Here is a 144,179-nt window from a genome sequence, read left to right as displayed (position 1 = left end):
GCCAACCATTCTTGCAGTTGAGGGAAATCCACATATTTTCCTTTCATTTGCAAAAACTCAGCAATCTCTGACTTCAGGTCCCACACCCTTTTAAGCACCTTCCCCAAACTCAGCCATCTCACGTTTGTGTGGTAGGGGAGATCTGCATGACCCATTTTTCTGGTCTCTGACTCGGCCTCGAACCCGTTGTCTCCCTCCCAGTCTCTGTCTTGACTCGGTCTCGTTGAGTATAGCATAGTATTTTGTTCATGTGTGTAATGTGTTCACCCAGGCAATACTGACCTGTTATTAGATCTAGACTGACTCCGGCAGTCAGCACCACATTTACCATCATGGGGTCCAACATTGGAGAGCCCACCTGGATGGGCTGGAGCAGACAGGTCAGGGGGAACACAAGCACCCCTCCCAGGGGGTACACCAGCCCGGTCTGAGGGTGGATGGTCACCTGTGTCCGGGTCACACATGTGTCCCCCTAGCAGCAGTCTTCGTCAAAGGCGGAGGACCCTTAGTCGGGTGGTCACGGGCTGGGCTGAATGGCCGGAGAGGGGGTATGGCACGAGCGGCAGCAGGGGAAACTCCCACTTTCTCATATCCCCTGATAACAAGAAGCAGAACATTTTAAGCGTCTACATCCTTATCTAAATCGTAGATTTGGATTTGAGTGAATCTAAAGGATTATTTTTCCTTTGAAAAGTGAAAGTGTGAATTTGGGGATTTTAACTTAAAGTGCAAAGTCGTAATGCATGTACTGTCGATCTCTAGTTGTGGTTACCACACAGCGCTCTTGACTCACCTGAACAGGAGTCTGTTGTGAAGAGTAGGGTAGAGCTGACGGGGTCATTGCCCACTTTGACAGCTACGGGCAGCAGTCTTCCAGTCTGAGGGCGGAAGAAGAAGACAGGGGGGCACTGGCATACCGTGCCCGCTGGCCAGGAGCACGTGAGTGTGGGGTTTGGGTAGTATGAGACCTGTGATAGAGTCTGCATGGACCGCTCCACAGGCACGCACTGACCCGTCAGGGGCTGGAAGAAATTAAGTTAGAGAAGTATTTGATCCACCTCATAGAAAGTGATGTCAAACTTTATAACAGTATTTCAGTAAATCTGACCTAAGTCTCTTACCACAGCCAATGTATCTATGAAGCAAAATGTATCTGACTTGAATGTAGACCCATTGCCAAAGACAACATATCTTTCTACCACAAGGTGGCATCAATTCACTTGTTATAGCTTTGGAGTGAACACAACACAAAACAGGGTGACTCATGTGAGTAACTACTGTACAATTTATTTATCTTCATTTATATAAAATGTATATTTCTCAACTTTAGTAGGGACAGATAATATAGCCTAGAAAAGGACCTTTGATCTGTCTAGGGACTACTGTTGTGTGCCTGTACTGTAAGATACTGTATCCTTGGGTAATGATTAAGCCTTCGGTTTCAAGCCTGGTGCAGTATGGCAAGAGGTCTCACCTACGATGTCCTCCTTGCTAAGGACTGAGCCAGTGTTCAGAAGCTTTGCCCCCGTGCCTTCTCCCAGGGTAGCCCATGCCCCCTGCCGCTGGCACTCCCTCGACACCTGCCTGCCATCTCAGATGCCAGTGATGCCACCCTCTGGACAACACTGCATTAAAGATCATAAATCAAATCAAATGTATTTATATAGCCCTTCTTACATCAGCTGATATCTCAAAGTGCTGTACAGAAACCCAGACTTAAACCCCAAACAGCAAGCAATGCAGGTGTAGAAGCACGGTGGCTAGGATAAACTCCCTAGAAAGGCCAAAACCTAGGAAGAAACCTAGAGAGGAACCAGGCTATGAGGGGTGGCCAGTCCTCTTCTGGCTGTGCCGGGTGGAGATTATAACAGAACATGGCCAAGATGTTCAAATCGTCATAAATAACCAGCAGGGTCAAATAATAGTATTCACCGTGAACAGGTCAGTGTTCCATAGCCGCAGGCAGAACAGTTGAAACTGGAGCAGCAGTAGGGCCCAAAGTTTATTTCTGGTCAGGTCAAATTGTCAAGAATGGGGAAATCTCAAGGTCTTAACTGTGTACCACAAAGCTCTCATCACAAAGCATAGCAAGATCTATCTAACTTGTGTGCATAGCTCCCGTTCTCAGGGGCTGCTGTATTCCTAATGGTTTTCATTTCTCCGTTGTTGTTAATTGATCACATAGTGTGTCTGATTGTATAGAGTCTAGACACTTGGCTTTCCGGGTTTACTGTTACTAATGTAACTACTGTTAAAGGCAAGGATAAACAATCTCATCACCAAGCTAGGGACCCTGGGACTGAACACCCTCTGCAACTGGATCCTGGACTTCCTGGTGGGCCGGTCCCAGGTGGTGAGAGTAGGCAACACCTCCGCCACGCTGACCCTCAACACTGGGGCCCCTCGGGTGTGTGCTTCGTACCCTCCTGTACTCCCTGTTCTCCCACGACTGCGTGGCTGTGCACGACACCAACATCATCATCAAGTTTACTGACGACACAACGGTGGTAGGCCTGATCACAGACGGCAATGAGTCAGCCTATAGGGAGGAGGTCAGAGACTTAGCAGTGTGGTGCCAGGACAACAACCTCTCCCTCAACGTCATTAAGACCAAGAAGCTGATCGTGGACTTTCAGGAGAAAGAGGGGAGAGCTTGCCCCCATCCACATTGACAGGGCAGTTGTGGAGCGGGTCGAGAGCTCACTAAGAACTTAACATGGACCAAACACCCACACAGTCATGAAGAGGGCACAGCAGTGCCTCTTCCCCCTCAGAAGGCTGAAAAGATTTGGCATGGGCCCTCAGATCCTCAAAAAGTTATACAGCTGCACCATCGAGAGTATCTTGACTGGCTGCATCACTGCTTGGTATGGCAATTTTACCACCCTTGACTGCAAAGCGCTACAAAGGGTGGTGCGGACAGCCCAGTACATCATTGGGACCAAGCTCCCTGCCATCCAGGACCTCTATATCAAGTGGAGTCAGAGAAAGGCCCAAAAAAAAGACTCCACCCACCCAAGCCATCGACTGTTCACTCTGCTACCATCCGGCAAGCTAATACCGGAGCATCGGCTCTCGGACCAACAGGCTCCGAGGCAGCTTCTACACCCAAGCCATAAGACTGCTAAATAGCCAGACTGCTAAATAGTAAATTAATGACTATTTGCACTGATTATATCTTGCACTGACCCTACGCACACTCTCTAGACTTTATATACATGTTACGCACGCCTCTAGAAAGAGGGAACGCAACACCCTGCTACAACTTAACTCTCCGTGGTGTGAAAAAGGTATGGAAGTGTAGGTGTGAGCAAGGATGACAAAAAGGCAGAGAATACCGTTTACTGGGAATTTATTCCTTCACGCGGTAAGTCTGGGGTTAAAGGGGCTGGACGGGACCAAAGCAAAGAAACTAAATATCAAAGCCCCCTCTCCTACCTTACCTGCCTACCCACTACTTACCTAACTAGCAACACCTGGTGCACTAACCAAAATACAGGGGATGGTCCGCCCAGGTCTTTCCTAGTGTGTATAGACAATAAATGACTACGGGTATATGTATGCCCGCGGGCCTCTTGCCTAAGCACTCCCTAGGTGCCTTCCCCTTCCCCCCTGGGAACAAATGAAACAGAATATTCCAAATGTCTTCACAACAAACTGAGAAAAAACAATTAACTCAGGACATTAAAGAAGCTCTCTCTGAGCAACAAACTAACACAGAACATTACAATCAGCTCTCACAGCAACAACTACACAGTACATACCAAATGTCTTAGCAACCACCAACATGCTATAACTCAACCATTATCTCTGTGTCTCTCAGCAAATATCTCTGTGTCTCTCAGCAAATATCTCTGTGTCTCTCAGCAAATATCTCTGTGTCTCTCAGCAAATATCTCTGTGTCTCTCAGCAAATATCTCTGTGTCTCTCAGCAATCATCTCTCAGCAATCATCTCTCAGCAATCATCTCTCAGCAATCATCTCTCTGCAATCATCTCTCTGCAAATATCTCTCTGCAAATATCTCTCTGCAAATATCTCTCTGCAAATATCTCTCTGCAAATATCTCTCTGCAATTATCTCTCTGCAATTATCTCTTTTTCTGAGCAACAGAACTGGGGCTTATATAGCTTCAGAAGAAGTTAGTAATTGGAGACAGCTGCGTCCTGACGAGGGGGCGGGGTCAGCTCTCCAATCATCAATGTTGATTGACCAATCAGCTGCTTGTAGAGAATTTCAGGAATCCATTTCCTGAAATACATACATGATAATACACAAACCTCAACACAGAAACTGGGGAACGTAACAATACACAACAAACTTACTTACACACACCTTTACACTCAATTTGCTGCTGCTACTCTGTTCTTTATTTTACTCGTATTATCTATCCGGATGCCTAGTCACTTTACCTTGCCTTCATGTACATATCTACCTCAAATACCTTGTACCTCTGCACATTGATCTGGTACTGGTACTCACTGTATATAGCTCAATTCTTGTGTATTTTATTTTATTCCTCTTGTGTTGGTTACAATTTTTTTGTTTTATTATAATATTTAAACTCGTTGGGGAAGGTTCATAAGCAAGCATTTCACTGTTATGTCTACAGCAGTTGTATTCACACACGCGTGATAATAAAATTTGATTTGACGTTTGATGTGCTGCTCTCCAGGAGTCAAGCTTGACACCCCTGTTCTTAACAGTCAATGAGAGGTGAGTTCGTTTTTCTTCATGGATCTGTGTTGAAACATATTTATAGCAGTACAGCAATGATCAAATTCTTAAATACATTTACAGAACTTCTGATCATTTCCTTCCCTTTGTGCCTGACTTGCTTATCTTAAGTGTTTTGTTCACCAAATATTAACACATATTTTCATCAGAAGACAAATGTCTTCACTCTTTCCGGCAATCAGTAAATAGTACTGCACAAAATTCTAAATCACATCAGTGTCATACCATGTTCCTTATAGGGAAATATCTAGGCAATGGAGACATGATTTTTTTTTAACAATATGCAGAGAATGAAGTTGGGTTACTTCTAAGTAACTTTGGGTTACTCCTAAAAAAAGGTTGTAATGTCTCCAGTCATGTGAAATTGCGTAGAATACGATGATTTGCGATCCCTCGTCAGCCCCTGGTCTTCAGGGCTGAGCCCCTGGTTATGAAACTTAGGGGCATCACTGTTGCTTGTTCTGACCTCTAAGAATAATGAATGCCGAGGGTAGCAGTGCAAGATCTTTTTAAGCAGAATATTTTGATTATTAGCACATGAACGACTTATAATAAAATTGCTGGACAATCGAAGCCATCCATCCAACCCATTTATTCAGATCTGGCAGTTCAAAGAGGATAGTTTCAAAGTTCGATTGGGCCTAGATATTGTTCATTAGCAGCATACATTTGCATTCATTCTCATGAATATCTTAAAATAGCCTATACTCTTCTTGTGCAATGTTTAGCCTACTGTACTGTTTGTTTGACTGCCTGTCTTGATGAGAATCGTGTTAATACTAACATTTTCTTCGTTTGTGTGCCTATTATTATTCCCTTGTGTCCTCGCCAGCCAGGGCAGCACTTTACAACATTCCAATGTCATGGTCTTGTGAATCTCAGGCATATATTTTCTTATTGAAAATAATAGGGGAGGTGGATAAATATTGATTTCAAAACAAAAAGCGACTACATTCTCAGTTATATTATCAAAATAGTTTTAAGATGCCCTTGCCTTAAAGTTGAACCTTGGGTAGATATTTAGAATAATAAATGTATAGTCAACTCAACATATGGTATTCTGTACTTTTGAAATAGTCTACATTTTCCGTATCATAAAGAGACTAAATGAAATGACATAGGCCAAATGGATTTACTGTAGTTGTTTTCCTATATTAAATTGACTTAGACTGCTAGAATTTAGGGGGAAAGGCAGACATTTTACATAAACATTGTATTTGTGGCTCGGATTTCATAATCATTATTTTCAGATGTTTTCCTTTGGTAGGCCTAACCTTGTGTCTCTCCTCACTCTGAAAGCCTGCTCACTGATGTCAATACTAAAGCTGATCATTTTGACTTGATTCAAATGGAATGATGTGAATAGTGGTAATGAGAAGGCTGGTACAAGCCCAGTGCACTCTTAGAAAAAAAGGTGCCACCTATAGAACCAAAAAGAGTTCTTCGGCTGTCCCCATAGGAGGAGAAACCTTTGAAGAACCCCTTTTGGTTCCATGTAGAACCCTCTGTGGAACCGTTTTTTCTTAGTGTATAGCCTAACCCTTTAAATCACAGGTTATTGTTTCTTTATGTCACTAAAATCACAATGTTTCAATTTCTATAGTCATGTGACAGTCTTTTTTAATTGAAACGTCTAAATGTCGGCCTGTTACAGATACATTTCATAACTGATAAACATTTGCCTATAGAAAATATTCTGCCCATATGAGCAAATGCATTTTAGGCCATATATAGAACAGCTACAGTATGCATGATTTAATGAAAAGCATCAAACAGACACATTGTTTCACATTCTTTAATAAAAGACAAATAAACAGGCAATAGGATATACAGCTGGCTTAAGTTCCCGCCAAATAGGCAGGCCTACAAGGAAACTTGACATAATCGACAGTGCTGTGTAGTACCTTCCACAAAAATCTTGGCCTATCTGATGCAGTATGGTCAAAAAGAGTATGACATTGTTGCCACCCGTAGCATTGAATGCAGGGGAAGCCATTTGGCCTCCCTTGATAAAAGTATAAAATAATAGCCAATCAGCTAGAGCTAAACTGAGTGAGCTCAACTGTGAATGGGACTGGCACACCAAAAAAAAAAAAAAAAAAAAAAAAAAAAGTGTCAAGTTTGGATTTGGCTTCATACCATTCACATCACATCAAGAGTAAAACTTCAAAAGACAGAAAAAAAAACTTGAATTGTTGCATCTCATTGTGTTGTCCTCTGGTGGCTAAAATTACCCCTTTCATTAATTAGCCATGGATGGAGATAGGGATTTGGACTTGTGGGTTTTATAATCATTGGCCAGTATGGAAAATGAAATAACGGTGATTCTGATCCAACCATAAATTCATACTTTCTGCCCCTGGCCTGAGAGGATGGAAGTTCAATATGTAGCTAGCTGGGTCATCGATGCCCATTCATGAAAGGAAGTTAGTCTAGCAAGCAAGCGTTGTAGCCAGGTTGCCTATGACAACAAAAACTAAAAGCGTATAGTACGTTTCGTTAATATGGAAGAGAGGTTGGCATTGGCTTTTCCCTACTTTAGGGTGAGTCAACATGTTTTCTACTTGCACGGACGCACCCACAGAAAAAGCAGAACCATGGACAGACAAATCATATTCAGCTTACACTGATTAGACTAAATTGTTTTTGGAATCTTCTAGTTGTCAATGTATTAGACTAAGCATAGGTGATTTGATGATGTTGAAATATTGAAGTTGAAATGGTGCTGGAATAGTGGAGGCAGCTCCTGTTTTCTTTGCAACTTGCGGTAACTCTCCGTGGTTCTAAATCAATGGTTGTTTAGCAGTCCGAAAAGGTCGGAAACATTTACTTGCTTGACCACGCTGTAAATTATTTAACTGTTCGTTACGTGCAATATGCTTTGTGGACTTCACCGGACAGAGATTGCTCTCCGGTTTTGTGATGAAACAAAGGTGTTGTTTAATTTATTCTGCCACTGTGTCTTATCGTCTCGGCCTGAGGCCTATATATATATATATATATATATCACAGTCGCAAGGCATATTAACTAACAGGTTATAGAGCAAACAATGCGATTATCACAACACATGCAGTACCAGTCAAAAGTTTGGACACACCTACTCATGCCAGTGCTTTTACTTTATTTTTACTATTTTCTCCATTGTAGAATAATAGTGAAGACATCAAAACTATGAAATAATACATATGGAATCATGTAGTAACCAAAAAAAAGTGTTAAATCAAAATATGTTTTATTTTGGAGATTCTTCAAAGTAGCCACCCTTTGCCTGGATGACAGCTTTGCACACTCTTGGCATTCTCTCAACCAGCTTCATGAGTGTAACGGAGACAGAGTCGAGAAGCAGGCGCAGGTGAAACGCTCGATAAAACATAGACCGAGACAACATACAGTATTGTCTACGCATAAACACAGGAACAATACTGACTGGGGAAAGAACCAAAGGGAGTGCCAGATATAGGGGAGGTAATAAGTGAGGTAATGGAGTCCAGGTGTGCCTGATGATGGCATGCAGGTGTGCATAATGATTGATCCCAGGACCGGTGGTTAGTATACCAGCGACGTCGAATGCTGGAGGGGAGGAGCAGGATTAGAAGTGACAATAAGGTAGTCACCTAGAATGCATTTCCATTAACAGGTGTGCCTTGTTAAAAGTACATTTGTGGAATTTCTTTCCTTCGTAATGCGTTTGAGCCAATCAGTTGTGTTGTGACAAGGTAGGGGTGGTATACAGAAGATGGTCTTTTACCAAATAGGGCTAAGTCCATATTCTGGCAATAACAGCTCAAATAAGCAAAGAGAAATGACCGTCCATCATTACTTTAAGACATGAATGTCAGTCAATCTGTAAAATTTCAAGAACTTTGAAAGTTTCTTGAAGTGCAGTCGCAAAAACCATCAAGCGCTATGATGAAACTGGCTCTCATTAGGACCGCCACAGGGAAGGAAGACCCAGAGTTACTGTACCTCTGCTGCAGAGGATTAATTAATTAGAGTTACCAGCTTCAAAAATTGGCAACTAACTACACCTCAGATTGCAGTCCAAATAAATGTTAGAGTTCATGTAACAGACTAACCTCAACATCAACTGTTCAGAGGAGACTGCTTGAATCAAATCAAATGTTATTTGTCACATGCTACAAATACAACAGGTGTAGACTTTACAGTGAAATGCTTACATTTACGTAATTTAGCAGACGCTCTTATCCAGAGCGACTTACAAATTGGTGCATTCACCTTATGATATCCAGTGGAACAACCACTTTACAATAGTACATCTATAACTTTTTGGGGGGGGGGGGGGGTTAGAAGGATTACTTAATCCTATCCCAGGTATTCATTAAAGAGTTGGGGTTTCAGGTGTCTCCAGAAGGTGGTGATTGACTCCGCTGTCCTGGCGTCGTGAGGGAGCTTGTTCCACCATTGGGGTGCCAGAGCAGCGAACAGTTTGGACTGGGCTGAGCGGGAACTGTGCTTCCGCAGAGGTAGGGAGGCGAGCAGGCCAGAGGTGGATGAACGCAGTGCCCTTCTTTGGGTGTAGGGACTGATCAGAGCCTGAAGGTACGGAGGTGCCGTGCTTACTTACAAGCCCTTAACCATCAATGCAGTTAAATGTTTTTCAATAAATAAATAAAAGTAACAAATAATTAAAGAGCAGCTGTAAAATAAAAATAGCGAGGCTATATACAGGGGGTACTGGTACAGAGTCAATGTGCGGGGGCATCGGTTAGTCAAGGTAATATGTACATGTAGGTAGAGTTATTGAAGTGACTATGAATAGATAATAGCAGAGAGTAGTAGCAGCATAAAGGGTGGGGGGGCAATGCAAGCTGTTAAGACGCCTCTTGGACCTGGACTTGGCGCTCTGGTACTGCTTGCCATGCGGTAACAGAGAAAACAGTCTGACTGGGGTGGCTGGAGTCTTTGACCATTTTTAGGGCCTTCCTCTGACACCAGATGGTATAGAGCTCCTGGATGGCAGGAAGCTTGGCCCCAGTGATGTACTGGGCCGTACACACTACCCTCTGTAGTGCCTTGCGGTCAGACGTTGAGCAGTTGCCATACCAGGCAGTGATGCAACCAGTCAGGATGCTCTCGATGGTGCAGCTGTAGAACCATTTGAGGATCTGAGGACCCATGCCAAATCTTTTCAGTCTCCTGAGGGGGAATAGGTTTTGTCGTGCTGTCTTCACGACTGTCTTGGTGTGCTTGAACCATATTAGTTTGTTGATGATGTGGACACCAAGCAACTTGAAGCTCTTAACCTGCTCCACTACAGCCCGGTCGATGAGAATGGAGTACACGTCCTGGTAATCTGTCTGGCCTTGCGGCCTGTTTAAAGGTCTTACATCGGCTGCAGAGAGTGTGACCACAGTCGTCCGGAACAGTTGATGCCTTCATGCATGTTTCAGTGTTACTTGCCTCGAAGCAAGCATAGAAGTAATTTAGCTCGTCTGGTAGGCTTGTCACTGGGAAGCTCTTGGCTGTGGTTCCCTTTGTAGTCTGTAATAGTTTGAGCCCTGCCACATCCGATGAGCATCGGAGCTGGTGTAGTACGATTGGGGTATTACATACAGTCACTGTGGGGATGACGTCATCGATGAAGCCAGTGACTGGACTTCATGGTTGAATTGCTGCAAAGAAACCACTACTAAAGGGCGCCAATAAGAAGATACTTGCTTGGGCCAAGAAACACAAGCATTAGACCGGTGGAAATCTGTCCTTTGGTCTGATGAGTCCAAATTTGAGATTTTTGGTTCCAACCGCCGTACATGTGTGATTCCCACCATGAAGCATGGAGGAAGAGGTGTGATGGTGTGGGGGTGCTTTGCTGGTGACACTATCAGTGATTTATTTAGAATTCAAGGCACACTTAACCAGCATGTCTACCACAGCATTCTGCAGCGATACGCCATCCCCCGTGTGGCTCAGTTGGTAGAGCATGGTGTTCGCAACATCAGGGTTGTGGGTTCGATTCCCACGGGGGACCAGTACGGAGAAAACATTTATGAAATGTATGCATTCACTACTGTAAGTCGCTCTGGATAAGAGCGTCCGCTAAATGACTAAAATGTAAAAGTTGTGCTTAGTGGAACCATTTGTTTTTCAACAGGACAATGACCCAAAGCACACCTCCAGGCTGTGTAAGGGCTATTTGACCAAGAAGGAGAGTGATGGAGTGCTGCATCAGATCACCCGACCTCAACCCAATTGAGATGGTTTGGTATGAATACCTCATGAAGCTGATTGAGAGAATGACAAGAGTGTACAAAGCTGTCATCAAGGCAAAGGGTGGCTACTTTGAAGAATCTAAAATATATACTGCTCAAAAAAAATAAAGGGAACACTTAAACACATCCTAGATCTGAATGAAAGAAATAATCTAATTAAATACTTTTCTTTACATAGTTGACTGTGCTGACAAAATCCCAAAAATAATCAATGGAAATCTAATTTATCAACCCATGGAAGTCTGGATTTGGAGTCACACTCAAAATTAAAGTGGAAAACCACACTACAGGCTGATCCAACTTTGATGTAATGTCCTTAAAACAAGTCAAAATGAGGCTCAGTAGTGTGTGTGGCCTCCACGTGCCTGTATGACCTCCCTACAATGCCTGGGCATGCTCCTGATGAGGTGGCGGATGGTCTCCTGAGGAATCTCCTCCCAGACCTGGACTAAAGCATCCGCCAACTCCTGGACAGTCTGTGGTGCAACGTGGCGTTGGTGGATGGAGCGAGACATGATGTCCCAGATGTGCTCAATTGGATTCAGGTCTGGGCCAGTCCATAGCATCAATGCCTTCCTCTTGCAGGGACTGCTGACACACTCCAGCCACATGAGGTCTAGCGTTGTCTTGCATTAGGAGGAGTCCAGGGCCAACCGCACCAGCATATGGTCTCACAAGGGGTCTGAGGATCTCATCTCGGTACCTAATGGCAGTCAGGCTACCTCTGGCGAGCACATGGAGGGCTGTGCAGCCCCCCAAAGAAATGCCACCCCACACCATGACTGACCCACTGCCAAACCGGTCATGCTGGAGGATGTTGCAGGCAGAACGTTCTCCACAGCGTCTCCAGACTGTCACGTCTGTCACGTGCTCAGTGTGAACCTGCTTTCATCTGTGAAGAGCACAGGGCGCCAGTGGCGAATTTGCCCATCTTGGTGTTCTCTGGCAAATGCCAAACGTCCTGCACGGTGTTGGGCTGTAAGCACAACCCCCACCTGTGGACGTCGGGCCCTCATACAACCCACATGGAGTCTGTTTCTGACCGTTTGAGCAGACACGTGGCCTGCTGGAGGTCATTTTGCAGGGCTCTGGCAGTGCTTCTCCTGCTCCTCCTTGCACAAAGGCGGAGGTAGCGGTCCTGCTGCTGGGTTGTTGCCCTCCTGCGGCCTCCTCCACGTCTCCTGATGTACTGGCCTGTCTCCTGGTAGCGCCTCCATGCTCTGGACACTACGCTGACAGACACAGCAAACCTTCTTGCCACAGCTCGCATTGATGTGCCATCCTGGATGAGCTGCACTACCTGAGCCACTTGTGTGGGTTGCAGACTTCGTCTCATGCTACCACTAGAGTGAAAGCACCGCCAGCATTCAAAAGTGACCAAAACATTAGCCAGGAAGCATAGGAACTGAGAAGGGGTCTGTGGTCCCCACCTGCAAAACCACTCCTTTATTGGGGGTGTCTTGCTAATTGCCTATAATTTCCACCTGTTGTCTATTCCATTTGCACAAAAGCATGTGAAATGTATTGTCAATCAGTGTTGCTTCCTAAGTGGACAGTTTGATTTCACAGAAGTGTGATTGACTTGGAGTTACATTGTGTTGTTTAAGTGTTCCCTTTATTTTTTTGAGCAGTGTATTACAATTTTTGGTTACTACATGATAAAACCCTTGAATGAGGTGGTGTCCAAACTTTTGACTGGTACTGTAGGTTGTAATATGGCTTTTTTTCTGGCTTCCCCAATGATTTTACCCACGCACCGCTACTGATATTACTGTAACATTGTGTCCCTATTGTACTGTCTTGCACTGACTGTCCTGTCTATAATATCATTGGTTCACATTCTAGATTATATTCCATTCTATATTATGCTGAATCAGCTACTGAGCACATTTCTGTATACTGATCTTATTCTTCCACCACTGCAGGGATTTCGTTGTAATGTAAATTTGTAAAAATATAAAAATTGCCAAAATATAAATATAACAGATAAGCATATTTAGGCTGATAGTCCAACTTGATCAAGACTGTTTCAGTTGTAGTATTTGTGGTTATTTAATATTACATGAGCATACACGTGAATGGTGGTATTTTGCAACCACCACACCAGTGTGATTGGTTGTGGCTTTTGGATGCCTAAGGGTCACGTTCACTTATGTAAACAGGGTTGTGTAAGGTAGTAAAGGGTGCAGGTGTGAGCTGCTATAGTATGGTCCGGTCCCTGGGAATGTTGTATAATAGCTTGTTTGCCTATGGGCTACGGTGGGTGAAGAGTGAGTGGGAGTAAGGAGGATATATTCTACTGTACCGGGCTGTACAGAGGCCTCTGTCATCCTGGCTTGGAGGTTTCTGTGGTGCTTATTTAATGTCATCACCCTGGAACCCCTGGGGTACTGGAGCTGGAGTGTCCAATACTGGCAATTTTCTATGGCCAGCCATACTCTTGAAACAAGATTCACACGAGGGAATACAAATCTGCCTGACTTGTGTGTAAAAAACATAATCGTGTGTACAATGTGCATAACCTTTGCTCCACTAGAAGCTAAAAGTTAGTCAACACCAGCCAGAGAGGCATGTAGGAAGTCGAAACAAAAGGCAGTGACTGTCAGCTGCTCAGAGTCAGTGTTCACAGAATTTCATCAATACAATAGAATAGTGAACAATCAGTGTGTCCTAGGTCCTTGTACCTCCATGCTGGTGGTAATCAACAGATATGACAATAATCCATAACATTCAGTGTTCAGGTCTGGTGACCATCAACCCGCACCTTGAGTGTCACAAATAGAAAACTGAAAATCTTGTGTATTACAGAAAGGAAAAATACAGTGGTGGGAAAAATGCCCAATTGTCATACTTGAGTAAAAGTAAAGATACCTTCATAGAAAATGGTCTAAGTAAAAGTGAAAGTCACCCATTAGAGTAAAGGTCTAAAAGTTTTTGGTTTTAAATATAAGTGTAATTGAAAAAAAATATAGTAAAAGTATAAATCACATCAAATTGCTTATATTAAGCAAACCAGACAGCAAGTTTATTTTGTCTTTTTTTTTTTACAGATAGCCAGGGGCACACTACAGCACATAATTTACAAACTAAGTATTTGTGTTTAGTGAGTCCACCACATCAGAAGAGGTAGGGATGTTCTCTTGATATGTGTGTGAATTGGACCATTGTCCTGTCCTGCTAAGCACTCAAAATGAGTACTTTTGGGTGTCAGGGAAAATGTATGGAGTAAAAAGTACATTATTTTCATTGGAACATAGTGAAGTAAATGTTCTAAAAATATAAAAAGTAAAGTACAGTTACCCACCAAAAACTACCTAAGTAGTACTTTAAAGTATTTTCCACCACTGCCCCACAGCAACCCGTTTGACTAATATATATATGCTTAGAGACCAACTGATGTATATAACCGTTTTAAAACAATCTACTTTGGTTTAGATACAAGCATCATGTAACCTATAACACAATACATTAATTTGACTTTGCAAAAAAAATTTTTTACCCAACTTGCTTGCCACTTTTTCCAGGTGGTTTCTTTCTTCACAGAGTGCATGAAATGATTCTTTCCTAAATATTTGGTCAATATTTTATGTATAATTTCCTAGAAAGAAGGGGTGGCTCAACTAACCCTTGGGCTCGACTGACCCCACTCTCCACTACGTTCTTAAAACCTCTTAGGGCTAGGGGGCAGTGTTCGGAAGTTCGGATAAATGACGTGCCCAAAGTAAACGGCCTGTTACTCAGGCCCAGAAGGTAGGATATGCATGTAATTGGTAGCATTGGTTGGAAAATACTCTGAAGTTTCTAAAACTGTTAAAATAATTGCAGGTGAAAACCGAGGAAAATCCATCCATAATATTTTTGTTGTTGAGGTCACTGTCCATTTCAACACTTGTCTATAAGATATACAAATAAATAGCTCCCAGATTTCACTTCCTATGGCTTCCACTAGATGTCAGTCTTTAGAAAGGGTTTCAGGCTTGTTTTTTGAAAATGAATTAGTTGTAGTTTTTCAAGGTGGCCCTCATTTTGACTGTAGTCTTGTGGCGTGCGTGGATGAGGGCGCGCACCTCATTATTTATCTCCGGTATTGAGCATTCTGCATTCCGTCTTAAATTGTATTGTTTATTTACATATTAGGGTACCTAAGGATTTATTAAAAACATTGACCTGTTTGGACGAAGTTTATTGGTAACTTTTGGTATTCCTTTGTATGCATGTTGAACTAGCGGAACGGGTAGATTACTGAATCAAACGCGCCAACTAAACAGACTTTTTTGGGATATAAAGGACTTTATTGAACAAAACGACCATTTGTTGTGTAGCTGGGACCCTTGGGATTGCAAACAGAGGAAGATCTTCAAAGGTAAGTGATTTATTTTATCGCTATTTCTGACTTTCGTAACGCCTCAATGTTTTTGTATACGGGGCGCTGTCCTCAGATAATCGCATGGTATGCTTTCGCCGTAAAGCCTTTTTGAAATCTGACAACGCGGTTGGATTAACAAGAAGTTAAGCTTTTAAATGATGTAGGACGCTTGTATGTTCATGAATGTTTAATATTACAATTTTGTAATTTGGCGCGCTCCAGCTTCACCGGATGTTGTCGATTTTGATCACGTTAACGGGATCCGTGAGCGAAGAGTTAACTGTTACACACTTGCCAATAATGTTTATGGACCACACAGCCGTCATACCACTGAGGAAGGAGACGCGTTCTGTCTTCTAGAGATGAATGTACTTTGGTGCAAAAGTGCAAATCAATCCCAGAACAACAGCAAAGGACCTTGTGAAGATGCTGGAGGAAATGGGTACAAAAATATCTATATCCACAGTAAAACGAGTCCTATATCGACATAACCTGAAAGGCTGCCCAGCAAGGAAGAAGCCACTGCTCCAAAACCACCATAAAAAAAAGCCAGACTACAGTTTGCAACTGCACATGGGGACAAAAATTGTACTTTTTGGAGAAATGTCCTCTGGTCTGAGAAACAAAAATAGAACTGTTTGACCATAATGACAATCGTTATGTTTGGAGGAAAAAGGAGGAGGCTTGCAAGCCAAAGAACACCGTCCCAACTGTGAAGCACAGTGGTGGCAGCATCCTGTTGTGGGGGTGCTTTGCTGCAGGAGGGACTGGTGCACTTCACAAAATAGATGGCATCATGAGGTAGGAAAATTATGTGGATATATTGAAGCAACATCAAGACATCAGTCAGGATTTGGGTCTTCAAAATGGACAATGACCCCAAGCATACTTCCAAAGTTGTGGCAAAACGACTTAAGGACAACAAAGTCAAGATATTGGAGTGGCCATCAAAGTCCTGACCTCAATCTTATAGAAAATGTGTGGGCAGAACTGAAAAAGTGTGTGCGAGCAAGGAGGCCGACAAACATGACTCAGTTACACCAGCTCTGTCAGGAGGAATGGGCCATAATTCCCCTAACTTACTGTGGGAAGCTTGTGGAAGGCTACCCGAAACATTTTGCCCAAGTTAAACAATTTAAAGGAAATGCTACCAAATACTAATTGAGTGTATGTACATTTCTGACCCACTGGGAATGTGATGAAAGAAATAAAAACTGAAATAAATCACTATTATTCTGGCATTTCACATTCCTAAAATAAAGTGGTGATCCTAACTGACCTAAGATGGAATTTTTACTTGGATAAAATGTCAGGAATTGTGAAAAATGTATTTCACTAAGGTGTATATAAACTTCTGACTTCAACTGTATCTCCCTGTGGCATATTGCATCATTTATGCAGCAGCATACAATACATTTTTGGACTCACCTTGTTATGCTGTGCTCACTTGAACAGGAAAATGGAGCAGTCCTTTGTGGGCAAATTTTGTCATCAAAGTCTGGCATTCGCTGTATTTATGGTGCTTTCAAAACAACTGGTAACACAGAAAAAACAAGGTCGAATCATGATGACTGTAACGGCTGTCTGAAGAGAGAGTGGACCAAAACGCAGCGGAGTTAGTGTTCATCATATTTAATACAAACAACGTGAACACTATACACAAAACTGACAGCCAAAACAGTCCTGTCAGGTGAAACACACTAACAGAAACAATTACCCACAAAACCCCAACGGAAAAACATGCACTTATGTGTGACTCCCAATCAACCACAACAAACTTCAGCTGTGCCTGATTGGGAGCCACACGGCCCAAAACAAAGAAATACTAAAACATAGAAAAAGAACATAGAACGCCCACCCAATGTAACACCCTGGCCTAACCAAAATTAAGAACAAAAAACCCCTCTCTATGGCCAGGGCGTTACAATGACATCATTGATCTTCAGTTCGTAGCTCTAGAAGGAGGCTGTATTTACAAATCCGAGGTGGCTGACCATTCCAAGCGTATTTTCCCAGTCGGACCTCGTTTATTCCCGACTTCCCAGGTAACTTGACTTCAGTGAGTTCAAGACTTCTGAGTTCCGAGTTTATAGTTGTTTTGAGTACGACACAAATCATGCTTCATTGACAGCATGGCCAATGTTGAATGTTTATCATTTTAAACTTGGAAAAGAGACCCTTAATCCCAAATTTGGGACCACACAGCCACTCCACTGAATAGCAGGCTAGTGATTGCTTTGCAATGCTTGCAGTTTGCCACTCTCACTGATTCCTTCCAAACCACTCATTGTTGAATTTGCTATTTCCAACTTGTTGTGTAATGTTTACGTTCACTGGCCGATGAGCACCGCTAAGTTTTATCTATAATTTCTCTTAATTATTTCTCTTCATGTGGCAAGGACCAAAAAGGATTTGCCAGTAGATTGTCGACTTGATTGTGTTTGTGTTTGTATTAACTAAATTATATATATATATATATTTTATATTGTTTGCAAACTAATATCTGACATGTATTAATGCCAAAATAACATGCAAAACAAGCAACTACCCCCCCCCCCATTTTTTTCTTTAAAAAGAAATGTTGCTGCTGAACATGTGAGGCTCAAAACAGGCTCTGTTCCACCTGCCCTGAATAACGGGTCGCCGCTGCTCCTGTCACCAACCAGTCAGGGGGTAGGAGCAGGTGGCGTCTCTTGTCGATGCCCATCCTTGTCACATGACAGGGGACAGTGGGGAAGAACAGTTCAGCCTCATAGCACTGTCCACCTGCTGGCATTACCCTCACATACTGTAGGAGGAGCACGTGAGCATATGTGCTTTAGATATTGGGAAGGCTTATGGATTTCACTTTTATCTGTTTAAAGTTACTCCATGACGCAATAAAGAATATCAATGAAGAAGAGCGGGGCGTTACTATACAACGATTGCACCTTTCACCCATTTTGTTCATTACATAAGAACATCTAAGGCCCTGTTCGAGCAAACAGGGTAACTGGGTAACAGGGCTCAGCCAAAATCAAAGAGAAAATCATTATATTGATTTGCACTTCCAGTAAGTAGATTATGTACAGACTTAAGTTAGAAATGGCTGTAATACCATGTGTTCGTATTGATGCCCACTGAGTTTATGATGGCCACTGAGTGTTATTTCATACACCCCAGGTTGAGTGAAGACCATGGAAAAGAGTGTTGGGGAGTCCTGGCCAGTGTCAGGTCCTCAGCCAGCAGCCTCAGAGGACCCCAGTCAGTCACGGTTGGTATTGTACAGGTTGTCTCTGGACAACAAGACAGGAAGCTTGAAACTCAGTAGCAAAAAAAGGATAAAGAAAATACAGATCATAGACAGATACACACACACACAAAGGCCGAAATAATTGTTGCAAATAGTGGTTTTTCCATACTGCACTTTCAGAAGTGCATTTGATTTGCAACAGCACCCTGTCCCGGATGAAGAGTTTTCACACTTTATAAAGAAATCGTCAAGTCCTATGCAAATAAAAAAACTAATTTCTGAGAACGCAGTGTGGAAAATCCACTATCAGGACCAGGCTGATTGACTTACACATAATACTGAGGGTAGTGTTGTCTGGTGACAGTGAAGAGCAGTGTGTCCCCTAGATGGGACACGCAGTAGGGTTCAGAATCTCCACAGAGCTGGAGTTGATGGTTCCTCCACAGATGGTGTCTCTGCTGGACCAATCAGACCCAAACCAGCCCCTCCTTCCTCTCTGATACCAAAGTCACCTGGCAGCAAATAGCAATGGAGGGATGGATGGATGAATATGAATGAACAAATGAACAAACCAACAAAGAAACAAATGGAGGAATGGTTGGATTAATTGAAGTAATTAATTCATCACAGAGATCATATTTTATCAGTAACAGTGTGTGGACAGTAAAATTATAATGACATGTAGGTTTTGTATCATTTGACGATAGGTCACCTGTTGAGTTGCTTTTCTCTGGAAATAACTTCTGAATCTCCGCTGGGACGTCATTGAGGAGACCAAGGAACCCTGCATCTTTAAAAAAGCAGACACACACAAAGACAGTCATTCTTATTATTGGTTCTACTATGGGTTTACGGGCCTACTGTTACTGGGCCCACTCTGTATCTGAGGAGCTCACCACTTGTCTGCACTGTGTACACAGGAAGGGAGACATTGTGGCGACCGTCACACTGCAAGGTCCCCTGGGAGTCCAAGTATTTGAACACTGTCTTCAGCATCACACTTCCTTAAACGTTCACCTGTTAGAGAAAACACTGGGCCGTATACTGATAAATATGTCAGTGTTACTCTACGTGGCTGTCTGTGATATCCAAATATATGATATCCAAATATATGATATACAAGTATATGATATCCAAGTTTGTGATATCCAAATATATGATATCCAAGTTTTTCATTGCATCTTCTGTACATTGACTGTGACTGTATAAGCTAAGTTGTAATTCAAGCTAGTTGTACAGTATACCCTTATCATTTTTAAGAAAAATGGTCCTATGGATGTTGGTTGGAGTTAAGGGAATAGGATCAAGTGTTTGTAATTGAAGAGTTTCATTCCAAAATGCTATATATCCATTTTCAGAAATGTTGGTAAATTAGCTCTTATTATTTAAAGAAATTATGAAAGAGATTGGTGTGTTTTTTTGCCATCTAATCATGGCATCACTTGGTTTCATTTCAGAGACAAATAATTGTGTGTGTGCATAGTGTGTGTGCATAGTGCATAGTGCCTTGTGTGAGTATGTGTGCATAATGTGTTTGCCATACAACTCTTTCCTTAAGTTATCATGGCTTACCTGGCCTTCAGAGTTGCTATAGACCAGCTGCAAGTCTACAACAGCACACACTAAATGCAGTGCCAGCTGGGCCTGCTCCTACACCAGCCCCCACTGTTACGAACCGGCTCAGAGTTCGCAACAAAAGGGAGACAAGGAGTATCAAAAATATATATTTATTCGATACCATAACTAGCACAACCAAAAACAAGGTGTCTGCATGGAGAGAGTCTCCCCAATGACTGTGGAAGAGTTGTCTTTATCCTGGGACACACCCGAGCCCAGGTGTTTCCCATCTAGCTGACGACCCTTCCAACTCCGCCCACTGGCATCCTAATGAGGAACAAGAGCAAAGAGAGAAAATACAGCAGACAGAGTGGGAGGGTCGTCACACACCCCCCCATAAAACCGGGGACCAACAAGGGCCCCGGAACAACGTACCAGTCTCTGCGTCCCAAATTGACACAGGCCTCTGCGCTCCAAATTTACGAGAGGTTACATGTTCACCTTCCACTTGCCCCAGCCAACCTCCTTCTCCCCAGACCTCAGCAACCTTTGTGCACAGGAAGCAACATTTAAGAGGAAAGGAGAACACAAGACCAGGAGGGAACAGACAGGAAAGTTAGAACATGACAAAACCAAACAATGGTCAGTCACATAACACTCAGGAACAGGGCGCACAAGAGACCACATCAGCTACAAACGCAAACAACATCTCCCAACGGTTCATCGTCACTCCAACGGTTCATAGTCACTCCAACGATAATAAGTGCACCTTGTGCATTCTACTATTATAACTTTCAGGTGTAACTTAAAAGCCGGATTGAGTTCCTTGAAAGAAAAAAAAGCCCCCTCGCAACGTATCTAGTGTATATATAAATTATTGGTTGGACAAGTACAGAGTAGACATCCATGTTTCTACAGTTCCATCTGCACATTGTCTGTGATTGTACACATAATAAAATCGATCAATGGAAACAGTTTCCATGGTTTTTGTACGCATGTCATGGTAAAGCAAACTGATTTATCAAAAAAGTATTATTAACACACCTGTACTGCACACAGGTAGAGTTTGTGTGTGTCTGTGTGTGTGTGCCCATCGCTGGCACTGCCCATCGCTGGCCTACATTGGCGCATGCACACACACCCACACGCGCACACACACACCACACACACAAACACCAACACACACATACGCCCACACACACACACACACACACACACACACACACACACACACACACACACACACACACACACACACACACACACACACACACACACACACACATACACACACAAACACACATACACACACATGCACACATATAGACATTAGATTTTTTGCACTAACTCTTTTGACTCTAAGCACATGTAACCGATGTGAAATGGCTAGTTAGTTAGCGGTGGTGCGCGCTAATAGCGTTTCAATCGGTGACGTCACTCGCTCTGAGACTTGAAGTAGGGTTTCCCCTTGTGTTGCAAGGGCCGTGGCTCTTGTGGCGCGATGGGTAACGATGCTTCGGTGGGTGTCAGTTGTTGATGTGTGCAAGGGTCCCTGGTTCGAGCCCGGGTTAGGGCGAAGAGAGGGACGGGACCTGCACTGTTACATTGATGCTGTTGACCCGGATCATTGGTTGCTGCGGAAAAGGAGGAGGTCAAAGGGGGGGTGAGTGTAACTGATGTGAAATGGCTAGTTAGTTAGCGGTGGTGCGCGCTAATAGCGTTTCAATCGGTGACGTCACTTGCTCTGAGACTTGAAGTAGGGTTTCCCCTTGTGTTGCAAGGGCCGTGGCTCTTGTGGCGCGATGGGTAACGTTGCTTCGGTGGGTGTCAGTTGTTGATGTGTGCAAGGGTCCCTGGTTCGAGCCCGGGTTGGGGCGAAGAGAGGGACGGAACCTACACTGTTACACACACACACTGGCCTCTCCCTCACACAAACTAACACTGACACTCCAACACATACAGACACTCACTCACACAAAACATATACACGCACACAGGCATACTGTCACCACTTACACACTCAACACATATGTTGCATCTACTGTTTATTATCTGTCCTGTTGCCTAGTCACTTTACCTCTACCATATACAGTACCAGTCAAAAGTTTGGACACACCTACTCATTTAAGGGTTTTGTAGAATAATAGTGAAGACATCAAAACTAGGAAATAACACATATGGAATCATGTAGTAAGCAAAAAAGTGTTAAACAAATCAAAATGTATTTTATATTTGAGATTCTTCAAAAAAGTCACCCTTTGCCTTGATGACAGAGTTGCACACTCTTGGCATCCTCTCAACCAGCTTCATGAGGAAGTCATCTGGACTGCATTTCAATTACAGTTTTTTTTTAATTGCTAACATGCATTGGTCAAAACTGAAGTCACATTGTCAAAACTCTTCACACAGTCAGCAAAACAGAAGTGTATGTGGACCAAACTGTGAATCATTTTTCACTGTTTTCACACAAAATGCATTCAATGACCACATTCTCCGAAATCCATGAACTATTTTTCTCATTCATACTCCACCACCTGCAGAACTATATATTTGCAGCACATTTTCAAATGCTAACACACCGTTTCCAAAACTGTTAAAAACCCATTAAAAACAGAATGATGGCAGATGTCGTGCATTTATGCAGTAACCAGATTGAAACATATAGAAAATCTCAGCAAAATATTTAATCATTCCAAACACAGCTGATTGCAATTTCAGCTAAAAGCCTACCCAAGTGTCCTGTTTTTAGTCTCGTTGCCAAACAGAGAAAAGAGGACGGCTTCGGAATTATTTAGTTTGGAAACATGGATAAAGGAAGACAGGTTGGTGGGGAAAGAAGAGTGGCAGGGAGAGGCAGAATGTGTGGAGGACAAAGGAGAGGAACACCAAGAGCGGTGGTCTCTGATGAGATAAGGGACACAATTATTGAGAGTTTAAAGGTGCAACCAAATCTGCAGGGTTCAACAGTTGCATCAACAGTACAAATTTTCCGGCAAAACAACAGGTGAGATGTGCATTATTTAATGATAATTGAACTACGTATTACAGTACAATACAGTATGTTCACATTTTTACATGTACTGACATTTTGAAATACACTGCTAAAAAAAATAAAGGGAACACTAAAATAACACATCCTAGATCTGAATGAATGAAATAATCTTATTAAAACCTTTTTTCTTTACATAGTTGAATGTGCTGACAACAAAATCACACAAAAATAATCAATGGAAATCCAATTTATCAACCCATGGAGGTCTGGATTTGGAGTCACACAAAAAATTTATGTGGAAAACCACACTACAGGCTGATCCAACTTTGATGTAATGTCCTTAAAACAAGTCAAAATGAGGCTCAGTAGTGTTTGTGGCCTCCACGTGCCTGTATGACCTCCCTACAATGCCTGGGCATGCTCCTGATGAGGTGGCGGATGTTCTCCTGAGGGATCTCCTCCCAGACCTGGACTAAAGCATCCGCCAACTCCTGGACAGTCTGTGGTGCAACGTGGCGTTGGTGGATGGAGCGAGACATGATGTCCCAGATGTGCTCAATTGGATTCAGGTCTGGGGAACGGGCGGGCCAGTCCATAGCATCAATGCCTTCCTCTTGCAGGAACTGCTGACACACTCCAGCCACATGAGGTCTAGCATTGTCTTGCATTAGGAGGAACCCAGGGCCAACCGCACCAGCATATGGTCTCACAAGGGGTCTGAGGATCTCATCTCGGTACCTAATGGCAGTCAGGCTACCTCTCGCGAGTACATGGAGGGCTGTGCAGCCCCCCAAAGACATGCCACCCCACACTATGACTGACCCACCGCCAAACCGGTCATGCTGGAGGATGTTGCAGGCAGCAGAACGTTCTCCACGGCGTCTCCAGACTGTCACGTCTGTCACATGTGCTCAGTGTGAACCTGCTTTCATCTGTGAAGAGCACAGGGCGCCAGTGGCGAATTTGCCAATCTTGGTGTTCTCTGGCAAATGCCATGGAGTCTGTTTCTGACCGTTTGAGCAGACACATGCACATTTGTGGCCTGCTGGAGGTCATTTTGCAGGGCTCTGGCAGTGCTCCTCCTGCTCCTCCTTGCACAAAGGCGGAGGTAGCGGTCCTGCTGCTGGGTTGTTGCCCTCCTACGGCCTCCTCCACGTCTCCTGATGTACTGGCCTGTCTCCTGGTAGCGCCTCCATGCTCTGGACACTACGCTAACAGACACAGCAAACCTTCTTGCCACAGCTCGCATTGATGTGCCATCCTGGATGAGCTGCACTACCTGAGCCACTTGTGTGGGTTGTAGACTCCGTCTCATGCTACCACTAGAGTGAAAGCACCGCCAGCATTCAAAAGTGACCAAAACATCAGCCAGGAAGCATAGGAACTGAGAAGTGGTCTGTGGTTACCACCTGCAGAACCACTCCTTTATTGGGGGTGTCTTGCTAATTGTCTATAATTTCCACCTGTTGTCTATTCCATTTGCACAACAGCATGTGAAATTGATTGACAATCAGTGTTGCTTCCTAAGTGGACAGTTTGATTTCACAGAAGTGTGATTGACTTGGAGTTACATTGTGTTGTTTAAGTGTTCCCTTTATTTTTTTGAGCAGTATATATTGATTGTTTTGTGTTTTTCAGTAGGATCCAAAGGTTGCCTCCCACAGGAGGGAGAAGCAGAATATTATCAGATGCTCAGGAAATTATCATTGTTGACATAGTAATTGGCAACAATGCAATAAAACTGCTGGAAATTCGGGACAGAGTGCTGGCAGACAATATCACTTTTGGAAATGTGAATACGGTCAGCACAAAGACAATTGCCAGAGTCCTAGAGAAACATGAAATAAGGATGAAGCAGTTCTACACTGTACCCTTTGAGAGAAACGGTGAACGTGTGAAAGAACTCCGGTATCAATATGTCCAGGTCAGATGTCTGTTCAATAACCAAACAGGGTACATACACAGCTATGCATAATGTAATGTACTGGAAAACTGCACATACATTCATCTTTGTGGATGAAGCTGGATTCAACCTGGCAAAACACGCCGCAGGGAAGAATTGTGATCAGACAGATAGCAACTGTGGATGTCCCAGGTCAGAGAGGAGCTAACATCACAATGTGTGCAGCACTGTCCAATGATGGTTTGCTGTTACACAAACCACTCATTGGCCCCTACAATACAGAGAGGCTCATTTATTTTCTGGATGACCTGCATAATGGACTTGTGCCAGCGAAGGAGAGAGGGGCAAGAAACTCCCCTACCTTCGTTGTTGTGTGGGATAATGTGGCATTCCACCACTTTGCTGCACATCCCAGGATGTCAGTACTATTCCTGCCTCCATACTCCCCCTTCCTAAACCCCATAGAAGAGTGTTTCTCTGCGTGGAGGTGGAAGGTTTATGGCCACCATCCACATGACCAGATGTCCTTACTGGATGCCATGAATGTGGGGTGTGGAGACACTTCTCCTGAAGACTGCCAGGGTTGGATTAGACATTCCACAAGATACTTTCCAAGATGCATCGCCAGAGAAGACATAAGATGTGATGTTGATGAGAACTTGTGGCCAAATACAGAAGAGAGGGAGAACTAGAACCCTCACAGTACTGTACAGTATGAGTGATTATACTATATATGTTGATGAGAACTAGAACCCTCACAGTATAGTACAGTATGAGTGATTATACTATATATGTTTATGAGAACTAGAACCCTCACAGTACTGTACAGTATGAGTGATTATACTATACATGTTGATGAGAACTAGAACCCTCACAGTACTGTACAGTATGAGTGATTATACTATATATGTTTATGAGAACTAGAACCCTCACAGTACTGTACAGTATGAGTGATTATATTATACATGTTGATGAGAACTAGAACCCTCACAGTACTGTACAGTATGAGTGATTATACTATACATGTTGATGAGAACTAGAACCCTCACAGTACTGTACAGTATGAGTGATTATACTAGACATGTTGATGAGAACTAGAACCCTCACAGTACTGTACAGTATGAGTGATTATACTATATATGTTGATGAGAACTAGAACCCTCACAGTACTGTACAGTATGAGTGATTATACTATACATGTTGATGAGAACTAGAACCCTCACAGTACAGTACAGTATGAGTGATTATACTAGACATGTTGATGTGAACTAGAACCCTCACAGTACTGTACAGTATGAGTGATTATACTAGACATGTTTATGAGAACTAGAACCCTCACAGTACTGTACAGTATGAGTGATTATACTATACATGTTGATGAGAACTAGAACCCTCACAGTACTGTACAGTATGAGGGATTATACTAGACATGTTGATGAGAACTAGAACCCTCACAGTACAGTACAGTATGAGTGATTATACTAGACATGTTGATGTGAACTAGAACCCTCACAGTACTGTACAGTATGAGTGATTATACTATACATGTTGATGAGAGCTAGAACCCTCACAGTACTGTACAGTATGAGTGATTATACTAGACATGTTGATGAGAACTAGAACTCTCACTGTACTGTACAGTATGAGTGATTATACTATACATGTTGTGGTTTTTTTGTAATTATTATTGCAGCCCTGGAATTTCAGGAATTAGTTTTTTGTTTAAACTTTTTATTTTTCACAAATAGATTACTATATGCAAAGATATAGAAAAAATAAAGGCTATTGAAGCAAATTGCTGCATTTCTGATTCATTCTTGTTACATATACTTTAGTACTGCTAATAAAGTGAAAATGTGTTATTTTTATTCTATAATGAAATACTGATTTTTGTGAAAATCATTCAAACTTCAAAGAAAAAAGTTAATAATTTATGTAATGCTCCCTGTTGTTAGTGGTTTTTAGGTCACTGTGTTATGAGTGACAATGTATGCTTTCTGAAGGAAAATTGTTGCCAGTTTTAAGGTCGAACGCACTTATTTTGAGACGTATGAAATGGTTTGAGTGAGTTTTGGAGGTGAGATTAACTGTTTGGCCAAGATGCATGTTGATACGCAGACTGTGAATAGTTCTGAAAAAGTGGCTTCAGTATTGACCGATGCTTGCTAGCAATTGAAAAAAAATTTAACAGGTGTGCCTTGTTAAAAGTTAATTATTAGAAATTCTTTCCTTAATGTGTTTGAGCCAATCAGATGTGTTGTGACAAGAAAGGGGTGGGATACAGAAGATAGCCCTATTTGGTAAAAGACCAAGTCCATATTATGGCAAGAACAGCTCAAATATGAAAAGAGAAACAACAGTCCATCATTACTTTAAGACTTGAAGGTCAGTCAATCCTGAACATTTCAAGAACTTTGGAAGTTTCTTCAAGTGCAGTTGCAAAGCGCTATGATGAAACTGGCTCTCATGAGGACCACCACAGGAAAGGAAGACCCAGACTTACCTCTGCTGCAAAGGATAAGTTCATTAGAGGTAACTGCACCTCAGATTGCAGCCCAAATTAATGCTTCACAGAGTTCAAGTTACAGTCTCATCTCAAAATCAACTGTTCAGAGGAGACTGCGTGAATCAGGCCTTCATGGTCGAATTGCTGCAAAGAAACCACTACGAAATGATACCAATGATAAGAGCTTGGGCCAAGAAACACAAGCAATGATATTAGACCGGTGGAAATCTGTCTTTTGGTCTGATTTGTCCAAATTTGAAATTTTTGGTTCCAACCGGTATGTCTTTGTGAGAACGGATGTTCTCTGCATGTCCCCACCGTGAAGCATGGAGGAGGAGGTGTGATGGTGTGGGGGTGCTTTGCTGGTGACACTGTCAGTGATTTATTTAGAATCCAAGGCACACTTAACCAGCATGGCTACCACACCTTTCTGCAACGATACGCCATCCCATCTGATTTGAGCTTAGTGGGACTATCATTTGTTTTTCAACAGGACAATGACCCAACACACCTCCAGGCTGTGTAAGGGCTATTTGACCAAGAAGGAAAGTGATGGAGTCCTGCATCAGATGACCTGGCCACCACAATCACCGGACCTCAACCCAATTGAGATTGTTTGGGATGAGTTGGACTGCAGAGTAAAGGAAAAACAGTCAACAAGTGCCCAGCATATGTGGGAACTCCTTGAAGACTGTTGGAAAAGCATTCCAGGTGACGCTGGTTGAGAGAATGCCAAGGGTGTGAAAAGCTGTCATCAAGGCAAAGGGTGGCTACTTTGAACAATCTGAAATATAAAATATATTTGTCACGCCCTGACCTGAGAGAGACGTTTTTCTCTGTTTGGTTAGGTCAGGGTGTGACATGGGGTGGGCATTCTATGTGTTGTATGTCTATGTTGTTTTTTTTTCTTTGATTGGCCGAGTATGGTTTCCAATCAGAGGCAGCTGTCATTCGTTGTCTCTGATTGGGAATCATACTTAGGCAGCCCTTTTTCCCACAGTCAGTTGTGGGATCTTGTCTTTGTGTTGCATGTGTTTGCTCGCCTAGCTTTTCGTCGTTGTATTGTTTATTTGCTGGTTCACATTGAGAAATAAATATGATGAACCCAAACCATGCTGCACCTTGGTCTACCGTTAATGACGAACGTCACAATATTTTGATTTGTTTAACACTTTTTTGGTTACTACATGATTCCATATGTGTTATTTCATAGTTTGGATGTCTTCACTATTATTCAATATTATGTAGAAAATGGTAAAAATAAAGAAAAACCCCTTGAATGAGTAGGTGTGTCCAAACTTTTGACTGGTACTGTGTATATTTATGTAAGGAACGACGCTGGAGAAGAGAAGCAGGTACGGGGAGTTTACATTTCATTTGGAATGGACATGCAACAGGACAGGAACAGCATCAGAACTGGGTATCACAAAGACGAACGACAATCAATGCTGAAGCAGGGAAAGGAGCTGGGGAAAAGACAGATATAGGGGAGGTTGTGCGTGACAAGGGAAGGCAGGTGTGCGTAATGATGCGCGTGACAAGGGAAGGCAGGTGTGCGTAATGATGATGGCAGGAGTGCGTAATGCAGGGCAGCCTGGCACCCTCGAGTGCCAGGGGGGAAGAGCGAGAGCAGGAGTGACAATTTACATATTGGCCTTAATTATCTCATACCCCTGCACATCGACTTGGTACTGGTACCCCGTGTATATAGCCAAGTTATTGTTACTCACTGTGTTTTTATTCCTATTATTTTTGTATTATTTTCCTATTTTTCTTTCAGATTTGTTGGGAAGGTCCAGTTAGTAAGCATTTCACTGTTAGTAAACACCTGTTGTTTACGAAGCATGTGACAAATACAATTGGATTTGATTTGATTTGACGTCAACAAAACGCTTAGATCAACACTCAATCTCCAATAACTGGAAGTCCTTCAGAGTACCTACAGTCATTTCCGTTTTGAACATGAACTGCTGAGTGGAAGGCTCATGACTGACATGGATGGGTGACTGACACGGATGGAAATTAGACTCCGGCTATGTTGATTGTACCCATGAATCAAGTGGATACAGCATATTGTGTTAACTGTTCATGCATGAAACCTGTGTGACTGGTACTACGAAAGACTGATAGGACAGAGTCATTGATACACGATACTAAACATAAATAAATATGTCCTGGCCAGGTAGGGGCTACTGTGCCCGGGCTACACAGGGCAGGCTGGAGGGCAGAGCAGACCACGGGGCAGTAGTGGTTGGTTGGCCAGCTGTCTATGGATCTAGCACCAACCGTCGGCCCAAACGTACCCTTCAGACATTGCACCGCTGTGGGACTTCCCACTGGACAATAGTATCCTGATTAATAAATAGAGTTTTACCACATGAGATGGTAGTGGTAGTGTACCACCAAGGGTATTCATATATTGTCACAAGGTGACATAGTCAGGTTTTGTCTCTCACGCCACACACAGTTAAAACACAATGAGATCATAATTATTCTCTATATCCAGGTCTATCTAAGCATGCAGAGACACGCAGACAGCCTACCTTGTTCACAAAATGGCCTTTCCATCTCCCTGGTTTTCTCTGTCCTGTTGTGGTCGTAGACAGTGTGCTCCTTCACACAGACATACAGGCACCAAAGCAGCAGTGTGGGCCACCTGCAGACCCCTGGCCCTGACTTCCTTAGCATCATGCCAGTCCTGGACAGTCCTGCTACTGCTGTCCCAGACTCAGTGAGAGTCAGTGGGGTACAGGAGACCAGCACTTTCCCTGGCCTACTGAATCATTGATGGGGCCTGAGAGGTAAGGTAACATGGGGGACTGGTGGGTTGAAAGCGGTAACCCAATATATCCAGTTCAGATTACAGGCTTTCTTCATATCAATCCTACCATGGTACTGATATTGGACTGATAGGGATTTAGCTCTCGTCACATCATCATCAACTTCGCTTTACGGTTCATTGCAATTCTCCCAGAATTCTAGGAATGTACTATTTATTTGCATTGGATGTACAGAATTAGCGAATTAATTTTTAAGCCAGTTTCTGTTTGCCGTTTTGCCAGGTCAAAGAGTGGCTGTGAGAAATGAATACTGTGTTTTGCTGCTTATCCAGTTGCGTCAAACTTTGTGCTTTGTACTGAAATGCTGCCAGCTTGTTTTCAAAATCCAAGGTTAATCTTCACCCTTTGCTTCCTCATCAAATTAAGAGATAACAGGCCTGTCCTTGCATTTATCCAGTGGTACACATACGCATACACATACGCATGCACTAAATCCATACCACTTACCAAATTAATATCAATGAAAACCAGTAGCAATTTTAATATAGGCTAACTGCCTAGAAACCACAAATACAGAACGGAAGTGTATAATGCAAGTGTGTGTGTGTGTTTGTGTCTGTGTGTGTTTGTATACACTAGGAATGTGCATGTGTATGTGCGTGTGTGTATGTGCGCTTGAGTGTGCAAATGCTTGAGTGTAAATGCACTTGTGTGTGTGCCTGGGATGTGTAATAACCTGCAGTAGGTTCAGAAGTCAACCGTCTGCACAAGCAGAAGCAGGTGGCCTTAATCCACAACCGGATGTCTCCCTTATCTCTTAATTTGATGCTTCCTCATCAAATTAAGAGATAACAGGACTCTCCTGGCCTTTATCTAGTGGTACACATACCCATACACTAAATCAATGTCACCAACCAAATAAATATCAATGAAAACAAGTCGCAATATGAACATAGGCTAACTGCCTAGAAATCACAAATATAGAACTAAAGTGTATAATGCTTTAGATGAACATGTCAAAAGTGATGGCAATTTATTTTTTGAATGACAAGAAATTAGCTTTAAAAATTTTAAATCCTCTTAGCCTTGATTGCAAAATGTGAATAATAGCATTAGATTAAAACTGAACATTTTTCTCTCTGCTCCATGTCATTGTGAGTAGAATTGCAGGAAATTAGCTTTAAAACAGTTACATGTTTTCTTTTCCCCATGGCAGAATGTGTAGAATTGTAGGAAGTTAGCTGTTTCCCCCCCTTGCTCAGACCTTGCGGTACGCCACTGTAATCCACTCTCGAGGACATTTCCTGTAATATATTCTTCAACTTTTTTTTTTAAGAATGGACTTTGGCTACCTGGAATAACCTACATAATTCACCACAGAAGCTCTGGACTATGCTCTGTCAATGACAACTAGCTAGTTACCTAAGAGAGTTGTGGTGACCTTTTACACACATACAAGCAGGATGAGATGAGTGAAGGATGTGCCCTGGCTGCAGTCAATGGTTAAACTGTCTGTGTTGGCATGATGACTGCAGATCAATGACATTATGACTAGTTATACTAATTAATATATAAATATAACTCGTATAGAGATATTGGAACAGATGAGCTCATATGAGGTGAGAGTAATATAGATGGGTGGGGTGTTTACAAAACCGATACATGCGCAACTTTGAGGCAAAACAGACGGGTTGGCTTACAGTCAAAGGAGTACTGACAATATGTAAACTATATTTAGTCTGCACATTTTTATTGAAAACATACATACATTTGCCCAATAAGCACTTATTGTCTCTCAAATACATCATTACAGTTGTTGGTTACCTAGCTAGCTAATTTTAGCCACGTTAGCATAGACGTGGTGGGGGTAAAAACACATAAAAACAAGAGAAGATATCAAGAAGAGCCGGCCTTAGACTCAGAAGGCAATTTTTATGGATTTGTGATGATGTGGTTTCAGTTTTAACAGCATATATTATGTCTCAATAAGGCTACATTCACAGACAATAACACTAGTCTGTGAATGTAGCCGAGTGCCTCCATGATCCTGAGTGTTCCATGAGGTATTCCAGAACTGATTAGAGAACTCTAGTCAGATGGAAACATTCAACCAAGTGCAGCCAGACTCTGATAATATATACTATCATTGTTTTCAGAGGAGGAGCAGATAGTGTGAGGTCTTTAACAGAGGCCTACTTTCCATGTCTGTGTACTCTTCGTTTTAAGCAAAGTAGGCATAGTCTCTGCCCCAGACTGAGGGGATTCAAGACAAAATCAAGAAATGTCCCAGAGTTTATAGAATGAACTGAAGGAGCTTGAGTTTTTACAGGCTCACCCAGTTGTTGACTCATGACAGGGACTGGTGGGAAGCAACCAATGAGCTTTATCCTAGTTGGCTTCAGTGTTCTATATCTGATAGTGCCATTAATTGCCTGTCACATGTTGCCATCCCTGGTTTTTCCCCCAATTGGAAACCAGCCCTTTTTGTGTATATTTTATATTTATTTAGAGTTTCCAGTGACCTTTATCATAATTGGTGTGCTTTACTCTATGTTACATGATTTTCAATGGTGTGCTGTGCCTCTCCCTCCTTTTGTGTTTTCTGATTTATTTATTGTAGATTCCTCCCCCTTGGCTGGTCTACTTGGAGAGTGAGTTGTCCCAGGTCTGCCACACCTGGGCATGATTGAAATAACGAGCTACCACACTACTGAAAAGGGAGCTCGCAGCTCCAGGTTGAAGACTATCCTGCAAAAGGGATTTTACAGACATGCTGGGAACATGAGCGAGGACAGAACACAAGCTTTGGGTGGGGTATTAACCAGGTGAGGGAGATGGGACTGTATGGAAGGGAGTTTAGCCCTATGGTAGCTATTTCTGGGAACCCACTATGGCTACTTCCACCTTCAGTTGTTGATCTTGATGTGTTGGAGAGACTTGGGAAAGATAGGGACGGGATTGATCCATCTAATCTGTTTAATAGATGTCTGTATATCAGGATTTTGTGCCCATATTCACAAATGGTTCAAAAGACCCAAGGACAGGACATACCGGGTCAGCATTTGTAGTGCAGGAATGTGGGTGGCAGTCAGGACACTTATTACAGATCCCCTGGCTGTTTACACAGTGGAGCTGATGTCCGTACTGTTGGCCTTGCAGTGGGTGGAGGAGATCAGAATAGTTATTTGCTCTGACTTATGTTCGGTGTTGATGAGTCTGAAGTTCTTTAGCTCACGTAGCAGGCAAGATTTGCCCATGTGGGTGTTGGAGGGGAACGAGCCAGCTGATGTACTGGCTAAACAGACCCTTAGTAGTGGGGAATTGGATGTTGAAGTTTCAATGAGCAAGGCAGAGGCAAAAAGTCTGATATGGACAGTTGTGGTGCAGAGATGGCAGGAGCTGTGGAACAGAGCCACTAAGGGCAGGCATTTATTCCAAGTACAGAGGAAAATCGGGGAGGAAAAGACTGCAGGAAGAGAAGATGCTATTTTTACAAGATTAAGGGTGGGACGCAGCTGGTTGAATAACACATTAAATGTGATAGGAAAGTATCCAACAGGAAAGTGTGATTATTGCCAGGAAACAGAGACAGTGGAACATGCACTGATACAGTGTGGACAGTATGAGAAGGAAAGAGAGGTTGAGATCCAGTATGAGGGAGAAGGTGATACAGGAAATATGTTTAAACAGCTTACTAAGTAGAACATCATTGGATACAGTCTCAAATATTTTATATTTTTTAAGAGAAACGGGGCTGGCAGGTAGGATTTAGTTTCTCCCTGTCTCTGGCCCACACTCTAGTAAATGCACGATAAACCCCACCAAAGAAGAATTTGGGGACTGCAGCTGGATGGCGAACACACCAAAGCCGGATACTGCTGGAACAGGATTCGGCACCTCTCAATTTTGGATTGTTTGGTTCCGGAACCCATTTGCCAGGATTCAGTACCTTTTGTGGCAAGACACTTTTTTTCACTGTTTGCAATGTAAAAATTCTAATAAAAGCAGAGTTAATTCAAGTTACCTTCTCTGTAGTTCTCATGCCCCCTAAAAAACGTAATGTGAAATGTGGCTAATATTCTAAGAATGGATTAATGTTGGGTCGGCCCGTATAACATTGTAGCCTATGAAAAACGCGTTGCCACTAATTTCCAGCATTGCACTTCATCTTGCAGCCTAAAAAAGCCTAGCTTTGGATTGTGTGTAGCCCAATCACATGGCATGCCTACAGTCGGGAACGCGTGACAAATCTATCAGTGAAAAGAGAAGACTAATCTGTCTGTAGGCTACCAAATATGTTGTCAACTTCCAAATAGGCCTCCTGAGAAAACAGCATTGTTTTACACAAAGTAAAACGAGAGATGGGCTTTAGGCAGAGCACATCTGCCATCGATGGCGAGCGAGCATTGGGTGTGTCAGTGAAACTGGAAAGCTGGTTAAGGACTATCATTTCCTCATGTTGTACAATGTGTCTCCACACAAGTAGGCCCAGGCTATTGATGGATTCAAGACATGGTTGTTTTTATTGATCTCAGATTCTGTTTGTCAGTGTCAAAGTAGCCTGTCATTTTGAACATTTGTGAGGTATTAAAAACGATTCTGCTAAGGTCTCCAATCATCTAAAATGATGTAGAATTGCATGAAATGCATTTATAAAAGGCCACATTTTTCCCAGATCCCAGGCTTAAATTTCTGGTTCTCCTATGTGTGCAACTTCTGCAAGTGGCTCTACTCTACTGCTCTATGCCAGCACACAAAAGCGAAGATAATGCAACGCTTTATTATAAAGGTGATCTTTTTTTCATTGGCTCACATTTTGTTCTGGCACCTCCCAATTTACAAATTAAGCACTGGCCGAACTGCTGCTGCTTCCATTACCACTTCCTCCTTTAGTCACCATGTCACATCCAGCATGCAGCCAGAGGGGGACCTGAGTCGACAACACTCTATTCTGCAGATAAGGGACGGTCAACCCCTAAACATGCGAGTGTGGTCAAATACTTCTGTTCAGAATGGCCCCTACTCATGCATGTCTTCCTCTCCCCCTCTATCGCCAGTGTGGAACAGACCATGGGCTCGGTGCCACAGACGCTTGACGATAACGGGCGAAGAGGAAAGACTGGCAACCAACAACCGACGGACAAATGCTGGACGAGCGACCGACGGTGGTGGCGGAGGCCATCTTGAGGACATCCAGCAGCGTGGACAGTGTTTTGGGACTGTGTGTGTGAATGGTGTGAACCCCCTTGATACTTTTGAAATAACATTTTTTTAAACTTTCACTTTATAGCCTTGTCTGTGTGGTGGCATGTAGTCATAGAAACCTGGAAGTTGACATACTGTACTTTTTGCCATGTAGTGTATCTAAGCGGATGAATTTAATAGTGCATTTAAATTAGAATTCAACGTGGTGTTTTTTAGGAATCCGTGTCCTCATGGTAGTTGTATTGAATCAACTTTGTATGTCCTCTTTTATTGACCTGCAAACTCTTCCTGATATTGACCCTGTCGCCCCACATGACTCATTTTAAGACCACAACTCTTTTACAATCTTGCCCCATAATACAGGATGACATCATTTTAAATTCTTTAAACCGATGTCGCAAGGAATGTTGGAGCTTGTGCAGTTTGTGACAGGGAGAGTTATTGTGCGTTGTGTTGGGTGCTATTCGTTATCAACATGACCCTCCACGTGTTGTGTTGACACAGGCAGAGTTAAGGACAGCCAATGAAAAGAAGGACCCATCCCTTTATAAGCACGGTCTTGATGAAGAGTCATTCTGCCAAACCCAGTATACAGGTAAGGACAGGCCACTCTCTCACTTATTGATCTTCAGCTACTTCTATTGTTTGGTCTATTTAGTCTGAAGATTCCTGTGAAAAATCAAATCATTTCCCCATTTTTCTTCAGTTGAAAAAAAAAACATGCATCTCAAAGTAGTGATCTTCGCCTTGTCATTTTTGACAACCAAAGGTTTGTGGTTTCTTCCCTTTCCTTTTCATTAAAAACATCATTGCATCTGCTATCGAATAGTGTTTATCATAATATAGAGCAGATGTAATGGTGTTTTAAAGAGAATAACAGAATTTAAAAGGAGTTAATGTATCACTGGTGTTAACTTCTCCTATCTTCTACTGTAGCATACCCACTCCACCGTACCAGCAGAGAAACATCACAGGCACTACGGGACATAATGACCAATCAGGCTCATGAGAAGACAGATCTCAACAAGGATGTCAAGTATGTCCTCATACAATATACGACATAAACAATTGAATCATGAATCAGAAATGCTTGTATACAGGTGAGACTTTTATGAGCCTTCTAACAGTCCTACACAACCTTATTACAGCCGTATAACAGTCCAATAACAGACTTATAACAGCCATATAACAGTCATATAATGGTATTATACAGTATTTTAACAGCCCTATACCAGTCCTGTAACAACCCCTTAACAGTCTCATAACAGCACTTTAACTGATCCTGTATGTTAACAGCGGGATGTGGAAGAGCCATGTGGAGAACAGCAACCTGTATTCCCAGGACAACCCCAACCCCATGGTGAGCGAGATCAGGCACAAGCTTACCCTGGAGTCCGAGAGGCTGCGCACCCGCCTTCGCCAGGAGCTCACTAAGCTGAGGGAGAGTCTCGCCCTGTACCCTGCCCACCCCCAGTCCAGTGAGTCCACCCTGGCCAGCATGAGAGATCGCCTAGGCCCCTTGATCAAGCAGCTCCAGAGCGCCTTGGACGGCAACAGCCAGGAGCTGTGTAGCCACCTCAGGCTCTACTTTCAGGGATTGGAGGCCGTGCAAAGCCAAGCGGCGGCCGGACCCACCCTATACCTGGAGGCTGTGCAGTGGATCAGCCAGACCTTGGACGACAGCAGTGCCGAAATGACCTTCCTCATCCAGGACTTCAAAACCAAGATGTCCAGCATGATCAGGGAGCTCATTGGTACCATTCAGGGGGACTTCTGGCAGGAGGTGAATGTCCGGCTGGGACAGGAGGTGCAGGCGTTGAGTCTGGAAGTCCAGGGCAGGGTGGGGGTGCTGAAAGCAAATCTGGCCCGTCTCCTGCTGGCTCCGCAGCCCCTCAAGGCAGTGGTGTCCACCAGTATGGAGCAGTTCTGCCAGAGTGTCGCCTTACAGGACCAGTTGTTCCATGCCCGAATTGAAAAGCACCTTCTGGGACAGGAGTCACAGGCTCAGAGCCCCAGCGAGCCGCTCTCTCTACAACCTCTGGGTTTATTGGAGGAGGACTTCTCTGCGAAACTAAGTGCTCTCCTCCAGGACATTCTTCACAATGTCCAGTAAAAGCAGAACAGAACTTTCCACGTAGCAGAATGAGAGAGAGAGACAGTGAGAGAGAGAGAGAGAACATTGTGTCCCATTATAGGGAACATTTAAGCTATATCATTGTTTCTGCTCCTTGTGCTTATATATATATATATATATATATCAACTCCTCTACCATTGTATATAGAGTACAGTAAGTAATCCATGTATATGTATGATGTTTTCATTGTTGTTTATTTCATGTGGATGATTGTTGTAAAGGCATTTTATGTCAACTGTAAATAAAGCTTGTGTGAAGTTTACACTGTGTAAATAGTATGTATTGTTACGGCTAGTTCATAAGCAGTACTTTTAGTATATTCTCATAACAGACATCATTACAGATACCATTGAATTCATATTAAACAGAATTTAGTATTCTTTTCAGATAATATACAGTACAGAGCAGCAGGTCTGAAATTGGAGCATGATTGACACAAAAAACAGCCATCTTAGGTTAGAAGTCAACTGTATTGAGTACAGTATATCAAAATAAAACCTACATCATATTAGAACATTGTGGAAGACAGTGCATATATCTATGGAGTCAGGAAACGCTATTAATAGTAGTCAGATAAATGTCATAGGTAATATATCAGTTCCCACAAAGAAGTATTGATGTTGCCTCATGTTATCTTGTACAGTATTGCTCAAGTGTTTTAACATACACTACATGGCCAAAAGTATTTGTGGACACCCCTTCAAATTAGTGTATTCAGCTATTTCAGCCACACCCATTACTGACAGGTGTATAAAATCGAGCACACAGCCATGAAATCTCCACAGACAAACATTGGTAGTTGAATGGTCAGTACTGAAAATCTGTGACTTTCTACGTTGCACCGTCAAAGGATGCCATTGTAACGGCTGTCGTAGGAGAGAGAGGACCAAGGCGCAGCGGGTTGCATGTTCATCATAATATTTAATAATAATAATTAGTGAACACAAAAAACACAAGAAAACGACAGACCGACAGTTTCACAGGCTAAATAAATAACAGCAGTGCAAAATACAACTACCCACAATCAACAACCCCAAACACATACCTATATATAGGACTCTCAATCAGAGGAAAATAGAAACACCTGCCTCCAATTGAGAGTCCACACCCAAACCTAAACATAGAAAAACTAAACAGAACGTAGAAAATACAACCTAGAACATACCCAACACCCAGAACTAACAAATCACACACAACCAACCACCCCGAACCAACCAAAACAAATACCCTCTGACACGTCCTGACCAAACTACAATACAAATAATACCTAAACTGGTCAGGACGTGACAGCCATCTTTCCATCAAGTCAGTTCATCAAATTTCTGCCCTTCTAGAGCTGCCCCGGTCAACTGTAAGTGCTGTTATTGTGAAGTGGAAAAGTCTAGGAACAACAACGGCTCAGCCGTGAAGTGTTAGGCCACACAAGCTCACAGAACGGTACCACGGAGTGCTGAAGCGCGTAGCGTGTAAAAATCGCCTGTCCTCTGTTGCTGCACTCACTACCGAGTTCCAAACTGCCTCTGGAAACAACTTTAGCACAAGAACCGTTCTTAGAGAGCTTCATGAAATCGGTTTCCATGGCCGAGCCGCCGCATTTTGAAGGGAAATCTTAATGCTACAGCATAAAATTATATTATAGAAAATTCTGTGCTTCCAACTTTGTGTCAACAGTTTGAGGATGGCCCTTTCCTGTTTCAGTATGAGAGTGCCCACATGTACAAAGCGATGTCCATACAGAAAGGTTTGTTGAGATCGGTGTGGAAGAAATGGACTGGCCTGCACAAAGCCCTGACCTCAACCCCATCGAACACCTTTGGGATGAATTGGAACGCCGACTGCAAGCCAGGCCTAATCGCCCAACATCAGTGCCCGACCTCACTAATGCTCCTGTGGCTGAATGGTCCCCGCAGCAATGTTCCAACATCTACTGGAAAGCCTTCCCAGAAGAGTGGAGGCTGTTATATCAGCAAAGGGGGGGACCAACTCCATATTAATGCCCATGATTTTGGAAGGAGATGTTCAATGAGCAGGTGTCCACATTATATAATAAGTACGAATGTCACGTCCTGACCAGCAGAGGGAGCAATTGTATTAGTTTTGGTCAGGACGTGGCAGGTTTTTGTGTGTTAAGTGTTGTGTTGGTGATTGGACTCCCAATTGAAGGCAGGTGTGTTGAGTTGCCTTTGATTGGGAGTCCTATATAGTAGTGTGTGTTTTTCTTTGGGGTTGTGGGTAGTTGTTCTTGCATTGCGTTTTGTGTGCCTGCAAGACTGTTCCTGTCGTGTGTATTGTTTTTTGTCCGGTGGATGCTTTACTCTTTTTAAAATTAAAATATGAGTATCCACATACCCGCTGCGCCTTGGTCTTCTCTCCACTACGACATCTGTGACAACGAAAGGTGAAATATTGCGATCAGCATGGTTCAGGCGTTTACAGATGTTCCTTCATAACATGTAATTGATATTGCATATCAGGAATTAATTAACTTAATCTATAAACAAAAGTAGAATGAGACACTAGTGTCCACTTATTTTCTTAAGATACGCTCAAGGTGTTCTAGTTGTTTTGTCTACAAAATTATTGACATCATGATAAATCTGAAACACACCCTGTCTGATTGGGCAGTTGGGCGGTGGACAGGTTGGTTGGTAGATGGTCATTGGCCATGACACCTGTCAGTCAAAGGAATGGGGCCTGTCCAGTAGAACTTCTTGAGGACAAACCAGCTGCCTAGGACCACCAGGGCTATGGCCGCAGTGCCAAAGAGGATACCTACCACCAGCCCTGTGATGTTAACCCTGTCACCTCCTGACTGTATCCCTCCGCTGCCTGGATCACACAGAGGAAAAGTAGAGCATAGTTTGGGGCGTGCTTTAAATGTCATGTTTTTCCTCCCATCTAGATATATTCACCATCTGACACTTTAATTTAGCAAAAACATTTAACTCACTATATGCCAACGCAGCAGGTCTTTCCTCTGTAGGAAAAACATTAGGAATGGAAAACATCATATTATTCATTGAAATGGAATTTGAGTAGCAGTGGTACTAATAGCAATTAACTCTATAAACTCCAGTGAATGATTTGCTACCTGTGATCATTATTACTGAATATAAGAATCTCAGACATGATGTTGAACATAATCATTATTAACAGATGACTACAGGGCTCACCATCTCTGGTAGTATAGAGTGGTCCACACAGAAACAGTAGCTGATTCCACTGACTCAGATCCAAAAGGCTCCAGTGATCTCTTTCTCCTGCTATTGCAAGCCTGTGACAAAGACAAGTTCTTATGCTTATACGAACTATGTATAGTATTGCAGCAAATTTAGGGGTTAGCGCCTACCGGGACTTGGAACTCAGGTCCAGTGACTGTCAACCCAACACGTTAGCCACTACACCAAGAGATCTGACCTCTTGACGAGATCGCTGTGGTCCTATTAGCCAACTTACAATCAATCGATAAACAAATAGACGAACTACGAGCATGTATATCCTACCAACGGGACATTAAAAACGAATATCTTATGTTTTACAGAGTCGTGGCTGAACGACAACATGATTAACATACAGCTGGTGGGTTTTAAGCTTTTTTTGGCAGAATATAACAGCAGCCTCTAGTAAGACAAGTGGAGGATGCCTATGCATATTTGTAAACAACAGCTGGTGCACGAAATCTAAGGAAGTCTCAAGGTTTTGCTCGCCTGAGGTAGAGTATCTCATGATAAGCTGTAGACCACACTATTTACATCAGAGCTTATATCTATATTTTTCGTAGCTGCCTATACACCACCACAGACCGATGCTGGCACTAAGACCGCACTCAATGAGCTGTATACGGCCATAAGCAAACAGGAACATGCTCATGCAGAGGCGGCGCTCCTAGTGGCCGGGGACTTTAATGCAGGGAAACTCAAATCAGTTTTAACTAATTTCTATCAGCATGTTAAATGTGCAACCAGAGGGGGAAAAAACTCTAGACCACCTTTACTCCACACACAGAGATGCGTACAAAGCTCTCCCTTGCCCACCATTTGGCAAATCTGACTATAATTCTATCCTCCTGATTCCTGCTTACAAGCAAAAACTAAAGCGGGAAGCACCAGTGACTCGGCCAATAAGAAAGTGGTCAGATGAAGCAGATGCTAAGCTACAGGTCTGCTAGCACAGAATGGAATGTGTTCCGGAATTCTTCCGAGGATATTGAGGAGTACACCACATCAGTCACTGACTTCATCAATAAGTGCATCGATGACGTCGTCCCCACAGTGACTGTACGTACATACCACAACCAGAAGCCATGGATTATAGGCAACATCCGCACTGTGCTAAAGGGTAGAGCTGCCGCTTTCTAGGAGCGAGACTCTAACCCGGAAGCTTATAAGAAATCCCGCTATGCCCTCCGACGAACCATCAAACAGGCAAAGTGTCAATACAGGACTAAGATTGAAGCGTACTACACCGGCTCCAACGCTCATTGGATATGGCGGGGCTTGAAAACTATTAGAGACTACAAAGGAAGCACAGCCACGAGCTGTCCAGTGACACAAACCTACCAGACGAGCTAAATTACGTCTATGCTCACTTCGAGGCAAGTAACACTGAAACATGCATGAGAGCACCAGCTGTTCCAGACGACTGTGTGATCACACTCTCCATAGCCGATGTGAGTTAGACCTTTAAACAGGTCAACATTCACAAGGCCGCAGGACCAGACAGATTACCAGGACGTGTACACCAAGCATGCGCTGACCAACTGGCAAGTGTCTTCACTGACATTTTCAATCTGTCTCTGACTGAGTCTGTAATACCAACATGTTTCAAGCAGACCACCATAGTCCCTCTGCCCAAGAACAAGATGAAAACCTGCCTAAATGACTACCGACCCGTAGCACTCACGTCTGTAGCCATGAAGTGCTTTGAAAGGCTGGTCATGGGTCACATCAACACCATTATCACAGAAACCCTAGACAAACTCCAATTTGCATACCGCCGCAACAGATCCACAGATGATGCAATCTCTATTGCACTCAACACTGCCCATCCCCACCTGGACAAAAGGAACACCTATGTGCGAATGCTACTCATTGACTACAGCTCAGCGTTCAACACCATAGTGCCTTCAAAGCTCATCAATAAGCTATGTTACCCTGGGACTAAACACCTCCTTCTGCAACTGGATCCTGGACTTCCTGACAGGCCGCCCTAGGTGGTAAGGGTAGGGAACAACACATCCGCCACGCTGATCCTCAACACGGGGGCCCCTCAGGGGTGCGTGCTCAGTCCCCTCCTGTACTTCCTGTTCACTCATGACTACATGGTCAGGCACGACTCCAACACCATCATCAAGTTTGCCGATGACACAACGGTGGTAGACCTGATCACCGACAACGATGAGACAGCCCATAGGGAGGAGGTCAGCGACCTGGTCGTGTGGTGCCAGGTCAACAACCTCTCCCTCTACGTGATCAAAACAAAGGAGATGATTGTGGACTACAGGAAAAGGAGGACCGAGCACACCCCCACACTCATCGACGAGGCTGTAGTGGTAAAGGTTGAGTTGGTGTCCACATCACCAACAAACTATTACGGTCCAAAAACACTAAGACATTCATGAAGAGTGCACGACAAAGCCTATTCCCCTCAGGAGACTGAAAAGATTTGGCATGGGTCCTCAGATCCTAAAAAAGTTCTACAGCTGCACCATCGAGAGCATCCTCACTGGTTGCATCACTGCCTGGTATGGCAACTGCTCAGCCTCTGACCACAAGGCATTACAGAGGGTAGTGCTTACGGCCCAGTACATCACTGGGGCCAAGCTTCCTGCCATCCAGGACATCTATATCAGGCAGTGTCAGAGGAAGATCCTAAACATTGTCAATGACTCCAGCCACCCTAGTCATAGACTGTTCTCTCAACTACCGCACGGCAAGCGGTACCAGAGCATAAGGCATAATAATCCTGAACAGCTAATCAAAGGGCTACCCAGGCCCCTCTTTTACTCTGTTTATAATCTATGCATAGTCACTTTACCTCAACCTACATGTACATATTACCTCAATTACCTGAACTAACCGGTGCCCCCGCACATTGACGCTGTACCGGTACCCCGTGTATATAGCCTCGCTTGTTATTTTACTGCTTCTGTTTAATTATTTGTTACTTTTATTTTCTATTTACTATTTTTTACTTATCTATTTTTTACTTAACACAATTTTTATTTTATTGTTTCTTAACTACTGTGGCGAGAGAGGATGAGAGACATATTCAGAGGAAATTCACAGAACAGAAAGAACCACAGTCAGCTTCCATGACCAGAGTGCAAAGCAGATGATAATGCAGAGATGGTTGGGAGATTTGTTATCTAACATAGGAAATGCACATTTAAATGTACCATTAAAGAAAATCTGTAACATTTCTAAAATGATAAACTTCCCCCAAAAGGTTGAATGGACCTTTCAAAACTAAAGCAAGGAGAGCTGAGTCTCAAATCATCCTATCCTACCTGTGAGGTTCCCGAGGAGGTGTTTGTGTGAGCAAGTGGTGGTGGGATGTGTCTTATAAACAGGTGTTAGACCTCGCTGACATCTAATATCACAGGGGAGTAAAACGCACATCCCTCCCATCAACACACACACACACACACAAGCTTTTTTTAAGCGAAACCATCAAACAACCACTAAGAGGACTGTCAGTGGGGTTTCACATAGATCTCAAAGGTTAACTTACATGACATATTTCATATTTCTTGGAAACAAATAAGGGATATCTTGAAAATGATTGAGCGTTGTTGCTTTACAGGGACAGATTGTACACTGTATCATATCAGTTTCAAATATCATGTTAGATTCATTTAATTAAGCATCAGGATTTTTTTACATTATAATGAACCCACTTGAATGCAATATTCGTCAGTGATTTGCTAATTGTGGAAAAAATGTATTACAGATATATACAGTTGAAGTCGGAAGTTTACCTACACTTAGGTTGGAGTCATTAAAACTCGTTTTTCAACCACTCCACAAATGTTTTGTTAACAAACTATAGTTTGGGCAAGTTGGTTAGGGCATCTACTTTCTGCATGTCATTAGTAATTTTTGCAACAATTGTTTACAGACAGATTATTTCACTTATAATTCACTGTATCACAATTCCAGTGGGTCAGAAGTTTACATGGAAAATTCCAGAAAATTCCAGAAAATTATGTCATGGCTTTAGAAGCTTCTGATAGGCTAATTGACATCATTTGACTCAATTGGAGGTGTACCTGTGGATGTATTTCAAGGCCTACCTTCAAACTCAGTGCCTCTTTGCTTGACATCATGGGAAAATCAAAAGAAATGAGCCAAGACCTCAGAAAAAACATTGTAGACCTCCACAAGTCTGATTCATCCTTGGGAGCAATTTCCAAACGCCTGAAGGTACCACGTTCATCTGTACAAACAATAGTACGCAAGTATAAACACCATGGGACCACGCAGCCATCATACCGCTGAGGAAGGAGACGCGTTCTGTCACCTAGAGATTAACGTACTTTTGTGAGAAAAGTGCAAATCAATCCCAGAACAACAGCAAAGGACCTTGTGAATATGCTGGAGGAAACAGGTACAAAAGTATCTATATCCACAGTAAAACGAGACCTATATCGACATAACCTGAAAGGCCGCTCAGCAAGGAAGAAGCCACTGCTCCAAAACTGCCATAAAAAAGCCAGACTACGGTTTGCAAATGCACATGGGGACAAAGATTGTACTTTTTGGAGAAATGTCCTCTGGTCTGATGAAACAAAAATAGAAATGTTTGGCCATAATGACCAACGTTATGTTTGGAGGAAAAAGGGGGAGGCTTGCAAGCCGAAGAACACCATCCCAACCGTGAAGCACGGGGGTGGCAGCATCATGTTATGGGGGTGCTTTGCTGCAGGAGGGACTCGTGCCATTCACAAAATAGATGGCATCATGAGGAAGGATTATTATGTGGATATATTGAAGCAACATCTCAAGACATCGTCAGGAAGTTAAATGTTCGTCGCAAATTGGTCTTCCAAATGGACAATGACCCCAAGCATACTTCCAAAGTTGTGGCAAAATGGCTTAAGGACAACAAAGTCAAGGTATTGGAGTGGCCATCACAAAGCACTGACCTCAATCCTATAGAAAATGTGTGGCTTGAACTGAAAAAGCGTGTGCGAGCAAGAAGGCCTACAAACCTGACTCAGTTACACCAGCTCTATCAGGAAGAATAGACCAGAATTCTTGATGAAGCTTGATGAAGGCTACCTGAAACGTTTGACCCAAGTTAAACAATTTAAAGGCAATGCTACCAAATACTAATTGACTGTATGTACATTTCTGACCCACTGGGAATGTGATGAAAGAAATAAAAGCTGAAATAAATCATTCTCTCTACTATTATTCTGACATTTCACATTCTTAAAATAAAGTGGTGATCCTAAGACAGGGAATTAAAGGTGTATGTAAACTTCGACTTCAACTGTATATACCTTTTTAATAGTATTTTATTTTTTGATAGGTTGAGATAATGTGTAGAATATCCAATAATATAAATTCTGAGCCAATGAGATGATACAAAAAATCTATACGGAATACTATAGAATGATTCTCCATTGAGCGTGGGTTTTAGCCCAGAACTTGGCTTAACCTCTGTCTAGGAAACAGGCCCTTAGAGCTTCACAGGTTTGGCATCCCTGGGGTTCCTTTTGCATTTCTTATCAAACTTCCATCTAAAAGTGAGACATAAAATATCCAATAGAGACAAAGCTGTCTTTGGTATGTCCTATGTAGAAGAGTGGATTCATGTCTTGAGAAGGAAACACTATGAATGCTGGAAATCGGATAATCCACGCCACAAGGTAAGAAACACACAGAACTAAAAATAGCCCTCTATTCTATTGTGTTCCAAGAGCTCCTTTGCAAGTAGCCTTCACTATAGGCTATCACTGCTATTGTTCAAGGCCTATTGTTCAGTGTGAAATATAGAATGAAAAAGACCAGATATGTTTTTGCCAAAAGCTGCTTGGTGAGAGAAGAGATTTATTATACTATACGGACGCGTCGCTCGGTGATAGTCTCTTCACTTTTTGTCTCTGCCCAAGATCTCTCCAATGACAACTGTTTAGTGTTCAACACGGGATGCAATGAGCATTCTTATGTGGTCGAATCATATTATCAGATTCCAATAATCCTAATGGCTGCAGGATTCACTCAATGGGAGAGTTCCAGATTACGCAAAACTCTACACCCATGTCAAACTAAGACGGCATAGTTTGAAGCTAAGCTGTTTACTATTATTTAAATCAATAGATAATCAATGTATATTGATTCTGAAAATGAATGAAAGGGCAATACTCTACATCTGGAAATACCACAGTAATCAAATGCATGTTGCTTGCCTTACATGTTTTTTTGTTGTTGGTTTTTCACGTTTATTTTATCAGGGAGTCATACTGAGACCTGTCACGGCTGTTTGAATGAGCGGACCAAGATGCAGCGTTTTCGTAGTTCCACATGTTTTATTTAAATCAGTGAAACCGAATGCAACAATTAACACTTAAAGTAAATACAAAACAACAAACCGTGACGCTGGAGGAACATAAATCTCACGAAAAACAATCACCCACAAACACCTGTGGGACAAACCTAACTTAAATAGGGCCTCCAATTAGAGACAATGACAACCTGCTGCCTCTAATTGGAGGTCATGCCAAACACCACCAACATAGAAATGCAAACCTAGAACCAAAACATAGACATACAAAAACCCAGACAAACACCCCCTGTCACGCCCTGACCTATTCTACCATAGAAAATAACACTCACTATGGTCAGGACGTGACAAGATCAAGGTCTATTTTACAGATGAGTCCTGAATTACATAAATTACAGAAAATGCTCACATCAAAATATAAATACAAAACGCAAGCAGAAAGAAAATGACGGTCATGAATTGCCCTAGAGGCACTAGAACATGACATTTAAGAACATTTTGAAGATTGTTTCACGAATAAGGTGCAAGAAAACTAAAAGCGGATTTATCTAACTCGGTAGAGACCAAAGGAATTTCCAGAGTTAGCAATCCCTGAGACCGGGTGTGGTAAAAGGGCTTTATAAATGAAAACAAAGCAATGTATCAACTTACGTGACATCAAAGCTGGCCAAACAACTTTCTGGTAGAGAGTACAAAAATTGTAGCTCGTAAAAAAGACCATTGTGCTATGATAGGGCAGCAAGGTGGCCTAGTGGTTAGAGGGTTGGATTATTAACTGAAAGGTTGCAATATCGAATCCCTGAGCTGACAAGGTACAAATCTTTCGTTCTGCTCCTGAACAAGGCAGTTAACCCACTGTTCCTAGGCCCTCAATGAAAATTGTTGTTAACTGGCTTACCTAGTTAAATAAAAATAAACTGCATCTAACATATTTAATTAAGTGGTAGCTGCATTCATATAGATGATGTCGCCATAGTCTAGGACTGATAGGAGTGTCGACTGAATAATCTGTTTTCTACTATTTAGCGAGAGGCAGGACCTGTTGATATAGAAGAAGCCCATTTTAATTCTCAGCTTCTTAACTTACTCATCAATATGCTTTTTACAAGATGGCTTTTCATCTATCCAGATGCCCAGATATTTGTAAGCACGACACGATCAATTTGGAGACCATCGAAATTACATACTGTATGGTTAAATCATCAGACTTCTTTTTATGCGCTCTAGAGAACAACATACAGTGCCTTCAGTATGTATTTAGATCTCTTGACTTTTTCCACATTTTGATAAGTTACAGCCTTATTCTTTGATTAAATAGTTTATTTTCCTCATCAATCTACACACAATTAGATTGACAAAGCAAAAACAGGATTTTAGACCTTTTTGCTAATTTATTCAAAATAAACAACTGAAATATCACATTTACATAAGGATTAAGACCCTTTACTCTGTACTTTGTTGAAGCACATTTGGCAGCGATTACAGCCTCGAGTCTTCTTGGCTATGACGCTACAAGCTTGGCACACCTGCATTTGGGGAGTTTCTCCCATTCTTATCTGCAGATCCTCTCAAACTCTGTCAGGTTGGATGGGGAGCCTTTCTGCATAGCTATTTTCAGGTCTCTCCAGAGATGTTCGATCGGGTTAAAGTCTGGGCTCTGGCTGGGCCACTCAAGGACATTCAGAGACTTGTCCCAAAGCCACCCCTGTGTTGTCTTGGCTGTGTGCTTGGGGTCGTTGTCCTGTTGGAAGATGAACCTTCACCACAGTCTGAGGACCTGAGCGCTCTAGAGCAGGTTTTCATCAAGGATCTCTCTGTACTTTGCTCCGTTCCCAGTCATTGCCGCTGAAAAACATCCCCACAGCATGATGCTGCCACCACCATGCTTCACCGTAGGGATGGTGCCAGGTTTCCTCCAGAAGTGATACTTGGCATTCACGCCAAATAGTTCAATCTTGGTTTCATCAGACCAGAGAATCTTGTTTCTCATGGTCTGAGAGTCTTTAGGTGCCTTTTGGCAAACTCCAAGCGGGCTGTCATGTGCCTTTTACTGAGGAGTGGCTTCCGTCTGGTCACTCTACCATAAAGGCCTGATTGGTAGAGTGCTGCAGAGATGGTTGTCCTTCTGGAAGGTTCTCCCATCTCCACAGAGAAGCTCTGGAGCTCTGTCAGAGTGACCATTGGGTTCTTGGTCACCTCCCTAACCAAGGCCCTTCTCCCCCGATTGCTCAGTTTGTCCAGGCGGCCAGCTCTAGGAAGAGTCTTGGTGTTTCCAAACTTCTTCCATTTAAGAATAATGGACGCCACTGTGTTCTTGGGGACCTTCAATGCAACAGAAATTATTTGGTACTCTTCCCCAGATCTATGCCTCGACACAATCCAGTCTCGGAGTTCTACAGACAATTCCTTCAACCTCATGGCTTGATATTTGCTCTGACATGCACTGCTGAGGATTTATTTTTATTTAATCCATTTTAGAATAGGGCTGTAACTTAACAACATTTGGAAAAAGTCAAGGGGTCTGAATACTTTCCGAAGGCACTGTATACTTAGTTTTACCTGCATTCAGTACTTATTTCAGGTCAATAAAGTTTTTCTGTAATACAATGAATTCATACTGTAGTTCAGATAGAGCTTGATCAACCGTGAGGGCAATAGAATACACAACAGTATTATCGGCATACAAGCGTGGGTCACAATGTTTTACAGACATTGAATTCTATCTGTCAAGTCATTTTTAAACCAGTTACATGCAGCCTGGTCTATGCCAATTGAAGAAAGCCTCTGAATTAGCAATGAGTGATCAACGGTATCGAAAGCCTTAGACAGGTCAAAGTTAACCACATCATTAGAACTAGGGATACAGCCGAGATAGTGCTATGACCTGGTCTAAAACCTGCCTGATGTACATTTAGAATACATAGATAAGAAAGTTCTTAGCTGAGAATGAATCACTTTACATGTTGCGTTTGTATTTTTGTTCAGTATAAAAAGCCTGCCTATACTTCAGTGCATTTACTGTTTTCCAAAATTTAGAAGGATCACCAGCAGAGTCCGAGAGCTTGATTTAGCTTTCTTAATCAAGATACCGTACATGTGTTTCTCAATTGTCTGAAACATTGCAAGTCCAAACAGAGTGCAATTGGCATGCTGACTGCAGGAATGTCCACCAGAACTGTTGCCAGAGAATTTTCTGATGGTCCGCCCCCAGGTGGTAAAGGTAGAAAACTCCACTTCGCTGATTTTCAACACTGGGGCCCCACAAGGGTGTGTGCTCAGCCCCCTCCTGTACTCCCTGTTCACCCATGACTGCGTGGCCATGCACGCCTCCAACTCAATTATCAAGTTTGCAGATGACACAACAGTAGTGGGCTTGATTACCAACAACGACGAGACAGTCTACAGGGAGGAGGTGAGGGCACTCGGAGTGTGATGCCAGGAAATAAACCTCTCACTCAACGTCAACAAAACAAAGGAGATGATCGTGGACTTCAGGAAACAGCAGAGGGAGCACCCCCCTATCCACATCGACGGGACAGGAGTGGAGAAGGTGTAAAGTTTTAAGTTCCTCGGCGTACACTTCACAGACAAACTGAAATGGTCCACCCACACAGACAGCTTGGTGAAGAAGGCACAACAGCACCTCTTCAACCTCAGGAGGCTAAATCAATTTGGATTGTCACCTTAAACCCTCCCAAACTTTTACAGATGCACAATGGAGAGCATCCTACCGGGCTGCATCATCGCCTGGTACGGCAACTGCACCGCCCTCAACCACAAGGCTCTCCAGAGTGTGGTGTGGTCTGCACAACACATCACCGGGGGCAAACTACCTGCCCTCCAGGACACCTACAGCACCCGATGTCACAGGAAAGCCAAAAAGATCATCAAGGACAACAACCACCCGAGCCACTGCCTGTTCACTCCGCTACCATCCAGAAAGCGAGGTCAGCACAGGTGCATCAAAGCTGGGACCGAGAGACTGAAAAAGAGCTTCTATCTCAAGGCCATCAGACTGTTAAACAGCCATCACTAACACAGAGAGGCTGCTTCCTACATACAGACTCGAAATCATTGCCCACTTTAATAAATGGATCACTAGTCACTTTAATAATGCCACTTTAACAATATTTACATATTTTACATTACTCATCTCATATGTACATACTGTATTTTATACCATCTATTGGATCTTGCCTATGCTGCTCGGTCATCGCTCATCCATATATTTATATGTACATATTCTTATTCCATCCCTTTTGATTTGTGTGTATTAGGTAGTTGTTGTGGAATTGTTTGATTATTTGTTAGATATTACTGCACTGTTGGAACTAGAAGCACAAGCATTTTGCTTTATGTGACCAATACAATTTTATTTTCTTTTATTTGAGTCAGTTTTCCTTGCTTTGGCATAGGGCTGAGTTCTCCTCTGAATTAGCTCAGATAATTCTGAAGAAATCAAAGTGTTCAATCTATCTTTGACTCTAAATTGTTTAAAAGGGGCGTGTTTATCTGCCAGATGAATAAATATGGAGGATACATTTTGGGGAACCAACTCAGGGTCAGGAATAAATGAGACAGTGGCTAAATCAGAGTAGAGCATGTCATGTAAAAACCCTTGATCAGAAAACTTTTTAAAATGCATCTTCGTAATTAAACAAGGATTAGTATTTAGCTGTTTCTCTAATACATACTATGGGACAATGATCACTGAAATCATATGCAAATACTCCACTAAACAAATATTGATGTGAGTTAACAGGGTTTTTCACATTTACCCATGTGGGTTTTTAGATCATTTGAGTCAGATTAAAATCAATGCATATACTCTTAAATTGATCTGAGGCCAGAGATAGCCAATCCAAATTCCCTAAAATGACCAACTCTGAGGACAGAAAAGGTGTTAAACACTCAGATATATCACCAATAGCTTCCACCATGGCAGCAGGGAGGTGGTAAATCCCAGCAACAAATAAATGTGTATTCTAGTTTATGGACACATCTACAACCAGGAGCTCAAACGTCTTGGGAACAAAAAAATTTAAAGATTGGCACGTCATGAAATAAGATTTTAAATATATGGCCACTCCTCCCCCTTTCTGTAATCTGTCACATCTAAATACATTCTAATAATTTACTTTGATGTCTTTGTCAGAGACAGAACCATTTAACCATGTTTCTGAGAGAACCAGAATGTCAGGACATGATTTCTGTACCCAAATGTCAATAATGTCATAATTTTCACATTTAAGTGCATTAGCCTAAGCCCTCTACAATATTTAAAGTCAGAGGGGGTATTAAGTTTATTCTCAAAAGAGATAAGAGGCATAGGGTCATCTGCAGTTACAGTACCAGTCAAAAGTTTGGACACACCTACTCATTCAAGGGTTTTTCTTTATTTTTACTATTTTCTACATTACAGAAATGAAATATCACATATGGAATCATGTAGTAACCAAAAAAGTGTTAAACAAATCAAAATATATTTTAGATATTAGATTCTTCAAAGTAGCCACCCTTTGCCTTGATGTCAGCTTTGCACACTCTTGGCATTCTCTCAAACAACTTCACCTGGAATTCTTTTCCAACAGTCTTGAAGGAGTTACGACATATGCTGAGCACTTGTTGGCTGCTTTTCCTTCGCTCTGCGGTCCAACTCATCCCAAACCATCTCAATTGGGTTGAGGTCAGCTCATCTGATGCAGCACTCCATCACTCTCCTTCTTGGTCAAATAGCCCTTACACCTCCTGGAGGTGTGTTGGGTAATTGTTCTGTTGAAAAACAAATGATAGTCCCACTAAGCGCAAATCAGATGGGATGGCGTATCACTGCAGAATGCTGTGGTAGCCATGCTGGTTAAGTGTGCCTTGGATTCTAAATAAATCACTGACCAGCAAAGCACATCCACACCATCACACCTCCTCCTCCATGCTTCACGGTGGGAATCACACATGCAGAGATCATCCGTTCACCTACTTAGCGTCTCACAAAGACACAGTGGTTGGAACCGAAAGTTCATTGCTCGTGTTTCTTGGCCCAAGCAAGTCTCTTCTTCTTTTTGGTGTCCTTTAGGAGTGGTTTCTGTGCAGCAATTCGACCATGAAGGCCTGATTCACACAGTCTGCTCTGAATAGTTGATGTTGAGATGTGTCTGTTACTTGAACTCTGTGATGCATTTATTTGGGCTGCAATTTCTGAGGCAGGTAACTCTAATGAACTCTGGGTCTTCCTTTCCTGTGGCGGCCCTCATGAGAGCCAGTTTCATCATAGCGCTTGATTGTTTTTGCGATTGCACCTCAAGAAACTTTCAAAGTTCTTGACATTTTCCAGATTGACTGACCTTCACGTCTTAAAGTAATGATGGACTGTCCTTTCTCTTTGCTTATTTGAGCTGTTATTGCCATAATATGGACCATAATTCTTGCCATATGGACTTGGTCTTTTACTAAATAGGGCTATCTTCTGTATTCCACCGATACCTTGTCACAGCACAACTGATTGGCTCAAACACATTAAGAAGGAAAGAAATTCCACAAATAAAATTTTAACAAGACACACCTGTTAGTTGAAGCATTCCAGGTGACTACCTCATGAAGCTGGTTGAGAGAATGCCAAGAATGTGCAAAGCTGTCATCAAGGCAAAGGGTGGCTACTTTGAAGAATCTCCCTGAAGTAGCTGGATGCAGGGGCTGGGGGCGTGAACTGGAAGAGCAGTGTTGGCAGAGCTCAGTCCACCCAGTTGAAGCTCCCGCCAAAGGAGTGTAGCTGCTGCATGGGACCAGAGTCACTGCCACTGCTCAATTCTGGGTGAGCACAGGAGGTCTTGGTGTGGTTCCTGTTGCAGGGTTGGGGCTGCCATGGGGGGCAGGAGTGTCCCAGGCCTGTCCTGGGGATGGAAGTAGGGAGGGTAACCAAAACCAGCCTAGGCGGTAGGAATTAAGGAGGGTGGTATGGAGCCCAGTGTGGTTGGTGAAGCTCCAAACTCTCAGCCTAATGTAGGCTGATAATGTGAATGATACATGGTGTGGACTGCATCACGTGGTGCACTACCCTCAACAGTGTTTTGCCAGACCCTTTGTTAGTTAAACAATTAAGCATATATATTTTGTTATATTATTTCTGGTTTGAGAGGGGGACACAGGGGATTTTAGAACAATTAACTCATATGTAAGATGAATGGGTTAATAATAGCTGTTAATGTGGAATCGTTCTCCATTCAGTCTTTCTAATAAAGGTTTTCATTCATTCAGTCACCAATACAGAAACCCTCAAATTTCACAAAGTTAAATCCTGCATGAACTGTAAACTTCACCACTGAAAATGAGCCAGAAAACAACATGACAAGTGTAATAATGTCAAGACATGTCAGCCAGGATTATACTGTAGTCATAACATATTCCAACATAGTAATCGTCATTGTGCTTTTTACAGTATTCATTCTCAGGGCTCAACAATGGTGGCAGAAATTCGATCACAGTCATAGCAATAACCAAGGGCAATTATATTTGATTTGGAAAAGAAGAGATACTGGGAATGGGTAAGAGAATGATACTGTACACTTTGGAAGGGAATAGTGGATAGATCAAGGAGTCATAATACTACCTGTGAATCTCTGTGGACAGCCACTGCATCACAGAACTAGCTTATCTCTCCTTTCTCATCATGTCAGCTTGCAAGGTGGACATACTATAGAGTACCACAATATGAGTCATAATACCCATAAAACCTAGAGGTCAAACAGGGAAATGGTTCCAATCGTTTTTCCACCATTCATTTTTCCCATGTGTGATTTTAGAATCACTTACAATGTGTAGGTTTACCCTGGCGTGAGGTTTTCATAACCGTATAAATCTATTTTAAGGGGATCAATATATCAACATATATCAATATATTCACCTGTATTTACACCCCAAAAATGAAACGCTAATTAGCTGCTAATGTGGCTATCATAAAGAACTACAAATGCCATGATGATCTGGACGAGACTGCCGAATCGAGGCAAAGGTAAGAATCTAATTTTAGATAAATGTAGTAATGAATAAATTGACTACATTTCTTTAATCACATGGACAATTCTGTGATCTGTCTTGCACAAGTTTTATCTGTTATAAAAGGTTTCAGCTAGAGATGACATGCAGAAGCTTGCAGGGATTTGTAGTTTTACATGATGTGTACTTTCATGTTAATTAGCATTTTCAAATCTGAGCGTAAATAGAGCTGAATATTTTGATAAAAGTCACCTTGTCCAAGAGAGATTAACATGGTTATCAAAATGTCACGCCAGGGTAAACCTAGACAAAACATAGCCCTTATTTTAAGTGTTTCTAAAATCCCCTATGGGAAAAATGAATGGTGGAAAAATGATTAGAACCATTTCCCTGTTTGACCATTTCCCTGTTCTATGGCCATACAAGGGCCATTGTCTAGTTATGGCTTCATGTTGTGTCTTTGAGACGGAACTTGTGTGTTAGAGATGTTGGAGTAGAACTAGTGTGAAAGTAGAAATAGTGTGATTATTGGTCACTGCCGTTGCTTGGATAAGACAATGCAATGACGGTCAACATATGGTGATGAGTTAAAAAAGATTGCCGGTGAGAGAAGTAGTCTTTTGCTGTCATCTGCTGGCCAAGTTTGGGTGGTTAACAGTGATTGTGGACCAAAGTATACAAAAGATTAGGACCACCTGCTCTTTCCATGACATAGACTGACCAGGTGAATCCAGTTGAAAGCTATGATCCCTTATTGATGTCACTGGTTAAATCCATTTCAATCACTGTAGATGAAGGGGATGAGACAGGTTAAATGAGGATTTTTAAGCCTTGAGACAATTGAGACTTGGATTGTGTATGTGTGCCATTCAGATGGTGAACGGACAAGATAAAAGACTGAAGTGCCTTTGAACAGGGTATGTCAGTAGGTGTCAGGTGCAAGAACTGCAACGCAGCTGGGTTTTTCATACTCAAACAGTTTCCCTTGTGTATCAAGAATGGTCCACCACCCAAATGACATCCACCCAACTTGACACCCAACTGTGGGAAGCATTGGAGTCAACATGGGCCAGCATCCCTGTGGAATGCTTTCGACACCTTATAGAGTCCATGCCCCGACGAATTGAGGCTGTTCTGAGGGCAAACGGGGTGCAACTCAATATTAGGAAAGTGTTCCTAATGTTTTGTGCACTCAGTGGATGTTCCTCTTATCATTTGGAAATACCCGAAAATTCAAATCTGATTATAAAAAATAAATAAAATGCCTGTTCCAAATCATAGACTTTTATTACCTTTCAGTAAGACCCTATTTAGTATTTTAAACTGGGTTGTTCGAGCCCTGAATGCTGATTGGCTGACAGCCGTGGTATATCAGACTGTACACCAGAGATATGACAAAACGTGTATTTTTACTGCTCTAATTACATTGGTAAGCAGTTTATAATAGCAATATGGCTCCTCTGGGGTTTGTGGTATATGACCAATATACCAAGGCTAAGGACTGTGTCCAGGCATTCCGCGATGCGTCATGCGTAAGAACAGCCCTTAGCCGTGGTATATTGGTCATATACCACACCCCACCATGCCTGATTGCTTATTATATAACATACTATATAACATACTGATGGCTTGAAATCAAAAGGGCCTAGTCCATTCCTGATTTACAGCAGATGTGGAGCCCCTCACAGAGAGACAGTACATGACATTGCATGACTTGAGTAACACTACCCTGGCCTCACTCAGGTTACGACCCTCTCATGGGGCCAAGACTTGTGTCACTAATAAAGGGACATGATAGAGCGTTACATTCCAGGAAGACGAGTAGTGAACCTCTGGCCCAGAGCCAGCCAGACAGCACAAAAGTGCCTCACATAAAATGCCTGTGTTTTTTTGTGGAACACAGCCCAGCTTGTCTGAGCTCTTCATTTGCTCCCAGAAAACATGTGTTACAGGGTTTACCATCTGCTGATGACTGATAGAAGAGAGGCCAATGAGTCTCGGTCTTGTGGCTGATTTACTTGTGGCTGACTACTACTGTGTGTGCTGGGCCAAATAGGCTAGTCTTTTCTGTTTACATGTTGTCTGCTTCCTGGAAAAACCTTAAATAGGTTTTTCCAGGACACCGACAATGCTGTTTATGGTATGAGAAAACGTGCTACCTCTTCGTTCATAGAAGATTGTGTTCATTCTTTCCTGATTCTGCTTGGGCATAATCGCTCGTTGACGATATTGCATAAAATGATGTTCTGACTACATTTACATTTACATTTAAGTCATTAGCAGACGCTCTTATCCAGAGCGACTTACAAATTGGTGCATTCACCTTATGATATCCAGTGGAACAACCACTTTACAATAGTGCATCTAAATCTTTTAGGGGGGGGGGGGGTTAGAAGGATTACTTTATCCTATCCCAGGTATTCCTTAAAGAGGTGGGGTTTCAGGTGTCTCCGGAAGGTGGTGATTGACTCCGCTGTCCTGGCGTCGTGAGGGAGCTTGTTCCACCATTGGGGTGCCAGAGTAGCGAACAGTTTGGACTGGGCTGAGCGGGAACCGTGCTTCCTCAGAGGTAGGGGGGCCAGCAGGCCAGAGGTGGATGAACGCAGTGCCCTTGTTTGGGTGTAGGGCCTGATCAGAGCCTGAAGGTATGGAGGTGCCGTTCCCCTCACAGCTCCGTAGGCAAGCACCATGGTCTTGTAGCGGATGCGAGCTTCAACTGGAAGCCAGTGGAGAGAGCGGACTACATTATGTGTAACTAATATTATTAGTTGAGAGATGAGAGTTCTATTTGCTGCATGTCATGTGTATAATGTGACTACTCTGTTTTAAGCCTTTTTAAGCCTCTACATTTTTCTTCATATTCTTCATTAGGCCTATGCATAATTTCGTCAAATAATTTCTACAATCCTTTTCACCATAAAAAATTTTGAAATATACTTATTTACATTTTCCTAGAGAGAAAAGGGAAATGAGTGGAAGTGCCTGAAAAACAAACGAGAAGGAACTGGGACAGGAAATCTAGTGTTGAAATAACAGCTGTTCCCTTTCCTCTTTTCTGGCTTCCTGTTAGGGGCCAATGCTTTGCACACTCCTCTGAGCCCATGAACTCACTGTGATCAACTCTCCTCAATAGCAATTAAATCTGAGCCTTTTTTCACCGATCCTAGATCAGCACTCTTGCCCTAAGACGCTTTATGAACGCAGGCCCTGGACATTTCCGTTTCTGATAGTGGAAGTCAAAACACTAACTGAAAACTGTTCACTATAGAGGTAATTAGGGTTTCCAGGTTTAACATACCTCTGCTGTTTGTTGCCAAGTTAGCCAACCCCTTCCCATGTAGCCTAGGCCACAGCATACAACCAAATGTGTTATTATGGTAGAGTCTGAGGTGACTGATGTTGGCTCTCTGAGACTACCAGATGAGCATCAGCACTCAATTATATCTCAGAAAAACATGCTTTTTTATTGACTGACCATGTGTAAATTATGTGGATAAAGATTTCAGGGCCGTTGTTATCTGGTTATATTGTAACGGTTGTCGTCGGGAATGGAGGACCAAAACGCAGCAGGAATGTGGATGCTCATCTTGTATTTTATTTTAACCAAGAAAACACCAAAATAACACCGAACGATCAACAAAACAGTCTTGTCATGCTCACACACGCAAAACAAGAAACAATCTCCCACAAACACTAAACCAAACAATTACCCATATATAGGACTCTCAATCAGAGGCAACGAGAAAGCACCTGCCTCCAATTGAGAGTCCAACCCCCCATTAACCTACACATAGAAATACACCAACCCAGAAAGAACATAGAAGTACAAAACATAGAACATAAACCAAAATCCGTAAATAATAAATCAAACGCCCTACTAAATATATCACCACCCCGAACCACATAAAACAAATACCCTCTGCTACGTCCTGACCAAACTACAATAACAAAATAACCCTTATACTGGTCAGGACGTGACATATATTGGTCATCACATAGTAACCTCACAAAAAAAAATGCTCACCACTTTCTTGCGATGTCTGGAGTTTGCTGCCTACAACACTTGAACATTTCCCAAAGTCTCACCAAAGTTTTCCATGGCTCACCAACCACTAGAGCAAACAGTAAAGTGAGCAACAAATATAGTAGCTACAGTACAATGGATCTTTGCAGGGCAGTCCACAAAGTAAAGTGACTGCAAAGTCCTTGCTAAATATGCACCCACCACCTGGCCCTTGAATTTCATCATTTCCTCAAGTGGAAGAACACAATACCCAGATTAATGCTTTACCTTTACATAATTAACTACACATTTTTCTATCAAATATTTCTTATTTCCCACCCCAGTTGTCAGATCTTTCCCCTGGCACACAGTAGATCTATGCTACAATAGCAGGAACATTTGCATATTGATTGATTGATATTCAATTAAAGTAGTGTGTGTGTGTGTGTGTGTGTGTGTGTGTGTGTGTGTGTGTGTGTGTGTGTGTGTGTGTGTGTGTGTGTGTGTGTGTGTGTGTGTGTGTGTGTGTGTGTGTGTGTTTGCGTGTGCACATGCGTGGGCGCGTGTATATATGTGAAATTGAAAATATTTACTATACACTTGTTCAATCCTATCTATGTTTCTCTCACTCAGTATAGCATACAATACAAAGACATCCATTCATTCCAGTCTCTCTCCCATTCTTTTCAAATATATGTGACTTTGATTATTGTGTGGGTACAGCATGGAGTAGCCTAATGTCGCGATGCCTTTATATGAGTGCAAAAAAACATAGCAAGATATGAGAAGCATTCCTCCTTTTATCTTGGATGGATTTACACAAAATCAAAGGCCATCCGCAGTAAGAGGGGTTTAAAAACCGGATCCTACAAAAACACTTCGACCTAATTCTGATGTGACCATATCCGATTGTTTCCCTCTCTCAGGCTTTGACGAGCAGCCAAGGATTTGCTCGAATTCACGCGAACGCTTTAATGAAGATGAAGAAATGGATTTTATTAAACTGCTCGGGATTGTTCTCGCCGTTTTCTGCCAACCAGGATTCACCCAATTTGAACTCAATGGTGAGTGTTTACAGGGGAAAAATGTCAAACTTGTCAAAGCCCGTTGTCAAAAAAGCAACGGTATGATTAACCAAAGTTATCTAATGCATGAAAATATTGCGCCCTGTTGATTGTGCGAAAAAAATATATGTTTATTTATTGCCCAACGAAAGAAGAAAGATTTTGGACCACTAAAATGTTTAAATAGAAACTTCAAACGTCGCTCAAAGTCGGGTGCTTTAGTAGGCTACATGGAAAAAACAGTCACTGCGAAATTTCACTTCAATAGGCCTTTACATTGCCCAGGGCAGGCTTTTTGTTTTGGTTTGTGTGTCGGAAAAAATATGATTCGTTTTGAGATGGGCTATTGTGCTCCCAAGTAGGCTACAGATTTACAAGACCAATGTAGTATTCAATGGCCTAAAGGTGGTGCAAAAATCAACGCGCAAAATCAAGGTGGGCCATATTACTTGAAAGCTTAATCACTGTGGTTTGCAACATTATTAATAAAGGCCCTAATAATAAAGAAAATAAGAGAGTAATAATAAATAAATAATAACATGCAGCCTATTCATAGTGTTACATGCAAGCGCTTATGAAAAACAATAAAACATTTCTTAAGTTTATGGCAATAGGCCAACACAAAATCAAGAGATCTTGCACATAGGCCTATTATCATGTAATTAATGTAGGCTAATATGTGTGCCATATGTCCTCACAGCTTGCATATCAACTTGCAACATTATTCCAATGAATTACCATTCTGATTTGCCATTCTTGATTAGCCATGCTTAGATTTCCAATTTTGCAATTGAATTAGCAATTTGATTTGCATTCTTGATTTGCAATTTCTTATTTTCCAATGCGATGCACTGTAGGCCAGAGGATCTGTCGACGTGGCACAGAGCGACCTTGCTACAGGATCAACTACTTCCAGGACCCACGGCGGAGGGTGACCTTCAATGACGCCAGCCAGGCCTGCAGAACGGATGGGGGGGAGATCCTCAGTATAGAGACTGACAATGAGCAGCACCTGGTCGAGAGGTTCATCCAGCAGTTGCAGGCCACTGATGGGGACTTTTGGATCGGGCTGCACAGAAGCCCACGCCACCGGGTGACTACCATAGGCTGCCCTTCACAGTACTACTGGCTGGATGGCAGCAAGGCCAGATTCAGGTGTCCTTGTGTTTTACTTTGGTTTCAAGTCTAGGAGATCCCTGTAGCAAAAAGTCTAGGAGATCCCTGCAGCTGTTGCCACGCACACCACAGGAAATACAGGGCCGTAGAGATATCTCACATGACTCACAATAGTCTGAGAGTCATCAAAGAGCATCGTGGATTAACATATGTTGGGGTCTACATGCTTTGAGGGTCATTGCTATTTTATCTGTAAAATGTTAACAATCATGAAAAATGATCATATGCAAATCCGAAGTGTCACAAGATGACAAATTGCAATAACAGATCACTGTAGTCAGATTTTAACAGAATGTGTCATTTATCCTATTAATCACAAAATAAATCTTTCAAGTGAGAATTAGGCAGGCCTGAGGCTGAAAAAGAAAGGAAATTATTGCCTATTTCACCCATATTTTATTTTATTTTGCAAAAAAGAATAGTGTGCAGTTCCAGTAGTTAGCTACACCACTACATGGCAAAAAAAGTTATTTACTACTGAAAACTCTACTTTGATTTGAATTTAGTTCAAATGCCACTAAGCTACTGCAAAATGTAGTTAAATTCCTAGCAGAACTACATGTAGTTCACTACTCCCCAGAACTGGGTATCAGTAGGATGAGCGTCCATTTTTAGAAGCATGCAGTTGACTATCAGAGGATCTCTGATAGGGTTGTTGACCTATGGAAAACACGCTCATTGCAGAAACTGGCATTGGGACGAGCCATCGTGTGGCAACGAGATGTGTGTGGTGCTGTACCACCAGCCCTCTGCCCCCCCTGACGAAGGCGGGCGCTTCATGTTCCAGTGGAACGATGAAAACTGCAACACCAAGAACAACTTCGTCTGCAAGTACTCTGAAGGTGAACTGTACCCTGGAGTAGGCAAACGCTGTGGAACATTGCAGATAGAAATGTCATGAATAGAGCTGACATGATTCATTATTCTACATGTCAGAGAGTTATATTTGTTCTACATCATGTTTTTCTATCTGAATGTTCCACAACATTGTGCCCTTCTGAACATGGCCCCGGTGTCCTTGATAGTGTCCATATTTAGACATGAACAGATTAAACCAGGGTTGTATTCAATAGACAGCAAATGGAAGGAAAGGTACCGAAAAAGGGAGGGACTACCTGAATTTGTCCAATAATAATCTCTAGTTTCTGTTGACTAAACGTTTTGTTATGGTTTGCAACAGTGTGCACTAATGAATATGACCCATGTTACATTACATTTATCCAATCTCAATCCTGTAGTTTATCTCTGTTGAAGGAGATAATATTGTATGGTATGATTTTGATTGAATACCAGCTTATCAACAAGGAACCAGAGAAAAAGATTATTCAGAATCAATATAGTCCATATTAATTTGCAGCTGATGATTGTCTCTTTCTCTCTCTTACAGAAAAGTTGCCAGTGTTTACTGTGGCGTGGAATTCAATATACACAGGTAAACCCACTCCTGCAGCTAAAAAACATTATGACTCTGATATTTAGAGTCCATTGGACCACAAAACATATGGTTGGTGCATATGTTACGGTAAATGTGTAAAATCAGGAAATCTATACATTTCCACACATTTAGCCTACCAGTGTGACGGTCTGATTTTACACATTTACCGTAACACATAGACCAGTGATTGAGTCCATTCAATATAGGTAAAGGTCTGCATAAAAAAGGATCTAACGGTTATTTTTGTCCATCAATTTAGTGAATTATATCTTCCCCTTACCTTCTTTAATGTTCAGCAATTAGGCCTGGCTGGGTCCTACAGTAAGTGATGATTTCACTAAGTTATGCTTACATAAAAGTGCTATTTATAAACATTGTTTTGACATTTTTAACAGAAACATTTAGATTTTGTTAAGGTCAAATATGTGAATCCTTGGGATTAGTCATTTGTTGATACTGAGATCAACAGCTAGAACATTATTATGACGTCACCAGTCTCAATCGCCCGAAGTGTCTATGTATAGGATGACATCTAGTGGTCAAGATTTATGAACCACAATAGAATAGAATAGAAGAGAGTAAAATAGAAAAACTTTATCAGAGTCCCATTCAATTCATCCTCTTCCCAGATAATAGAGGCAATGCATGACAAATACAGTAGGCTATAGTACAATTATAGATTACCAGTGATGCTGCTTGAAACCCTAGGAGTTTATTTCTAGTAGGCTGCTAATTTGCATATTAGTCATAATATACTAGTCTACCCATTTCTGCGTCACACATGCTCAATCTTTCATCTCAGAAAGATATCATACGAACTTAGTGTCTGTCTATTTCCAAGTTTTGTTACAGTGTCTGTCTATTTACAAGTTTTGTTCATGATCTGTTTTCCAGTTGCCCCAATTATATCTCTAATGCCAAACCTCCCGTCAGCTGCAGTGAGTGATGAGAAAACAAAAATAGGACTGTCTGAATCATCAGGTAAAAAATCTGCACTCTTCATGTCTATCGAGTTTGATCCTTGTACATTGTGTCCCAAATGCAATAAGTAATCTCCTCATTTATTTTCCAACGTCTTTTCCAAAAGTATTCATAGTGAGGTGCCAATTTACTGCCATTAGCCTGGTCCCAGATCTGTTTGTGCTATCATGTCAGCTCCTTGTCATTGACAATGAGTGAGTAATCTGGGATTATCTTACCTCTGGTGTTCTTTTCTCCCTGCAGTAACTCTTTCAGATAATGCCCTGTATGTCTCCTACATTCTATTTGCCACTATCCCTGTTCTACTGCTGCTGCTTGTGGCTACAGGACTCTTCTGCTATAAACGGGCAGCCACAAGGTAATACTTGTTTGCTACGTTAAATAATAACATGCAATAATACATTTTGTACGATAGGCACCTTTCAAGGGCACCTAACATTATTTAAAAGTGTGTAAAAAATCTCTAAGTTCAAAAAATGACATAAGAGGGGCAAAACAGAGGAAGCTCACAAGAGGGCTTGGAAACATAATCAACATCAGACATCACAGAGCATAAGATGGCCTTAAGAGATGTTTTGTTTTGAGGTGGTTTTGAATGCCGTATTTGAAGTAGGCAATGCTGGAGGTGTGTGTGGCTCACTACATGCCTCTGTAACTGTCTTTATGCAGGAGACAGTCTCAAACAGACAGCTACCCTAAGCAAGAGCAATGGGGTACAATGTCCACAGCGGCCTGCAACATCCAAGGACCCTATGCCTACCGGGACATCACCAAGCTTCAACCAGCCGATCTGGAGAGCATGGCACCTGAATCAATCAAGAAGATGTCCTTCTGTGCCTCTTCTCTTCATACCCAGTGTGATGATTATGAGAATGTTTCAAACAAGGACACTGTGACAGAGAGTGGATTTGTGACCAATGGCATCTATGAGGCCTGCCAAGACCAGGGTCGACACTATCTCAATGAGACTGGATGGGTGGAGAATGAGATCTATGAATAATGTTGCTGTCCTGCAGTGCCTCTCTCTATACCACATGTCCATTGAGCCATCTGGGCATCTGACTGTTGGTGTCTCCATTCATCTTTCATATATCCTGCTGGTGGGTTGTATGGCATCATGTGACGCGAGACAGGACGGACAGATCCTGTGTGGTATTATAAAGTGTTTGCTTTAGGGTACGCCCATTAACCGTACAAAGAAGACCCATTTGAGGCTTCCTGTGTGGAGGCTGATGTCAGTGCAAAGGACAATGTCTTCGGAAACTCGAATGACAGAAGTCTGACCCCACGATACCGCTGAGCAATGGTCTGCGAGAGATGATCCTTCCAATGATGTTTACCAAAGCCTCCACTGTTATGACACCAGTTTGAGCTGGCTGGATATAGTCTTTATTGTGCCTTTTCATGGCTACACCAAAGTCCAGGTTGAATAACAGAGTGTAGCATTTGTTATAAACTTGTATTTATCACAATGTTGTGAAGAAAATCAAGAAAATACACGTTTTGCGTACATTGTATATTCAAGTGGGGCTGACTAGAGTGTTGTGAAAAAGTAGTCACGAGCTAAAGCTGAGTGTTCTTGAAGGATGTCGGACAGGAAATGCCGAAAGCACATCTGGGAACTCGCACATCCAGGAAATCTAGCAGTGACAGCAGAGGCTTTTGGGGTGCTGCGCTCAACAGTTTTCCATGTAAGGCTGTCACGATAGGTTAATTAACAAAACATGTACTTGCTGGACATGTAGGCCTATCAAATATCGCACACACTGCTCTGGCTACAAATAAAGCCTATGAATGACATGCAGAAGTGTTTTTATTTTGTTTGTTTTACTTGAATGTGACTTTATTGTGTTTTTGTGTACAAGAAGACAGAAAAATAGACAATTTCTAAGTCATAAAACCTTTGGTAAGATATAGCTTACTTCACTGTACTATTGCAAACAGTACTAACTTATGGCTTCCATATTGTTTGTTTAACCAGCAGGTGGAGCTGTTTCATGTCATCTTTTAATTGTCTTTCCATTGGTCTCGAACTCCAGCACCTTAACTCAAATTCTATGTTGATCGCTAGATGTGCAACGGGTATGTTAAAAAAATGATGATAATTTGCTCATATTCTGTTATATTATTTTATTAGTCTCAAACCAATTGATTCGGCATAATAACCTGTATCCAAAATGTACAAACCTGATTTGCAGAACACACACCATCCAGCAAAATCCAAATGAATGTTTGCCGTTTTGTGCATAGCTGGGAAACCTGGCAAGCATCTTTATTTAACCTTTATTTAACTAGGCAAATTCTTATTTACAATGACGGCCTACCCCGGCCAAACCCTAACCCGGACGCTGGGCCAATTGTGCGCCGCCCTATGGGACTCCCAATCAACGTTTGTGATACAGCCTGGAATCGAACCAGGGTCTGTAGTGACGCCTCTGGTACTGAGATGTATTTGTGGTTGCATCACTTGCATGCATAATTCGCTTTGTGCATAAACATGCATATATTCCATAGTCAGAGCCCAGCTGCACACACAACTTTACATATCAAAACAACTTGCATGCAGAGAGTAATTTGCTAGTATACATGTACATAAATAATGCGCACAGTCCAGTCCCTGCACTTTGACCCTGAGTAACAAAATCTTTATGTGTGCACTTGCAGGCCAAACTTCAAAGTCAACTATCCACTCATGGCGGCGAGCTAACAGATTTCAGAATAGCAATGTAACCGGTTGACGTTAGAGGTGGGTCCGGTTGCCTTGGAAATGAATTGGCACTGAAGCGTGGAACAGCTTCAGAGGCCCGCCCCCTGTACAAATACCCCATGGCTCTGACGTCAATGTACGTCAACGAGAGAATATGATGCCTCCTGCAAGTCAACTCGTGTACTTTAGTTAATAGAGATAGCTAGCTGAAATATTATAGCCTTATTGTATTGGAGGACGTGGTGTGACAGCCTGTGGCACTCGTAAATGTCATCTGTCGTCCCGTTGTTCTGAAGGGTCGTTAACGTTCAAACTGGCAGGGCGACCGAGAATTGTACTTTGTCTATTTTGAATAGACACATTTTAGCGGGCGGTTTGTTTTCCCTTCCTCGATATCTGTAGGCTAAAGTTGCGAGCCCTAACCTCCTCACCCCAAACCACATTTAATACAGCATGGTCATGGCTGACAATCACCAAAAAGCGATGTTCCGGGGTCCTGTCCGAGTGGGCTTTTACGATATCGAACGTACTCTGGGGAAGGGTAATTTCGCCGTTGTGAAGCTGGCTAGACATCGCATTACCAAGACCGAGGTGAGTACTGAGCAAACTAGCTAGCTGGCTAGCATGTTAGGTAACCGTGAGCTACAGTAAGCCTAAGCGTGTGATTCTCTTGCAAAGGACACTAACCTTGCCTTTTAACTAACAAGCCAACGTTAGTTACTTACCCCCTGTTTTGCAGCTATAAATTAGCTTGCTATCTAAAGTTATATTTGCACATTTATTCTGTAGTTAACTCATTCTGTTCACATTTGACATTGACATGTTTAGACTATTTCACACCTAGGTAGCTTGCTTTGTTGCAAACACGGTAGTCTCTTTTTTTGCAAAGCTTTTGTCCCACACATGAAGAAAGCAATAGACTAGTACCAACTATTATATAACTTGTTAATCAAAACTGTCCGACTATGGTTAACTAGTAAAAATGGGAGTCACCCAGTTTTAGATGTAGCTAACGTTAGCCTAACCGTGAAGCTGATTCATGAGACACATCATTATCCCATCACTTTGTAACCTCAATGTTGTGCAATACACTGCCTTTATTTGACCATGGATCATTACATTGCTTCATTACTCTCAGTAACAATTGTGTGACGTTTGTATGTTATGTATAATGTGATCAACAAGCCACCTCATAGACCAGGGTTTCTCAAACTCGGTCCTGGAGCCCACCTTGGGTACGCGTTTTGGTTTTTGCCCGAGTACTAAGAAAATTGATTCAAATGACCAACTCGTCATCTAGCTTTGATTATTGGAATTTGACTGGTGTAAACAACCACATAAATATCTAGGGCATGCAGCATGGCATTAGTGCATTGCATTAGTTACATAAGCCAATAATAATGTGATTTTGTTACCTCTTGGGACAATCACAGTGAAGCTGCTGTGTACATACTCCATTCAGACGCTAATAGCCCTTGATCATGACTTTCAGTTCCATTACATTACACATAAGAGTCATTTGACCAAGGTGTCTTCCTTACAGGGGAGTTTTGTTGAGCCACGACGCTTGCTCTAAACCTTAACATGCATCGCTTGCGCTATGGTTTTGGAAACATAAGAAGGTATCTTTCATATCAGCAAGAAATAATTAACAATAAAGAAAAGGTTAAACTACTACACACCTTTATAGGGTTAGGGTTCCCATGTTACAGCGCTTGTTTACGAAAACGGATGGAAGACAGGGTGGACTAGGGAGAGGCTATACGGACACGCTTGGTGCCCAAGTTGTTGATGTATGTTGCACAGTTGTGTCAAGAGGAGATGAATGGATTCGGTTCAGTCAGTCCTCCTGATGAGCCCTTCCCAGCTAGTTAGTTTATGCTGGCTAGCTGGCAACAATAGCAGCATGGCACTAGTTAAAACTTGTAAAAGAAAGTGATGTTTGTTTGGATGGGCAGAGGAGAAATAACTTGTAGCTAGGGCTGGCACGATTATCGTGTAACCGACAATTATGGACAATAACCGTGAACGTAACAATTTATTGGGCATAATCGTCTTACTACTCTTTTCAGGAGAAGGAGTGATTCGGCGTTATATTTAGTATATCTAGTTTACCCAATAACACTTATTGATTTTTACAAGAAGTGGATAAAGTTGTTAATAATTTTGCGAGCAGAATGGCACGGTTGGGAGGAGAAGCATCATTTCCTAAAGTTCCAAGCGGTCAAAACCATTCGTTTTTGAAACAGCGGTGTCACCAAAGCTGTTATTTATTCATTGTATATATCATAGCAACTTTTCTAAGATGCATTCAAAGCTTAAACACATTGTTCTACAAAAATGACAAATGCGACAATAACCGTTTCCATTTGCATGACAATTGGGCCTAATCTTTACCCAAAATTCTATAATCGTCACAGTCCTACTTATAGTATTGGTATTCATCTGGATGTCACCGTGATATGCCAATTGGCTAACGTAACGAGGTGGTATCGAGGTGCTTCCCACTGTTTTGCTTCCCCAGGCAGCTAGCTGTATCACATATCGCTTGCGGTAGCTAACGTGGCCAACTTGTTCCATCCCACTTGATTATATTTTGAGTAAGATAGCAGCCTACACGAGAAATAACTTGTAATATTGGTAGTCACCTTGATAGTCTACTGCTCAATGGGAGAGTTTGCCCTGCAAGCTGGCAACACAACATCACAGGGCACAGTGTATCCTTAGTTCCTGCTTTCTGACCAATGCAGAGCACCGCTGTCCTGCAGTAAGGAGAGGGATGTAGCTAGATAGTCTCTCTCATCAGTCTTTTCTCTTAAAGCAAAACAGTTGGTCTAATAATGAAGGATCTGGAATAGGCCAATGCAATGTCATACCTTTTTAAAAAAGAAAGACAAAAATGTGTGATAAATGTTTTCTTTGAGGATGTGTATGGAGCCGAGTAGAGCTGCATAAACATAAATCATAAGATCTTATAGTTTCGTTAAAATTGCATTTGAAGGACATGTTTGGATTGAATCACCTGACTGGCAACATCAATGTCCGGAACACCATTAGCTTTCTATTCTACTGCGATTACACAGGGGGACTAGTAACCATTGTGACTGTGCTTGTTTGTAACACAGACACAGATGGGTCATCTTTCTTCATTAGCTTTGAGCTCACAGAGCTCTCGAAGGTGCAAAATGAAACAATTTCGGCACTGGAACTTGGAGTCCTGTCCTGTGCTATTCCTCTGAATATAGCATATGCATCTATTTAGCTAGTCAGTGGCACCGTTTCTCAGCTAAACAAGCGAGTCACATGGGTCATTTCAAAGACCAACATAAGCCCGGCTACGTGTTGAAACAAGCGAGGAATAACATATTGTGTGACACCCTCTACCACAGATGAATACAAATTGATGACCATTATGGAATGTAACGTGAGTCATAAGCATGAGACAAGACAGTACAGTACTTAGAATGACCCTCACGGTATTTTATGTTGTGAGGCTGCTGAAGCCACTGAACATAGGTCTACTCTGCTGCTCTCCCTTTGACATTCATGTTGTCCAGACCCTCCATATCCAGTCTGTGTCCCAAATGTCACCCTATTCCCTATGTAGTACACTACTTTTGACCAGGGCCCATAGTGCAATACTTTTGAGCAGAGCCCTATTTTGTAAATGTTGTGCCATTTGGGATGAAATCCTAGCCTATCCATGTTGCGTGAAAACAATCAGTCAGTAGGATAATGATGGGAGAACTAGGGTGTATGAACAAAACGGAAGCCAATAGAAGCAAATGGCAAGGGACCAACATGAATTTGTCCAACAGAAACTCTTGTTTTCATTGCTAAATGTGTTCTGTTACAAAACATTTTGCAACTGTTTGCTATGGTGTGCAATAATGATTACACCACTATCCATCTCCTATTGTTCCATTTTTTTCCATTTGTCTCTTTCATTTATGATCTTGCTATCAGTTGGACCTCAGTTCACGAATGCCCCCAACCTTACTTGACATCATTGGATATATCGGACGTATGCATCAAATTGTATGTGTGGATGGCTTGACAGAAATGTTTGCAGAAGGTAAATGTGGAACTTTTGTTGCACAAATATCCAGATGATGCTGCGTACCATTTTGCGCAATGACGCTGTAGGTGTGATCAATGCTGTTTATAACGATGATGAGAGCAGCGTTAGTGTAGTGCTATGTATCTAATCAAGCATTGTGTTGGGTAAGATTAGAGTGGAATGATTAAAGACCTCCCCTCGCTTTTGTTTACTCCCTGAGCTTGGCTCGCAGACATTTGGATCTCTTCAAGTCCTGGTGATGAAATACTGTCTATGAGAGAGACACTTGGCATATTGCATGTTATCATGACATGGACACACTGTTAATCAACTCTCGCAAGGATGAAGAAATGGCCTGTTTTCCAGCAGCTTCTGCTAGTGTTTGCCGCCCTTACCTCTCACCCAGTGTGGGTGACAGAATATAAAATCTGTTTATGATTACCTCCAGCAAACAGTTTTTTTGTGCAAAGGAGAGCATTTGAGGAATTTTGTTGTTGTTGTTTGTGCTTGCCTTGCAAGGTCCCGTGTGACTCAGTTGGTAGAGCATGGTGTTTGCAACGCCAGGGTTGTGGGTTCGATTCCCACGGGGGACCAGTACGAGAAACAAATGTGTGAAATGTATGCATTCACTACTGTAAGAATTATCTGCCTCAGTCTAAGCGACACTTAAAAATGTAGGCCTACAAAAAAATCACTTTTCTTTTACATAAAAAGACCTCAAGGGAATCCTTTGAATGTTTTGTCCAGGGACTCATCACTGTATTCTGTGTTCCACAGGTTGCCATTAAAATCATAGATAAGAGCCAACTAGATGCTGTGAACCTGGAGAAGATCTACCGGGAGGTACAGATCATGAAAATGTTGGACCACCCGCACATCATCAAGTTGTACCAGGTAAACCGCTCTTAAGAAACACTATACAACATACATTCCCTTTTTATTTGATCCTCTGGGGTTTTGTCAGTGGTGGAATTCAGTTCTCATACTTGAGTAAAAGTACAGATACCTTAATAGAAAATAACTCAAGTAAAAGGGAAAGTCACCCAGTAAAGTTCTACTTGAGTAAAATTCTAAATATGCTTAAGTATCAAAAGTAAATGTAGTTGCTAAAATATAGTTAAGTATCAAAAGTAAAAGTATGAATAATAATTAAGCAAAATGTTATTTCATTTTTTGTTATTATAAAAACATATTTTTTTACAGATAGCCAGGGTCACACTCCAACACACAGACGACATTTAAAAACAAAGCATTTGTGTTTAGTGAGTCCGCCAGATCAGAGGCAGTAGGGATGACCAGGGATGTTCTCTTGATAAGTGTGCGAATTGGACCATTTTCTGTCCTGCTAAGCATTCAAAATGTAACAAATACTTTTGGATGTCAGGGAAAATGTATGGAGTAAAAAGTACATCCTTTTCTTTAGGAATGTAGTGAAGTAAAAGTTGTCAAAAAATAGAAATAGTAAAGTACAGACACCCCAAAAAAGGACTTAAGTAGTGCTTTAAAGTATTTTTACTTAAGTCCTTTACACCACTGTTTTTTGTATAAATTTGCAACGCCTACGGTCATTCAGGATATTTTCTAATAGGTGAGCAAACATCTCCAATCTACCTGGCCTTCACAGTCCTAGACCTTCATAGATATCAGAACTGACGTCTGACGGAGTTAATGACTAAACAACCAACCCTCTGCATCTTCAAGCAACGTGTCAAGGTGCTTGACAGAATTCCACCCAAATTGCACTGTAGGTTTCAGCCTCTCGTGTTAATAGCAGAAGGGGAAAGCAATGTTCAGCTGCCAAGCTCTATCATCAGAGAAGGTCCTACTAGTCAACCTGAAAAGCCCACCCCAGACTTCACTTTATTACATAAGACGTTAGGTCACTTTGGTCATTGGAAATGTGAATAGCAGTTCGTTATTACACAAGCTAATGGCTCGGGTCCAGACATTGCTGTGTAATCATTGTGTATCATTATTTCCAACAGCTCTTCCATTCAAACGGCTTGGGTCAATTAGTAATTTCCTTTCAGGCCTCATGAACAGAGGTCAGCAGGCTCGGCATCGGCTCTCTTCTCGCTCTCTCATCGCCAAACAACCAACACCCCCCCCCCCCATGGGCTCTTTGCTTCACAGGATGCCCCCTCAGTGGACTCAGACCCAAGTTTTCCACAGTGTCACACACACACACACACACAGCTCTTTCTTCGCCCACTTCACTGTTTCTAATAAACTCCTCATCCCCACCTTCATCAATATATTGTCTATTTGTCCCCATCAAGCATTCACAACAACACAGAGAAGTTGTAGGCTATAATGTTGTCCTTTACATGGGACAACAATCCATCTAATTTCCCCATTTGTATCATTGACAGAGTACTCTGACAGAATTTGGATGATTAGTGCCATGTGGTCGGCATGTTATGGAAAGCACTGGGGAAAGTCACATTGATTATCCCTACAGGTTCTTTGATAAAGTCATGGAGGCAGGGGCGTATTGGTCAGAAAGGGTGCAGAGCAACGGGTTAGTGTGCCCAGATGGGAATTTACATAAAATAACCACTTTGGGGGATTTCTATGTGAATGTATCTGATTCATTAATGCATCTCTTTTCCCCTCTCAATTTAGCTCTCTTCATCCCTTTGTTTTCTTTGGCTAATTCTGTACTGATAGTTCCAGCGGTGTGTGTGGGAGGACACCAGGGCATGTGCCCCAAATGGCACCCTATTCGCTATGTAGTGCACTACTTCCCATAGGGCCCTGGTCAAAAGAAGTGCGCTTCATAATAGGGTGCCATTTGGGATGTAGACCCTGGTGTCCTCCCACACACACCGCTGGCACTCTACTGGGAATGGAGGAGCTGTTCAACCATGGAACAGAACATCCTTCCTATTCACTCATATTTGTGTAATTTTTGTAATTCCGAAAAATAATGACGTTGTTGTTGTGTGCATCCAGTATAAGCCTTTACTGTGTAACATTTGCAACATTTACTCCTGCTGACCAGTGCAAGTTTGCATTCATTCATTTGTTCTTTATGATCCTTTTGTCAAGACTGTTCTGCGGTTCTCGGTAGGCCCGCGTCAGCCAGCCTAATACTATTCCAGGAATCCATGCACAAGGATTATCAGATGAATTTACATCTTAACAGTTCCAAGGTCATTGCTGAAGTTGGTCTTAATCTGTTTTGCTGTGTGATTATTGCTTACTCATTGTTTCCTTCCCTCTTCCACAGGTAATGGAGACCAAGAACATGCTCTATTTGGTGACTGAGTTTGCCAAGAACGGAGAGATTTTCGGTAAGTGACGCAGACGTACCAAGCAAATTTTTACCCGACAACGTTGAACAATTTTTGCATAAAGCTCTTTTGTAATGTGTTGTCACCTCCTCTCCTGTTAGTTATATTGTGTGTAGCCTACTTGCATGCTGTAGCCTATACACTGTGTACAATGCTCTTTCCATTACATAGTCTGACCAGGTGAATCCAGTTGAAAGCTATGATCCCATATTGATGCCGCAATCAGTGTAGATGAAGGGGAGGATACGGGTTAAAGAAGTATTTTTAAGCCTTGAGACAATTGAAATATGGATTGTCTGTGTGTGCCATTGAGGGTGAATTGGCAAGACAACATCTTTAAGTGCCTTTGAACGGGGTATGATAGTGCAGTGGATCCCAAACTGTGGGCCGTGCCCGCAGGGGGGGGCGTGGGGGTCTTTTACATTTTTTAAAAAACTTCTTACGGATCAAATCCCTTTAGCGGGATCGATTTGACAACATACAAGTATTATACACCATTTTAAAGATAAGCTTCTCGTTAATCCAACCACAGTGTCCGATTTCAAAAAGGCTTTACAGCGAAAGCACACCAAACGATTATGTTAGGTCAGCACCTAGTCACAAAAAAACATTCAGCCATTTTCCAGCCAAAGAGAGGAGTCACAAAAAGCAGAAATATATATCACTAACCTTTGATGATCTTCTTCAGATGGCACTCATAGGACTTCATGTTAAACAATACATGTATGTTTTGTTCAATAAAGTTCATATTTATATCCAAAAATCTCAGTTTACATTGGCGCGTTATGTTCAGTAATGTTTTGCCTCCAAAACCTCCTGTGATTTTTGCAGAGAGCCACATCAATTTACAGAAATACTTATCATAAACTTTGATAAAATATCCAAGTGTTATGCACAGAATTAAAGATGCACTTCTCCTTAATGCAACCGCTGTGTCAGATTTCAAAAAAGCTTCACGGCAAAAGCACACCTTGCAATAATCTGAGTACAGTGCTCAGACACCAAAACAAGCCATACAGATACCCGCCATGTTGTGGAGTCAACAGAAGTCAGAAATAGCGTTATAAATATACACTTACCTTTGATGATCTTCATTGGAATGCACTCCCAGGAATCCCAGTTCCACAATAAATGTTTGTTTTGTTCGATAAAGTTCATCTTTATGTCCAAATACCTCCATTTTGTTTGCGAGTTAGGCTCACTATTCCAAATGTACAAGGCGCGTGCGCACTAAGTCCAGACGAAAAGTCAAAGTTTAACTACAGTTTGTAGAAACATGTCAAATGATGTATAGAATCAATTTTTAGGATGTTTTTATCGTAAATCTTCAATAAAATTCCAACCGGACAATTCCTTTGTCTTTAGGAATGAAGAGGAACTCAGCTCGCTCCCAAGGCTGCGCGCGTGACTGAGCTCATGCCTTTTTTTCCAGACACCTGATTCCAACAGCTCTTATTCTCTCCCCATTCACAGTAGAAGCCTGAAACAACGTTCTAAAGACTGTTGACATCTAGTGGAAGCCTTAGGAAGTGCAATATGACCCCATTTACACTGTATATTGGATAGGCAATCACTTGAAAAACTACAAGCCTCAGATTTCCCACTTCCTGGTTGGATTTTTCTCAGGTTTTTGCCTGCCATATGAGTTCTGTTATACTCACAGACATCATTCAAACAGTTTTAGAAACTTCAGAGTGTTTTCTATCCAAATCTACTAATAATATGCATATCCTAGCTTCTGGGCCTGAGTAGCAGGCAGTTTACTCTGGGCACGCTTTTCATCCGGACGTGAAAATACTGCCCCCCTTAATAAAGAGGATTTATTTATTAAGGAACTAAGTCCGGCTTTCAACTTACTCTTGAAAGTTGTAATAGTAGAATGTACAAGGTGCAATTTACAAATTAGGTAGTGCATCATCAGTTCCTCTTGTCATGTTAGTCATTGCATACATTAGAGAGCTATTTGTAACTGCTAGATAATGTCCGGATCAACTAGCCCATGTCAGCTAATGTTTTTTAGCTATGTTTTTTTAGCCCATAGATTTTGTAGTAATGTTTTATAACTCAAATATCACATGAATACATATTAGACATGGCAAAATGTATAGAATTGCAAGAACACTTGCTTTAAAACTGCAAAATGTTCTCTGCAGCCAATGACAAAATAGCTTTAAACCAGCAACATTTTCTCTCTTCCAACAAGAGCGGTGTGAACAGTTTGTGTCATGAACAGTGCTTGTGCCCATAGAAATAAATATGGCGCGTATGAAGGAGGGGTGCGGGATGTTCCCCAATGCTGGATTGCAGGGCCTGAGTGAAAAGGTTTGGGAACCCCTGTGACAGTGGGTACCAGGCGCACGGGTTTGTGTCAAGAACTGCAACGCTTCTGGGTTTTTCACACTCAACAGTTTCTGGTGTGTATCAAGAGTGGTCCATCACCCAACGGACATCCAACCAACTTGACACAACTGTGGGAAGCATTGGAGTCAACATGGGCCAGCATCCCTCTGGATTGCTTTCGACACCTTGTAGAGTTCATGCCCCAACAAATTGAGGCTGTTATGAGGGCAAAAGGGGGTGCAACTCAATATTAGGAAGGTGTTCATATACTCAGTGTATGTTCCTGATAGGCTTTTGCTTAATCAAAAAGGAAGGCTTCTTTCATTCTGTCTAAGGACAGGTAGTAGGACAAAGGAATGCCTCCACCTGTTGAGAGACAATGAGATGATTTCATTAAATGTTCCCTTGAGTTCCTCACCATTTGCATGTCTTGCCCCTAAGCCTACTTTCAGTGAAGATTGATTGTGATAGGTGAGAAGCATTGCGTTAAACCCATATAATTAGAATTCTATGATATATGATTGTGAACCACGTAGATAGTGAATTTAGAGATGATTTCCTGGTCTTATGTTTTGACTAAACAAGGCTGGTAGTTTGTCCAAATACCCTTGTTTACGTTGTTGTGCCACTTGGATGGCACCCACTGGGGCAGGGAGAGGGCAAGGAGGAGGAGGCACGGGTTAATAGAGCTTGTCTGACCTCCATTTTCAGTTCAGGGGTCAGTCAAAACGGGCTTTCCTCAATACCCGTCTGTATCTGTACAGAGTTGTTACAGGCTTACCTGTCTGTTCTATATACCCACCAAATAAGACAGAATCTAAACCTAAGATAATATCATATGATGTAGGTAAAGATGTGAAATGTGAATGCTATTTTACCCCAAAGCACATTTTGTTTTTTGTACAGTACATGGACCTCACAGACAGGCCTTCTTCCCGAGGCAAGCCATTTCCCAATGGTTATGTAAAGTGATTTTTGTATTGATGAGTTGTGTTGCAAGATGTTTGACACATCATTGTACTGTAGGCAATGCAGAGCTGGGTACAGTGACTTTCCTGTTCTGTGTGCTTGAGGGTGTGCACAAGGTGAGTGGGTTGGTTAACCTTTGCCCCTTAAAAAGTGGAAGACAAACAATTGGTGGGATTCTACTACTCGACTGGAGCAGTTATTGATATGAAAACGCTAGATAGCCTAGCTGTGAAGAATGAATAAGAGTCTGGTCATGAAAGGAGGGCAAAACCAGAAGCCCTAGAAATAACCTATTAGGACTTATAGAACCAATCTTGATGTACCATTGAGGTAGGAGACACACCAGGTAACAGACACACCAGACTCTCTGGTCTGCTCCAATGAGAACCAGCGCTGTTGCCACCAGCCATCTTGGTTATATAAGCAGCGTTTTCTGGTTCTCTCATTTATTTATTTTTTTGTGTAGAGGGAGGAAAGGGAGTGCTTGCTTGACACATGAAGGATGACATTTCTTTACCCGTGGAACAAAGTGAAGTGATGCAGGGCACGCAACAAAGTTGTCTGCCTTATCCATGCCAATGGTTATCCTTCTGGAAGGTTCTCCCATCTCCACAGAGGAACTCTGGAGCTCTGTCAGTGACCTTCGGGTTCTTGGTCACCTCCCTGACCAAGGCCGTTCTCCCCCGATTGCTCATTTTGGCCAGGCGGCCAGCTCTAGGAAGAGTCTTGGTGTTTCCAAACTTCTTCCAGTTAAGAATGATGGAGGCCACTGTGTTCTTGGGGACATTCAATGCTGCAGAACTTTTTTGGTATCCTTCCCCAGATCTGTGCCTTGACACAATCCTGTCTTGGAGCTCTACGGACAATTTCTTCGACCTCATTGCTTGGTCAACTGTGGGACCTTATAGACAGGTGTGTGCCTTTCCAAATCATGTCCAATCAATTTAATTTACCACATGTGGACTCCAAGTTGTAGAAACATCTCAAGAATGATCCATGAAAACAGGATTCACCTGAAATCAATTTCGAGTTTCATAGCAAAGGGTCTGAATACTTATATAAACAAGGTATTTCAGTTTATTTTTTTTTTGCTTTGTCATTAAGGGGTATTGTCTTTTAGATTGAGGAAAACATTAATTTAATCCATTTTAGAATAAGACTGTAACGTAACACATTTTGGAAAAAGGGAAGGTGTCTGAATACTTTCCGAATGCACTGTATCTTGATTACATATGTATTCAACCCCCTGTGGTAGGCCGGGTGCTTGTACGCTGACACGGTCACCAGTTGTACGGTGTTTCCTCCGACACATTGATGCGGCTGGCTTCCGGGTTAAGAGAGCAGTGTGTCAAGAAGCAGGGTCGTATTTTGGAAGACGCTTGGCTCTCGACCTTCGCCTCTCCTGAGTCCGTACGGGAGTTGCAACGATGGGACAAGACTGTAACTAGTACCATTTGGATATCATGAAATTGGGGACAAAAATGTGTAAAAAAAATATAAAAATCCATCTTGTTTTAATACATTTTAAATTCAGGCTGTAACACAACAAAATGTGGGAAAAGTACATTGGTATGAATACTTTCTGAAGGCACTGTATGTGACAGGTCTTTTTTTGTTCTTACACACTCACTTCTTAGGGGGTGTGTTTTGTGTGATTTTTGCCTAGTCAGAGTAATGCATGTTTACAGAGGGTCGGAGTAGGGAAATGTGGCAATGATTCTCATCAAGTGGTTGATGCCTTATTTTGGATGGTCATCACGTGTGTGTGTGTGTGTGTGTGTCCAAAGCAACGATACTGCACTAAATAAACAAACTGTGTTTGACACTCTGCTTCTCCCTGTGCCTGGGTTATGCCAGGGTCAAGCTCAGACCTGATACTGGTGTTGATTCTAACAACAGCCGTTTTGTTTTCACCACGACTGATAAAGAAGGGTGCAGAGTAGTGGCGAGTGAATGGGACAAAGGCGACTGCATTGAGACCAGGGTCACATCCCAAATGACACCTCCCTCCATGCTTTTAGTGCACTTCTTTTGACCAGGGCCCATGGGGAAGCCCATAGGGCTCAGGACTCTTTCTGGGGCAGTATTGACTTATGTGGCACCTGGAGGACTTGTCTTGCAATCAGCCCACTACAAGCCCATTATGATAGAAATAGACTGGGCTTGATAGTTCATCAGTGCAGCACTCCAACAGGAGCCTACTGAAGGGTGGACAGTACATTTGGGTAACCTCATTTCAGAGAATACTTAGATTGCTCAGCGGATCATGTCTAGGTATTACAGAACCATTTTGGCCCCACTTATTGTGCTAATTGCACAAAGTAATATGGTTATATAATGCATTTATATGCTTTTCGCCATCAACATCATCACTGAGATTTTCAGACACCAGCAAGCAGCACAATAGCTGACGTAGGTAAACAGGATTATAATGTTCAGTTTTCTTCCATTATAAACAGACATTCCTTCCACTTAACATCAATCTAAAGATCCACCAAGCTACATTTGTGCAACTTGACTGAGTAGCTGGCTGTCAAGTTGTGTCTGTTAGTGGCTTTGTGAAGCCACAGTTCTTTATCCAATCACCAGAAAGCACTTCACCCACCTATCTGTTATCACTGCTTAGAAGTCCTTTTTATAAGCCTGCTGCTCTCAGTCCGTGTCCATCCAGCTTTGTCCCAGACTCCGTGTCAACTAGCTAGCTGTCTGGGAGGAGATCTAGTCTGTCTGTCCATGTCCATCCCATAGAATTGGAATTACTAAAACGGACGTTCCTATACAAGTCAATGACTTACAGTTCCAGTAGGTCTATTTCTACGATCCATCCATCCCAGCCCTGTGGACTCTGAGTCTGGCAGGGTGGTGGGCCAGACACATTGAAAGCAGCCATGCCAACCTGTCTGCTGGCTTGTCAGCCTCACCCACCCACCAAGCTGCAGGAGTGGATCAAACCTGGAGAAATTGGGTCAACTACAAATAATGAGGAGGAACAGAACCGCCAGGCAGAGGAGGGGGGGGGCATCAATTTGTAAAGGGGGTAAAAAAAAATGTAGGCCATGCATATTAAGAAGAAAACACTACAGGAGAGTGGCTGGGTTAAATTGACTAGGCCTAAACACATCTGTCTTCTTGAGAGAGTGCCACGGCGAGATTCATTTTGGCTGTCAACTTCTATTGTCCGCTGCAGTAGTTGGGTCTGTAATTTTTTAAATTCTGTTACTCAGTAGGTATCGGGTGTTTTTTGTCTGAGCTGAAAAGGCTTGGCTACACTTGACTCACCTAGCTGACACTAGTATCATCGTTTTGATGGCTGATTGACCTGGGGCATGCTAGGTAGTGTTGAATTGTGTAGCGTATGGGTACGTCTTTACTTCCGCACTAAATTTCAGGAAAATAAGTTTGGAGCTGAGACGTTGCAGGATTGATCGGGCGAGAGGGAGAGAGTCGTTATTTCCCATGTTCAGTGGGCAGGCTCCCCCTGGCTTGGCTGTCTGGATGCCGGTCAGCTGAGAAATGTACGGACGCCAGGTCCTGCTCTCACTTGGCTTTCCAATCTCTTCAAAACCTGAGCAGCTGTTAAGAGATTACACATCTACCCATCACAACTGGAACACGGTGCTCTTCTGAGCTTTTCCCTCGTTGTTTTTAACACCCTGTCCTGGATTTGTGATTCATCATTCATCCCCCCCGTCTCTCCCACTTTCTCCCAGAATGCAACACTTCTTTGACTGAGTACACCTGACTGTGCTGCCATGTTGTTGGTCCTCCTCCTTGCCCCTTCTGACGTTGAAGCAGTGCATTACTCATCCATCCACTGTTGTGACGGTAGCTGCTGTGACAAGCTTGCTTTTTCTGTGTCATTAGCTCTTAGCGGAAGCACTCTGGAGCGCACCAGACGCTGTTGCTCGTGTGTGAATGGAACAGCTTAGCTCTGTCAAGGTGTTGGGGATCAAGGCTAGAGAGCAATTTTCAAGTCTTGCCATAGATTTTCAAGCAGATTTAAGTCAAAACTGTAACTTGGCCACTCAGGAACATTCACTGTCTTCTTGGTAAGCCACTCCAGTGTAGATCTGGCTTTGTGTTGTAGGTTATTATTCTGCTGAAAGGTGAATTCCTCTCCCAGTGTCTGGTGTACAGCAGCTCCGTTCAGAAGGACGACTGTATCTTTGTGTCTGGGTGGTTTAATACATCATCCACAACATAATTATTAACTTGACCATCCTTAAAGAGATATTCAATGTTTGTTATTGTTACCCATCGTCCAGTCACTGCCCTTCTTTGAGGCTTTCGACAGGCTCTGGTCTTTTTTGTTGAATCTGTACTTGAAATTCAATACTTGACTTATGGACCTTACATATGTTGTATCTATGGGGGAAAGAGGAAGGAGTGGTTATTCAAACATCTCAACCGATATACACTGCTCAAAAAAATAAAGGGAACACTAAAATAACACATCCTAGATCTGAATGAATGAAATAATCTTATTAAATACTTTTTTCTTTACATAGTTGAATGTGCTGACAACAAAATCACACAAAAATAATCAATGGAAATCCAATTTATCAACCCATGGAGGTCTGGATTTGGAGTCACACTCAAAATTAAAGTGGAAAACCACACTACAGGCTGATCCAACTTTGATGTAATGTCCTTAAAACAAGTCAAAATGAGGCTCAGTAGTGTGTGTGGCCTCCACGTGCCTGTATGGCCTCCCTACAATGCCTGGGCATGCTCCTGATGAGGTGGCGGATGGTCTCCTGAGGGATCTCCTCCCAGACCTGGACTAAAGCATCCTCCAACTCCTGGACAGTCTGTGGTGCAATGTGGCGTTGGTGGATGGAGCGAGACATGATGTCCCAGATGTGCTCAATTGGATTCAGGTCTGGGGAACGGGCGGTCCAGTCCATAGCATCAATTCCTTCCTCTTGCAGGAACTGCTGACACACTCCAGCCACATGAGGTCTATCATTGTCTTGCATTAGGAGGAACCCAGGGCCAACCGCACCAGCATATGGTCTCACAAGGGGTCTGAGGATCTCATCTCGGTACCTAATTGCAGTCAGGCTACCTCTGGCGAGCACATGGAGGGCTGTGCGGCCCCCCAAAGAAATGCCACCCCACACCATGACTGACCCACCGCCAAACCGGTCATGCTGGAGGATGTTGCAGGCAGAAGAACGTTCTCCACGGCGTCTCCAGGCTCTGTCACGTCTGTCACATGTGCTCAGTGTGAACCTGCTTTCATCTGTGAAGAGCACAGGGTGCCAGTGGCGAATTTGCCAATCTTGGTGTTCTCTGGCAAATGCCAAACGTCCTGCACGGTGTTGGGCTGTAAGCCCAACCCCCACCTGTGGACGTCGGGCCTTCATACCACCCTCATGGAGTCTGTTTCTAACCGTTTGAGCAGACACATGCACATTTGTGGCCTGCTGGAGGTCATTTTGCAGGGCTCTGGCAGTGCTCCTCCTGCTCCTCCTTGCACAAAGGCGGAGGTAGCGGTCCTGCTGCTGGGTTGTTGCCCTCCTACGGCCTCCTCCACGTCTCCTGATGTACTGGCCTGTCTTCTGGTAGCGCCTCCATGCTCTGGACACTACGCTGACAGACATATCAAACCTTGCCACAGCTCGCATTGATGTGCCATCCTGGATGAGCAGCACTACCTGAGCCACTTGTGTGGGTTGTAGACTCCGTCTCATGCTACCACTAGAGTGAAAGCACCGCCAGCATTCAAAAGTGACCAAAACATCAGCCAGGAAGCATAGGAACTGAGATGTGGTTTGTGGTTACCACCTGCAGAACCACTCCTTTATTGGGGGTGTCTTGCTAATTGCCTATAATTTCCACCTGTTGTTTATTCCATTTGCACAACAGCATGTGAAATGTATTGTCAATCAGTGTTGCTTCCTAAGTGGACAGTTTGATTTCACAGAAGTGTGATTGACTTGGAGTTACATTGTGTTGTTTAAGTGTTCCCTTTATTTTTTTGAGCAGTATATATTGTATTTCTCATAATGTCTATTTCAATGCAGTAAAAATAGTATCTAGCACAGTGAACAACACTTCTATTGTCCAATGTAAGCGTTTGATAATTCCAGCCAAATGGGTATCCAGGATCCAAAGTCCAGACTTACTCTAGCGAGGGATTGGTTAATTACTATAGTGCAAGAGGCCGCTGTAGGCTTACTACTCAGTATATGCAGAGGTTTATCACATAGCCGTGTTGTGTAGCTGCAGCAGCCGTAGCCCACCCACCCACCCAATCTCTGTATTCAGAGCACCTCGCCACATTCCCATGCTAAGTGAGTTTTTTTTCTTTTTATTAGAGACACGCCACAAAGAGAAGCCTCAGTCAAGAGGGGTAACAATATGGAATATGGCACCCTCTCTCTAATCAGTGTCATGTTTTTGTAATTCCCTCTGAAGTTAACCGTTCATCAGAAGTACTGTACTGTCTGGCCATAATGTCAGTTTCCTGGAACTTTAGCTGTATGCATTCTCATTTGCATAATGAGCTGGATATGAGGGAATTATAATTCAGATTGATGGATTTAATTCTTGCTATTGCCCTTAGGAATAGCCTAACTTTGCAGTTGCTCCATTTTTCATTTTTATCCAGCCCTCTCTCGTGTGAGCACAGGATGGTTGACGCTGTTGAGATGACTCAGACTCTTTAAAACTCAAACTCTGGTTGGTCTCCTGAAATGTTTTGTATCGTTGAAATGTCTTGAACGTAATTTTGCCCTTGTACTGTAGAGGGAAATTAGTTCCCAGTTCTCTGTCTCTCCCTCCATGCTATGTGAGGGTGTGAAATACAGAGCTGCATGCATGGCTGCCTGCTGGTTGCAGGTGTGAAGATGCCATCATGACACGAGTTCCCCAGAGGCTGTTGATGAGACTGGATGGGAAATTATGAATTCTCTCCCCCATTTATATCTGTTCATGGTTGTAATTGGTGGGAGGAAGTCGTAACGAGTTTTATTTGATTTGGAATTTGCGGATGGTTACAATTCAAATCAAATGTTATTTTTCACATGCGCCGAATACAACAGGTGTAGACCATACCGTGAAATGCTTACTTACAAGCCCTTAACCAACAATGCATCATTTTTTTATTTTTTTTACAGTACGTTAGAAAAACTTGCTAAATACACTCATACCATCATGGCCGCCTAATCATCCCCAGCTTCCAGTTGGCTCATTCATCCTCCTCTCTCCTGTAACAATTCCCCAGGTCATTGCTATGAATGACATTGTGTTCTCAGTCAACTTAACTGGTAAAATAAATGTTAAAGGAAAAATGCTATCACAATTAAAATGGAAACAATGAGGCTATACACAAGAGGTACCGGTACTGGGTCAATGTGCAGTGGTTAAGGGTTAGTCCAGGTCATTGAGGTAATTATCTATATTTGGAAAGTATTCCGACCCCTTGACTTTTTCCACATTTTGTTATGTTACAGCCTTATTCTAAAATTGATTAAATTGTTATTTTTCTCATCAATCTACACACAATACCCAATATTGACATAGCAAAAACTGTTTTTTAGACATTTTTACAAATGTATTTAAAATTAAACTTATCACATTTACCTAAGTATTCAGACCCTTGACTCAGTACTTTATTGAAGCACCTTTAGCAGCGATTACAGCCTCAAGTCTTCTTGGGTATGACGCTACAAGCTTGGCACACCTGTATTTGGGGAGTTTCTCCCATTCTTCTCTGCAGATCCTCTCAGGTTGTATGGGGAGCGTTGCTGCACAGCTATTTTCAGGTCTCTCCAGAGATATTCGATCGGGTTCAAGTCCGGGCTCTGGTTGGGCCACTCAAGGACATTCAGAGATTTGTCCCGAAGCCACTCCTGCGTTGTCTTGGCTGTGTGCTTAGGGTCGTCGTCCTGTTGGAAGGTGAACCTTCGCCCCAGTCTGAGGTCCTGAGCGCTCTGGAGAAGGTTTCCATCAAGGATCTCTCTGTACTTTGCTCTGTTCATCTTTCCCTCGATTCTGAGTATTCTCCCAGTCCCTGCCGCTGAAAGACATCCCCACAGCATGATGCTGCCACCACCATGCTTCACCGTAGAGATGGTACCAGGTTTCCTCCAGACGTGAGGCTTGGCATTCAGGCCAAAGAGTTCAATCTTGGTTTCATTAGACCAGAGAATCTTGTTTCTCATGGTCAGAGTCGTTTTTAGGTGCCTCTTGGCAAACTCCAAGTGGGCTGTCATGTGGCTTTTACTGAGGGGCTTCCATCTGGCCACCTGATTTGGTGGAGTGCTGCAGAGATGGTTGTCCTTCTGGAAGGTTCTCCACAGGGGAACTCTAGAGCTCTGTCAGGCCTTTATGACTAAGGTCCTTCTCCAATTGCTCAGTTTGTCCAGGCAGCCAGCTCCAGGAAGAGTCTTGGTGGTTCCAAACTTCTGTGTTCTTGGGGACCTTCAATGCTGCAGACATTTTTTGGAACCCTTCCCCAGATCTGTGCCTCGACACAATCCTGTCTCGGAGCTCTACTTACAATTCCTTTGACCTCATAGCTTGGTTTTTGCTCTGACATCCACTGACAACTGTGGGACCTTTTTATATAGACAGGTGTGTGTGCCTTTCCAAATCATGTCCAATCAATTACATTTACTTCAGGTGGACCCCAATGAAGTTGTAGAAACATCTCAAGTATGATTGATGGAAACAGGATGCACCTGAGCTCAATTTCGAGTCTGTGTCTTAATTGTTGTGTAAATAAGGTTTTTGAGTTTTATTTTTTATTATATAACTTTCTAAAAACCAGTTTTTGCTTTGTCATTATGGTGTAGTGTGTGTGTGTGTGTGTGTGTGTGTGTGTGTGTAGATTGAGATTATTTATTTAATCCATTTTAGAATAAGCTGTAACGTAACAAAATGTGGAAAAAGTCAAGGGGTCTGAATACTTTCCGAATGCACTGTAGCTAGGGATAAAGTGACTATGCTTAGATAATATACAGAGTAGTAGCAGTGTGTGTGTGTGTGTGTGTGTGTGTGTGTAGTTAGAGTCCAGTGAATGTACATCAAACAAGAGTCGTTGTAAAAATATATATTTTTATAGGTGTCAATGTAAATAGTCTGGGTAGCCGTTTGAGTAACTGTTCAGCAGTCTTGTGGCTTTGGGGTAAAAGCTGTTAATAAGGAGCCTTTTGGTCCCAGCGATGTTGTGAGAGTTTGGGCGAAGTGTTTGCTGTTGGAGAATTTTTGGACTTGCTGTTTGTGCGAAGACTGTCAGCATCGCTGAATACTAATTAAAGAAATATCAACAGAATTCGAGCCATGATGGGTCCATGATCTTTGGAGATGGATGGGGAGGTTTCTTTAACATGTAGACTATTCTAGTTGTTTCACTCTTAAAGTAAATTAAAACAAGATAAGCCAAGCCCCCAACATTTTTTAATATTTTGTTTAACCTTTTATTTAACTAGGCAAGTCAGTTAAGAACAAATTCTTATTTACAATGACGGCCTACCCCGGCCAAACCCTAATGACGCTGGGCCAATTGTGCGCCTTATGGGACTCCCGATCACGGCCGGTTGTGATACAGCCCGGGATCGAACCAGGGTCCCTAGTGACGCCTTTAGCACTTAGATGCAGTGCCTTAGACCGCTGCGCCACTCGGGAGCCCCAAAATAGATTCCAAGTGTTTGCATTTGTCTCAGGAAAATGGTCCGTGGCCCAAATTTGTTTCCACCCATTTGTCCCGTAGAGAGGCAGCGTAGGGGTCAGAACAGAATAGCGTCATACAGCTCTTTGCACGACATTGCAGCACCCAGGGACATTGGAGTTAGGTCATCTTGGCTCTTTCTCACTCTCTCCCTCCCCCTCTTATGTGCTAATGCACAAACAGCAGGGCAGTTCTGAGTAACCCTCCTTCTATCCCCTCCTTGAGTTAGCTGATGAGGACATTTTCAATGTTTTCTGTGTATTACAGTAGGCTTAGGCTATAATGTGTTTGTCACTGCCCAGCCCTGCCAGCTCACCTCAGCCCTCCAGCTGTAAGCTGAGCGGAGCTAGCCAGGCTGGGCTAGAATATGTTATTCGAGCACTGTATGCGTTAGTTGGGCCTGTAGGGTCTGCGGGCTTGGCTGGCTGGGGGCTGAGGGCCAGGGGGCTGACCCAGCACTCCTGGGTGTGGTGACTGACCACATGATTACGTCCATGCGGGGTGGGGGGGTGTGTTTGCTCTGCTGCCTCGACCCGACCACAGAATCACAGGCCAGGCTCCTTATTGTGGCTCATTACTGTCCTTTCCTTTGTCGGCTGGCCAGAGGAGGGGTGGTTACTGTAAGAATAGTTGAGAGAGCTGAGGTGTTCCATGCCACTATGTCATTGTACTCTACAACCGTGGCATATGGCAAACCAAACCCACATAGAATTGTACTAGCCTATTACTGTTCAGGCATGAGCAGAGTGGGGATTCCGTTTAGTCAGACAGATGGATTTGGTCTAATGTGTAGTCTAGCAAGCCTTAGCTAGGTAGAAGACATGGAGCACACACAGGCCTACAATACATGTTTGAGGGCTATGCATCCTAGCCACCCTTGATTTGAATGTAAGCCAGCTGATGAATGTATATGACTCTAACCCTCTCCCCTCTCTAGACTACCTGGCCAAACATGGGCGACTGAGCGAGCTGGAAGCGCGGCGTAAGTTCTGGCAGATCCTATCAGCGGTGGAGTACTGCCACAACCGTAACATAGTCCACCGAGACCTGAAGGCTGAGAACCTGCTGCTGGACGGACACATGAACATCAAGATAGCAGGTAGGTGGTCAGTGCAGTGAAGCCAGATGTTTTTGTGGTTTTTCCTGACTCCATAACCTGTCATAAGAGACCAGAATTTTTTTTCTGGTCAAGTCACATGGTCAAGAAAAACTCCTGGACTTTCTCATTGCTAGGGTTCCAAAATTCCCCCTGTTTTCCAGAAATCCTGGTTGGAGTCCTGGCAATTTTTGGAAAGTTGGCTGAATTTTGCAACCCTACTCTTAGTGTTTCAAGGGAACCTAAGAATAATCTTGGAATGGCCAGTGGGATGGACTGTATGAAAATACCTTGTGTAGAGAGTTTCCTGTTCACAGTTGTGAAGATCCTGTAAATTGACAGGCCTAGAAATTGTAAACCAAGTCTTTTATATTGCAGTGAGAACAACTTCACAACTTGTTTTGATCAGAACGTTGCTTTTGGATTACATGGCCAGGAGCAATGTCCTACGTGACGGTTCAGTTCTGAAATGTCTAACGACCAGAGCAGGCCATTTGCACTGTGTTGAGGTAACCAAAGCCCCCTAGCTAGATCAGGGAAGCAGGAGCTGAAAGCTAGGCCGTACTGCACAGAGCCTCGGGCTGTTGTTGCATTATCAGGAAGATGGCATTTTGAGCGGGCTGGTGAAAATGTCATCGAGCATCTGCGAGAGGGCTGGGTGAGAAGCAGTGTTCTGAGATGTTTGTCAAACATGGTGACACGATGTGCGTATGCCCACAGAGTCTTTGCGTTCCTGCTCCAGGGGTGTGAGATCTAGGCTAGTCCGGACAGTGACTGACGGAGAGACTTAAGAAGCCTGTCTTCCTGTGTTCATTAGGGCACGCAAAGGAAAACGTTTCCAAACGATTTTCAACTGAAAATTAAAATGAGTCCTTTTAATCCCTCCTCGGTTTTAGTCTGTTTTGTTCCGTTTGATATCTAATGAACACGACCCAGTTTGTCTCTCTGTGGATGTAAGAGAAGATGATTGGTTGTGGTGGCAGGTGGTTGTTGTTATTTTCAAAGGCAATATCGCCACCACAATGACTCCGATCCAATTGTTGGGAAAGGTACACTTTTTGGGGGAAATGGACCAGTGAAAACATTAACCTAGGATTACAAATACATCAGGCAGGCCCACAAGGACATTGGTACATCCTTTGCTTGTCTTAGATGAGGACAATGTTTTTTGTCATTTTGTTCTAGTCTCTCTGGACTAAAAAGAGACTCACTGCACAGAGAAACAGATAAATGTTCCCCCAGTGATATCTCACGCCTTGTTTTACCTCACCGAAGGACATTGTGTGGATCATGTTTTATCCTCAAAGAAGAGGATGCACTGCCACACTAGTCTCCCTTTTAAAGGTCTCCTTTTGTATACCCAGAACTGCCTGGCCGGTCAGTCTCTGACGCTCCAGAGTGCTGTCGTGGTTGATGGTCAGTCAGGGAAAGGTCACCCAAGTGCCAGGCAGCAGGGGGTGTTGCTTTTATGTTTCTATTTCAAAGAGTGTGTGCGTGTGTGTGTGTGCGCACGCGCGCCAGTACAGCACGTTCTGAGAAGCGGCCATATCATGCACTAATCAGGAAGCCTCTTAATCACACTTGGGGTTGAGGCTGGCATCAAATGAACTGCTTTGAAAACACTTGCCATATCATATGTGATCATTGATTGGTTCTGCTGCTGCATCAAACAACATTTGAGCACAGTGGTACACTGCTTGACACCTCCCCCCTCTTCACCCACACTATTACACTATCTCTTGTTTTATTGTTCATGGACCAAGCTGAAAGGCCACCCGTTACACAGAATCACATGTTCAAGGTGCAGGTGTGGTATAATCATTAAACCACCCTCTCATTCACCCCCCCCCCCCATGCCTCTGTACCTCAGACAGGGTGATACTCAACCATACACACTGTCCAGCATCTGTATAAATCACCATAGTAAGCTGAGCTCTCTATGCAGTTGTGTCAACTTGAACAAGGACACATCGCATTGTCCCTCATTTATAAACGAACAGCCACTGCCGGGATCCATTTGGGACACAGACAGAGTGACTGGTGCTGGGCGCGGCGTTGCGCAGCCCACCCTCCCCGCATAGCGAGCCCCTGGGCTGTTGGGAGCATTGACGTCAGCCAGCCACGCTGCTCAGTATGCAGCCCGCAAAGTGGGTCAGCTCCTCTGATAAGCCCTCACTCCTTATTTACTCTGCCTTAACGTGCCTTGCCAGGGCTCTCACCGACATAGCCGAGATAATTCTATCTACAACTCCCTTTGTCTCGGGGTGATGCACACCTTTATATCCCCTGTCTTAGATATGGGCATATAGGTATATGATTGACCTCTTCTTTTGTCTCTAGTTCAAATGTAGCCTAAAGACTAGGCTAAATCTAGACGTACGTATACCGTGCCTTCACTTCTTTTAACATTTCACATTTTGACCTTGTGGCAAGCATCACTTTGACCTTGATGCATTGCATTGCCAGAGCTAGACAGTTTTTCAGGTGAGGTATAAAAAAAAAAGAGGAAGAAAACACATTTCAGATTACTTTCATTCAGTAAACCCAGATTCACAGTATTACCAGAATAGAATCCAGACTTGCATGGGATTGGATTACTGTTAATTTTAGATGATGTTTATGAAACCTTGTTTTTAGCTAGACAAGTCAATGGCAATGCTGCACTGCTGCTGTTAAGTGTCTGTTGTGTAGTCTGTGGTACACGTCAAAAAGTTGCTGGCTTTTGTCCACCCCCCAAAAAATGAAAAAACTATAAATGAATCTGTTGCAGGCTAAAATGACCGGGAGGGGAAAAAATCCCATTGCAAAATGAGGCTGTTAATTCATTGATGGAGATACAAGTCAATGTAAATACATTTGACCATCATGCTTACAGTGCCTTGCAAAAGTATTCATCCCCTTGGCGTTTTTCCTATTTTGTTGCATTACAACCTGTAATTTAAATGGATTTTTATTCAGATTTCATGACATACACAAAATAGTCGAAGTGAAATGAAAACAATTATTTGTTTCAAAACATTTAAAATAAAAACACTGAAAAGTGGTGCGTGCATATGTATTCACCCCCTTTGCTATGAAGCCCCTAAATAAGATCTGGTGCAACCAATTACCTTCAGAAGTCACATAATTAGTTAGATTGCACACAGGTGGACTTTAAGTGTCACATGAGTTCAGTGTATATATACACCTGTTCCGAAAGGCCCCAGAGTCTGCAACACCACTAAGCAAGGGGCACCACCAAGCAAGCGGCACCATGAAGACAAAGGAGCTCTCCAAACAGGTCAAGGACAAAGTTGTGGAGAAGTACAGATCAGGTTTGGGTTATAAAAAAATTATCAGAAACTTAACATCCTACTGAGCACCATTAAATCCATTATTAAAAAAATGGAAAGAATATGACACCAAACCAAGAGGGGGCCGCCTTCCAAAACTCATGGACCAGGCAAGGAGGGCATTAATCAGAGAGGCAACAAAGAGACCAAAGATAACCCTGAAGGAGCTGTAAAGCTCCACAGCAGACATTGGAGTATCTGTCCATAGGACCACTTTAAGCCGTACACTCCACAGAGCTGGGCTTTACAGAAGAGTGGCCAGAAAAATAGCCATTGCTTAACCCCTGTGCGGCCTCGGACATCCAGCGAAAAATCCTATCGCCATTAGCATAACAAAATGTAATACTTTTTTTTTCTTCAATTTTTTTTCCAAATTATATCGTTTTATAGATACACCTCCTGAATCGAACCACGTTGTCCGATTTCAAAAAGGCTTTACAGCAAAAGCAAAACATTAGATTATGTTAGAGGAGTATATCGTAAAAGTAGCCACATAGCCATTTTCCGACCAACCACATGCATCACAAATAACCAAAAAACAGCTAAATGCAGCACTAACCTTTTACAAACTTCATCAGATGACACACCTAGGACATCATGTTACACAATGCATGCATTCTTTTGTTCGATAAAGTTCATATTTATATATAAAAACAGCATTTTACATCGGCACGTAACGTTGACTATTTTCCCTCAAATGCATCCGGTGAAACAGTGCTACAATTTACTAAATTACTATTCGAAAACATTTTTAAAATGTAATATTCTCATTCTAAGATTTATAGATGAATATCTCTTGAAAGCACCTGTAATGCCAGATTTAAAAATAACTACTGGGTAATCACACTTTGCGATACTCAGAAAAGGTCCACAACAAATGTATTTTTGTTCGAAAAAATTACTCCTTTATGCTCCAAGAGCTTGTTCTTGTTAGCGCGTCTGAAGGCTGATCCAAATGCTCCGTCGGCCGCGAGACAGCTATTTCGAGAAAATGCATTTTTTTCTCCATTTAGGTTCGTTCAAACATGTCAAACGTTGTATAACATAAATCTTCAGGGCCTTTTTCAACAAGAGAGCCAATAAGATTCGAGGGGGACGATTGCATTGTGTTTCAAAACGTTTCGAAAAGGGAGGGAAGCCAGGGCCACCGGCGTCATAATGGTGATGGCCCTCCTCATGTGACCAATTTCAACAGCGTCTCATTCATTCAGTTTTAACAGTAGGAGACTCAAACCACTTTGTAAAGACTGGGGACATCTAGTGGAAGCAATAGGAAGTGCTCAATGAACCATTGCTCACTGTGTGAATTACAGGCAAAGATGTGAAGTTGAGTCCACAATTCAGAATTCCACATCCTGTTACGATCAGTCTCGGGGTTTTGACTGCCATATGAGTTCTGTTATACTCACAGACACCATTCAAACAGTTTTAGAAACTTTAGGGTGTTTTCTATCCACAAGTATTAATTATATGCATATCCTAGCTTCTGAGTTTGAGTAGGAGGCCGTTTAAAATGGGCACGAATTGTTTTCAAAAATCGCTGTAGCGCCCCCTATCCTAGGGGAACGCCAAGAGGTTAAAGAAAAGAATAAGCAAACATGTTTAGTGTTTGCCAAAAGTCATGTGGGAGACTCCCCAAACATATGGAAGAAGGTACTCTAGTCAGGTTAGACAAAAAATGTAGCTTTTTGGCCATCAAGGAAAACGCTATGTCTGGTGCAAACCCAACACCTCTCATCACCCCGAGAATACCATCCCCACAGTGAAGCATGGTGGTGACAGCATCATGCTGTGGGGATGTTTTCCATCGGCAGGGACTGGGAAACTGGTCAGAATTGAAGGAATGATGGATGGCTCTAAATACAGGGAAATTCTTGAGGGAAACCTGTTTGTCTTATTCACCTTCCAGAAGGACAATGACCCTAATTATACTGCTAAAGCAACACTTGAGTGGTTTAAGGGGAAACATTTAATGTCTTGGAATGGCCTAGTCAAAGCCCAGACCTCAATCCAATTGAGAATCTGTGGTATAATATTGCTGTACACCAGCGGAACCCATCCAACTTGAAGGAGCTGGAGCAGTTTTGACTTGAAGAATGGGCAAAAATCCCAGTGGCTAGATGTGCCAAGCTTATAGAGACATACCCCAAGAGACTTGCAGCTGTAATTGCTGCAAAAGGTGGCTCTACAAAGTATTGACTTTAGGGGGGGTAGTTATGCATGCTCAAGTTTTCAGATTTTTTGTCTTATTTCATGTTTATTTCACAATTAAAAATATTTTGCATCTTCAAAGTGGTAAGTATGTTGTGTAAATCAAATGATACAAACCCCCAAAACATATATTTTAATTCCAGGTTGTAAGGCAACAAAATAGGAAAAATGCCAAGGTGGGTGTATACTTTCGCAAGCAACTGTATCTAGAGTTTATCTGTATTTTTTTGTAGCTGTTTACATACCAACACAGTCAGAGGCTGGCACTAAGACAGCATTGACTGAGCTGTATTCCGCCATAAGTAAACAAGAAAACGCGGCGCTCCTACTTTAATGCAGGGAATCTTAAATCTGTTTTACCAAATTTCAGCATTTTAAATGTGCAACCAGAGGGAAAAAAACTCCACCTAGATCACCTTTACTGCACACACAGAGACGCATACAAAGCTCTCCCTTGCCCTCCATTTGGCAAGTCTGACCATAATTCTATCCTGATTGCTGCTTACAAGCAAAAATTAAAGCAGGAAGCACCAGTGACTAGATCAATAAAAAAGTGGTCAGATGACGCAGATGCTAAACTACAGGACTGTTTTGTTAGCACAGACTGGAATATGTTCCGGGATTCCTTCGATGGCATTGAGGAGTACACCACATTAGTCATTATCTTCATCAATAAGTGCATCGATTACGTCGTCCCCACAGTGACCGTAGGTACATACCCCAACCAGAAGCCATGGATTACAGGCAACATCCGCACTGAGCTAAAGGCTAGAGCTGCCTCTTTCAAGGAGTGGGACTCTAACCAAGAAGCTTATAAGAAATCCCGCTATGCCCTCCGAACCATCATACAGGCAAAGCATCAATACAGGACAAACATCGAATCGTACTACACCGGCTCTGACCTTTGTCGGATGTGGCAGGGCTTGCAAACCATTACAGACTACAAAGGGAAGCACAGCTGAGAGCTGCCCAGTGACACAAGTCTACCAGACTAAATTACTCATAGGGCCACACGGATTACCAGGACGTGTACTGCGAGCATGCGCTGACCAACTGCTAAGTGTCTTCACTGACATTTTCAACCTCTCCCTGTCCGAGTCTGTAATACCAACATATTTTAAACAGGCCACCATAGTGCTTGTACCCCTAGAACTCTAAGGTAACCTGCCTAAACGACTACCAACCCGTAGCACTCACGTCTGTAGCTTGAAGTGCATCGAAAGACTGGTCATGGCTCACACCAACACCATTATCCCAGAAACCCTAAACCCACTCCAATTTGCATACCATCCCAACAGATCCACAGATGACGCAATCTCTATTGCACTCCGCACTGCCCTTTCCCACCTGGACAAAAGGAACACCTATGTGAGAATGCTAAAGCTTAGCGTTAAACACCATAGTGCCCTCAAAGCTCATCAATAAGCTAAGGACCCTGGGACTAAACACCTCCCTCTGCAACTGGATCCTAGACTTCCTGACAGGCTGCCCCCAGGTGGTAAGGGTAGGTAACAACACTTCTGCCACACTGAAACTCAACACTGGGCCCTCTCAGGGGTGCGTGCTCAGTCCAGCTGTAATTGCTTCAAAAGGTGGCTCTACAAAGTATTGACTTTGGGGGGTGAATAGTTATGCACGCTCAAGTTTTCCTTTTTTTTTTTTTTCATAATAAAACATTTTGCATGTTGTGTAAATCAAATGATGCAACCCCTCCAAAAAATCTATTTTAATTCCAGGTTGTAAGGCAACAAAATAGGAAAATGCCAAGGGGGTGAATACTTTCCCAAGCCACTGTATCTGTTTATAGGTTAATTTGCATAATTTAGGGGAATTAAATTGGCCTGTATGTATTTTTGTTAATCTAAATGTACGCCTATCTTATTTATCCAACACAGCTATCAGACATGCACAGCATACAGAGACTATTTTGAGCGGGATTTCTCCTGCAGCTCCCAGCTGATTGCTACTGGAGTAAAACATGTGCTTTTATAAGCCCGTTCATTGCGCAACAATTCTAAATGCAATAGTTTTGGTACGCGATTTAAAATGAGCTACTATTTTTATTTCTCAACTGTTTATTGAAGCACACCTCCCATTCAAACGCAGGCAACAGGCTATCAGTGTGTCACCCACCACTTTACAATGTGAACTGGAGGCAGTATGCACTTTGACAACACTTAATTGTTTGAAACCTGAATGTTTTATTTCATATTAGGCATGTCTTACCTTGCTTCAAAGTAGCCTATAGGCAAAATCCGACCATGGACGTGGAGGCAATTATTTTATAAAGATGTCATAGGCGGTGCCATTTCTACCGTTCTACTTGCCAGTTATGATTTTCATATGCACATTTTCATGGTGCAGTTTAATTTCAATAATGAGGAACTATAGTTTTAATATATTATCATTCGCAACAGATGCACTTTCCTACATTTCCAAGCAGCAGGCCAGGTACTTCGATGTGTGCTCACACTGCCTAAACAGAGAAACCAGACATGCTCATTGCTCACATGGAGCACTCAAACAAAAGACAAAAAAATAAATTGACAGATCTCGTAAATGATGGTTATGAAATAAATAAACAACTTGTTTCTCACAAGTGTAGCAGATTTTGAACTCTGAAAACAATGTTTCCACTCCGATAACGGTAATGTCTGTAATTAATGCATGCATTAACAGAAATGTATGTAACCAAATGACAGGTATTAACGGTACATTTAATACTGGTGACATTTGTAATGGGGAAACAATTCACACAATGAAAGTGCAAGATTTGGCGGTCAGCTGCTCCATTCTGGAGAGAGACTCCTTATATCTTTGCCACACACCCCTCCCCTTCTTGTCTCAACATTTAAAATTATACTGAAGACACATTTACTTCACACCAGTGGCAGTCGGTGCCTTTTAAGATGTTTTTTTCTGAACATGGCCTTATTTTTCTATTTCAGCATATTGGATGACTGTCATTCATAATCCATTCACCCAGCTCAAACATCGATCGGTTTAGGCTACTACATGATACTCACATTTTCCCTGTACCCATCATGAGGTTTCTATAAACCTAGCCTATGAAAAGTGTACAACTTGGGTTCACAGGTTGAGAGAATTTTGAGTAATGAAGGTGCAAGACAGTGACACATTCAATACCGCCTTGCACACTCTTGCCTTTATCTAGCTGATCTAGTGTGTAATCATCAGTTTAACAGTTGCAGATGAGAGTTTCTATTGAACAAATTCCGGTATGTTTATCCCTGTTTCGTTCCATTTGCTTCCGTTTTAAGAAACGTTTTTCAACAGAATTGGCAAAATGAATACACCCCTGATCTCACACACACAGTTTCATAGCAGCCACATAAAAACAGCATGATCACTTTACTCATTATACTTCCTTTTCGCAACTACAGTATATACTCGCTCTCCTCTCACCTTTTCCCTTCGCTTGTGGACTTCAGTACACAACACACCAGCTGTCTGTGACCAAGCGAAAAAACCTTTCAAAGCCAAACCTTCATATCATGACCGCTAACCGCTACACACGGCCTACATCGTTGTCACGTCATAGGCAACATACTAGAACTAATGTGTTAGTAAACCCGCTACAATCGTGCAGTACAGACAGAAAGCAGTTTAGCAGTTACACCCGCAGGCACCGGTGGCAATAAATTAATAAAACTTAAAGCTTAGCTAACCTTGACTTGGAAGAGTTCCATTGTTGGATAGCCATAGACAGCTAGCTAACATAGCATCCCTCTCTGTTTGAGTAGGCTAAACTAGCTAGCTGTATTCACTACCTAAGTTAAAGGGGAAAAATTACAACCTAATATACTGTAGCAAGCTCTCTCTCACACACTTCTCCTTAATTTTGGAAGAAATGAATTTGTTCAGAACTGTTCCAACTATTGTCTTTCTTTGAGTCAACTACTCACCACATTTTATGCACTGCAGTGCTAGCAAGCTGTAGCTTATGCTTTCATATTAACCATGAGCCTGCTAGGTTTTGTTTTGAAGTCAATGTACACAGAGGGGGACAGAAGCTAGCTGTCCTCCAGCTACACCATGGTGCTACACTACAGAGTGCTGTTGAGGCTACTGTAGACCTTCATTGCAAAACATTGTTTTAATCAATTGTTTGGTGACGTGAATATATTTAGTGTAGTTTTATCTAAAATAATAACTTTTTTTAATGTTTCACTATTTTTATTTGTATAAGATTCACTGGAGCCTCCACTGCTTCACACATTTTTCTAAATGCTTTTCACTGACAACTTCAACTCAATAATCAGCTAGGCCTATTGCCTTGCGCGCTGCCCAAATAGGCATAAGCCTAGGAGCTTATGATTTGAAACAATCCACAGCTATTTTTTAAAAGAAGCTAATGGTCCTCAATTTCTCTGTGGCTAAGTCATGCTTTCTGGTGAAGTATTTTGAATGATTTTATTTCTTTCTGTTGAACGTGAGTAATTTATATAATTTTGGCAAATTTATTTAAATTGACTTCCCTATTGGACCCGCTATGCCATTTCTCTCATGTCTTATTGGTTTTCATGTCAACCTTCTTTTGTTGTCCAGAAACTTAAGGCACAATCCTAGTCATATTAGCAACCCATCCTAGTTGTTGAGTCTTTAGATCCCCCCCCCTTCTTTCTAAGTTTCTAACAGAGATTTTCATCTCTGTCACGTATGGAACTGCTATCAAGTACGCTGTTTAGAGTGAGTTTTCCCACGAATTGCGTTTTGGCAAATGTTTGAAAATAAGGTTTTATTGTCTGCCTCATTACATGAGTTAGTTCCATGTTTTGTTAAGATGCAGTACCATAATCTAAATGTGATTTCTGTCATTCTGAGCACTGTGGGCAGACAATCTCATGGTTAAAATTTTTCAAATGGCCGTCAAATTAATATCTTCCCAGTCACGTTGTCTAGCGCCACATTTTCCAAACGGAAACCCTGACGTCACACTAGTGGCAGAGAGAGAGAGAGAGTGAGTCCCACATGGCTGTGCGAGCGATTTATTTATATATATATATATTTTTTTTTTTTAATTGGTAGAATCAGTGCGAGCAGCACATTCTACATGGTCACCTCACTCAAAACACTATTTTCTTTAGGAGGCTAAAACCCATGATTTGGTCAAGCAGTAAAGTACATTTATCCTCATCATTCCTGTAATTAAAGTGTCTGCCTGCCCCTGTACCTGTTTAGTTGGGAACTGCTGCTGCTGTGTTGAGCGAGCCACTCGCTCTGCTTTCCTGGATAAATGTATAGCATTTTAAAAACCTATTGTGGGGAAACACAGCTATCCTGTTGTCATTTAAAATAAAACTATATTTGTCACATGGTTCGTAAACAACATGTGTAGATTAACAGTGAAATGTTTACTTACGGGCCCTTCCCAACAATAACACGAGGAATAAATACACAATGAGTAACGATAACTTGGCTATATACACTGGGCACTAGTACAGAGTGGATGTGCAGGGGTACGAGGTAATTGAGTTAGATATGTACATATCGGTAGGGATAAAGTGACAAGGAAACAGGATAAATATAGCAGCAGCGTACGTGATGAGTCAAAAGAGTTTGTGCAAAACGGGTCAATGCACATAGTCTGGGTAGCGTTAACTATTTAACTAACTATTTAGCAGTCTCATGGCATTGGGGTAGAAGCTGTTCAAGGTCCTGTTGGTTCCAGACTTGGTGCATCAGTACTGCTTACCGTGCTGTCTTTGATAATTGGTGGCTGGAGTCTTTGACAATCTTTAGGACTTTCCTCTGACACCGCCTGTTATGGATAGGGGGCAGTATTTTCACGGCCGGATAAAAAACGTAACCGATTTAATCTGATTATTACTCCTGCCCAGAAACTAGAATATGCATATAATTATTAGCTTTGGATAGAAAACACAAGTTTCTAAAACTGTTTGAATGGTGTCTGTGAGTATAACAGAACTCATATGGCAGGCAAAAACCTGAGAAGATTCTGTACAGGAAGTACCTTCTCTGACCATTCCTTGGGCTTCTTGGCTCTGTTTATTGAAAACTTAGGATCTTTGCTGTAACGTGACACTTCCTACGGCTCCCATAGGCTCTCAGAACTCGGGAAAAAGCTGAATGATGTAATTCTAGCCCCTGGCTGAAAAACATTAGCGCCTTTGGTAAGTGGTCTATCAGAGGACCATCGGACTGAGGCGCGTGCATGGGGCGACCTCATGTTTTTACTTTCTCTCTCTTTGAACTAAAACACAGATTCCCGGTCGGAATATTATCGCTTTTTTACGAGAAAAATGGCATAAAAATTGATTTTAAACAGCGGTTGACATGCTTCGAAGTACGGTAATGGAATATTTCGAATTTTTTTGTCACAAAACGCGTCGGGCGTGTAACCCTTATTTACCCTTTCGGATAGTGTCTTGAACGCACAAACAAAACGCCGCTATTTGGATATAACTATGGATTATTTGGGACCAAACCAACATTTGTTATTGAAGTAGAAGTCCTGGGAGTGCATTCTGACGAAGAACAGAAAAGGTAATAACATTTTTCTTATAGTAAATCTGACTTTGGTGAGGGCTAAACTTGGTGGGTGTGTAAATAGCTAACCCTGTGATGCCGGGCTATCTACTTAGAATATTGCAAAATGTGCTTTCACCGAAAAGCTATTTTAAAATCGGACATAGCGAGTGCATAGAGGAGTTCTGTATCTATAATTCTTAAAATAATTGTTTTTTGTGAACGTTTATCGTGAGTAATTTAGTGAATTCACCGGAAGTGTTCGGTGGGAATGCTAGTCACATGCTAGTCACATGCTAATGTAAAAAGCTGGTTTTTGATATAAATATGAACTTGATTGAACAAAACATGCATGTATTGTATAACATAATGTCCTAGAAGTGTCATCTGATGAAGATCATCAAAGGTTAGTGCTGCATTTAGCTGTGGTTTGGGTTTATGTGACATTATATGCTAGCTTGAAAAATGGGTGTCTGATTATTTCTGGCTGGGTACTCTGCTGACATAATCTAATGTTTTGCTTTCGTTGTAAAGCTTTTTTGAAATCGGACAGTGTGGTTAGATTAACGAGAGTCTTGTCTTTAAAATGCTGTAAAATAGTCATATGTTTGAGAAATTGAAGTAATAGCATTTCTAAGGTATTTGAATAACACGCCACAGGATTCCACTGGCTGTTACGTAGTTGAGACGATTTCGTCCCACCTACCCTAGAGAGGTTAATGTGTTTGAGAGCGTGTTGGGCCCGCCGTTTCCTGTATTCTGCAATCAGCTCTTTAGCCTTGCTAAAGTTGAGGGAGAAGTTGTTGTCCTGGCACCACACTGCCAGGTTTCTGACCACTGTCGTGTCTTCAGCTAACTTAATGATGGTGTTGGAGTCGTGCGCGGCTATGCATCTGTCGTTCTCTGCAAACATTGAAGCAGTGACTCGCTCCTGCAGGTTCATTCTCTACAACATCCGTAGAGTATGACCCTACCTCACACAGGAAGCGGCGTAGGTCCTAATCTAGGCACTTGTCCTCGCCCATCTGGACTACTGCAACTCATTGTTGTCTGGGCTCCCCGCTTGTGCCATCAAACCTCTGCAACTTTTCCGGAATGCTGCAGCCCGCCTGGTTTTCAACCTTCCCAAGTTTTCCCATGTCACCCCACTCCTACTCACCCTCCACTAGCTTCAAGTCGAAGCTCACATCCACTACAAGACCATGGTGCTTGCCTATGGAGCAGCAAGAGGAATTGCCCCTCCCTACATTTACATTTAAGTCATTTAGCAGACGCTCTTATCCAGAGCGACTTAGAAATTGGTGCATTCACCTTATGATATCCAGTGGAACAACCACTTTACAATAGTGCATCTAAATCTTTTAGGGGGGGGGGGGGGGTAGAAGGATTACTTTATCCTATCCCAGGTATTCCTTAAAGAGGTGGGGTTTCAGGTGTCTCCGGAAGGTGGTGATTGACTCCGCTGTCCTGGCGTCGTGAGGGAGCTTGTTCCACCATAGGGGTGCCAGAGCAGCGAACAGTTTTGACTAGGCTGAGCGGGAACTGTGCTTCCTCAGAGGTAGGGAGGCCAGAGGTGGATGAGCGCAGTGCCCTCGTTTGGGTGTAGGGACTGATCAGAGCCTGAAGGTACGGAGGTGCCGTTCCCCTCACGGCTCCGTAGGCAAGCACCATGGTCTTGTAGCGGATGCGAGCTTCAACTGGAAGCCAGTGGAGAGAGCGGAGGAGCGGGGTGACGTGAGAGCACTTGAACACCAGACGGGCTGCGGCGTTCTGGATGAGTTGTAGGGGTTTAATGGCACATGCAGGGAGCCCAGCCAACAGCGAGTTGCAGTAATCCAGACGGGAGATGACAAGTGCCTGGATTAGGACCTGCGCCGCTTCCTGTGTGAGGCAGGGTCGTACTCTGCGAATGTTGTAGAGCATGAACCTACAGGATCGGGTCACCGCCTTGATGTTAGCGGAGAACGACAGGGTGTTGTCCAGGGTCACGCCAAGGTTCTTAGCACTCTGGGAGGAGGACACAATGGAGTTGTCAACCGTGATGGCGAGATCATGGAACGGGCAGTCCTTCCCCGGGAGGAAGAGCAGCTCCGTCTTGCCGAGGTTCAGCTTGAGGTGGTGATCCGTCATCCACACTGATATGTCTGCCAGACATGCAGAGATGCGATTTGCCACCTGGTTATCAGAAGGGGGAAAGGAAAATATTAATTGTGTGTCGTCTGCATAGCAATGACAGGAGAGACCATGTGAGGATATGACAGAGCCAAGTGACTTGGTGTATAGCGAGAATAGGAGAGGGCCTAGAACAGAGCCCTGGGGGACACCAGTGGAGAGAGCACGTGGTGCGGAGACAGATTCTCGCCACGCCACCTGGTAGGAACGACCTGTCAGGTAGGACGCAATCCAAGCGTGGGCCGCGCCGGAGATGCCCAACTCGGAGAGGGTGGAGAGGAGGATCTGGTGGTTCACAGTATCAAAGGCAGCAGATAGATCTAAAAGGATGAGAGTAGAGGAGAGAGAGTTAGCTTTAGCAGTGCAGAGAGCCTCCGTGACACAGAGAAGAGCAGTCTCAGTTGAATGACCAGTCTTGAAACCTGACTGATTTGGATCAAGAAGGTCATTCTGAGAGAGATGGCAAGAGAGCTGGCCAAGGACGGCATGCTCAAGAGTTTTGGAGAGAAAAGATAGAAGGGATACTGGTCTGTAGTTGTTGACATCGGAGGGATCGAGTGTAGGTTTTTTGAGAAGGGGTGCAACTCTCGCTCTCTTGAAGACGGAAGGGACGTATCCAGTGGTCAAGGATGAGTTGATGAACGAGGTGAGAAGGGAGAAGGTCTCCGGAAATGGTCTGGAGGAGAGAGGAGGGGATAGGGTCAAGCGGGCAGGTTGTTGGGCGGCCGGCCGTCACAAGTCGCAAGATTTCATCTGGAGAGAGAGGGGAGAAAGAGGTCAAAGCATAGGGTAGGGCAATGTGAGCAGGGCCAGTGGTAGAAAGTGGACCAGCGGTGTTGTTTGACTGAACAAACGAGGAGCGGATGTCGTCAACCTTCTTTTCAAAATGGTTGACGAAGTCATCCGCAGAGAGGGAGGGGGGGGTGGGAGGATTCAGGAGGGAGGAGAAGGTGGCAAAGAGCTTCCTAGGGTTAGAGGCAGATGCTTGGAATTTAGAGTGGTAGAAAGTGGCTTTAGCAGCAGAAACAGAAGAGGAAAATTTAGAGGGGAGGGAGTGAAAGGATGCCAGGTCCGCAGGGAGGCGAGTTTTCCTCCATTCCTGCTCGGCTGCCCGGAGCCCTGTTCTGTGAGCTCGCAATGAGTCGTCGAGCCACGGAGCAGGAGGGGAGGACCGAGCCGGCCTGGAGGATAGGGGACACAGAGAGTCAAAGGATGCAGAAAGGGAGGAGTGGAGGGTTGAGGAGGCAGAATCAGGAGATAGGTTTGAGCAGAGGGAAGAGATGATAGGATGGAAGAGGAGAGAGTAGCGGGAGAGAGAGAGCGAAGGTTGCGACGGCGCAATACCATCCGAGTAGGGGCAGAGTGAGAAGTGTTGGAGGAGAGCGAGAGGGAAAAGGATACAAGGTAGTGGTCGGAGACTTGGAGGGGAGTTGCAATGAGATTAGTGGAAGAACAGCATCTAGTAAAGATGAGGTCAAGCGTATTGCCTGCCTTGTGAGTAGGGGGGGAAGGTGAGAGGGTGAGGTCAAAAGAGGAGAGGAGTGGAAAGAAGGAGGCCGAGAGGAATGAGTCAAAGGTAGACGTGGGGAGGTTAAAGTCACCCAGAACTGTGAGAGGTGAGCCATCCTCAGGAAAGGGACTTATCAAGGCGTCAAGCTCATTGATGAACTCTCCAAGGGAACCTGGAGGGCGATAAATGAGAAGGATGTTAAGCTTGAATGGGTTGGTAACTGTGACAGCAGGCGATAGACAGATGGGTCAGGGGAGAAAGAGAGAATGTCCACTTGGGAGAGATGAGGATTCCAGTGCCACCACCCCGCTGGCCAGATGCTCTCGGGGTATGCGAGAACACGTGGTCAGACGAGGAGAGAGCAGTAGGAGTAGCAGTGTTATCTGTGGTAATCCATGTTTCCGTCAGCGCCAAGAAGTCGAGGGACTGGAGGGTAGCATAGGCTGAGATGAACTCTGCCTTGTTGGCCGCAGACCGGCAGTTCCAGAGGCTGCCGGAGACCTGGAACTCCACGTGGGTCGTGCGCGCTGGGACCACCAGGTTAGAGTGGCAGCGGCCACGCGGTGTGAAGCGTTTGTACGGCCTGTGCAGAGGGGAGAGAACAGGGAGAGAACAGGGATAGACAGACGCATAGTTGACAGGCTACAGAAGAGGCTACGCTAATGCAAAGGAGATTGGAATGACAAGTGGACTACACGTCTCGAATGTTCAGAAAGTTAAGCTTACGTTGCAAAAATCTTATTGACTAAAATGATACAGTACTGCTGGCTGGTGAAATAGGCTAGCTAGCAGTGGATGCGTTGTTGACTTTGTTTGAAAGTGTAGCTGGCTAGGTAACCTCGATTGTTTCAGTACTACACCTTTATCATGATACAAAGGCAACTATGTAGCTAGCTAACATAACACTAATCAAGACGTTCCTTTGTAATGTATTTAGTTTCTACAATGCTGCTCGTCGGTAAAAGTTGGCTAGGTTTGGAAAATGGCGTCGCGCGGGACGAAAATAGCTGGCTAGCTAACCTCGATAATTACTCTGAACTACACAATTATCAAACTATGACAAAGACAACTATGTAGCTAGCTAACACTACACTAATCAAATCGTTCCGTTGTAATGTATTAGTTTCTACAGTGCTGCTAGTCGGTAAAGGTTGGCTAGCTAGCAGTGGGTTTGATGTTGACTAAGTTTGGAGAACGGCGTCGCGGCGGACAAAAAAAGCTGGCTAGCTAACCTCGATAATTACTCTAAAACTACACAATTATCTTAGATACAAAGACAGCAAAGACAACTATGTAGCTAGCTAACACTACACTAATCAAATCGTTCCGTTGTAATGTAATAGTTTCTACGGTGCTGCTAGTCGGTAGAAGTTGGCTAGCTAGCAGTGTTGACTAAGTTTGGAGAACGGCGTCGCGGTGGACGAAAATAGCTGGCTAGCTAACCTCGATAATTACTCTAAACTACACAATTATCTTTGATACAAAGACAGCTATGTAGCTAGCTAAAAATTGCTCAGATCAAACAAATCAAACCGTTGTAATGTAATGAAATGTAATACCTTCAGGCTATGCTCAAACCCTACACCCGAGCACTCCGTTCTGTCACCTCTGGTCTCTTGGCGCTCCCACTCAGCCCAGTCCAAGCACCTGAAACCCTACCTCTTCAAAGAGTATCTTAAATAATCCCCCTCCTCACTACTTTGAGGAAAAGTGTACTTATTACGCATGTGATATGTGGTTTTCCCACCTAGCTATCTTAAGATGAATGCTCTAACTGTATGTCGCTTTGGATAAGAGTGTCTGCTAAATAACTCAAATGTAAAATTAGTGGCCCGTGTTGAGGGTCAGCGTGACGGATGTGTTCTTGCCTACCCTCGTCACCTGGGGACGGCCTGTCAGGAAGTCCAGGATCCAGTTGCAGAAGGTGTTCAGTCCCAGGGTCCTGAGCTTGGAGGACACTATGGTGTTGAACGCTAAGCTATAGTCAATAAACAGCATTCTTACGTAGGTGTTCCTCTTGTCCAGGTGGGAGAGGGCAGTGTGGAGTGCAATATAGAGTGCGTCATCTATGGATCTGTTGGGACGGAATGCGAATTGAAGTTGGCCCAGGGTGTCTGGGATGGTGGTATTGATGTGAGCCATGACCAGCCTTTTCAAAGCATTTCATGGCTACAGATGTGAGTGCTACGGGGTGATAGTCATTTAGCCAGGTTACCTTGACATTCTTGGGCACAGGGACTATGGTGGTTTGTTTGCAACATGTAGGTATTACAGGCTGGGTCAGGGAGAAGTTGAAAATGTCATTCAAGACACTTGCCAGCTGGTCAGAGCAATGCTCTGAGTACACGTCCTGGTAATCCATCTGGCTATGTGGCCATGTGAATTTTAACTTGTTTTAAAGGTCTTACTCACATCTGCTGTGGAGAACGAGATCACAGTTGTCCTTAACAGCTGGTGCCCTCATGCATGGTTCAATGTTGGTTGCCTCGAAGCGAGCATAGGAGGAATTTTGCTTGTCTGGTATGCTCACGTCACTGAACAGTGTCTCTTTGTAAACTGTGATGGTTTGCAAGCCCTGCCACATCCAACGAGCATCAATGCCGGCGTAGTAGGATTCAATCTTAGTCCTGTATTGAAATTTTGACTGATGGATCGTCAGGGGTCGTAGCGGTATTTCGTCGTAGCGTCCTTAAATGTTATCTGATGAATCCCGGAACATATTCCAGTCTGTACTAAACAGTCCTGTAGCTTAGCATCCGTTTCATCGGAAATCTTCCGTATTGAGTGCGTCACTGGTACTTCCTGCTCGAGTTAGTCAAATGTTAGTCTGGAGTCCTGCCTATGGGCTTCCTAATGGGCCTTGGTCAAAAGTAGTGCACTAAAAAGGGAATAGGGTGCCATTTGGGTTGCAGTCTGGGACACTGCTGCAGCTTTACACGGGTTGATCTTGGACATTGGCCTCTCATGGGAGGGGGACTGAGCGCAGAATTTGGCCAGAGCACTGAAGAGGCTAAATCAATTTGCTGAGCTACTGAACACTGCTTTGTGCCACACAGTCCAACACGACCTGCCCCCATTACGTAAGGCAGCGTATTATTATTTGTTTTTGTCGCAACGCATCTTCTTCCCTCGGCTTTATATAACAGGGATTATTATTTATTTTTTAAGAGTGGAAAAAATACAAAATACTTTTTATTCATCTGATGAAGTTAGTTGTTACAACAGGGTCCCTTAACACTGTCGGGCTCCACAGATAACGATCTCTCCGTTCTCACACTCGAGGGCAACGACGCTGAAGTTTATTCAAATGGGAATCTTAAACATAAGGAACAGACATGTGAGGGAGTGAGACAGAGAAAGGGAGAGGGAACGAAGGGGGTGAGGAGGAGGTAGCGATTTGCGTAAGAGAAAAAGCTAGCAGCTTCATACTGGTAAAAGATTTGGCAACACGTTGTTGGAAGTTTAATTTTAATGAAAGGCAGACAGAGAGCTTTTTTCCTTTCCGAGTTATGATTTAGATCAAGTGTAAGTTTGGAACTCACTGACTCTCTCTCTCTCTCTCTCTCTCTCTCTCTCTCCCTGGGAACAATCAGAACACACAGTCACTCTATGAGCTCATGTCAGTCTCCTGGGAGATGACCTCATGAAGGCCCAGCTAGCCCACCAATGGCCTCAACACACAAATATGTGCATTACATATCACATTGGCTAAAGAACCTGCAGGTTGTTCTACTCTGCATCCTAAATAACACCCTACTCTCTATATGGTGTGCACTACTTTTGACCAGAGGCCCTGGTCAAAAGTAGTGCACTATCGTGAATATGGTGCCATTTGAGACACAGTTCCCTGGAAAGGAACAGTTTTTCAAACATAGCCACTAGACCTGACTACTATACTGTTACATAGTATTTATTAGTATTGCTACCTACCTGTATTGTTATTCTCGTTATTTTTGATTTGTGGTGCATTTGTGTGATACTTTGTAGTCTGTTCTTATGTTGCACTTCTCCTGATACTCATGGTTTGTTAGATGGAAGCAGAGATACAAACTACAGATAATTTGCTTCCAGGGATCGAAGATGGTCACGTTCTAAAGATAAGACTGAATCTGTTCATTATGCTTTTTCCACAGTTCCGGCCTTTTTCCTGTTATTTCATATACACTAACACTTTTGTCATTTAGTAGGCTAACTTTTGTAAAAAATACAGTACATATACAGTGCCTTCAAAAAGTATTTTCCACATGTTATAGCCTGAATTTAAAATGAGATTTTGTGTCACTGGCATGCACACAATACCCGATAATGTCAAAGTGGAATTATGTTTTTATAAATGTTTACAAATTAATAAAAAATGAAAAGCTGAAATACCTTGAGTCTTCAACCCCTTTGTTATTGCAAGCCTGAAAGTTCAGGAGTAACAATGTGCCTAACAAGACAAGTTGCATGGACTCTGATTTTTGAATGACTACCTCCTCTCCATTCCCCACACATACAATTATCTGTAAGGTCCCTCATTTGATCAGTGAATTTCAAACACAGATTTAACCACAAAGACAAGGGAGGTTTTCCAAGAAGGGTATCTATTGGTAGTTCGGTAAAAACAAAAAAAATCCAGATGTTGAATATCCCTTTGAGCATGGTGAAGTTATCACTACAAAGATAGAGGCATACTTCCCAACTCAGTAGCAAGAAGGAAGGAAACCGGTCTTTAAAACAGTTAGAGTTTAATGGCTGTGATGGGAGAACTTGAGGATGGGTCAACAACATTGTAGTTACTCCACAATACTAAACTAAATGAGTGAAAAGAAGGAAGGAAGCGTTATGTTTGGGCCAAATTCAACACAAAGTACCACTCTTCATATTTTCAAGCATGGTAGTGGATGCATTATGGACTAGGTAGTTGTTTTCCAAATAAAAATAAACGGAATAGAGCTAAGCACAGGCAAAATCCTAGAGGAAAACCTGGTTCAGTCTGCTTTCCAACAGACACTGGGAGACAAATTCACCTTTCAGCAGGACAATTACGTAAAACACAAGGCCAAATATACACTGGAGTTGCTTACCAAGACAACTTTGAGTCTCTGGGTCTTCCTTTCCTGTGGCGGTCCTCATGAGAGCCAGTTATATCATTGCGCTTGGTTTTTGCAACTGTTCTTGACATTTTACGTATTGACTGACCATGTCATTAAAGTAATGATGGAACGCATTAAGAAGGAAAGAAATTCAACAAATTCACTTTTAACAAGGCACACCTGTTAATTGAAATGCATTCTAGGTGACTATCTCATGAAGCTGGTTGAGAGGTTGCCAAGACTGTGCAAAGCTGTCATCAAGGCAAAGGGTGGCTACTTCGAAGAATATCAAATATATTTTGATTTATTTAACTTTTGGGGGGGGGGGTACTACATGATTCCATACAGTGGGGGGAAAAAAAGTATTTGATCCCCTGCTGATTTTGTACGTTTGCCCACTGACAAAGAAAGGATCCGTCTATAATTTTAATGGTAGGTTTATTTGAACAGTGAAACGCATGCCAGAAAAACGCATGCCAAAACTGTTATAAATTGATTTGCATTTTAATGATGGAAATAAGTATTTGACCCCCTCTAAATCAGAAAGATTTCTGGCTCCCAGGTGTCTTTTATACAGGTAATGAGCTGAGATTAGGAGCACACTCTTAAAGGGAGTGCTCCTAACCGCAGCTTGTTACCTGTAAAAAAGACACCTGTCCACAGAAGCAATCAATCAATCAAATTCCAAACTCTCCACCATGGTCAAGACCAAAGAGCTCTCCAAGGATGTCAGGGACAAGATTCTAGACCTACACATGGCTGGAATGGGCTACAAGACCATCGCCAAACAGCTTGGTGAGAAGGTGACAACATTTGGTGTGATTATTCGCAAATGGAAGAAACACAAAAGAACTGTCAATCTCCCTCGGCCTGGGGCTCCATGCAAGATCTCACCTCGTGGAGTTGCAATGATCATGAGAACGGTGAGGAATCAGCCCGGAACTATACAGGAGGATCTTGTCAATGATCTCAAGGCAGCTGGGACCATTGTCACCAAGAAAACAATTGGTAACACACTACGCCATGAAGGACTGAAATCCTGCAGCGCCCGCAATGTCTCTCTGCTCAAGAATACATATACATTCCCGTCTGAAGTTTGCCAATGAACATCTGAATGACTCAGAGGACAACTGGTGAAAGTGTTGTGGTCAGATGAGACCAAAATGGAGCTCTTTGACATCAACTCAACTCGCCGTGTTTGGAGGAGGAGGAATGCTGCCTATGACCCCAAGAACACCATCTCCACCGTCAAACATGGAGGTGGAAACATTATGCTTTGGGGGTGTTTTTCTGCTAAGGCGACAGGACAACTTCACCGCATCAAAGGGACTTCCCTCAGCTAGGGCATTGAAAATGGGTCATGGATTGGTATTCCAGCATGACAATGACCCAAAACACACGGCCAAGGCAACAAAGGAGTGGCTCAAGAAGAAGCACATTAAGGTCCTGGAGTGGCCTAGCCAGTCTCCAGACCTTAATCCCATAGAAAATCTGTGGAGGGAGCTGAAGGTTCGAGTTGCCAAACATCAGCCTCGAAACCCAAATGACTTGGAGAAGATCTGCAAAGAGGAGAGGGACAAAAATCCCTCCTGAGATGTGTGCAAACCTGGTGGCCAACTACAGGAAACGTCTGACCTCTGATTGCCAACAAGGGTTTTGCCACCAAGTACTAAGTCATGTTTTACAGAGGGGTCAAATACTTATTTCCCTCATTAAAATGCAAATCCTTTTATAACATTTTTGACATGCGTTTTTCTGGATTTTGTTGTTGTTATTCTGTCTCTCACTGTTCAAATAAACCTAACGTTAACATTTTAGACTGATCATTTCTTTGTAAGTGGGCAAACGTACAAAATCAGCAGGGGATCAAATACTTTTTTCCCCCCACTGTATGTGTTCTTTCATAGTTTTGATGTCTTCACTATTATTCTACAATGTAGAAAATAGTAAAAATTAAGACATCCTGTAATGAGTAGGTGTGTCCACATTTTTGACAGGTACTGTATGTAAAAATAATTTAAACTGAGCCATGTTGCTGACTTATCCAAATGAAAAATTGATCACGTGATATTATGTATTTTATTTTCAATAAATGTGCAAAAAAATATATTTTAACAAGTTTTCACTTTGTCATTATGGGATATTGTGTGTAGATGGGTGAGAAAGCAAAACAATTGAATCCATTTTGAATTCCGGCTGTAACAACTCAATTTGGATTAAGTCAAGGCGTATGAATACTGTCTGAACGCACTGCATCTCCCCTTCCTATTTAAACAAGTTAACGCCGTTTTAATCCTTGATGAAAAAGCAATAGGTCTATATAGTGTTCTTTGCAGGACAAAAACAGTTAAATCCTCGTTCCTGCTTGGAACATCTCAATTTCTTCTGTCTGCTCGAACAGAATCCTAGGGTGCCTAAAATTGCTGTTTAATGTTGGAAAATGATTAGCATGTACAGGTGCTGCTGTGCAAGGAATATTTTTCTGCCTCTTTAGCAACCACCCCCACTCCTTGCGCGCACACACACAGTTGCATGTTCTAATCTGGAGTTAGTGTTAAAGCCCCCCCCCCCCCCTTATGCCACAGGTAGTCAATCTGTCTTGACTTCCTATGAGTCAGCCACCTTCTGATCCTTTGACCCGTCTGCTCTCTCTCAGTACTCAGTTCTGTCTGCATCTCCATCTGTTCCGATCCGTTCCCTTCCATCCTTCCCTCACCTCTTACCACCCATCACTCACTTAGTCAGTCAGGAGCTAAATGTGCCCAGGCAGAACCATCCATACCGTCTATGGGCAGAAGAACTCAACCCAGTGTATGTTTGTTTGAGTCAAGGTGACGGTGGGTAATAAGTTAACTGTGTCATTCTCCCCTTTTGTTAAGATTTTGGCTTTGGGAACTTCTTCCAGCCAGGGGAGCCCCTGGCCACGTGGTGCGGCAGCCCCCCCTACGCCGCTCCGGAGGTGTTCGAGGGACAACAGTACGAGGGCCCCCAGCTGGACATCTGGGTAAGACGATGCTCTTGTCTTCATCCTAAATGGCATCCATATACCCTCAATAGTGCCCTATTGGCTTTGGTCCAAAGTAGTGCACTATACAAGGAATAGGGTGCCGTTTTCACACACCTGCTCTGCAATGAGTCACACATACTGCTAACTAGTCCCTCGGTGATACACACGGAGTGTCCCAGAACTGACTGTACATTGTCTTTGACACTGGATCTAGTGTAATCATGGACATTAGAAGCAATAGTGAGGCCAACCAGATTAAACAAAGTCAAAGCCGGGGAAAAGTTCTTACTCCCAAATGGCATCTTACTCCGCACATAGTGCACTACTTTTTATCAGAGCCCTATCAAAATCAGTGCACTATATAGGGAATAAGTTGCCATTTGGGATGCAGTCAAGGTGCTCAACTGCGAGAAGGTGGGATAAAAAAAGATACTGCTTTTGGATATTGCGTCGAGGATCTGATTGTGAATCATCAACCCTAGTCAGCTGATCAACTGTTTGCTTTACCCCTTGCAGTGATAAGTGTATGAGAATTACATCTTGCCAAAAACCAAATAGCCCTACTTTTACACTCTTTTTCAAAGGCGACCTGAAGACATCATGTGAAATCATAAGATTTCCCAACCTCTCTTTATAGCCTTCCCTGTATTACGGGATAGTGAACTCGCCCTCGCATATATCTGGGTGACTTTCCACCCTGATTGATCTAGTTATGAGTGTAAGTGTTCACACTGTGGCCCTTGACCCAGTCTGTCCGTCTGTCCGTCTGTCTGGCTGTGCTTGTGTGCGCGTGTGTTTTTGTGTCTCAATGTAGAGTATGGGGGTGGTGCTGTACGTGCTGGTGTGTGGCGCCTTGCCCTTCGATGGCCCCACCCTGCCTGTTCTCCGACAGCGCGTCTTGGAGGGTCGCTTCCGCATCCCCTACTTCATGACAGAAGGTGAGATAACCTAGTGCTTTACACCCCATAAAAGCCGGTAGTGACACCATTGCTCCTATGGAAAAACGGTATGTGTGGTTGTTGGAATGGGGTTTGTTTACTTGTGATGCCAGCAGAAGACATTAAAGGGGCAACCCAAGATACAAAAAACAACAAAGTGGTTACCCCACCAGTTGTTTTGGTAAATGGCTGAGATATAAAGCTGTAGAAATATAACCTCCTCAAATCAATGGCTATATATTGTTCATTTAAAAGTTCCCAAAAATGTATAGTGAATAAAAACATACAATTCATATAATAAATTCAGTGGGCCCTAATCTACGGATTTCACATGACTGGGCAGGGGTGCACTCCCACTGGGGAGCCAGGCCCAGCCAATCAGAATGAGTTTTTTTCCCCACAAAAGGGCTTTATTACAGACAGAAATACTCCTCAGTTTCATCAGCTGTCCAGGTGGCTGGTCTCAGACGATCCCGCAGGTGAAGAAGCCGGATGTGAAGGTTCTGGGCTGACATGGTTACAAGCCGCCTGCAGTTAAGGCTGGTATGACGTACTGCCAAATTCTCTAAAACGATGTTGGAGGCGGCTTACGGTAGAGAAATGGACATTAAATTCTCTGGCAACAGCTCTGGTGGACATTCCTGCAATCAGCATGCCAATTGCTAGTTCCCTCAACTTGAGACATCTGTGGCATTGTGTTGTGTGACGAAACTGCACATTTTAGAGTCTTTTTACTGTCCCCAGCACAAGGTGCACCTGTGTAATGATCATGCTTCTTGATATGCCACACCTCTCAGGTGGATCGATTATCTTGGCAAAGGTGAAAAGCTCACTAATGGAGATCGAAAACAAATTTGTGCACAGAATGTAAGTGAAATACGTTTTTTGTACGTATGGGAAATTTCAGCTCATGAAATATGGGACCAACACTTTACATGTTGCGTTTTTATATTTTTGTTCAGTATATGTACCAATACTGTGTAACCCATTCAACTGGCTGCTTGGAGCTCTTCAGAATCCCCCCTCTTGTGTCTCACCACTGCACAGGGGTCTAGCATGCAGGGAAAGCATAGACCGCTTTTGAAGTGAGGCTCAACTGCCCGGCATGGCATAAATACCTGTTCAAAACACCTGTCCAAAATGGAACCCATTTACGACGAGGGCAGGGAATTGCCAAGGACCTCACGATACGACATTATCACACGTAGGTGCCAATACAATATGTATTGCGATTCGATACTGTGATTTTATTGCAGTTCAATGTTCCAAACATATTGTTCACCATATGTCTGCTGCAGAGGGACAAGAGCGAGCCATTCATAAAACATCTGAGTAGAAGTGCTGATCTAGGATCAGGTCCCCTCTGTCCATATACTGTGCATCTTATCCATTATGCTCTAAAAGGCAAAACTGACCCTAGATCAGCACTACCACTCCGAGACGCTTTATGAATATGGACACTGTTCCTAGGAGATCCTAACAGTGCTCCTTTTGGTGGTGCTCCAAATCTAGAGAAGTCAGCATGTCAGGTTCGAGCTAACACTATACGCCAACCTGGTGAGATTAACTCTAATCAGAGAGTGCCAGAGTCATTGTGTTTACATAACCTGGGGAAGAGCCAGTGAAGTTCAAACGGGGCTCTGCCAGCCTCCCCTTTAGGGATGGACTATTTAGTCCATGTTGAGAATGCAGCCCCACGGCCCGCTCCGGTCCTGTTCCCTCCTTCCGCTTCATACGAGAAGAACAGTGTGCCGTTTCCTCCCCATATATTCTCACTCTCTGCTACACACACACTGGCACACATACACACACTGTACGGTACAGTACACAGGCTCTATATAAAAATCAGGCAGCGTTGTACGGGTAGTACACTACTTTTTTACCTCCAGTACTGTATATCCCAGGACCATACATTCTTTGACCTCCGTAATGAAGCGGCCCCAGGGGATTTGGTGTAACAGAAATCCGAGAACATCCCCACCCCCTGCTTTCTTTAACTGTCGAAAGGAGGTGTTAAACGTCCGGCCCTGAATATTTCCATGATGCTATCATGATGTACTGGGCTCCTGAGTGGCGCAGCGATCTAAGGCACTGCATCTCAGTGCTATAGACACCACTACAGACACCCTGGTTCGAATCCAAACTGTATCACAACCGGCCGTGATTGGGAGTCCCATAGGGCGGCGCACAATTGGCCCAGTGTCGTCCGGGTTTGGCCGGTGTAGACCGTCATTGTAAATAAGAATTTGTTCTTAACTGACTTGCCTAGTTAAATAAAGGTTAAATAAATAAAAATGTATTTTAAATGTACTCAAGAGAAAAGAAGAGGGTCAATGTGGATTGCATAGTTTCTCTCTCTCATCCCCCTCTCTCTCATCCCTCCCTTGCTGGATTTCTCGGCTAGAGAAGTGCTCATTCGGCAACAGGGCAGTCATCATACAGAGCGTTAGGAAAGTATTCAGACCCCTTCTCTTTTTCCACATTTTGTTATGTTACAGCTTTATTTTAAAACGGAGTAAAAAAAATGTCCTCTTCAATCTACACACTGTACCCCATAGTGACAAAGCAAAAGCAGGTTTTTTAAAAACGGAAATGCCTTATTTACATAAGTATTCAGACCCTTTGCTATGAGACTTGAAATTGAGCTCAGGTGCATCCTGTTTCCGTTGATCATCCTTCAGATGTTTCTACAACTTGATTGGAATCCACCTGTGCTAAATTCAATTGGTTGGACATGATTTGTTAAGGCACACACCTTTCTATATAAGGTCCAACAGTTGACAGTGCATGTCAGAGTAAAAACCAAGCCATGAGGTCGAAGGAATTGTCCGTAGAGCTCTGAGACAAGATTGTGTCAAGGCACATCTGAGGAAGGCTACCAAAACATTTCTGCAGCATTGAAGGTCCCCAAGAACAGTGGCCTCCATCATTCTTAAATGGAAGAAGTTTGGAACCACCAAGACTCTTCCTAGAGCTGGCTGCCCGGCCAAACTGAGCAATCGTGGGAGATTGGCCTTGGTCAGGGAGGTAACCAAGAACCCGATGGTCACTCTGACAGAGCTTCAGAGTTCCTCTGTGGCGATGGGAGAACCTTCCAGAAGGACAACCATCTCTGCAGCACTCCACCAATCAGGTCTTTATGGTAGAGTGACCAGACGGATGCCACTCCTCAGGAAAAGGCACATGACAGCCAGCTTGGAGTTTGCCAATAGGCACCGAAAGGACTCTGACCATGATAAACAAGATTCTCTGGTCTGAAGAAACCAAGATTGAACTCTTTGGTCTGAATGCCAAGCATCACGTCTGGAGTAAACCTGGCACCATCGCTACGGTGAAGCGTAGTTGCATCATCATGCTGTGGGGATGTTTTCAAGCTGCAGGAACTTGGAGACTGGAGACTGTCCTTGAGTGGCTCAGCTAGAACCCAGACTTAAACCCAATCAAACATATTCGTAGAGACCAGAAAATAGCTGTGCAGCGACGCTCCCCATCCAACCTGAAAGGGCTTGAGAGGATCTGCAGAGAAGAAACTCCAAAAATACAGGTGTGCCAAGCTTGTAGCGTCATACCCAAGAAGACCCTAGGCTGTAATCGCTGCCAAAGGTGATTCAACAAAGTACTGAGTACAGGGTATGAATACTTACAGTTGAAGTCGGAAGTTTACATACACCTTAGCCAAATACATATCAACTCAGTTTTTCAAAACTCCTAACATTTAATCCTTGTAAAATTCCCTGTTTTAGGTCAGTTAGGATCACCACTTTATTTTAAGAATGTGAAATGTCAGAATAATAGTAGAGTGATTTATTTCAGCTTTTATTTATTTCATCACATTCCCAGTGGGTCAGAAGTTTACATAGACTCAATTAGAATTTAGTAGCATTGCCTTTAAATTGTTTAACTTGGGTCAAACATTTTGGGTAGCCTTCCACAAGCTTCACACAGTAAGTTGGGTGAATTTTGGTCCATTCCTCCTGATAGAGCTGGTGTAACTGACATTTACATTTTAGTCATTTAGCAGACGCTCTTATACAGAGCGACTTACAGTAGTGAATGCATACATTTCATACATTTTTTTTCTCCATACTGGTCCCCCGTGGGAATCCAACCCACAACCCTGGTGTTGCAAACATCATGCTCTACCAACTGAGCTACACGGGGGACCAGTACGGAGTCAGGTTTGTAGGCCTCCTGGCTCGCCCTAACTTTTTCAGTTCTGCCCACAAATTTTCTATGGGATTGAGGTCAGGGCTTTGATGGTTGGGGTCATGCTTGGGGTCAATGTCCATTTTGAAGACCCATTTACGACCAAGCTTTAACTTCCTGACTGATGTCTTGAGATTTTGTTTCAATATATCCACATAATTGTCTTTCATCATGATGTCATCTATTTGTGAAGTGCACCAGTCCCTCCTGCAGGAAAGCACCCCCACAACATGATGCTGCCACCCCCATGCTTCATGGTTAGGATGGTGTTCTTCAACTTGCAAACATCCCCCTTTTCCTCCAAACATAGATGGTCATTATGGCCAAACAGTTCTATTTTTGTTTCATCACACCAGAGGACATTTCTCCATGTGCAGTTGCAAACCGTAGTCTGGCATTTTTATGGCGGTTTTGGAGCAGTGGCTTCTTCCTTGTTGTGCGGCGTTTCAGGTTATGTTGATATAGGACTCGTTTTACTGTGGATATAGATACTTTTGTACCCGTTTCCTCCAGCATCTTTACAAGGTCCTTTGCTGTTGTTCTGGGATTGATTTGCACTTTTCGCACCAAAGTACGTTCATCTCTAGAAGACAGAACGCGTCTCCTTCCTCAGCGGTATGACGGCTGCATGGTCCCATGGTGTTTACTGGTGTGCTATTGTTTGTACAGATAAACATGGTACCTTCAGGGGTTTGGAAATTGCTCCCAAGGATGAACCAGACTTGTGGAGGTCTACAGTTTTTTTTCTGAGGTCATGGCTGATTTCTTTTGATTTTCCCATGATGTCAAGAAAAGAGGCACTGAGTTTTAAGGTAGGCCTTAAAATACATCCACAGGTACACCTCCAACTGACTCAAATGATGTCAATTAGCCTATCAGAAGCTTCTAAAGCCATGCCATAATTTTCTGGAATCTTCCAAGCTGTTTAAAGGCACAGTCAACCTAGTGTAAGTAAACTTCTGACCCACTGGAATTGTGATGCCATGAATTATAAGGGAAATAATCTGTCTGTAAACAATTGTTGGAAAAACTTGCCAAAACTATAGTTAACAAGAAATTTGTGGCGTGGTTGAAAAACAAGTTTTAATGACTCCAACCTAAACTTCTGACATCAACTGTAGGTAAATGTGATTTTTTTTATATATATATATATATATATATACACACAAACATTTTGTTGTTGTCGTTATGTGGTATTGTGTGTAGATTGAGGGGGGGGAACAATTTAATACTTTTTAGATTAAGGCTGTAACAAAATGTGGAAGAAGTCAAGGAGTCTGAGTACTTTCCGTAGGCACTGTAAATGAGACTGCAGAATGCAAGATGAGTACGTTGCTCGCGCCGAAGAGGTGAGAAGAGCAGAGACGCACGCAGGCAGACCGATGCGCGCGCGCGCACACACACACACACATACAAACAAACACACACGCGCACAAAACAGAACAGCCTCAGCCCAGTGGGCAGTAATCCTATTAAGACCCAGCGGTTGGTGACGTCAAGCTCATTTAGCCGCTAACTGAAGGATAAGAGGTCTCTCCATCCTCCTCCGAGAGAGAGGGGGGAATGCTGTGCATTCTTGCCTGAGCTCATCTGTTTTTCTTAGCGTGAGTAGTGGAGGCACTTCTTCCCTGTGGCCGGCCCTGCTTTAATAGAACCGCTTTGTTCCCCCAACGTTTTAGCCGGAGCGCTCTCTTCACTCAAACGGGGGTATTCTTCCTTCTGTACTCTCGGTACATGGTGCACTCCGTACACACGGTACCACTGTCCCGGGCTGCGTGTTGTTGTGTATGGTCTGATGTGTCGGGGCAAATGTGGAAAGTCAGACGTGACAGGAGAACACACTCCTCTCTGTCATCAGACGATGTCTCAAGTGATATTGGAAGAACTGTTATGGTTCTGAGTACCAGGGATTGTACATTGATTTTGTTCCCCTTTCTCTCTCTGTCTCCATCTTTATTCCTTTTCCCCTCCCCTTCTCAGACTGCGAGCACCTGATCCGGCGGATGCTGGTGCTGGACCCGTCCAAGCGTCTGTCGGTGGCTCAGATCAAGGAGCACAAGTGGATGGCACTGGACGTGCCGGTGCAGAGGCCCGTGCTGTACCAACAGGAGGGGGACCTGAGCGTGGGCGAATACAGCGAGCAGGTTCTGCGACTCATGCACAGCCTGGGCATCGACCAACACAAGACCATCGAGGTGAGAGATGGCCGAGAGAGAGGGTGCTTTGTTCCTTATATAGATCCCTATTTTTGACCATAGGGCCCTGGTCAAAAGTAGTACACTGTAAAGGGAATAGGGGTGCCGTTTGGGACGTAGACAATATCTACGCTAGCAGGGCCGGCTCTAACATTTTTGGTGGCCCTAAGCAAGATTTGGTTGGACGGCCCCCCACCTCGTCGCAAAACAACACAATTTTGTATACTTGCATACTATATGCCAGTGTACTTTTGTACACTAGCATTAACTAGCATACTAAAGAGAATGAAGCAATATGTTGTGCATGGATTCAAAGTCGTGTGCCAGTGTGAATATACTGTATCTCTACTGTATCTTTTTTTTACTTGAATGATTGCCCCTATTACTTCCGTTGGTTGTTAGCTAATAATACAATTTTATAATAATTTGGTGGGTGTGGTGGTCATGAAATTTCATCAGTAAGTGATTGTCAAGCAAATAACTGTCACGGTAATTTACATTTCATTAACATAAGCACATTTAGCATCTCCTGGCTTCAGAACACAGCCTACAAGCCACTGATGCAGACTTTTGGAACATCTACATTTAAAAAAATCTAATATAGCCTAAACCTTCACAATAAATCCATTATGTATTTTAGACTGGTCTCAAGAAATGTGATTATAACGAAAATGTAGTCTATTTCAGGGGAACCGAATAGCATATTCTGAGTTCTACAAACATTGGGCTATATGTTTTTAGATGTTTAATACATTGTAAGGCTGCATTATGCGACTAATGATGATTTGACAAAGTTGCTTGAAAGACATGAGCTCTGCTTTTTTTTTTGCGCAGGCTGTACACACTTCGTCAGTCTCTCATTCACAATTTGACAAGCACTTGATAATGCTTTGAATTTCCCGGCGGCATCCCCTTTGTGGGGCCATAATGCACTCTTAAAAAATGCACCCTTCACTCCTGATCTGGTCTTTCTCACAGGCTACAAGTGAAGACCGATACATTGCGGACGCAACTGCGCTCGCGCTTATCCAATTCTGAGGTGCATATTGGAAGAACAGTCAACGTTTACTTTCCGTCAGCCAAGAAGATGAGTAGGCCTAAAGAACAGCAAAAGCACTAGCCTATGTCAATCTACTATCCCAGATAGTACAAAAGTTGACCAATTCTGTACGGGATATAAAAATTCCAAACATAGTCTAAGACAGTTATGGGATGCAATTTTCACATTATAAGCGTAGAAAATCGCACATGGCAGTAGGCTATAGCAGGAAAACACCATTATCAAAAGGGACCACAAATTATATTATACATGTAATGCTTTTATTATAAAAGTGCATTTTTACTCAACTCACACGCTACTTATGTATGCCAGTTAGGCTCTACACCCCTTGTAAAGCAGATTAATATGCTTAATTTTAAGAAGTTATTTGACCACTTTAATTGTTTCTTACCTTAAGCTGGTAGTGATAATATATCATTCACAAGTGATAAGCTAATATTGTCACCCATCCGACTATTCTTGATTTAATCTTGCCTTTACATATACTAAATAATATAGGTGTGAAATTATTTTTAATTTCGAATGGACCATTATCTTGCACCTGTCTCGAAACGGGCAGCGGGGAAAAATACATGTCCACTCCACACTTGAATGGAGGACGCTTTTCCTGTGGTTCATTTTCATTCCAGCCAGGTAGGCTATACACCTGTTTTTAAAGATAAGCAACGTGCTTAATATTTGCTTATAGTAGGCCTAGCCTAAAGAAAGCTGATAGGATCCGCCTCTTTTTAATAGAGGCCATCACTTTGTTTTATCGCACAATTGCAGAGCCTATATAAATGTTGCGCAACATGAGCTCATGGGCTCTCATGAAGTGTTTGATTCGATTTTCGATCACATTTGTATTGATGTCAGAATGATTAGAGGGACAATAGAGTGCTGAGTACCAGGCAGGTAGCAAGTTTGGTAGGCTACTAATGACCATCCGCAGCATCAGAGCTTGGAGAAGACTAATTACCGTGACTAAACGGTCACGTGGAATTTGATTGCCTTGATGACTCGTGACCACCGATGTGGCGGTAATATGGTCACCGCAACAACCCTAGTGGGTGCTTATATTTGTCCTATGATTCTTCTCAAGTACCCCCTGTGGATAGGCCAAGTACCCCCAGGGGTCCTAGTACCCCTGTTTGAGAACCACTGAGAAATAAATAAATATATTTTCCATAACAAAAAATATTATATTTTCAGCTGTTTTAAAGCTGGTGTACAAAACCGAAAGTAAAACACGCAAAAATGACACTTAAGAACGGGAAGCATATAAATGGTGCACATAGAACAGATCTACCGCTTCTTAGATTTGCATTAATTGAGAATGACATATCTAGAACTCACATTTCTATGTGAATTTGGTAGGGTCGCCCAAAAAGTTACATATTGCAGCTTTAACATGGTGTGTCTCTCCCTGTGTCCAGTCTCTCCAGAACAAGAGTTACAACCACTTTGCTGCTATCTACTACCTGCTGGTGGAGCGTCTCAATGCCCACCGCTGCAGTTTCCCTGTGGAGCAGCGGCTTGACGTACGCCAGCGCCGGCCCAGCACCATCGCCGAGCAGACTGTCGTCAAGGTAACCCTCGCTGTCTTCTTTGCCGTTTTTTTGGCGTCACAAAACAGGTCTGTCTGTGTGGTTCATTAGTATGGGTGTCTGTGGTTGTAATGATCAAGGACATTTACATTTACATACACCTGGCTGTTCATGAAACATATCTTCTCTTCCTTTCACTGCCCTCTCTTTTTTCCTCTCACTCTATCCATTCAACTTCCTTTCTTTCTTTTTCTCTCTCTCTTTGTCACCTTTCACCCTCTTCCTCTCTTTCTTTGATTCTCTCTCTATCCAACCCTCATCTCTTTCTCTCGTCTCCTTATCTTCCTCCCTCATTCTCTCTCACGCTCTCTGTACCCTTCCATCTATCTCCCCTACAGCCGAGCGAGCCGAGTGGTGGGTCCCCACAGGTGGGTCTCCTGCCCCATGGGGTGCGGGGTCTACTACGCTCCCCAGCGCTGTCCCAAGCCTCTGTCGATGCCTTTAACTTCCCACAGTCGCCGCTTCTGCCCGAGCACAGCTTCATGGTCGAGGATGTGGCCACTCCTAAAGTAAGTCACAACTCCAAACAAGTCGCCCCATGTCATCTAAGGTTACGAGCTATTCTGAACCGAAGCAACCCGGCCTGTAGACACCCACTATGTGGAGTGTTATCCAGTTTTCCAGCTGGATAACACTGTTGAGTTAGTGGAATTAAGCATTTTGATATATTAAACTATATACACATATTTGGGAAGTTCGAAGATAACCATAAAGGAGAGTGTCATCAAATGGATTGGCATTTTAGACTCACGCTTCAATTCTGATATACAAATTATAAACATTATGTTTGCACAGAAACACACACATGGTCAGTGTAATGTGGGAACAGATCTGGGTCGTGCTCATATGGGGACATCGTAGAAAAACAAATTGCAACGCGAAACAAAAATCGATGTTTGTATTGGACAGACTCAGGGAGTCCCTCCTCTGTTTTAAAACATTTCAGAACATTTTCTCCCAACTGAACACAACCCCATGGAGCACTGATTGCAACAGGACCGATCCTCCCCCAAGGCCACCCCAACCCCGACTGGCCACTGCTGTTGAGTTATCCAAGAGGGGACTCTTGTCTGTCTGTTTTGTTTGGTTTAGCCCACTCATCCTTTCTCCCTCCCTCCCCAGGGAGCTCTTTGTTCAAGACTGTCCCCAACTCCCCATAGCCAGGCAGTGAGAGAAGGGAGCGTTGCCAGTTTGGCACTCAATAGAACAACAACACAAAATCAGCGGAGGAGTGACATAGTCCAGCCCCAGTCCCCGCTTACCCCCTTTCATACCTTGTGTGGGAGCTTCTAGCTAGTTCTGACTGAGTCTGCATCCTAAATGGCACTCTACTCACTAATTAGTAGTGCACTGCTTTTGAGCTGGGCCCTGGTCAAAAGTGGCGCACTATAAAGGGAATATGGTGCCATTATAGTGTACTGCCTTTGAGGCTCTGGTCAAAAGAAGTGCACTATATAGGGAATAGGGTGCCATTGGGGATGCAGCCTGAGTGATGGATGGTGGTGTTTACGTCACAGTTATGTTATGAAAGACCTCTGACTCACATTTCACTGAGAACGGGGCTCCATGGTAGAGTATATAAGCTGACTGTGTGTCTGGGTGTTAACCTCGTTCAAATCCCCTGGTCTATTCTGTCCTATTCTGACCCCTCCTGACCGGCACCTGCTGCTAGTGCTACTTGGATGGCCCCCTTTTCCTCCTCTGCGTCCCAAATGGCACTCTATTCCCTTTTATAGTGCACTACTTTTGATTAGGGCTCATAGATTCCCTGTAAGGTGCACTACTTTTGATCAGGGCCCTGGTCAAAAGTAGTGCACTATATAAGGAGCAGGGTGCTATTTGGAACACACACTGTCTGTGCACCCTGCCAGTGCACCCTGCCACAGCCTGGTTGTCAGAGGGAAAGGAGGGATGTGTCCTGCCCTGTGAGCAGCTCCCCAGAGCCCTTAAGGCTGAGGCACTGGGCTGGCTGGTTCTAACAGTAACCGCACAGCAGGCAAGGCACAGCTGCCCCTCGCCAGCTTACGTAAGCCACTCCACTCAGCCCCCTCCGTCCCCTCTATCTGTCTGTCTCACTGGCTGGGGCCACACATCTGACGTGACAGCTGCCCAATTCCCTACAGCTCAGGCACAGTTAGAGACCTCTTTCCCCCTCACACAAACAAACAAACACACACACACACACACACACACACACACACACACACACACACACACACACTAGGACCACATGTACACTTAGCATTGGCCCATGTGACATCCGCTGTACTCTTGCCCCTGCAGGTCTGGACCCAGACTCTCTCTCCCTCCTCCCTCTCTGTTAAGTTTCTGTCTTTATCTGTGCCAGACTGTGACCTTTTCTTCCAGCCTGGCCAGGCTTTACCATTCGACTTCACTCCTGACGTCAGAACTCTGCGTTGAACAACCTACCATTCCCCTGCTTGCTGCTGTGTTTTGAAAAACTGCCTTACACACAGACCTTATACTAGTTTTATTTTGACCACTTCGTTATTTATCACTTTTACAAAAAAATAGGACCATTTTTTTATTTTTTTTATTTTTATATTAACCCTCATAAACAAATGCTGTGTAACCTGCAGACTTGCGAGAGATTAAATCAAAGCACCGCTCAAGTGTTATCTTGGGGAGTGAACACTGCGGGCCCGCTCAAGAACAAGGAACTAGCATAATCTCAGCAGCAGGAGCACCAGCAGGACACATGACCAGGATGCTGCCTGTTGAGCCCGTTCCCTCTGCCCTCCCTCACTCCTGATGAGCCCCTGCTTGCTCTAGGCACTGTAGGTACTAGGAATGAGTCCCAAATGGCACTCTGTTACCTATTTCGTGCACTACTTTTGGTCAAACTAGTGTAGTAAATAGGGTATAGTGTGCTGTAATAGCCTGGTGTGGCCTGGGTTTGAGCAGCCAGCCCCTCTCCCTCCCCCGTGTGTTGAGTAACAGGCAGCATTCCTGGCCCAGCACGCTTCAGGAAACTGGGATCAGGAATTGTACAAAGCAGCTCTGACTGGAGGAGCCCAGGGTTCTGGTTTCCCCGGCAACTCATTCAGTTGATCCGTGTCAGCGAGGGGTGTGTGAGAGAGACAGACAGAGTGTGTGAGTGCGAGAGAGAGACGCTGTGTGTGCGTTTGATGAGCGAGTGTGATTGTGTCTGTGTGCCTGTGTCTGTGGGAGAGTCTCTCGCTGTGCTTTCGGCCAAAGCACACTTCCTGTGCATGCATTCCAGACTCCCACCCCTTTCCCCCCTCTCACAGTGTCTGAGCAACGGGGGGAAAGGGAGGGCGGGATAGAAATGGCAGACACATTTTGTTTACCCATCCATTCCCCAATCCTTGCAGTAGATTGTGTGTTTCCGTAGCTCCAGAGCTGTCCACTCCAATAACACAAGTAAAGAGCACCCTTTGGATGTGTACATTAGGGGGAAGCTGCCTGGTCATGTAACCGAGAGAGGAGCCATGTCCTGATGAATGGTTTCACCCTCTTAGGCTGTGCGTGTGAGCGTGTGTGACAGAGAAGGAGGTCCCATTCACGTTAGAGTGAAGCGTAACAGAGGTGTTAAGGAGAGACCCTTGCTGGGAACTCGCGTTAGCTCCCTAGAGATAATGCCCTGAGAGTCTGGGTTGGAAACCCAGTTCGATCCCCAACTCTAGCGAGTATGGATGGAAATTTGCTCTTTTGCTGACACTTGAGCATCAATGTGGAAAGGGAAATAATGATTACTGTGCACTGTCCATGTGAAATATATTTCATAAACACATTTAGTAAATGGATTAAGCTAAATGAATTGCTCCAGCAAGCAACTCACCGTGCCTCTCCCTGTCTTTGCCTTTAGGTGAATGGCTGCATGCTGGACCCCCTGCCCCCCACAGTGCTGCGCAAGTCCAGCGTGTCGTCACCCAGTAACATGATGGAGACGTCCATCGACGAGGGCATAGAGACGGAGGAGCCCGACGCCGAGGACGACCCGGCCCACTTCTTCTCCGCCTTCCAGACGGCCCGCTTCGGTCAGCGCCGACACACCCTGTCTGAGGTTACTAATGAGCTGGGCCCCGTCATCAACCAAGGTCAGATCTTAACCAAGGTTCTGGGACATTAGAGAATCTTCTACGGCATTGGCTACATAGGGGACATAGGGCTGTGTTCATACGATGGGCTGTTGATCTGCTAAGCCAGCAAGTATTGCGTTTGTGAATGGTGAAAATTTGCGCTTCCAGTGGAAATTGTTATTTTAAAGGAACCACATTTATTTAATTATTATATCTAGCTAAGGCCAAAGGGGTACACTACAAAGCAGTATCAATGAGTTAACTTTGATAAACAACCACAAATTACAATAGATTTTCTGGTTCATTTAAGAAAGCTAAACTGTATTATGGTTGTTGAGGCAATTAGACCATGCCCATTTCATGCTTATATTCTTAAAAATGTTTTATTTATTTCAGAATATTCTGGAAAGTTAACTGGCTAAGTCATTGATCTTGCTTTGTAGTATACCCCTCGGGAATCTTTCGTGACCGGCAACCTTACCCAGAAAACGGGCTGTGACGACTATGGAATTTTGGGTAACGATTAATTGTCATGCAAATGGCCACGGTTATATTCATAATTGTCATTTTGTTGAAAAATGTTGAGCTCGTAATGCATCTGAATACATCTTTTAAAATTTGCTGTCACATACCTAATGAGTAGTATACCCCTTCCCGAGGGGTATACTACAAAGCAAGATCAATGACTTAGCCAGTTAACTTTCCAGAATATTCTGAAATAAATAAAACATTTTTAAGAATATAAGCATGAAATGGGCATGGTCTAATTGCCTCAACAACCATAATACAGTTTAGCTTTCTTAAATGAACCAGAAAATCTATTGTAATTTGTGGTTGTTTATAAAAGTTAACTCGTTGATACTGCTTTGTAGTGTACCCCTCTGGCCTTAGCTAGATATAATAAATAAATAAATCCCTCACAGCTTTAGTGACACCCTTGTCTCAATAACTATTGGTTATGAAAGCTTTGAACTTCTGGAAATGAAGCGTCTCCTCCCGACCATGCCGTTCTGCTCGTAAAATGATTAACTTTACCTACTTCCTACTTAAATTAAAAACTCCTATTGGGTAAACTATATCTACTTAAATATAAAGTTGATTCCCTTATCATAACATGAATGTATGAAAACTATTATGACAACGGTTATTGTCCATAGTTAACGGTTACATGTTTATGATAATTGTGCCAACCCTACCCTGAAAAACCTGTGACCCAATTTGAGCAATATCCAATCCATCAGTACTGTCAATGAACCCTTGCTTTCCTGTATTTCTGTGAACCAACAGATAAACTGTTCACCATGGGCCACAACCCGTCCCTGGGCAGTGTGGACTCTGACATGGGCTACGACATGGGCTCCTTGCACAGTGACCTGGGTCTGCTGGAGGACGCCCCCTCTCTCAGCGAGGTGGTCCTGGCCAACACCCACAGCTCGGGGTCCCACGTGACCCAGGGCCCCTTCATGAGCCAGCGGCCCCCCAACCCCACCATGCAGGCCCTGAGCTCCCAGAGGAGGGAGGCCCACAACCGCTCTCCCATCAGCTTCAGGGAGGGCCGCCGCGCCTCCGACACCTCCCTCACACAAGGTGAGATCTCCATCTACAGGGCCGTACATTCACGTACGGCCCAGTACATCTCGTTCTTCGTGTATCTTTCTCTCCTTCTTTCCAGCTTCATGCACACACACATTTTCAAGCTGAAAATTGGCTCTCGTTCTCTTATTTTCTTCTCTCGCTGATGATTCATTTTGTGAATCAGACTGTGCTTTGAAGGTTTGGCCTACATATCGCTGTTGAATTTTTCATCCCGTTGCAGAAGCACCCTGTAAAGTAACTAAATTAATAGAGACCTTAAAATGTACTGGTAGATGTGTTGTTTCCCCCCCCCCCAGCTGCCTCTTCAGTCTGCACACACAGACACACCCAGCAGGAGCTTAGAGTCACCAGAGCCCCAGTTCTTTCTAATGGCTGTCTGAAACGTCAGTGAATCAGCGGCTGGGTTTCTGCGTGCCGCTGCAGGGGGAGACGTGGAGGAGCGTCTCAAATCTTTATATAGCCTTATCATTAGGATGAGTCAGGTCCCATGGTTCACGCAGTCAGGAACAGTCACCCAGCTTTTAGGAGCCAGAGAGAGGTTTTATTACAACCACCAATACACACACGCACTCATGACGTACATACTCTCTCCCTGCAGGCGGTAGAGGAAGTAGGCTAGAAGTGATAGCTATGTAATTTCAGTCAGATAAATACAAGGGAACCGGATTATAACGATTAGTTTGGATGCTAAAATCCCCTGACTCCTAACTATGTTGCCAGGTCTGGTTGCGTTCCGGCAGCATCTCCAGAACCTGGCACGGACCAAAGGCATCCTGGAGCTGAACAAACAGATGTACGAGCAGATGGGCTCCGGGGAAGACCCGTCCTCCATGAGGACACTGGGGCCCCATGCAAACCTGCAGAACCTGCTGGACCCCATGCTGCAGGTCAGTGCTGGCTCCAAAGTGTCAGGAGAGGATGGGACAGACAGCGAGATAGTTTGCAACAATGACAAAAAGCTACAAAGTGGGGATTCATCGGTGGCTCAATTCAGCTCATTGTCTTGATTTTTTTAATGTATTTTATTTAACTAGGCAAGTCATTTAAGAACAAATTCTTATTTACAATGACAGCCTACCAAAAGACCTCCTGCGGGGACAGGGGCTGGGATTAGAATGGCACCGGAGAGGATGGCTGACGTTTTACATGCTCCTCACCAACTGTGTTATTTGGTTTGTTTCTTATTTTTTTTACTTATTTTTAAAGTAATGTTGCTGCTACTGTCTCTTATGACCAAAAATAACTTATAGATATCAGAACAGCGATTACTCACAACAAACTGGTAGAAGCTTTTTCCTTTAACGAGTCCGACATACTGCTTTCCTGCGAACAGGGCCAAATCTCTGTCATTTGCGTGAAGAGAAGACGGAGAAAAAGGGGGCGGAGGTCAGGCTTCCTTCTGAGAATTCGTAGGCGAGCGAGGAAACCCCCGCCGCCATCCGTTCTATTGGCAAGCATGCAGTCATTGGAAAATAAAATCGATGACCTTTGAGCAAACTACCAACGGGACATTAAAAACTGTAATATCTTATGTTTCACTGAGTCGGGGTTGAACGACGACATGAACAACATACAGCTGGCAGGTTTTACACTATCGGCAGGATAGAACAGCAGCCTCTGGTAAGACCAGGGGTGGAGGTCTATGTATATTTTTAAACAACAGCTGGTTCACGGTAGCTAAGGAACTCTCAAGGTAGAGTAGCTCATGATGAGCTGTAGACCACACTATCTACCTAGAGTTTATAGCTGTCTACATACCACCACAGACCGATGCTGGCACTAAGACCGCCCTCAATGAGCTGTAAATAAGCAAACAAGACAATGCTCATCCAGAAGCGGCGCTCCTTGTGGCCCAGGGACTTTAATGCAGGGAAACATATCCGTTTTACCAAATTTCCACCAGCATGTTAAATGTGCAAGCAGAGGGGGGGAAAACTAAACCACCTTTACTCCACACCCAGAGACACGTACAAAGCTCTCCCTCGCCCTCCATTTGGCAAATCTGACCATAATTCTATCCTCCTGATTCCTGCTTACAAGCAAAAATGAAAGCAGGATGCACCAGTGACTAGGTCAATAATAAAATGGTCAGATAAAGCAGATGCTAAGCTACAGGACTGTTTTGCTAGCACAGACTGGAACATGTTCTGGAATTCTTCTGATGGCATTGAGGAGTACATCACATCAGTTACTGGCTTCATCAATAAGTGCATTGATGACGTCATCCCCACAGTGTCTGTACGTACATACCCAACCTGAAGCCATGGATTACAGGCAACATCCGCACTGAGCTAAAGGGTAGAGCTGCCGCTTTCAAGGAGCAGGACTCTATCCCGGAAGTTTATAAGAAATCCCGCTATGCCCTCCGGCTAACCATCAAACAGGCAAAGCATCAATACAGGACTAAGATCCAATTGTACTACACCGGCTCCAATGCTCGTCGGATGTGGCAGGGCTTGCAAACTATTAGACTTCAAAAGGGAAGCACAGCCGAGAGCTGCCCAGTGACACGAGCCTACCAGGTGAGCTAAATTACTTCTATGCTCGCTTCGAGGCCAGTAAAACTGAAACATGCATGAGAGCATCAGCTGTTCCGGACGACTGTGTGATCACACTCTCTGCAGCCGATGTAAGACCTTTAAGCAGGTCAACATTCACAAGGCTGCAGGGCCAGACGGATTACCAGGACATGTACATGGAGAATGCGCTGACCAACTGGCAAGTGTCTTCACTGACATTTTCAACCTCTCCCTGTCTGAGTCTGTAATACCTACATGTTTCAAGCAGACCACCATAGTCCCTGTGCCCAAGAACACCTGCCTAAATGACTACCGACCCGTAGCATTCACGTCTGCAGCCATGAAGTGCTTCGAAAGGCTGGTCATGACTCACATCAACACCATAATCCCTGAAATCCTAGACCCACTCAATTTGCATAACGCCCTAACAGATCCACAGATGATGCAATCTATATTGCACTCCACACTGCCCTTCCCCACCTGGACAAAATGAACACCTATGTGAGAATGCTAGAGCTCAGCGTTAAACACCATAGTGCCCTCAAAGCTCATCACTAAGATAAGGACCCTGGGACTCAACGCCTCCCTTTGCAACTGGATCCTAGACTTCCTGACAGGCCACCCCCAGGTGGTCAGGGTAGGTAACAAAACCACCACGCTGATCCTCAACACGGGAGCCCCTCAGGGGTGCGTGCTCAGTCCCCTCCCGTACTCCCTGTTCACTCATGACTGCACGGCCAGGCACAACTCCAACACCATTATTAAGTTTGCCGATTACACAACAGCCTTTAGGGAGGTCAGAGACCTTGCCATGTGGTGCCAGGACAACAACCTCTCTCTCAACGTGATCAAGACAAAGGAGATGATTGTGGACTACAGGAAAAGGAGGACCGAGAACATCCTCATTCTCATTGAGGCTGTAGTGAAGCAGGTTGAGGGATTAAAGTTCCTTGTTGTCCACATAACCAACAAACAAAAATGGTCCAAACACACCAAGACCGTTGTGAAGAAGACACGACAACACCTTTTCCCCCTCAGGAGACTGAAAGGATTTGGCATGGGTCCTCAGATCCTACAGCTGCACCATCGAGAGCATCCTGACTGGTTGCATCACTGCCTGGTGTGGCAATTGCTCGGCCTCCAACTGCAAGGCACTACAGAGGGTAGTGCGTACGGCCCAGTACATCACTGGGGCCAAGCTTCCTGCCATCCAGGACCTCTATACCAGGCGGTGTCAGAGGAAGGCCCTAAGAATTGTCAGACTCCAGCCACCCTAGTCAGACTGTTCTCTCTGCTACCGCATGGCAAGCCGTACCGGAGTGCCAAGACTAGGTCCAAGAGGCTTCTAAACAGCTCCTACCGCCAAGCCATAAGACTCCTGAACGTCTAATCAAATGGCTACCCAGGCTATTTTCATTGCCCCCCCCCCCCTTTACACTGCTGCTACTCTTATTATGTATGCATAGTCACTTTAACTCTGCCTACATGTATCTATTACCGCAATTACCTCAACTAACTGGTGCCCCCACACATTGACTCTGTACCGGTACCCCCTGTATATAGCCTCACTATTGTTATTTTACTGCTGCTCTTTAATTGTTACTTTTTTCTTTATTGGTGTTTTTAATTATTTATTTTTTAACTGCATTGTTGGTTAGGGCTTAGTAAGTAAGCATTTCACTTTAAAAGGTACACCTGTTGTATTCGGCGCATGTGACATATTTGATTAAAGATATAGGACAAAACATCACGACAGGAGAGACACCACAACACTACGTGAAGAGACCTAAGACAGCATGGCAGCAACACAACACAGCATGGTATCAACACAAAACATGGTACAAACATTATTACTTGATACCATGTCTTGTTTTGACCCCACCCAGCAGCACCTCTCCTGACCTCACCAGTGATTAGTTAGCCAGCCAGCCCGTGAATCACAGACGAGGCTGGTTATATAATGTTCCGTCCGGACGAAGAGGTAGCCAATTGTCCTCTTGTTGACAGTCAGTCAACCCCTGGTGCTGCACATAGTGAATGCAGCCATTGTTGTTGAAGTAATATGAGAGAGGGAGAGTGACTGAACTGATTCACCGTTGGCTGCTGCTTGTAAACAGGCAACAACGAGTCAATTCAATGGCCCCTACAGAGAGAGCATGATCAATCTGTGAATCAGCGCATCCATTTCCCTTGCCCTAGAACAGTGGTTGCTGCGTGTAAACGCAAGGCCTGTGTGGTTGGTTGGTTGACCAGAGCTCTGGGCCAAAATAGTGCACTCTACAGGGATTGGGAATAGGGTCCCATTTGGGACAAAGCCCTGGTGGTCTAAGGGCTGATTGGCAGCATGTCTGTCTACAAGGTCCCTATAGTTGCTTACCACACAATCACTATACACAGTCAGCAACAATACAACAACACATTGGCCCTGTATACAAGAATGGCAATAACTTTACTCAGTGGAGCTGTGTGTGTGCGCCTCCGCTTCAGGGTTTCCTTACCGGGAAGATTTTAATTTACCGGCCATCAAAGATTTACCGGACCCATATGCATAACCCATTAACAGTGCTCAGAATGACAGTAATCACATTTAGATTATGGTAATTCTTAACATAACATGCAACTGCTGTAATGCAGTAGCCAATAATGTCATTTTAAACATTTGTCTAAATGCAATTTGTGGGATCACACCATTCTAAACAGCACACCTGATGTGAGCGGTTCCATATGTGACTATAACCAGGTTTACATCCAACCTTTGTGTAAAGTACATGTAGGATAAAAGCATGCAGATAGTGCTGTTAGCTTGAGCGCACGTGCCAATACCAGAGTGGGCATATTCGCTATATAATGACTTTTTTTGTTGTTGAGAAAACCATCAGGAAAGTTGAAAATGCGATGGAAACGTATTTTTTTTATTTGATACATGGGAATTTAACCGCAAAAGGTATTTTTATGTGCACTATGTCATCACGTAAAGCGTTTTATTTGCAACAAGTCAATTTGATGGAAACATTGAAAAAATGCGCATATTTTAGAATATTCGCATGAATCTGGCGCAATTTGGATGAAACGTGCTAGTGATAAATCTCTAGAAACTTATAAGGGGAATCTAAAGATGCAACAACTAGGATGGGTTACTAATATGACTAGGATTGTGCTTTTGGACAACGAAAGAAAGTTTCAATGACAGTCTTTATAAAAAAATTCTATGGTCAGAATTTGCCTATGCTACTTTGAAGCAAGGTAAGACATGCCTCAAAATGCAAACTGCCTCCAGCTCACATTGCAAAGTGATGGGTGATGCACTGATAGCCTGCCTACGCACTTGAATGGAAGGCGTGCTTCAATTACCAGTTGAGAAATAAAAATAGTAGCTCTTAGACTGCTGTGCCACTCGGGAGGCCAAGGCACTGCATTGCAGTGTTGCGGCGTCACTAAAAGCCTGGTGTTTTGGCCCGTCGTTGGCCAGGGTTAGCGGAGAGTTTGGCCGGGGGGGGGGCTCTACTTGGCTCATCGCTCTCTAGCGACTCCTTGTGGCGGGCCGGGCGCCTGCGGGCTGACTTCGGTTGTCAGTTGAATGGTGTTTCCTCTGACACATTGGTGGGCTGGCTTCCGGGTTAAATAAGCGGTTGTTAAGCAGCGCGGATTGGTGGGTCATGTTTCGGAGGACGCATGACTCAACCTTCGCCTCTCCGAGCCCGTTGGGGAGTTGCAGCGATGAGACAAGATCATAATCACAAAATTGGGAAGAAAAAGGGGTAAAAATGAAACAAAATGTAGCTCTTTTTAATTGTGATCAAAACTGTTTTTAATATGCGATTGCATTTAGAATTGTTGCAAAATGACTGGACTTATAAAAGCACATTTCACTCCAGCAGCAACAAGCTGAGGAGCTACAGCGCTGCCTGACAAGGGATATTTAGCTGTGCTCATGTGATAAATAAGATACATGACAACTAACAATACACATGCCCAAATTTAATTCCACAGAATTAGGCAAATTAACCTAAGCATGACTGTCAAATGTATTTCCATAAATTAATAAAAAGCATTATTTTTCGATGGGATTTTTTTTTCTTCTCCCGGTCAATTTGGCCTCGGACAATTTTACTTATCTAATCAAATCAAATTTATTTATATAGCCCTTCGTACATCAGCTGAAATCTCAAAGTGCTGTACAGAAACCCAGCCTAAAACCCCAAACAGCAAGCAATGCATGTGAAAGAAGCACGGTGGCTGGGAAAAACTCCCTAGGAAAAACTCCTGAGAAAGGCCAAAAACCTAGGAAGAAACCTAGAGAGGAACCAGGCTATGAGGGGTGGCCAGTCCTCTTCTGGCTGTGCCGGGTGGATATTATAGCAGAACATGGTCAAGATGTTAAAATGTTCGTAAATGACCAGCATGGTCAAATAATAATAATCATAGTAATTGTCGAGGGTGCAACAAGCACGTCCGGTGAACAGGTCAGGGTTCCGTAGCCGCAGGCAGAACAGTTGAAACTGGAGCAGCAGCATGGCCAGGTGGACTGGGGACAGCAAGGAGTCATCATGCCAGGTAGTCCTAGGGCTCAGGTCCTCCGAGAGAAAGAAAGAAAGAGAGAATATCTGCTTTTCGTATTTTTTTGTTAACGGAAACCCTGCTCTGCATTTGTGTGTGCGTAGGCGGTCTAACCCAGTGTGATTGTGAGTGTAACCTCTGAACTCGTGTGTGTGTGTGTGTGTGTGTGTGTTCAGGGGGAGGCATCTAAGCACGAGGATAACTTAGCTTTATACCATGGTGGCGCCCAACCTCTACTGTCCCGAAGACAGAGCCTGGAGACACAATATCTCGCACACAGACTACAGGTACCAAAACGCCACTCAAATCTATCTTGTATTTATCAAAATATTTATTAAAAGGAGTAATCAATTACAATAAGACAATGGCTAATAATTTGTATGCATTACTGTACGATTTTATATCAATTTCATATCTGTCAATGTTTATGGATGGCACATTTGAGACTGGTCACCCTCATTGCAACCACAGATGCAATTATTGAATCCCTCATATTTCCCCACTCTGTCCCTTACAGAAAGCTAGTGTTATGGGTAATGTGAGTCCTGCTAGCTGCCAGCTCTTCTGTAAGGAGAATCCTCGGAGTCTAGAGCAACAGCTGCAGGAGCATAGGTACATTATTAGACTATTCATACTTATCAAACAGATCCCACTTCCATCTTATTTTCCTGGTTGTCGCTGTAACCTATATCACTATCTTCAGGTTGCACCAGAAGAGGATGTACCTCCAGAAGCAGACCCACCTCCAAGCCTATTTCAACCAGATGCAGATAGTGGAAGGTTCCTATCCAGGGGACCCAGGGGCCCCTCCACAGCAGCAGGGGGCCATGGCTGGGGCCCACCAGCAGCAGGGCAGCTCCCAGGCCTCCCCTCCCTACACCCAGGCCCTCAGCCCCTTCATTGAGCCCAGTGCCAACCTGGTCTACGACCACTACCTGGCCCAGCACTACCCCCACCCTCACTCCCACCTCAGCCCAGTATTAATGCCCCCTGCCCTGGCCGGCCAGCTGCAGAACCAGCACCCCGAGGCCCTGGGATACAGCTACCAGCTGTGTGACCAGCTGGGCCAATTCCACTCCCCGCAAGAGGCACTTTATCCAGAGCAATACGAGTTCCACCTGGACCCCGGGCAGCCGCACCGGCCTGGCCCAGGAGAGGCCCCTGTTGCCGGTTACGAGAGGCTGGCGTTACCCACCGAGCTCCAGGACTCCTTTCTGGACAGCGAGATGATGGAGACTGTAGACTCGCAGCATGGCTTCCTACTGGTTAACTGAAGCCGGGAGAACTGTGGGGAGAAAGCAGTATTAACGACAGTTGAAAACCTACACAGCATTATGTCGTAGATGTTATGGAGTGGAGTTGGGGTTCAAGGTACAGGGGAAGTGTGTGTTTTTTTTGTATCAATGAATACTATTTTTTTTAGTTGTGGTGAACCAACCTCAACCTTTCTACCAAAATCCTCCCCATCTCCCTTCTTCCCACTTCTCTGTTCCCATCAGCCCTATGCAAGGATCCAGGCCTGGTGGCTGCCTGGGTGATGGGGGCGTGCCAGCATGGATGGCTGGCTGGGTATGTGTGGATGGATGTTGCCATGATGGGGGGTGTCACGTGTGAAGTGATATCGCTCCACAGGAACACAACTGCCTCAAAGCTGACTGCAGCTGCAGCAGCCTTGTCGAGAACAAGTGCTGGACGATGCAAGAAAACTTAGCACAGTTTGGTTGTTTTTGGAAGACGTGCACAACGGAACTTGGCTTACCGAAAGCACAAACCAAACGACAAAGATACTATTTTGTATTGAAATAGGACAAGAACTCTCAAAAACACTTTGGGTGTTTTGTAGTAAAAATAATAATAAAAAACCAACAAGAGACAAAGTAATGAATTAATGCGCACTTGATAAGTGCAGTGTTAGTCAATATTTTATCATCGCAATATTGAAGCAACAGGCTTTTTCCTCACCAGAAAGTCGTACTTTAATGTGATGTTTTTGGGGAGAATTCCAGTATGATGACTCACAGCCAACATATCCACAGTGACCGCTCATCACTGCGTAGACCGTGATGATATAGTCAGGAGATAATCCCCCCACTAATCCCATCGCAGCAGATAAGGGAAGAAGAGGGGGGAAAAAAAATATATAAATCGGCTACATATTTCCAACAAACTACACAAATCAGTTTGAGGCCCTTTGCTTCACTAGGAGCTAAAAGGAATACAGTGCCTTGCGAAAGTATTCATCCCCCTTGGCATTTTTTCCTATTTTGTTGCATTACAACCTGTAATTTAAATTGATTTTTATTTGGTTTTCATGTAATGGATATACACAAAATAGTCCAAATTGGTGAAGTGAAAATTACTTATTTCAAAAAATAAAAATTTAAATCTGAAGTGGTGCGTGCATATGTATTCACCCCTTTTGCAATGAAGCCCCTAAATAAGATCTGGTGCAACCAATTACCTTCAGAAGTTACATAATTAGTTAAATAAAGTCCATCTGTGTCACATGATCTCAGTATATATACACACCTGTTCTGAAAGGCCCCAGAGTCTGCAACACCACTAAGCAAGGGGCATCACCAAGCAAGCAGCACCATGAAGACCAAGGAGCTCTCCAAACAGGTCAGGGACAAAGTTGTGGAGAAGTACCGATCAGGGTTAGGTTATATGTCTTTAATCAGAAACTTAATATCCCACGGAGCACCATTAAATCCGTTATTAAAAAATTTAAAGAATATGGCACCACAACAAACCTGCCAAGAGAGGGCTGCCCACAAACTCACAGACCAGGCAAGGAGGGCATTAATCAGAGAGGCAACAAAGAGACCAAAGATAACCCTTAAGGAGCTGCGAAGCTCCACAGCGGGGATTGGCGTATCTGTCCATAGAACCACTTTAAGCCATACACTCCAGAGCTGGGCTTTACGAAAGAGTGGCCAGAAAAGCAATTGCTTAAAGAAAATAATAAGCAAACACATTTGGTGTTCGCCAAAAGGCATGTGGGAGACTCCCAAAAATTATGGAAGAAGGTACTCTGGTCAGATGAGACTAATATTGAGCTTTTTTGGCCATCAAGGAAAATGCTATGTCTGGCGCAAACCCAACACCTCTCGTCACCCCGAGAGCATCATCCCCACAGTAAAGCATGGTGGTGGCAGCATCATGCTGTGGGGATGTTTTTCCATCGGCAGGGACTAGGAAACTGGTCAGAATTGAAGGAATGATGGATGGTGCTAAATACAGGGAAAATGTTGAGGGGAAACCTGTTTTGTTTCAGCCTTCGAGATTTGAGACTGGGACAGAGGTTCACCTTCCAGCAGGACAATGACCCTAAGCATACTGCTAAAGCAACACTTGAGTGGTTTAAGGGGAAACATTTATGTCTTGGAATGGACTAGTCAAAGCCCAGACCTCAGTCCAATTGAGAATCTGTGGTAAAATATTTCTGTACACCAGCGGAACCCATCCAACTTGAAGGAGCTAGAGCAGTTTTGCCTTGAAGAATGGGCAAAAATCCCAGTGGCTAGATGTGCCAAGCTTATAGAGACATACCCCAAGAGACTTGTAGCTGTAATTGCTGCAAAAGGTGGCTCTACAAAGTATTGACTTTGGGGGGGTGAATAGTTATGCACGCTCAAGTTTTGTTTTGTCTTTCTTGCTTGTTTCACAAAAACATATTTTGCATCTTCAAAGTGGTAAGCATGTTGTGTAAATCAAATGATACAACCCCCCAAAAAATCTATTTTAATTCCAGGTTGTAAGGCAACTAAATAGGAAAAATGCCAAGGAGGGTGAATACTTTTGCAAGCCACTGTAAGTCAAGTCCAATCAAATCAGTTTGCTGCACTAGTGTTGTTAGGTGAGTTCTCCAGATTGTGACCTTATACCTCCTGTTGTGGGTCTAACAGTGTTGATATATAAAATACCTTATGATACCTACTGGGTTTCTGGAGGAATGTTTCTCTAACCTAAAGGTTGCTGTAAAAAATAAGGGGGAAAAAAGACGTTAGTAACCCGACACTGGATTAATTTTGACAAGTTTCACCATGGCTCTCTTGCAACAAACTTAGAATGAACACTTAACTTTTGAATCTACTTGAAGCATATAGATCTCTGACAAAGACATAACTCTACTTTTCATTAAATAGGATGAAAAACCGAAGTGTTCGAGGTCAGAGACAAAGTCTGCATCTCAAATGGCACCCTATTCCCTCCATAGTACAATACTTTTGAACTGAGCCCTATTGGTTCTGGTCAAAGTAGTGCACTATATAGGTAATAGGGTGCCATTTGGGACGTAGCCATAGACTAGACTGCAGGATTGTCTGTGGAAGTTGAATTACTGGAGCACTTTTACGAGGCGATAAAGGAAATGTAGCTAGAGTGAGATGTGGTGACGGTGGTAGTCAGAATGGTGTTTAGCCGAGTCTGCTGCTTCCCCGGGAGACTAAAACAAAAGCGAGGGACCCATTCGCTCTCTTTTATCTCAATAAATGGACACAAAACATTTGGTTCTGTCAAAGAAAGACCAGCAAGAATAACACTATTGGTTGTTCATTGTGCTTTGTACAAATTAGGGGTTTAGAGACTCTTTAGTGCTCTCAAGATGCAACAAATATTGTGTTGAGCGTGAATAGTGTTCAGTGTGCCTTTTTAACTTTTTTTGTTTTGAATTAAGATAAGAATATTTTAGCTTTTAATTCCGTTCTGTTTTTATTTTGGGGTATCCTTTCCGGAAATAAGTAGTCCCAGGTTTTACAAAGGTACAAAACCAAAGTCCCCTCAGAAGTTTCCCTGTACGACCCCACCATGTGGAGTTAGGAGCTTCTTGGTTTTAGCTTCTTGACAGTGCTTTTTTGGTCAATCAGTATATGCCATTTAAAAAGTATTATAGCAATAGTTGAAAATAATGAAGATTAGTAGTGGATTTGTTTCAGTATCATAATTGCACCTCCTGCTGACAAACACCTGTCGTTAGAAAATCCAATTTTATATTTACCTTCATTGATGTTGACCACACATAAGCTAACATGCTGTTGAGATTAAAAAGGTTTATCGAACAACTTGTGTGAGTATCTTGATCTACTTTTTTTTTTTCTCCAAATAATCTGACTACATACTCGTGTTGAATCCAATGATGAATATATTTATGTCCATGGTTGAATTATAGACACTGTCATTCCCCAAAACACAGCTCACTATTTGAGATTCCATTACAACAGCCCAAATAGGGACATCAACGGATCCTCAATTGTACCAGTATAACACGTAGCCCTGTATAATAAACAGTTGAGTCACACAGTACATGAGCCTGAAATCATTTCAGGGACTATATCCAAGGTCTCACAAAGGCCATCCATTATCAGTTATTATCAGCACTTTATTACCTAAACTCCGTTCAACATCCAAATTGATTGGTAATGTGGCATGTGTTTTGTAAAAACTCTCAAATGGATGGGTATGTGCCATCATTACTGTGTTGATAAATATGTTCAGGGTTCTTATTAACACCATTGACACAGTCCTAGTTATGTGAGTAATCAAGGGCATAGTTGGACCAGAGTTAATGGTCTAAACTTTATTACATTTACATTTTAGTCATTTAGCAGACGCTCTTATCCAGAGCGACTTACAGTAGTGAATGCATACATTTCATTTAATTTCATGCATTTTTTATTTTTTTTGTACTTAATACCTGTTACCTAACCACCTTGTTTAGCCAATAGCCATCAGTCCATAATAACTGGTGCGTGGCGCCTCTAGATGTGGTTCAGAACAGAGGTGTTTGTGGTTGATATGTAAATTAATGATTGGCCAGTGTCCCTGTATCTCTTCAATGATTGTCTGGTGTCCCTGTATCTTTTCATTGATTGGCCGGTGTCCCTGTATCTCTTTCCCATCATCTTTAACAGCAGCTGAGTGAGGTGGTAGTCTCTGTCGACTAGCTGCTCGATGATATGGATTGAAATGTCTGCCCTCACAAGCACAGCACATTTGTCATCTAGATGTGGAGTAAATCGGGGCCTGTATTCATAAAGCTGCTGATCTAGAATCATGTCCCCCGTCCATATATTCACATGATCTAAAAGGCCAAACTGATCCTGGATCAGCACTCCTACTCAGACACTATGAATATGGCCCAGAAATGGGTGTGAATAGATAGAGCATCTCAGACAGTGAAATGTTCCACTTTTCCAAAGGCCTCTACTTGACTATAGCCTATATCCCTCTTGGTTCTCTTGTCTGGAATTCAATCAGGATCCCCTACAGGAGTTGTACTCATAACTGAACCAGTTCCCATTCCCATTGGTGTCGGTCTCGGTTGCTAACCGGATTGTTGTCAACACAAACATGGCCCACAAACAAGCGTCATTGCTTCGGAGGTTATTTGATTAGTTTCAACCATTGCTCCCATTTCTCGGCAGATGCCCTTGCTATAAGTTATCTGGGTATGGATCAGCAAATGATGCTCCCCGGTAGCTGAACTGAGTGAACCCAGAGATGCCATGTCTTCCCATTAGTGCACTCAACTCTACTGTATCCTATTCATACCAGTGCATTAGTGAGTCCGCCGAACTATGACTCTGAGGACCTCCCCATAAGTGGATGATGAGATCACTTGGTCTTCAACCTAGCGGTCTCCTTATTCCCAGTACAGATTGCGCTAATGTCCCAGTCAAAGCTTAGTCCTTGTCCATAAAACTTGAGCAGGAATACAGTTAATCAAATCAGGCCTGTAATCCCATTCAGACAAGTTACAGCTTCAGGTAACTGCCAAAATAAAGGAAACACCAACATAAAGTGTCTTAATAGGGCGTTGGGCCGGGCCAGCACAGCTTCAATACACATCGGCATAGATTCTACAAGTGTTTGGAACTCTATTGGAGGGATGCAACAAAAATGTTCCATGTTGAGGTTGGTGGAAAACACGGTCTCGGGCACCGCTCCAGGATCTCCCATAAGTGTTCAGTTGGGTTGATCTGGTGACTGAGACAGCCATGGCATATGGTTTACACAGTTTGTGTTCGTCAAACCATTCAGTGACCACTCGTGCCCTGTGGATGGGGGCATCATTATCCTATGAGGGCATAGCCATGGTAGCCAAAATAATGGCCCGCCCAGCATTTTTATACATGATCCTATGCATGATGGGATGTTAATTGCCTAATTAACTTAGGAACCACACCTGTGTGGAAGCACCTGCTTTCAATATACATACAAAATTATGTGGACACCCCTTCAAGTTAGTGGATCAGCTTTTTCAGCCACACCCATTGCAGACAAATGTATAAAATTGAGCAGACAGCCATGCAATCTCCATAGACAAACATTTGCAGTAGAATGGCCTTACTGAGGAGCTCAGTGACTTTCAATGTGGCACTGCCATAGGATGCCACCTTTCCCACAAGTCAGTTCGTCAAATTTCTGCCCTGATAGAGCTGTCCCGGGTCAACTGTAAGGGTTGTTATTGTGAAGTGAAATGTCTAGGAGCAACAACGGCTCAACCGCGAACTGGTAGCCTACCCAGAAAGGGACTGCTGAGTGCTGAAGTGCATAGCGAGTAAAAATCGTCTGTCTGTTGCAACACTCACTACAGAGTTCCAAACTGCCTCTGGAAGAACTGTTCGTCGGTAGCTTCATGAAATGGGTTTCCATGGCCGAGCATCCGCACACAAGCCTAAGATCACCCTGTGCAATGTCAAGCGTCGGCTGGAGTGGTGTAAAGCTTGCCGTCATTGGACTCTGGAGCAGTGGAAACAAGGTTCTCTGGAGTGTTGAATCACGCTTCAACATCTAGTAGTCGGATTGACGAATCTGGGTTTGGCTGATGCCAGGAGAACGCTACCTGCCTGAATGCACAGTGCCAACTGTAAAGTTTGGTGGAAGAGGAATAATGGCCTGGGGCTGTTTTTCATGGTTTGGACTAGGCCCCTTAGTGCTACAGCATACAATGACATTCTAAACAAATCTGTGCTTCCTACTTTGTAGCAACAGTTTGGGGAAGGCCCTTTCCTGTTTCAGCATGACAATGCTCCTGTGCACAAAGCGAGGTCCACACAAATGGTTTGGAAGAACTTGACTGGCCTGCACAGAGCCCTGACCTCAACCCCATTGAACACCTTTGGGATGAATTAGAACGCCGACAGCGAGCCAGGCCTAATCGCCTAACATCAGTGCACAACCTCACTGATGCTCTTGTGGCTGAATGGAAGCAAGTCCCCGCAGCAAGTGGAAAGCCTTCCTAGAAAAGTGTCTTTCCACTTGTTTATACGGTCTAAAAATGTGGGAACAATCAGAATGGCAAGAACACAAGACACATGTTAGCACCAGATATAAACAGGGATTTTCAATATTATTTCTTCCAAATCGGAATTCTACCCTCTGTTCATGCTGGTAAAACTCAAATCAATGGTTGCCATGGCAACAGGTGAATGACAACAGCATACTTCTGCTCTCCAGCTGAGGTCAGAGTACTCATCAGTTTAACCCTCTGGGGTCAGTTGAAGCGACACTGAACAAAGGCAACTAGTCCTGGATCATATTCATTAGGCACCAAACAAAAGAAAAGACTGAAACGGAAAGACGACCTGGACATTTTAGTTTTCCGTTGCAAAACATACCATTTTCTGTCACATGCCATAATGAACACAACCCTGATGGAGGATGGATAGGGCTGAGAAGGTACCTGTCTAGCCTGACATCCCTTTATCCTGACCTACTACTGATATGTGTGTTATAGTGACAGACGTGACCATGCAAGGTTGTTATTTCTAGGTCATGTGCAGGCCGGGATTAGGGTCTCTAAACGTCTGGTGGCCAGATAAATTAGAACACTAAGACAGACGGAGACCTACACTGACTGCTGCCCATCAGTTACGCAAGATCCTTCTTACATGGAAGAGGTCTGTGTCTTCTTTACTTGGAATGAGAGCATATGCTTGGCCATGACTTATGTAATAAAACTGTACATGATAAGAAACCACACATCGTGCCCTTAATTTGATACAGTTGTAGGATGAAATATTACGCCGTAAATGTTGTATGGTTTATTCACACAGAATTAACTATAAGATATTGAATTTGTCCATCAGTGCCCTCACAGAAACAGAGGCAAGACATTTCTACTTGTGATGGTCGAGATAGACAGATTAACCTACTCAAAATAGTGTGTGAGAGAGAGAAATGACATATTGAGGGAAGTTGACTTTAGGAAAATGGAAAAAAAGCTTGTTTCCCTGCGTCTTTTATGTTTTGTCTTTTGTCACTGTGAGAAACCAACCGGAGGGCATCTCTTCCCCCACTGAGCTGAAGTACCTTTGCTGAATCCTGTCACGAATTACTTTATCTAGTTTCAGAAGAGCCAGCTGCATTGTTTTAATTCCAAAGTTTGCAGCAGTTCTGTTTGATGGCTTCAAATATTAGTATCCAAGAGATAATGGAATCCATAACTCCTCAATTCAGTAGCTCCTATATGAATTATGGCTAATAATATTAAATCAAACATACTTTTAAAAAGGTTCTGTTTAACTTTAGGCTACAGTCACTGTAAATCCTGACAAATCTGTTTGGCAATCCAATGCAGAGGATTATTCCATCAACCTCTAAACAACGTCCAGCTGTGACATCGTCGCTCCAGGCTCCCTATCATGCAATTAAACCACCAACACTGTACTAGTGCAGTACTGTTATGC

General features: G+C 43.3%; 3 protein-coding genes and 2 long non-coding RNA genes across 6 annotated transcripts; 3 read left to right on the top strand and 2 right to left on the bottom strand.

Annotated features, from left to right (window-relative positions):
• Nucleotides 1–17,952: 17,952 nt before the first annotated feature.
• On the bottom strand, nt 17,953–20,276 carry LOC115204913 (uncharacterized). Its single transcript, XR_003880521.1, has 4 exons — nt 19,463–20,276; nt 19,279–19,356; nt 18,897–19,078; nt 17,953–18,609 (listed from the first exon to the last, which is right to left on the bottom strand). It is a non-coding gene; the product is annotated as an uncharacterized LOC115204913 (long non-coding RNA).
• A 14,910-nt stretch (nt 20,277–35,186) lies between these two features.
• Nucleotides 35,187–37,906, top strand: LOC115205880 (uncharacterized). 2 transcript variants are annotated; one of them, XM_029772282.1, is made up of 5 exons: nt 35,187–35,538; nt 36,014–36,104; nt 36,216–36,278; nt 36,446–36,545; nt 36,806–37,906. In XM_029772282.1, exons 1-5 carry the CDS (start codon nt 35,536–35,538, stop codon nt 37,620–37,622), a joined length of 1,074 nt encoding a protein of 357 aa, XP_029628142.1. In that variant the 5' UTR covers nt 35,187–35,535; the 3' UTR covers nt 37,623–37,906. The 2 variants fall into 2 exon arrangements, with proteins under 2 accessions (XP_029628142.1, XP_029628143.1); XM_029772283.1 differs by lacking the exons at nt 35,187–35,538; nt 36,014–36,104; nt 36,216–36,278 and having other exon boundaries at nt 36,525–36,609.
• Nucleotides 37,907–39,996: 2,090 nt separating this feature from the next.
• On the bottom strand, nt 39,997–47,855 carry LOC115204912 (uncharacterized). The gene is made up of 5 exons (XR_003880520.1): nt 47,806–47,855; nt 40,818–40,918; nt 40,595–40,621; nt 40,253–40,473; nt 39,997–40,027 (listed from the first exon to the last, which is right to left on the bottom strand). It is a non-coding gene; the product is annotated as an uncharacterized LOC115204912 (long non-coding RNA).
• A 12,072-nt stretch (nt 47,856–59,927) lies between these two features.
• Nucleotides 59,928–65,606, top strand: LOC115205879 (layilin). The gene is made up of 7 exons (XM_029772281.1): nt 59,928–60,210; nt 61,068–61,365; nt 62,071–62,228; nt 62,774–62,818; nt 63,716–63,802; nt 64,046–64,160; nt 64,472–65,606. The coding sequence occupies exons 1-7, from the start codon at nt 60,135–60,137 to the stop codon at nt 64,800–64,802; spliced, it is 1,110 nt and encodes a 369-aa protein (XP_029628141.1). The 5' UTR covers nt 59,928–60,134; the 3' UTR covers nt 64,803–65,606.
• Nucleotides 65,607–66,642: 1,036 nt separating this feature from the next.
• Nucleotides 66,643–136,332, top strand: LOC115205878 (serine/threonine-protein kinase SIK2). The gene is made up of 15 exons (XM_029772280.1): nt 66,643–67,100; nt 71,347–71,463; nt 73,802–73,865; nt 87,791–87,952; nt 111,639–111,763; nt 112,581–112,704; nt 118,891–119,105; nt 121,581–121,733; nt 122,090–122,260; nt 125,602–125,833; nt 127,103–127,402; nt 128,132–128,298; nt 134,664–134,774; nt 135,005–135,099; nt 135,191–136,332. The coding sequence occupies exons 1-15, from the start codon at nt 66,963–66,965 to the stop codon at nt 135,759–135,761; spliced, it is 2,745 nt and encodes a 914-aa protein (XP_029628140.1). The 5' UTR covers nt 66,643–66,962; the 3' UTR covers nt 135,762–136,332.
• Nucleotides 136,333–144,179: the final 7,847 nt, after the last annotated feature.

The sequence above is a fragment of the Salmo trutta genome, chromosome 13, assembly GCF_901001165.1.
Source record: "Salmo trutta chromosome 13, fSalTru1.1, whole genome shotgun sequence".
In the NCBI taxonomy this organism is placed as follows: Eukaryota; Metazoa; Chordata; class Actinopteri; order Salmoniformes; family Salmonidae; genus Salmo; species Salmo trutta.
The sequence above is the reverse complement of the archived record's forward strand: the minus strand, read 5'-3'. Positions and strand labels throughout refer to the sequence as shown.

What these genes read in the sequence shown, in the direction of transcription:
- LOC115205880 (XM_029772282.1), top strand. An exon ending in CTGCCAAACCCAGTATACAG is followed by an intron (nt 36,105 to 36,215) that starts GTAAGGACAGGC and finishes ATTTTTCTTCAG; the next exon opens with TTGAAAAAAAAAACATGCAT. An exon ending in GATCTCAACAAGGATGTCAA is followed by an intron (nt 36,546 to 36,805) that starts GTATGTCCTCAT and finishes GTATGTTAACAG; the next exon opens with CGGGATGTGGAAGAGCCATG.
- LOC115205879 (XM_029772281.1), top strand. Translation starts at nt 60,135, where the DNA reads ATGGATTTTATTAAACTGCTCGGGATTGTTCTCGCCGTTTTCTGCCAA. An exon ending in CACCCAATTTGAACTCAATG is followed by an intron (nt 60,211 to 61,067) that starts GTGAGTGTTTAC and finishes GATGCACTGTAG; the next exon opens with GCCAGAGGATCTGTCGACGT. An exon ending in GGCAGCAAGGCCAGATTCAG is followed by an intron (nt 61,366 to 62,070) that starts GTGTCCTTGTGT and finishes CGCTCATTGCAG; the next exon opens with AAACTGGCATTGGGACGAGC.
- LOC115205878 (XM_029772280.1), top strand. Translation starts at nt 66,963, where the DNA reads ATGGTCATGGCTGACAATCACCAAAAAGCGATGTTCCGGGGTCCTGTC. An exon ending in GCCCCCAGCTGGACATCTGG is followed by an intron (nt 111,764 to 112,580) that starts GTAAGACGATGC and finishes GTCTCAATGTAG; the next exon opens with AGTATGGGGGTGGTGCTGTA. An exon ending in ACCAACACAAGACCATCGAG is followed by an intron (nt 119,106 to 121,580) that starts GTGAGAGATGGC and finishes CCCTGTGTCCAG; the next exon opens with TCTCTCCAGAACAAGAGTTA.